The sequence below is a fragment of the Callospermophilus lateralis genome, chromosome 3 (genome assembly GCF_048772815.1).
Source record: "Callospermophilus lateralis isolate mCalLat2 chromosome 3, mCalLat2.hap1, whole genome shotgun sequence".
Classification (NCBI taxonomy): domain Eukaryota; kingdom Metazoa; phylum Chordata; class Mammalia; order Rodentia; family Sciuridae; genus Callospermophilus; species Callospermophilus lateralis.
In genome coordinates, this window is record NC_135307.1 from 120,713,868 (window position 1) to 120,857,194 (window position 143,327).

The window sequence follows — 143,327 nt, forward strand, 5'->3', positions numbered from 1 at the left end:
TTTCAACTGGCATGTTAATGAGGTTTTCTCCAACTTTGTCCTCACATAGAAAGAGGTAACCTAAGCCTGATGTGGCTGGTGGCCCTGGCCTGTAATCCCAGCTACTCTTGAGGTTGAGGCAGGAGCATCGCAAGTTCAAGGCCAACCTGGGCAATGTAGTGAAACCCTATTTCAAAATAAAGAATAAAAACGGGCTGGGGATATCGCAAAAAGGATTGAGGTGTGGCTCAGTGATAAAGCTCTTGCCTGGCATGTGGGAGACCCTGTGTTCAATCCTTGGTATGGACAAAAAATAAAAGATAACCTGATGTTAACCAACCAGCTGTTTTGCTACTGTTCTGTCTTCCTGTCCTCTACCTTACAAGTAAAGAAATTTTGAAAAGACAAATAATTTTGTTCTTTGTTTCTGGTTTTATCAGCCCTTTTCTGTCTATCAAACCAACGTCCTCTAATGATCCCATTGGAACACTCGTTCTGTTTTATGGAATGAAGTGTTATTGGATTCTAGAAAATAAAGTCAATTAAGATCTTTAAACTGGGGCTGGGGTTGTGGCTCAGTGGTAGAGTGCTTGCCTTGCGTGTATGAGGCACTGGGTTTGATCCTCAGCACCACATAAATAAATAAATAAATAAAGATATTGTGTCCATCTACAACTAAAAAAAAAATACTAAAAAAAAAAAAGATTTTTAAACTAAATTTCTGTGATTTCATTCTTTGATAAATCAGATGAAGAAACTTCCTGGTGCCTTCATTGCCCCAGGGTCTGTGCCCAGCATGGGTAAAGGGCACAGAGATCTCCATCCAAAAGGTTTTAAGGCATTAAATTTTGGAGTGGTTGGCTTCTGGCGGAATCGGTAACCAAAACAGTCTTGCTCATCAGACTATTGGACTCCCCCAAAGCAGGGACAGTGTCCTATCACTCTGGATCTCTGGTCCCAGCCCAGAGCAAGGTAAGGAACAAGTGCTCATCAAATATTTCTCGAGTAATTGAATAAAACCCATCAAAACTCATGTTCACCCTGAGATAGAATAGATTTATTAGCAAGAGGTAATCAGGAAACATATATTTTTACAAAAATGGAAATTTCTTTTTCCAAACAAGCTGTAAGTTGAAATATTTTAGGACTTGAAATAGAATTCTCATACCACTAGGTATTGCTTACAGCAAAAGTTGTCTGTCTGTTGTAGTGGAGCATGCCTGCCACTTCTGAGTGAACCTGTGTTCTCTATACTGTACAATGTAAAAAATACATGGTAATATTCACAGAATAAGCACTACGTTACTATATTCCTGCTAGAAGGCATTTAGACAGGACTACAGTATATGCAATAAAAACACTTTGTTATTGATTTCCTAATTCTACAGTGTGGTACTAATTATCACAAGGTATACAGACTTAGAGCATCTCAAGGTAAGCTTGTAGTGACCGTCAAGGCGGCTCAAAGAGGAAAAGTGACATTTTTGTGTTCCTGACTTCCAGTGAGTGCTGGGCAGCCGTCGGCAAAGGTCGCCGCGACCTGGTGTGGTGACTTCCGTTTTCCTTGGGAAGTTCTAGGGCCTTGTCCACTTTGACTGAGACTGCTTTTCATGCTATCTAGTGTTAATCCTAGAGCGAGGAACGATGTGGTGCCTGACGTGGCAGCGTTGGTGCGAGAGGCATGGTTCTCAGCAGAGAGGACTCCCTTCCAGCCAGGTTACTGGGGGGACTTTTGAGACCTGCAATTTGGGCTGAAAAAGCAGCTTTGGAAGTTGGCATCGCCGTCAGCGGGAAGAGTAGTCAATGACTGGACTTGAGGGTATGGCTCCCCCCCTCCTCCCCCCACCCCCCACCCAGTTATAACGACTACATGGAACATGCTGGGAGGGTGCCTGGGGCGCCAAACCCACCCAGGGGCCTGGGCCGGGAAGGACGAAGCAGGATCGGAGTGTAAGACTCGTGTTCCCGGGTTCTGTCTCCCCCTGAGAAGAGAAGAGCGAGGGTCTGGGAGGAGGGACAGCTGTTTGGAGGTAACAGGCACTGCAGAGGGGGGTGGGGGGCGGCCGAGTCTTAAACAGTGCAGAAATTCATATTCCGGTTCTACAGGAATCTAAGAACGAGAACGGATTTGTATTCTTGGAGAAGCACATACGGAAGAGGAAAATCCAGAGAAACCAAACGAATATGTACACTATCATATAGCACGTGTCCAGGGGAGCGGCTAGGTCCCGGTGGGTCAGCTTCAGGTGGGGAGTTTTGGTTCTATTCGGAGAGAAGACTCATAGAGACTTTCTTCGTCCATTACAAACGATTGATCCAGTAAGTATTGGGTTACCTGAGGGCAGAAGAGGGAGGGCAGGATTATAGGCCTCTATGGGAATCTATGGGACTATGACTGGACACCAGGTGTCTCATGGGGCCCAAAGACTCTTGCAGGGGTTAGGCACATATAAGGCAAGAAATGTGTTCGGTAATGTTTGTCTTAATATAATCTGTCTTAGTCTCATGTTTAACATTGTCTTTTTCTGTGATTGAAGCCCTGGGTGCAAGCACCGTGTTCAATTACCCAGTACTATAAACCAAAAAAACCAACAAGAGCCCCAAAAAATCCTTTGGAACATTGTTAGAACTTAAAGAATGCTGGTGAGCTGGAGACAGGAGGATCACAAGTTTGAGGCCAGCCTCAGCAACTAAGAGAGGCTCTAAGCAACTCAGTGAGACTCTGACTCAAAATAAAAAACAAGGGCTGGGGATGTAGCTTGGTGGGAAGTGCCTTTGGGTTCAATCCCCAGTACCAAAAAAAAAAAAAAAAGTCAGTGAGACTCCTATTCCTCAGGTATCAATCAGGTTATTAAAAGTCATTGAAAATACATATTAATGTATTAATGCCTTGATTTTCCTTAGCATCCCCCCCACCCCTTTTGTTGTGGTATAGTATGTATAAGATAAAATGCACTATTTAAACCATTATTAAGTGCACAATTCACCGGCACTAAGTGACAACTCTTTTAAGTTACAAGTGTAAATATATGTGTATATGATGTTTTCTCTTATAAGGATAGTATTAAATTATCAGGACACAATTTTTGAGATGCAATTGTTGAATCTTAGTGGCAGGTGGATGGGCATTCACAATTTTCTTAATGTTTCTGTTGAAAAGTTTCCTAATAAAATGTTTGGATAGAATGTATGCAAACATTAGGATGATGTAGTATTGTGAGACAGTCATCCAAGAGGGGCAAATGGAGACCGAGCTGCCTGAGGAAAGAGCTTCCATTGTTTTGGCCTAAATGTGACTCACTCTGGGGCAAAATGTTGGAGTGTAAAGTCAGGAAGATTCACCCCTGTGAATTAGGTTCTTCTCTTCCTTCTCCCTCCCCACCCCCTCTTCCTCTTGTAAAGTAAGAGAGCAAAACTTAAATCTTGTGGGCAGCTCCCAGCTCCAACAGGGATCTTTCCAAGATTCATCTGTCAGCTGTTTGGAGCAAATGTGCATCCCTCTACCCCCACCCAGAAACCTAGAGCAGAAATGGGGGGGAAAAGTACTTCTTATTACACATTTGAGAATCTTCTGATAGTTGGGAAAGTCGAGCCTTGTGACTTGTCTTGGCTAACTGACTCTGCCACTGTGAGGGCTGGAACCAACCATCTAGGATGCTGATTAATAGTCACAGATGAGATGACTCTAAAGTTTGCTTAGGAGCTTACTCCCACCACCTCTAGGAAGATGACTTAAGATGTCACAGTCTGGTTTAACCCATACCCGTGGATAAAGATATGGTGATTTACCACCATGTGAAAGAGGCTAGTCTTTGAGTCTTAGCTTGTGCTCCATGGGAACATCCCTTTCTTTAATATACAATTCTCTATGTTCCCAAACCCTCTGGGGTTGAGCAGACTGATGAGTTAGTTTCTTTCCATAATGAGCATAGTCAAGATACATTTCCCTCAGATGTTTTTCTTTAGTGGGACACTGGCTGCAGATACCACCGTGGCAAGGCTATTAATGAAAGAAGTTTGAAGAGCCATAATATTTACTTGTATTGTACATTAGAACTTCAGGAAAAGCTTAAAGAAGTGTCTGGAGACAGAAGAAAATGCTGATTTTTTTTTTTTTGTGTGTGTGGGGGGTACCGGGGATTGAACTCAGGGACACTCAACCACTGAGCCACATCCCCAGCCCTATTTTGTATTTTATTTAGAGACAGGGTCTCACTGAGTTGCTCAGTGCCTCACCATTGCTGAGGCTGGCTTTGAACTCTCGATTTTCCTGTCTCAGCCTTCCGAGCCACTGGGATTACAGGTGTGAGCCACCATGCCCAGCCTGAACCCTGAAATTTTGCTGGCAAATTCTGAGACTTTCAGGGTATCATGTGACCACAGTGCTTTCTAGAGGGAGCAGCCCCTGTGTGGTCTACATGGCAACGATGGAGGAACACAAACATAGTCCCCCAAATGCTGCTGAATCACATGGATAGTTTATTTTAGTATTATTTTTTATTACAGAAGAAATGATGTGACAATATATATATATTTGGCGCTGGGGATTGAACCCAGGGGTACTTTACCACCAAGCTACATCCCCAGTCCTTTTTATTTTTATTTTCAAGATAGGGCCTCACTAAGTTGCCCAGGCTGGCCTCAAATTTGTGATCCTGCTGTTTTAGCCTTCTAATTCACTTATCTATAATCTTCCAAGTATAGATGTGGACCATCCTTCCCATTTAGCATTTTTCAAAAAGAGATGTTTATTTCTTGCCCAAGGGAGATCAGACACGTCTGTGAACCATCCTTTGGGAGGTTAGATCAGAAAAGAATCACAAGATAAGACGGGTCTGATTTGAACAAGGGGCAGCTCTGACCAGGGGGACAGGGAGCAGGGACGCCTTCTTTACAGGGATGGCATTTGAGCTGGGCCCATGAGGATTTAGCAAGGGAAAGCCCGCAGGTGCGCAGGGAAAAGGGCAGAAGGCTGTGCCACTGTGAAGGAGCCGGGAGTCGGTAAAGCTGGCTGCTTACCTTTGCTTGGTGCTCTATTTTGTAGGCAGTTTGTTGAAACTGGCGAATCTCTCGGATGATGTGGGATATCTGTGGGAAGGAAGGAGTTTTAGAAGACACTCTGCTTTCTTGTCCTTCTCCCCACCCTTTGCAGGGCTGAAGAGCATCAGTGCTAAGTCTGAAGTCAGACTCCCTTAGCTCCATTCCCGTTGCCTCCAGGAGGGTCCCACTGAGGTACCCTATGGCTTTCCCTCTGTCTCTCCCTCCTTTCCTTCCTTCCCATTTTTCTCTCTTCCTCTCTCCATTTCTCTCTTTTTGGTGGTGCTGTGATGGAACCCAGGGCTTCATACCTGTCAGGCAAGCTCTACCATAGAGCTGCACCTCAGTCCACTTGTAGTTTTCTACTATTTTGTTACCAGGATTTGAACTTAACCACTGAGTCACATCCCCAGCCCTTTTTAAATATTTTGTTTAGAGACAAAGTCATGCTGAGTTGCTCAGGGCCTCGCTAAGTGGCCGATCTCTAAGTGACTGAGATGGGCTTTGGACTCATGATCCTCCTGTCTTAGCCTTCTGAGCCGCTGGGATTATAGGCATGCGCCACTACAACTGGCTTGTAGTTTTTTTTAACCTGTTTCTAAGGGTGATATTTGTCAAGTTTCTAAGCACTGATTATGTTAATGATTGAAAGGAGGGAAAAAAAAAAACCCTCCCTTAATCAGTGGCAAAAACATTCATCATTGCTATACAAAACCTTTCAACAACAGCAAAAAGGATCTAGGTGTCTAACATGCGTAAGACATGATGTGAAAGTGGCCATCACCAGGATGGGGCTTTTAACTTAGGTTTGATAGAGAAACACTTTTGATTAAACTTGGGGTCCTATTTTACAGCAGAGGCCCTCTTTTGAAATGAGGATGGGAAAAGACGGAAGTCCCATTCCAGCTAGGAGAAGTTTTCTTGGACCCCCTCCCACATCCTGGATTTTTTTTTTTTTTTGAGAAAATTTAGGAGGTGCTGCATAAGTGACTTGACTTTAGCCACATAAGGCAAGTGTTTCTATGAAAAATAATGGATGTGATGTGAATGAAGGTGCAGGATTTGGAGTCAGACCGACCTGGGCTGCAGACCTGGCTCTGCCCTTGTGATGCAACCTTGAGCTGATCACCTGACCTCACCAAGCCTTAGTCTGTACAGTGGAGGTAATAAGAGCACCTGCCCCTCAGCTTGTTGCTTAGCACCTACCAAATGCTACCATGCACCAATGACAGTGATGCTTCTTATTGGAGCAGCCCACTCTGGCTTCTGGTGGGGAAGCATGTGGAGCAGGCTGAGCTGGGAGTGCAGACTGGGTGGCCCCAGGTTGAATCTGGGTTTTGGTTCCCCTCCCCCAACCATCCTCCCCCACAGCCACACGGGGAAACACACCATTCTCATCTTGGAGAAGTTGACCAGGCCGTCCTCCGTGTAATTGGGCGTCCCTTCCTCGATGAAGGCCAGGTCAGTGAGGTACATCCCCAGATAAGGGACACAGGGTGGGTCACAACTTGGAAGCAAATGACATTAACAAAAGTTTTTCACTTAAAAAAAGAAAATTCTGCTAAGAACAGAACACTCCCTGCCCCCATGCATGTTTTGCTTGGCTAGAGGCAAAGAATTTCTCTTTAACAATAATAATAGTACATAATAGTACTGTCCAGTGGGCCTGGGGTCCCTCCTCTGGGGAGTGGGTGATGGGGTGCTGCTTGAGCCTCTTGCACAGGCTGATCTGTCCCAACTGTCTCAGTGAGTCAGAAGGCCCCCTCTACCTCTGCCCTACGTCCCAGTCAGAGTCCTTGCCCCAGCTCCCTCCTGGTCCACCTTTGCTGTCTTTTCACTACTCTCCATCCAGATCCTACCCCGAGGGCTCTCCTGCCAGCCTCCCTGTCCTGCCAGCCACCCTGTCCAGCACCCTCTCCCTCTTTGTTCCCTGACATTCATCCTCTGCCTCCACTGGGCTTGGGTTACCATAGCAAGAGACCTTGGCCTTCTGAGTTCACTTTCCTGGAAGTGGCTTCTGGGCAGGGTTTAGGTGATGTTTCCATGACTGGGGATTCTTAGGGATCTGCATTTTCAGGAGATGGGGCCTAGGTGTGATGGGCCGGCCACACCTTGGACTGATGGGGCCTGTGATGGAGTCCAGCAGCCACTATGCTCTGGTAGGACTCCCTTTAGCCCTTCAGGGGACTCCTCACACGGTGCTCTCAGCTCAGCACACAGAGGTCGGTGGAATTGCTGTGAGTGTTGCAGGTGACCTCATTTCCAGCCCAGCTTCCTGGTCTCCTCATGGCCATTTATAATCCTGCCATGCTGGAGGGAATAAGGCAGGTAGGATGGCAGAGCCAGAACAGAAAGAGCCCTGTCCCTCACCTGCATGCTGTGTGACCTGGGCCTGTCCTTCTCCTCTCAGGTCCTCAGGTTCCCCATGTACACTGGCACTGATGCCAGCTAAGACAATTTTAGGTGGCCTGGGAGTCGATTATCATTATTTTTGGCACTAGGGATTAAACCAGGGGTGCTTTACTACTGAATTACATTCCTAGTCTTTTTTTGTAAATTTTAAATTTTGAGCCAGGGTCTTGCTAACTTGCTTAGTGCCTAGCTAAGCTGGGGAGGCTGGCTTGGAGCTTGTGATCTTCCTGCCTCAGCCTCCCAAGTTGCCGGTGTGCACTACTGCACTTGGCTCTGGGAGTTGATTTTAAGTGATATACATATTAAATAACATTGATTCACATGGTAAGAAACTTAAGATTTTCAAATTTTCCCTTGGTGCTCCAAAACAGCCTCATTTGGGTAGCATATCTTTGACACTTTCAACACTCATCATTCTTCTCTCCCTGCGTTTCCTCCTTTTTAAACAAATAGTAACAAGTATCAGTATCAGAGTATTGGCAAGCATCAAAATCCAGACAGAATTTAATTTTTTACCTGGTAACCTTGTGTTCCCAGTAAATATGATGATTTTCCCATTGAGTGTTACTGCATATAATTATCTTAAGTTTATTTTTGGGAATAAGTGAGTTCAAGGAGATTACTAAGTAAATGTGAGGACAGTTGGCACATGGGCATGGCAAAGCCGTGACAGAGGCAGAAACGTGGTATAAGAGAGCAGAGGAGAGAGGGCTTTCTGAGTCTTGGTCCTGTCATGGGAGTCAAAATCAACTTAGGAGGGTGTAGACTGGATTGAAAAAATGTGGAACAGATAATACCTGAGTTGACTGCATGGAATAAAGGTAGATATGTTGTTGAATATTTGTTCTTATATTTGGTACAAATATGCATTTGTACCCAGGATTGTAATTTCAAATTACATACACACACAGGCACACACACACTTTTTTTGGGGTGGGTGGTGCTAGGGCTGGAACACAGGGCCTCATGCTTGCTAGATAAGTGCTTTAACACTGAGCCACAGTCCCAGCTCATAATATATCTATATATCTATATCTATACCATTTATTTCTCTCTATATATTTAACAGTGAGCTATGATAAGATAAATGTAAGGCTCATCCTGGACCCTGGAGGACCTTCCTGGGTTCATCTGGCCTTTCTAGTGGGTGACTATCAGGTGCTTAGTCTTTATTTATCTCTGTCATGCTCAAGTCTGAGGCCTGGGCTCATGGAGCTGGTGGAGAAATAACCCAAAGACCTGGGACATGCCTTGGGGTTGGAAGTCTGAAGCATTCGGCTGTGTGCAGGTTCCACAGGATGCTCTCCCCCTCCACTGGTCACCTCCGCATGGGATGGCAGCCAGGTACCCAGGGGTGCTTGAAGGAAGAAGGGAGAAGGGGGCAGCTAGGGGATTGACAACTGACTGTGAACAATCCAAAGGGTCAGAGGGTTAAAAAAGCCTTTTAGGTTCTCTGAATACTGAGACCAGAGAAAGAGATCAGGGGTAGATTTCCCTGAGGTGTTTACGGGGGTTCACGATCCCATGGTGAGAAGGAAACTTATTTGCAGTTTAATCATTTGCAAGGGTGCCGGCAGCCCTATCAAACTCTGTCCCTATTTACTGTCTCATAGAGAGGGGCCTTGGATGAGGGGGCTAGAAAACAATATCTCCCCACGCCCGGCCCCACACACTCTCCCAGAGCCCTGCAGGTAACTGTCTGGGGTTGGCAGAGTGAGATAGAAGGCTGGCGGAGGGCTCCAAAGGTACCCTGCCTGGGGACTGAACCACTCTGAGCCTCTGAATGACAAGGGAAGCATTTTGGAGGCTCCATAGTGGCAAGATATCCGAAGACTGGCCTGTTCTAAACCTTCATGGGGGCATCTTGGTTATCTCAGGTGGGATCCAGCCTTGCCCCTGGCCAGGGTTTACCCAGCAAAGCTGACTGTGGGGTGCTTCCTCTGTTGGCAGAGCTCTTGTGTGCCTATAGCAAATGTTTTAGGGGGCAGAGCAGGAAGCATCCCACCCCCATCCTAAGAGCTGCAGCTGGCTTCCTGGGCAGTGCCTTATGGTGGCACCCTAATGCCTAATGACACCTGGCATCTGAGCCTTGCCTGTGGTCAGTCTGAGTCCCCAGGCTTGATTGATGTTTCTTTCTATCAAGAAGTTCTTGATGATGTCAGGTGAAATAATATAATAGAGTCAAGCTGTGCCAGGCACCAAAAGTGAGGTGAGTCTGTCCCACCTGCTCAATGCCAAGCCTCAGGAAGTAGGCCCATGATATGGCATCCCTGTCCTTCCCCGACCCCTGCACCTTCTCCCTTCTCTGGGTCGGGTCAGTCTCTGCTGGTGTGGTTGGGCACCTCCTTTCCTTCTCCCATCTCAAGGCCTGGTGAGGGGCATTTAGGGAGGGCTTGAGGGGCACTTGGGGCTGGGCTCTGTGGGCTAAATCCCTAAGGTTCAGGGTCCAAAGGTCTGGCATGAACTATAGGGCAATTAGGACTTTGGACTTTGCAAGAAATATTTCAGTGTGGTGGGGTGGAAGCCCCATCTTGCTTTTTGCCCCCTAGGTATCAAGATAGAAATAGGTACTTGACTTTGCCGAAGCCTCAAAACTCTGGAGCTCTGGAACATCAGCCCCTGGATTCATGGTATTCACAAAGATAAACAGATTGTTACCCCATTTAAAGAGTATAGGGGGATGGCCTGATGGTCAGCTGGCTGTCACGTTCCTCCAGGGTAGTTTCCTTTCTTAATTTAGGGGAAGACCATACAGTAAAAGGCTGTCCTCTGTATTCTTCTAAATCAAGGACTTCCTGTTCTAATTTAAGACAAATGGTACAGATATGCAAATGGAGAAGTCAAAACCAGAAATGACCAAATTTTACTGATAAAATTTAGTGCACGGAGCTGTTCTGATCACTGAGAAATTGACATATGGGGACAGTTTGTGGGCTTTGCAAGGGTGTAGGTTCAAGGAATAAGAAGGGGGTGCTAATGTCATTCTTGGGGTGGCTAGGCAGGAAGCTGAAGGGGTACCCATGGTGAGGGTTGTAGGTGGACCAGGGGATATTTAGGAACTTGGCTGGGAGGCTGGGGTGCAAGATTTGGGAGTAAAGCCTTGGCTGGTAAAGGCAGTAAGTCCATTCTCCAGCCTGGTGCTGGCACAAGAGTGGAGATTTTAATGACAGGACATAGGAATGGGGCTGAGAAGCCACCCAGTGAGACCCATCCCAGGGTCCTGTCTGGGTGGGTCACCGACTATGCCTGCAGACTGCTAACTTGTTTCTTCTGCCCATTGTCCCCAGCCTGCTGAGACAGGGTTCACCCAATGTTGCTCTACATGAAACCTTAGAGCCTTAGAAGAAAAGGAGTAGGGCGGGCTTGGCCCAGGCTCTCTTTGCCTCCTTCCTGTGCACCGCTGGCCCTACAAGGCTAGAACCATGTTTGCATAAAGGTCTTAGCTTCCAGGATGCCCAAAGGCCACCTCTGCCCTGTGCTATAGCCGAGAGGCCTTGGGGAGGCACTTACACAGGCCCACAGGTAACCTGAAAGAGGGAAGACAGTCAGGATGGGGACTCAGACAGAATGGGGGGCCACGGAGGCAGTGGAGGTGGCGGTGGCTGCGGCAGACGAAGAAGCCATGTGAAGGAGGCGGATGGAGCGGCGCCCGGGGGCAGACGGACAAGTTGCCCAATGCACGGTGGGGCTTTTCCCCACAAGCACAGTCCACAGGGGCTCCAGGGAGCCCGGGCGGAGGAGAGATGGCCGGACAGCACAGATGGGTGGAACATCTGTCTGAGGACACAAACAAAGTGGAGATGGTCAAGGCAATGACACACGAAGCTGGCGAAGGACGGATCAAGTAGGCGGGAAGGAAACAAGATCGGGAGGCAGATGAGGTCAGCAGAGTAGGAGTGGGCAGGCATCAAAGCCACTGTCAAGGGCTGGAAGCTTTGGCTGTCCCAGTCCCAGGTGCCAGGGGTGGGGACCTCCAGTGGGACCTCTATCGGCAGGGGTCATGAGATCCCTCACAGAAGGGAGGAGAGGATTCCTGACTCTATAGGGAACCAGCACTCCAGGTCTCCCAGGGCCTCTCAAAGTTCCAGTGAGTAGCCAGCCAGGCAAGGAGGGAAAAGAACAGTCCACAATGAAAAGAGGGCAGAGCCCTGCGGAAGTCTGAAGGAAGCATCCAGTGGCAGCGGCACATGCAAAGCCCACGTTTCATGAGTGTGTGGCCACAGTGCTCAGTGGGCGGAGCCACTGTTTCCCTGGAAGAGGCTGCCCAGACCTCATGGGACACAGTTCAAGGGAAACCTCAGAGCACTGGCCTTGGAGGCCTGCCTGGGCTCTAGTGCTACGGCCATGTGTCCTTGGCATAAGCCACTAGCTCCTCAGCTTTTGTCTGGAAAAACAGGATGGGAGGAGCTGCCTTAGGGTAGTAGTTCTCAGGAGGGGCAATTTCAGCAATGTCTGGAGACATTTCTGGAGGGGGCTCTTAGCATTTCATGGGTAGAAGCCAGGAATGCTGCTAAGGATCCCATAGTGTATAAAACAGCCCCTACAACCGAACCATCCTGGTCAGAGTGACGAGTGTGGGGTGGAGAAACCTGCCTCACAGGCAGTGTTGAGGGGTAGAGAAGGCTCTTTGCAAACAGGTGTGATTTTTGGTAAAAATGTATTTCTTTGATTCTGAGACGCCACTGTCCGTAATCTGCACTCTTGTTTTGATGACTCATTTTCAAGAAAAAAGAAAAGACAACCACATTAAACACACTGACTTGAAGACATACTCTGAGGTCCGAATTCTTAAAAGAAAAAAAAAAGTGCATTGAGAATCAAGGAATCGGGCACCCCTATTGTCATCAGCACCGCCACCGTGCTTCTGGAGATTCCAGTGTCCTTCCTCTGCTTCTCCCAGGAAATGCTACCAAACCCTGGACTTTCTCTGGTAGAGGACAAAGCTGACCCTTCTTTGGGGTCTGGGAATCCTAGGGGTCTTGTGGGAAGACAGAGGGAAAGACAAACAGACCTCCTGCTCTGGCTGGTGTGGCATGTGGATGTCTCTGCAATGCAGTTCTACAACTTTAAACAGAAAAGTGACAAAATGACACATAACTTACTTTTTCAGAGCTTCTCTGAGATTCTTAAATCTGCCCTCTGATGACACAAGCTTTTGGAGCTTATCAATCAAAGCTTTTGTCTAGAAGGAATTAGAAGCATTTACTAACACACAGCATACATCAAGGCCCATGGCTCTGGCCCACACTCTAGCATGCTGTCCTCCAGGGTGCCAGAGCCACATTTGCTTTGGATTTGGGAACTTTCTGTGTCTGGCAATCTTGCCCCCACCTTCTTAGGAGTCAGGCCTGGGCCCTCACTGTGTGTGTTGGTCCTCACATTTCTCAGAGTACAGAAGTGGGTATGGGAGCCTGAATGTGCTATGTCCTCAGAAACACTGCTGGATCCTAAACCAGGTAGTGAGAAGGATTTGGTGGGTGACTCCAAGAAGCCTATGTTCTGAGCAGGAAATGGCTGATTTTCTATTATCATACTTCACATGAACTCTATCCAAAGGATGTGACCAACTTATCACACCTTCACTCTGATGTGCCAGAAACACTTCCAAATTTAAGACTCAAGACAAAAGATGGAAGATGAATTGATCATCAAAGAAGACAAGGCCTGGGTGGAGAAGAGGAAGCCCCAGGTTGAAGGGTTGCCACATGATCATCTCAGGCCCAGCCTACCCATCAGCTGGAGCCGAGTTCCAGTGGCTGGAGTTTGCCTGGAGAGACCAGTGCTGTGTTAGGTCTGGCTTGCATTCCTTTTCAGATGTGGTCTGAGGGAAGTCCCTTCACTTCTGGGGTTCTCAGCTCCATCATTTATGAAAGAGTGAGATGATTTGTGACTTCCTTTCTAGGTTCTCAAAAATCCAGAATGTGGCTGAGAAACTATGCTGGAGAATGGCCATGGGCCACCAGACGCACTCATCAGCCTGGAAGAGGTCACGGCCATAGATGTGCTGGGTAAGATTTAATCTGAGAAAAAAGCCCATGAATGACAAAGTAAGTATCCATGCTGATGGAAGATGGAATCAATGTACACCCTTTGAGGGAAAAAAAAAAGGGCAGAATACCCCTTCTGGTTTAGTGCCTCATCAACAAGGAGAAGAAATATTAGTGCCTGGTGTGGACTGACTCTGATCAGAACACAAATGTATTCTGGATCTGATGACAGAGACATGCACCAGGATGGCACCACCCATACCAAGTCAGGTGATTCTGCATTCCTAGAGAGTCTGCTCTCAGATGCCTGGCAAAGCCTATCTACGCAGGCCAGCCTCTGCCCAGGGCCTCTGCTTCCTTCCTGCCTTGATCCCTTCCCAGAGCTGCACCCTCCTTCCTCTTCTTGTCCACCCACCTTCAGAGGAATGACCTGAGATGACTTGAGGTCAGATGTGGGAACCGAACATCAGAAGACCTGGGGCCTCCCTGGACTCTGTCACCCACCCTTGACATGCCCATGAGTAAATCACCACTCCACGCATCTTGATGGGCCTCAGTTTCTCACCTAGGAAATGAGAGGGGTGATCCAAGTGTTCCCTAAGAGCAGTGCTAGTTCAGATATTGTAGAGTTTTGGGAGACATGGAGAAGCCAGATCAGAAGGTCCTGGTGGCCACATACTTCTGGGTGAAGTGTCACTGAGCTTTGAGGCCATGAAAAGGTACAGTGGCTGTTCTGAGATATGGTTTTTCTGAAAACATCTGGGGCCAACTATGTCTCTGAGCTGAGCACATTTTGATCCCTTTCAAATACCTGTGAACTCTGTTGTGTCTGCTCCTTTTTAAGCTGTCGCCTTCTATCCAGGAAGGAGCCACATGGGCTGGGAGGCCACAGAATTTTCCCAAGTGCTACTCAAAAAGTATGTTTCAGGGCTGGGGTTGTGGCTCCGTAGAGTGTGTGCCTCATATGTGTGAGGCACTGGGTTTGTACCACATATAAATACACGAATAAAATAAAGGTCCATCAACAACTAAAAAAAAGAAAAAAAAAAGTGTGTTTCACTCTCAAGCAGCTCAAGTATCTTCTGGTTGGGCTGAAGGTTGCCATCCTTTGATGTTCCCTGGGGTACCAGGCCCTCAATCCTGGGCATTTCTGCTGGAATATGGATGCCAGTGGGCGGAAATGGGGCAGGGCTTGAATTATGCCAATGAAACCAGGGATCAAGCAAAGATTCTGTCTTGGAGGCAGTGTCAGGAAGAAAGATGGCTATATGGCCTCCAAATTCCCACCCCTTCCTGTTCAACAAATAGAAGACTCTAGAGGCCAAGAATGTTTCCTCCCAAAGAGGCCAAAATGTGTTGTTAGCCAAAAAGAGGCTTTTGTCCCCATGTATACAACCATCCTGGGACAGCAAACGAAACCATGTCACTCATCAGTGCCATCCTCTCCTGCCATCCTATCACTCATCAGATCCTTTCCTGAAGAAGCATAATTGTTGGCAAAGAGGAGGGGAGAGGGGTTGAAAGAAGAGAGGAGAAATAAAAGGTTCCAAAGTACAATTGATTGCTTATTTCTTGTCCAGGACTGCACTGGACTTCACAAAATGCTTTTCTGCTTTGGGCCAGCAGATTTAAGAAACTGATAAAAATGAGCTGCTTAGACTGTTTCAGGCCTCTAAGAAATGTGGCCACTTTGATGGGTTACAAGTGTCCCTCGGATACCTGTAGACATACAATGAATTGCCCCTGGATGGTGCTGATCAGGCCGTGGCCAGGGACTCCCAGAAGCCCTTGTAGCCAGGCATTGTGCAGATACACAACTACCGTGCACAACTGAGGGCTGGGAGAAGCTGTGCAGAGGGTGGAGGCCTGGACATACTGCCAGAGGCATCTTTGGTTTTTGGACCAGTTCCTGAATGACATCCTAGAATGCAGGCCACGCTGCATACACTGATCACACTAACTTCCCCTGATTTTCACTCTTGGGAGTGAATGGTAGATTCAGGATGGCCAAGGTGGATCCCTTCCAACTCCATGAGGAGGGTGATACTGGAGAATGAGAGGCCAAGAGATGTAGAGTATAGGTTCCAGGAAGATCCCCATGGGGAGGGAAAGTGAAGCCTGGTCTGGGGAACCCCTGGAATGATGATGTAATCCTGATAGTACAGGATAGGAAAAGAAAGATATTGATCTGGATGAGACCCCCAGACCCTGCTGTCTGAACCCTGGTAGGCCAAATCAGCCCAGATGACTTGGTGGCTCTGCAGAGCTCAATCCTGACTTCACCAGTTTATGACAGCATGTGCCATGTGTGGCTGGATGTCCCTGCAGCCCTGAGCTCCTGTGTCCCCTGCCTCTGTTCTTTCCTGAGCCCACTAACCACAATGGCACCTTTCATGGTTCTTATCCTGATCTTGGCATCTTTGTGGGCCAAGAGGCGAGCAGTCCAACCTCCACGGAATGCAAGGGCTTGTCCCTGCACACTCTGCAGCCCTGCTGCAATCAGGGCCTACAGTGACTGAAAGGCTGGGTCAGGGCACCAGAGATGTCCCAGGACTTTCCTGATTTAGCAGCTTATCTAAGTAGGAAGGATTTCTGGATCTGCTTCAGGATTGGTAGGTAGGATCATGACCTGCTGTTGGCATGAAGAGGGTAGTGAGGGGCAGGTGATAAAAAGAACAGTGAAGGGGACACAGTATGCAAATTCAGAGTGTGCAGATGAGACAGGCCCCTTGGAGACACTGGGTCCTGCATGCCCACTCATTTGAAGGACCACAGACACTGTTGCCAAGGTATCAGTGCCTTTAGAGGCTTCCCCTATCCATAGTGGTTAGGCTGCTTGTCCAGCCTCCTGTGGACACACAAGCTGGGGTTGGGACATCCACCATGTATACCAGGTAAGTGACCCAAGTGCCTCAGTATGACCTCCTTTAAGGAAAGTTACCCAGTCATGACCCTTTTATTCCTGAGAAGGAATTCACCTTATAGTTTTTCAGAATCATGTTCTGAATGAACAAAGACCAAACTCATATTAAAGATGATGAATTAACCCATGAGTAACAGGGACCAAGTAATTTTGGTGGCCAGAGGGCTGGTAAAATCAGAGTTTCGACACGGGATCATTTATCATCTCAGCTGCACTGAAGATCTGGGCTGAGATATCCATGAAGATACCACTTTTGTTCCAATCTAAGAAAAAGAGTGTTGAGGCTAATAATCACTACTTCCCACTTCCCACTTTGGGGTATTAATTACTCACGTGAGAATTACATCTCACAGGGCCCACTCCCACATTTGTGGGCCTCATATCTGGTCCTGGTTGACATAGGGGATGTGACTGTTTTGCCTGTGAGTAAAACATCCCAGTCCTTCACCCTTTTCTGGATGCCCAATGGCCAGCCCTCTGGTCTTCCTGCCCCAACCCCAGCCCAGCCCCACGTGGCAACAGTGCCAGCCTCTTGCCTGCACCTGCTTAGAGACTTTGAGCCATGTCTTTTTGAGCCGGAAGATTGCACTCCGGTTCATGGAGGAGGTGATTTCCAGCACGGCGTTGTAGTTGTGTAAGCAGCGACATATGTCAGCCACAGCTACCCACTTCTCGATGGCGCTCACCCTTGCATTGATGTCCTCATTTCGGATGATTTCTGAAGCGATCAAGTTACTGATCTTTAAGCCAATGCAATGAGACAGGAAAAAATAAGAGGAATAATTATTATAAAGATGACAAAACATCATTATTTGCAGATACGACTGCCTTTTGAAAATGGCAAAAGAATGAATTGGAAACTTCAAGAACAAGAATAGAGTTCATTGGGATGAGTGGTTAAGAACTCAATATACAAAAATGAGAAGTTTTCTTTAAGTTGGCAATAACTAATTTGAAAATACTATGAAAACAGATTATCTTCAAAATAACAATGGGGATTTGTAGTTACCTAGGAACTTAAATAATTTAGAATCATGTAGGATTTTACATGGGAGGGAAAAGACACACACCAAAGGGTATAAAAGTTTTGAAAAATGGAGAAAGAGATCACATTCCCGTTTGGGAATGTAAACATACAATTTTTCTCAAAATTAATACATGAGTTTTAATGTAATCAATTAAAACCCAGTGGGACTTTCCTCTAGAGCTTGACAAAGTTCTAGATTCTAAAGTTTATCTGTAACTATCAATAGTTACAAAGGGCCAAGCTCTGAGGGAAGCTCCCTCCATATGTCCTGCTTGGTTAGACATACAGTCTGAGGCTTTGCTCACCCCACATACACAGTAGAAGAGACCTCAACCCAGCCAATAATCACATTCCACAAATAATTCAAGTGCGGGTTATATTTTGAGTAGCTAGGAATGTGGGAAACTGGGGCCAGACAGCAGGGAACTAGAATTGCAAGGAGTTGGTGCAGCATGAAGCACCAACCTCTTTGCAATTTCTTTGCAACTTCCTATGAATATAATTATTTTAAAATAAAAGTAAAAAAATACTAATTTTAAAAAAGGCGATAAAAGAATATTTGCAGGTGAATAATAGTTATGGGGTTTTACTACCAAATCTTATCAAAAACAATTTCTTCATCTTTTTTTTTTTTTCTTTTTGACATGCTAGAGAGTAAATGCAGGGCTTTGCACATGCTAGGTAAGCTCTCTAATACTGAGCTACATCCACACACCTAAAACAATTTCTAAAGATTTCTAAAAAAGGTACTGTAGAACTACTTAAGCATGTAAAACTACTTAAGAGAATCAGGAGGGAATGATAACATAAAATAGTGCATGTATTGTATCTCCTAATAAATTGAAGTAGTAGTTAAAATATCTTTCCATCAAGAAAGCACTGAACTTGAAAACAGTTTTACATAAAAGTTATACTAGTTATTTTGTATGTTTTGGTATTGGAGATTGAACACAGGGGCTCTTTACCACTGAGCTTCATCCCCAGACCTTTTTATTTTTTATTTTGAAACAGGGTGTCACTAAGTGGCTGAGGCTGGTCTTGAACTTGAGATCCTCTTGCTTCAGCCTCCTGTTGTTGGGAATTACATGTGTGTGCCACTGGGCTCAGCTATACTAACTTTTTTTTTAAGAAGAAAGAGAAATAGAATACCTGCTAATTTATTTTATGATGCCAGCATTACCGTGATACCGATACCAGAGATGGACAACACAAGAAAGGAAATGACATATCTGTTTATACACCACAATCACATTGGGTTTGTCCCTGGGATGCAAAGATCTTTGATTATTAGAAAAAGAGTGTAACTGTCACTTACCATTTCAGTAGACTAAAGGAGAAAAACCATATGACCATTTCAATAGCAAGAGGGAAAATACTTGATAAAAGTCAATATCCAGCTAGGCATGCTGGTGCATGCCTGCAGTCTCAGCTACTCAGGAGGCTGAGGCAGGAGGATCAAAAGTTCAAGAAGTCCAGCATGGGCAACTTAATGAGACTCTGTCTCAAACTAAATAAAACATGGGGATGTAGCTCAAAGCGTGAGGCCCTGGGTTTAATTGTCAATAACACACACACACATACACAGACACACAGAGTCAATATTCATCATAGGAAAAACCTCTAGCACACAGGAGTAAAAAGGATTTTAAAAAAATCTTGATAGAGGAGCAAACACCATCCTACATGGGGAAATAGTAGAAGCATTCCTTTCAACACTAAGAACAAGATACGCTGTCACTGTTTCCATTCCACATTGTCCTGGAAAGGGTGGGGACGAGGATGAGGCACCTGAGGCCCCAGTGTGCAATTGCCAGGAGGGTGAGTGGCTTCTTAAGTTTTGCACCCTGGCCACCTTGCTTGTCTCCCCCAGGTCTAGCCCTCGTGCTGGAGATCTTAGCTAGTACCAGTCAGAAGGATGAAGACATGGAAGGCAGAAGGGCTGGAAAATAGCAAAGAGAACTGTTCCTGGGGGACATTAAGAAAGCCACCGTCATCGAGACACACATTCTGTGTCTCAGGATACAGAATGATTTAAACACAGATGGCCAAGTGCCAAGGAGTGAAGAGGCAGCCTCTGGAGGCTGTCCCTGGGTTCCGAGGGGACTTTCCTGCTGTGTAATGTGGGTGATGCAATTTAACTTCCTTGAGTCTCAGTTTCTCCCACTAAAAAATGAGAATAGCGAATTAAATGAGATGATGTCTATGAAACCCTTATAGCATAGCACTTGCCACACAGTAAAAAGTGAATGATCAGTTTGTGTTTTTGTCTTGTCCTAAACAGTCCTGGGCACACAGTGGGACAGCACAAAGGAGAGGACAGTGTCGGGCTGCCTGGCACTGTGCATGTGTGTGTAAGGCATGGTCAGACCCAGGTCTCTGGCAGCCTGTTTCCTAAAGCTTTGTCTGGTCTTCATTGCTCTCTGTCCTGGGAGACACAGGGGTAGCCATTCTGCTCTCTGTTCAGGACAGAAAACCACCTGGTGCCCAGGACTGGCAGGCTCCAGATGGCTCCTCCCCTCTGCTGTAATAGTGGGTCTTTTCGGTTCCTCCTGGCTGCCAAGGACCCGCCCAGGATGGGCTGTGTTTGCCTGGAGGCCCATCCCCTGCTGAGGTTAATGCGTGGGGCCCTGGCAGGCGGTCAGGATAAGTGGAATCATGTGCTTCTACCTCCACCCATCAAAGGCTCTTATGTTGATGATTAAACTTAGAGGAATGAAGATGTTGAGTGCGAATTGCTCTCAGAGCTATCACGAGGTTGGGTGTGGATGGGTCCCAAGGATCCAGGGGGCAGACCTTGAGCAAATATGGAGAAGTTGCTGGGAGAGAGATTTTCTCACATGGGCCATCTTCCACAGTGCAGGCACGGGAGGTATGCACGGCCACACACTCTGCTAGAGCCTCAGCTTCTCAGTATCTCAAATGTGAGAACAGCCCCCATCCCTTAGGTTTGGTGTGAGCTTTAAATGAGATTATTATGCATGTAAAGCGCAGTGCTAGGCACCAGGCAGGAACTCAACCAGGGGCAACTACTACAGGGGACTTTGCCAACACTCCATGCAGAAGAGACTCTTGCCTTAGCAGACTGAGACCTGTTAGGTCTCTGATCTCTGCTGCTCTCATGTTTCTCTGAGATGGGCTTCTAGGAGCTGGGTGTACGGGTTGCTCCCGTCTGATCTTAGTGTCCTAATCAGAGTTAGCCCAGGTCCTTTGTGCTATGTACACGGGGCTGCTTTGCTGTTTTGGTATCTCTACAGTTCATCCCCAAGAAAGCATAGGGGGTGGGAATAGGGGATAAAGTAGGAGACAGAGACTGGTGGAGTCAGATACCAGGCCATCCTGATCTTGCCTAGGGACACTCACAAGCCCTTGGCTTCAACCCAGCCTTGCCCCTTAGTGGTTCTGGGTTTCTGATCTCTTTGATATGATCCTGTGGGGTCCAGTTACCCATCATGAAAGTCAAGAGGGTGGTAAGAACATCATTTCGTCACTTCCAGGGTACTTGAAGCTCCTAGCCAACATTTCAGGAAGTTCAGAGGGTGTTGGGTAATATGTGTATGCATTAGAGGGAGGGTGTCTGCCATTCCCCAGCCTAACAGTCCTTGTTTCTGATACTGAGTTGAGGTTAAAAGGTAAGCCGCATAGCAGAAGCACAACCCTTTCCTCCCTTCCTTTCCATCAGGCTCATCACCGCACCTGCTCTCAGGTGATTCCTCTCAGTAATCACAGGTTTGAAGGAGGGCTCCCGGGAACCAAGGCTGGGCTGAGTGTCTTTCTCTGATTGTCCCTGTTATTCGTCATGTGACCTTTCAGTGGTCAGCCCATTTATTAGGTGGAGAAACTGAGACGAATGAAGTCACCAGCCCAAGGTTATATGGCTGGGGGTGGGGACACCAGAGAGGACCCAGGTGGCCTGGCTCCTGCCAGTGTACAGCTTGCCCTCCACTAAGCCCTTTGAGGGTCCTGCTGAAGAAACTCTGGGCAGAGAAAGATGCTGCCGCCCATACGCACATCATTGAAGTGCTTGGTGGTTTTCATGATGTAAGGCGTCCTTTCGTTCTTCTCCAGCTTCATCCAGCCCTGTCCGAAGAACTCCCTGCAGGAAGGAAAGGGAAACCCAGGGCGGTGAGGTGCTGGGGATTGAGTACTAGGCACTCTACCCCTGAGCTCCACCCCCAGCCCTCTTTGCTTTTTGAGGTTGCCATTTATAGGAGATCTACCTTCCTCAGAGCTCTGGGGAGGAAGGAACCCTGGGCTGATCTACCTTCCTCAGAGCTCTGGGGAGGAAGGAACCCTGGGCTGGAGTCTAGCTCTGCCTTGTGTTGGTTGTGTGGCTTCAGGCAAGCCCTTTATGCCTCAGGGTCTAGTTCCCCCAACTGTAAAATGGGAATAACCAGGGCAGTTTCCCCACAGGGTCACTGTGGGGCTGAAACAAGACAAAGCTGTGAGGGGGGCACATTAGATCTTGTCAGGGGTCTTGCTCGCTGTAGGAAGAACTCATATTTTACTGACTCTGCAGGGATTTGTCTGTGGAATAGGGGCAATTGAGGCCACAAAAAAGGACCGGATAGAAGGACAGGGTTGCCTTCAAGCCAACCCAGCAGCACAGAGGACCTCAAGGAAAGCCACAGGCAGCTCAGGCTCCTGATTGGATGGAATGGTGAGGAGATGCACCTGGGCAGAATCAAGGGCAGCAGGGCTGGGAGGAGACAGGCTGGGTGTGAAAACACATCCTGTTTCTCCTCCTGGAAGGAGCACATCAGGAATGATGACTATTTCTACATCCGGGGATGTGGCAAGTTTTCAAAATGCCAGTGTCCTCATTTAGGTGAGGCTGCACTCTGGTGGGTGAGGGCTGTGAGGGTGCCGGGCCCCCTTTCTGGAAAGCAGACACTGAAAGCCCTGCATGATGTGTAGCTTCTGATCTGGAGATTCCAATTTGGGGAAATTATTCTGGAACAACTGTCAGAAGTTCAGAGAAATATTTCGTTACAAGGATGTTTGGTTTTAAGTTCAGTTTTAAATATAAAAGTGAAAAGTGAAAACCACCCTGTGACTTTATAATGCTGCTAGGGAATTCTGTACACTTGTTAAAGAAAGAGGGATGCAAAATTATCTAAGCAGTATGATTACAGTGAACACTGCAGGTGATGAGACAGACCAGAGCTGGGAGGCCTTGGGGTTTAGTCAAAGTTTGGAGCTGTCCCCAAAGTCTGTGCCTGGAGCTTGCAGGTGAACACCTGTGTGCCCACACACATGCCTGTGTGCATATTTTCTCACATGTGTATGTGCACACACACATACATGAACACAGCTTTTTCTAGACCTTTAGAATAGGGGCTCTGAGTGCTGCTTCTGGAAAAGCCTGAGTACGTGTACACATGGGCAGCTGATAAGTAGACAAAGAACTTAGGGGAAGGAAGGGAATCCATGAATCTTTATTATTCTGGGACATGGAGGGTCCGTGCAGCTCTGGGAACCTGCTGCCTGTGTCTCAGGGATGTGCTGAGGAGATGCCTGAGGAGCAAGAGAGGGAGGAACTAATGCCCGTGCCCACTTACTCATAAGGAATCTTCTTGAAGACGAGGTGGTCCAACAGGGTCAGCTGTTCTGCGATCTCCAGGGCCGAGTGATTTTCAAAGGGCTCAGCCTTCACACCTTCTGCCTGAGGGAGCAGGTCTTGAGTTAGGACCAAGAGGGCCACTTCCAGGCTTTCTGGCCAACTCACTGAGGGGCTGTGTTCAGTTCTGGTGGCAGGGGAGGTGGATCAGGTATGACAAGGGGAGAATAGGGAATGGGGAGCAGAGCCCCAGCACTTGATGCACCTTGTGTGTGTGGCCTGTGCTTCAGGTTCATTCTGTGCAGTTGTCACTCTGCCAGGGAACCACCACCATCCCACTGGGACAATGGAGGCTTGCTGAGCTCAGGTCATCTGATTCCAGGATGTGTTGGTGACTCCCTGTTGGTGACTCCCTGCTGTCTGGGCTCCAGACCACCCCAATACAATTTCCTTTTGAAAGTCATTAGCCAGTGTGCATTCCCAGGTATGATTATCACCTGGGACAGTGTTCTTATCCTGTGCCCAGGAGACAGCCATCTGGCCTCGGTCTTGGACTACCATGGCCCTGGCACTTGGGACATCACCTTTAAGGGGGCCCACAATCTGGGCCCATTGACTAGGGCAAGTTCTCAGGGAAACATCAGCCAGGAATAGTGGAGCCCACGGCAGGGATGAGAGAAGGGGGAGACACAGTGGCGGGCAGGGGGCTGCCGACCTCTAGCATGAATGACTCACAAACAGTCTGCTGGATCTGGAGAGGGCTGGAGGGAGGTGGAGGAGGAGAGGGAAGGGACAATGACGTTGGTCTTAGGAGCAGCTTGTGTTCACAGAGGGATGAGTGTGGAACAAGGATCCTCTGCATCCCTACACCCTCGGGGCCAAATGGGCCATATAGACACAGAGAGGTAAGTCCATATGGGCATGTGGGCTCACAGGGGAACCTGCCACATACCACTCATGACTTCTGCTTTCCCTGCCTAGAAGTTCCAGTGGGCTGGGCTGAGCACCCTAGACCATCTGCACTGATTGTAAGGGAAGCGGGGTCCACCCACACCCAGGGAACAAGCCATTCCTCCTGGACTCAGTGTCTTCCTCCCTCCATTCCTCCCATTTCTTCTCCAAACATTGAGGTCTGCATAGCCAGGCCGGGGTTAGACAATGGAGATACACAGACCTGAACACACAGACCCTGACTTCAGGTGCAGGGTGCCCACCATGTGGATGGAGCAGGAAAACAGCCTGTGTGTGCGTGTTGGGCAGGGGGGTGGGACTGGGGGGATGCCATGGATGCTTCCTGCCAGAGTCACCAGGGAATGGAACAGAGCCCAGCTGCAGGAACACAGGTGTGGGGAACCCCATGTCTTCGGGGATGAGAGTTCTCAGGAAGGCTGAGGGGACAAAGGCAGCAGGGACTCTGTGTTGCCCTGTTGCAGGGCAAGGACACTGCATGGGGCCTTTCCCCTGTGTGTTCACAGGGAGGGGACCTTCAGCTTCTGAAGCAGGTGAATGCATGAATACAGGCAGACAGTTCAGCCACATTCACTCCAGAGGGAACAACACTGGTGGCCAGGGGCTGGGCCAAGGATGGTTGTATAGTCAAGTCCAAGGGTGAATCCAGGAGGCCCCACTGGGGTGAGTCCAGGAGGTCAGGCTGGCGTATGCCCAGGTACTGAGGAGCACAGAGGCCTGCACCAGGCTTTGAGTCAGGAGAAAGTGTACTGGTCAAAAGGGGGCAGGTGGCCTTCTGCTTCCTTCAGGTGTGGCCTAAGAAGGAGGGTGGCCCTGGAAGCAGAAGTCAGAGCCAAGGGCCTGGGCCACATTTCATCAGGCTTGTGCGAAACCTCCTGGGGTGAAGCCTCTCTCCTCTCTGGAAGTCTGAATCTGAATCTGTCCCACCCAGCCTCTGGGATGTTTGAAGGCTCAGTTCTGGAAGAGCCTCAGGCTGTTCACGAAGGAACGAGGGCTCTCTGCTCTTGAGGGGCAAAAGTTCCAGCCTGCCTCTCAAGGAGCCATTGCGTCTGCTCCATTGGTAGGCGCTGGGGAGGGTTTACCCAGCATTCTGACCTCAGAGGGTCAGTCTGGAAGAAGTGGGGTCTGGGGGCACCAACTTCCTTGCCTGAAGGGCACATGTGGATGGGTGGGGGGAGTACCAGCCCTGCAGTGCTGCCGTGGGGCAGGGTATGGGCAGGGTGCTGCTGTTCCATGGGTGGCCCCCACATGTACCCCAGGTGGGAACAGCCAGTTCTAGGAATCGGGAGGAGGATTGTGAGACAGGAGAGGATCAGAGGTACAGGAACCAGGGTTCTAAGTCACCCAGTTTGTGGCATGTTGTTACATCAGCCACAGGAAATGGATACATGAGTGGCCATGCCTGGTTGGGTGGTCAGGGGCAGGGAGGACCAAAAGGGGGCTGCCTTGGTGAGTGAGGGGAGGTTGACCCTGCTCACCATCTGTGTGATCTCCTCCAGTGTGATCTGGTTGTCACCTGGGTCCTCCTGGGTCAGAGTCCTGGGGAGGAGAAGGCAGCTGAGCCCCCAGTTCTCCTCCCAGGCAGCCCCACCCCAGCCAGACAGAATGCCCTGCAGCTGCCTCGAGGCTTTCCTCCTGATCATGCCCTTTTCCAGGAGTCCCTTTCCCCCTTCTTCTTCACTGGCCTCTTCCTGATGGTCCTGACCCTCCTGGCTGGGTGAGGTCTCCTCCTGGGGCTCCCTGTGTACTGCTGCATTCTGGCCACTGAGAGACCTGGGCAGGGGGCCCTTGAGGTCAGGCTGTGTCTGATTCATTCCTGTGGCTCTGGCCAGTATACAGCAGGTGTTCCTTCCTGCACATGGAAGGAGATGAGGCACGAGGGAAAGGAGCTCTAGGCCTGAAGGACCAGAGCAGGCAGGAGGAGTACAGGGGGCCTTCCAGATGGGGCGCCCCTCTAGTCTGGTCTTGACCAGAGAGGGGTTCACAGGATGGGAGGTAGCAGCATGGTGGCCCAGGGGCCAGAAGGGGACTGTGCTGGGGGGAAGTGAGGACAGAGGCAGATGACTGAGCTGAGCAGAGTGGGCACCAGGTGGTGGTGGGAAGTGAGAGGGGCCCTCAAATTCAGGCCAAAGTGCCTTGTGACAGGACTCGGAGCAACGAGCAACAGTGGGCCAGAGGGACAGAGGCTGGGGACAGGCTAAGAGCCAGGCTTGGGGTGTATGTGTGTGGGAGCAGCTGGGGGTCTCCAGGGCCAGGCTGGAGGGAGTGGCACTTTGCCTGGGTGTCAGCCCTCACAGCAGGCACCAGCATGTGCTGCTCTGAGAACTGTCTCACCTGAGGACCCACAGTCAGAGGACCCACGGTCAGAGGACCCACAGTCAGAGGACCCACGGTCAGAGCACTGAGGGCTGGCTCTTTACCCGGGGCTGCTCCACCCCAAGCCTGCCACTGCACCCTGAGACGGAAGTGTTCAGAGCCAGTGCCCAGATGGCTTTGGTCAGTGTGATTGGGGGTGCAGCATACTTCCTAGGGAGGACTGTGAGGGAGACTCCCAAGGCCTGGAGCTGACTACGCGCAGGGGTGTGTGTGTGTGAGTGAGTGAGTGCGCATGGGCACGCGCAGGGAGGTAGGTACTGAAGATGAGGGAAGCCTAAGGACATTCAAGGATTGTGCACCTGCAGGAGTGACTGGCCGGAAGCTGGGGCTTCAGGTTAGGCAAGGGGAAGGTTTGGTAATGGTCAGAAGGAGAGGTCTGAGCTGTCACCTGGGCTGGGCTAGGAGAGGACAGCAGAGTCAGTGATGAGAGCAGCAGGTGGGGAGGGAGGGGGGCTGTGCCTGACACCCCCTGAGCAACCTGCGGAACTGCTACTCTCGATCACGCTCCAGCTCCACCCCAGCCCTCCAAGCAGGTATCCTTCACCCACTTAACAGAGGAGAAAAATGAAGTTCAGAGAAGAAACTTGCCCGGTCATTTGCAAGTCACTGGCTCAGCCAGCTCTGATGAGGGGGCTGCCTGGGCCCTGGCTTGCATCAGGGGAGGCTGCCTGAGGAGCAGGAACAAGCACAGGATCGGGGACAATTCCACAGACGTTCCCTGGGTCTTACCAGTACTGTTCAACGGCACTCTCTACAATGAGGGGCATGTGCTATGTCTGCTGGGTCCAGACTGGGGTCACTAGCTGTGTGTGATGCAATACGACTGTGGAAATGAATTTTAATTTTATTCAGCTTTAATTAACTGAGGTTTAAATAGCCACATGTAGCTGGTGCTTACCACACTGGATGGCACAGGCCACACAGGTGTTAGCCATGGACACACTTGGAGAAGTGGGCATGGTTCTTGCCTCAAGGAGATCAAGGTCTGGTGGGGGAGGGGAGAAGGGAGGGACGGACACACGGACCACCCACTCCCAAGTTGGGATACTGAAGGGGGGCTGCATGGCTCTAAGGTGACTTGGGGCTCATTTCTATCCTGACGTACCTTCCTGGGGCCATCCTTTTGCCTGAGAAGGACCCGCCTCACCTCCCTGGCCTCTGGGCAGCCTGTATGAGGGCAGAGGTGAGGCTCCCTGTCCCAGCAGGCGTCCTGAGCTGGTGGTTGTCCTTACCTGATGATGTTGGCTGCAGCCTTCCGCTCCTGAGTCAGGAGCTCTGGGTCATGCATGACCTCCTCCAGGAAGCCGATCACCTTGCATTTGAGCTCGTCGTTGGTCTCAAAGTCCTTCAGGAAGAGGGGACGGGTGGCTTGGCAATAGTTTTCAAGCTGTCCTGCAGGGGGCTGGGCCCAGGCTAGTAGTAGAACCACAGCTTCTGTTCTGCCAGGGGCTGCCTTACATCATTACCTTTCCGTTGACTTCGTGGCAGGGTCAAGTGGGGCTCTGGGACTCTTAGCTATAGGTATAGGGCACTGGAGCAAGGCTATGGACCCCAGCCAGGGATGCAGAAGCCTACTTGTTCCTCTGGGAGGATGGATGTGGACAGACAGAGGCTCCTTGTATTCTTGAAAGTCCCTGATTCCCTCCTAGGGGACTGTGTGGGTCCTTCTGGTAACATTAGCTTGGCACTTGGGCTTCCTCCCTCCCGCTGCCCCGTTGGCCATCAGCTCATTCAGCCAGCTGTCACCCTGGGAGCAGCTGGCTCCTGGAGCCATCCCTGCAGGTCTCCTGCAGCCGCCCAGGAGGACTCCCACTTACCTGAGAGTGCTTGGAGACCCAGTGGCGGAGCACATTCAGGACTCGATTGGTGGCCGCTCTGCGGATCACAAACTCCTTGTCCCCATTCCTCTGGTCAGGGGGAAACCCTGGTAGCATGAGTGGCAGAAAAGAGAGAGGACACAGGAGGATGAGAAACAGAGCTCGCTCTAGTCTGGAGTCAACTCCCAGATCTGGTGAATCTGGGCTGCTGCTCATAGCTGCCAGGTGAGAGGGATAGTAGGGACCATCAAATACTCAACAACTAGGTTCTGACCCTTAAGACAGGTGCCAAGAGTTGTTAGTGGACACTGTCCATGAATCCTCAGCCTCTGCCAGAACTCTTCATCTTTCTGGGGCTGCTGGAAGTTTCTGGTGGCCTCCCCTGACAGGTCCACTCAGACACCAGGGCTCTCTGGGGTCCCTACTCCAGCCGGTGCTATGGGGCCACTGCTGAGGAAGTGGGTGGTAGGAGGGTGGGGGCAGAGGCTCCTGTGGGCTCTGTAAGTGGAAATTTGCCAGTTGCAAAGGGGGCTGGGTGGGGAAGAAGGAGCTCCCCGCTCTGATGGGTGCTGCAGGAAGAAAATCTGGGATGGGTGGCAACAGTCTGCAGTGTGGGAGGGGGTAGTGTCTGGGTGGGTGCTGGGATGCAGGAGATAAGGCCACCCTCCTTGGGGCTTGCCAGGCAGGTGGCTAAATATTATCCCCTTGGACAGGGGCTTGGAGAGAAGAGTGAAGATCAGGCTGTGCCCTGGGCGTGTAGTGGCCATGGCTCCAAGGGTGGGGTGTGCAGAGGCCCAGCTGGTGTGGGGCAGAGTGGGGGGCATGCTCCAGCATCCCATAAGAGGAAGGGGGGCTAAAGTAAAAATTATGATGTGGGAAGCATGGCATCCAGCCAGTGAGAGCCGTGAGTTGAAGCAGGGTTCTTGGAAGGGTGCTGTTAGCAGGACCAACGGCGTCCCCAGCACCACATGGGAAACACTGACTGTGGCCAACATCTGCTTCAGGCTACAGAGGGGCTGACCTGGGCGGGGATGTGTGAGCAGACCACCCCACGAACCTGCGCTGGCTAAGGACATCCTGCGGTACTTCTCCTTGTTTGGGGTGCCCTCGTTGGCTCCTGCGGTTGCTATGGCAAAAGCAGAGGCTGCTGAGAGGGCGCTGCGGTTATTGTCCAGTTCGCGACAGGAGGTCATCACTACTCCGTTGTTGTAGGAAAAGAGCGGGAACTCTGTGGAGAGGAGGGAACCAGTCCTCAGCGTCCCTGGTGGTCAGCCCTTCAGGCGGCTGGAACCCTAGGCATCTGAGGCTGGACTAGCACCACGAGCAGGCAGCTCTGTCTTCATGGACCAGGCTTGGTCAGTTGGTGGGGGGCAGTGTGTGTGGGGGTCTCTTCTCCAGCTAAAGTCTCTGGGAAGGGTCATGCTTTGATCTCCCCAGGGCTGTGCCAGGGTGGGAAGGCCCTGCCACCTTACTGCTTCCACCCACCCCTTCCAACACTCTGTGGCTCCCAAATCCATTGCTTCTCAGGCCCAGCTGTGCCCAGTCCAGCTTGAGGACAACACCATGAGTTTTCTTGCCCTTTCATTGTCCAGGGAAGTGACACAGCTTGTCCAATGTCTGACATCCAACAGTTCATACTGATGGGCTCATGGGCACAGTGCCATGGGGAGAATATTGCAACTGGAGTCCATCCACCTGGGTTGAAATTGTTCCCAACTATTCACTAGCTGTGTGACCTTGGTTAACCTCCCTGAGACTCAGTAATCACCTCTGGGTAATAGGGATAACACCTGCTTCCAAAGTGGACGCTAAGATTAAAGGAGATAACATAGATGAAAGTACTTTGTATAGGTGAAAAGCTATATAAATACCATGGAACATCCTTGATGATGATGATGATGAGAATAATAATAATAATACTTATTATTATTATTCATTTTTATAGTAATTGTAGTAGAAAGTGACTCCAGAAACTTTTAGTTTTATCTTGTAAGTCTATAAAGTAATCCATACTTGGGACAAAGTAGCAGTTCTTAAGCTGTGGGGAGCAAGTGATTTAAAGATTCAGACTTATTTCTGAGAATTGGCCTTGCATGAGATGTGTCTGTGTATGGGAGAAGCTGTACCCAGCTGCAGTGTGCCCAGGGAGTTTTTGGATAGCCATCGAGTTTGGGATCCCTGCTGCCCCTTGCATGTGGGAGTGGGGGCTTGGAGAGGGCAGTGCCAGGCAAGAGCGGCTGTCCTCTCCCCACCTCTGGGTGTCTCAGAGCCCTCTTGGGTGTGGGCAGGTGATTTACGAGAACCAGAGACCAGGATGGCTCCTCAGTGACCCTTCAAGATTGTGAGTCTGAGATGTCGGGTGAGCAACATCACCACTGTTCGGAGATTTTTTTCCTTATTTGAAGAGCAGGAATAACCTGGCCTCTCTACAAGGCTGTAGAGAAGAGGAGAGGGCCTGTCACAAGTCCCGATACCCAGGGCCCTAGGAAGTGCCTCTGATCTCCCCTGAGTGAGCCTGACACGTGGAGCCTTCCTGCCCCCGTGTTGGCTGGTTAAATGCAGTTTCACCTGAATTAGGGGTGACTTCACTGAGTTGAAGAGCAGGATCTACCCAGCCAATGCTCTAGCACCCACAGCCCCCCCCGGGGGTTAAGAAACGTAAGAACAGTCACTGCTCTCAAGAGTTACTCAAAAAACCCAAGGATGACACCCACTTGCTTCAACTTGACCTGCTGCCCTCTTCCCACCTGGGAATCTATTTGTAGTTTTGTGCTGGTCAGCTGTACCTGAAGAATTTTTGCTTTTGACTGATTTTGGTGTTGTTGGAGATTTAGTTGGCGATGTCTCAGTATCACCATCATCACTCTGGTTTTGATCAACATCTGACTCTTCTTTCACAGAGACTTCTGAGCCTGGGAGAAAAGAAAGAAATACTCTCTCAGTTATCTATCAATTTGAAAACTCTATTATCGAAGTAGAGTAAGTGTGGGCTATTCTGGACAAAGAAAGTTTAACAGCTTTATTTGCCAAAGCCTTTGCCAGAACCTTTCATGTGCCAATGGGCATTGTGAATCTCCAGGATGGAGTTTGCTCCGTGGTGCTTCTCTCACTTTAATGGATACACCCAGGAATCTTGGCAGAACACTGGATTCCGATTCAGGTCCCCTGTGAGGCCTGAGAGTCTGTAGTTCTAACAAGCTCCAGGTGATGCCCATGTGGCTGGCCCATGGACCACGATTTGAGTAGCAAGGTTTTTCTCTCTCTGGTTTAGTATCTTAGGGTGAACATTTGCTCTGATTTGCCCAGGATAGTCCTGTTTTATAGGAACTTGTTGTCCTTCTGGTTTGGGCAATCTGGGGAGACTCACTGTCTCTATACTTTGGAAAAGCAGGTGAATTGTATTAAAACTTAACTATGGGGCTGGGGGTGTGGCTCAAGTGGTAGCGCACTCGCCTGGCATGTGTGAGGCACTGGGTTTGATCCTCAGCACCACATGAAAATAAAATAAAAGATATTATGTCCACCTAAAAAACTAAAAAAAAAATATTTAAAAACAACAACAACAAACAAAACAAAACAAAACTTAACTATGGCATGGCGAGCTCTTGGTCAAAAATTCTTAACTACTCTGGGCCTCAGTGTCCCCTCCTAGAAAGTGAGTGCAGTTACACTTGGACTTTTTGAGAACTCAACAAAACACAGAGTTATTCTCTTTAGGAAAGAACACACACACACACACACACACACACACACACACACACACACGTGCCTGGGTGTGCATAGGCACAACGGCACACAATTAGGTTTGAGAGCCCCTGGATCACTAGTTGAGAAGAAGCCTGGTGGGCTTGCCGAGACAGCATGCATGAGACCCTGGGTTTGATCCCTAACACAGAAAGAGGACAGTGCTCCCGCTGCTGTCCCTCTGAGGATCCTGTATGCTGCACCATGAGATGGCATTTGGGGCTCTGTAGTAGGCTCTTACCTTACTTACCAACTTTCAGCTGTGAGAGTCACGCACATCACCCATTTGTAGTATGTGCCACAAGAAATGTATTACCCCTTACCAGTTTTGCCCTCTGCTGGGGGTAACCTCTGCCTTCTTCTCAACTCAAAGGAGAGAGATCGTCCTTCTCAAAGCCTAGTGCTTCTGGCCAGTCCAGGGTTGAGTGCGCATATGCGCGAGTGCATGCGTGCCTGTGTGTGTGTGTGTGTGTGTGTGTGTGTGTGTGTGTGTATATGTGTGTATGTGTGTATGTGTTGCTGGGCGATCACATGTTCATCAAGTCTGTGTTGAATGGTTCCTCAGAATCAAACCTGATCCTTCTAGAATGATCAGGAGAAGCTCTAGAATAGGGAGGCACTGGCCTGCCTTCGCATTCTCTTTGGCTACTGCCCCCACATGCAGTGTTCTGGGTGTGCCAGGTGTGCCAAGCTTCAAGCTGTTCCCTGAACACACAATGCCTTTCCAAGTGCCTCAGTCTTTCATATTCCATCCTCTTCGTCTAGAAGGTTCTGCCTTCCTCCTGGTAAAGATCTAGATCTAGTAGGTCCTCCAGGGAGTCTTCTCTGCTTCCCTGATGCTGTCTCCACCCCATCCCCAGTGCCCCCTGAGCGGCTCTATAACACAACACATGTCATGTGTGTCCACCTTTCAGTATCTGGTCTGGTTCTGCAGCCAGACTGTGAATCCCAGTGGGTAGGAGCTAGTTCTGATGACCTTTTCTCTCCTGGGCCCTGAAGGAGGCCTGGCCCGGACACGTCTACTGCAGACATGGATGAACCTGGGGTGCCGGATGCTGCTGTCAGGCAGGGCGATGGGAGCTGACACCTCAAGTGGGCTGAGGCCCTGTGAACTCTGGCCACTCCCTGGCAGGCTGGGCCCCCACATGTGCTAACTACCTGCACTGCCCACACCCTGCACCACCTTCACCCTGCACTGCCACCCAGCTGGATGGGCCCTTCACGCCGCTCCACTCCTGTGCCCCAAAGCCAACGCTGCTGCACCCACACACCACTCACTCTGCTTGCTGAGAGCTGAGGGGTCTTCAGGCTTCTCAGGGGTTGTATCACCCTCATCTGGAATCTTGTTGGCGAAGCTGCTGGACACATAGAGCTTGTTGGTGTCTAGCGTGGCCTTGCTGAAGGGTGACATGGCCGAGTACATGCTGGTGTAGCCATTGGAGCTGCAGCTGAGTGCAGCCAGGTCCAGGGCCTTGCCGCCCGTGATGATGGGGATGTTCAGGGACAGCTTCCTCCGGCGGCTGGGTGACGAAGTGCTGATGGACAGGGGTGGCGGGGAGGAGAACTTGCGGGTGGCACGTGGGGACTTGGGAGGTTCCCCATACAGGAGCTTGTTGTTCTGGCCGCTGGCAAACAGGAGCTCCAGGGACCTGCAGGAGGACAGGGAAGGACATGGTAGTCAGTGGTCATTTGACCTGGCCATCGGGCTTGCTCCCCATCTCCAGCAGGGCTCAGGAGGTGGCTGACAGCAGGGGCTGTCTTGCTCTCAGGATCTCTGAGACCTGGAGCTGATCCTCTGAGTATGGACTGTGTGATTTAAGGGCTTGGTGCCGAGTGTCAATGGTCGTGATGGTTCCCGTGGTGGATGTGGGGGTTCATGGCCGGGGTGGGTGTACCTGCTGCTCGCTCCTCTGCCTCCCTCGGATCAGCAGCAGTATCTGACCTGAGATGCTCATGGTTCTTGACCTGCTGGTTTCTGTAAAACAACGTCTCTCCATCCCACCCAGGGCCTCACCTGCACACTCCGACCTTATCCTTACAGTGGTCCTGATGGGTGCTTCATGCATGAGAAAGCTGAGGCTCAGAGACAGGAAATGACTCCCTGAGGCCTCCAACTCTAAACCCAGTGTCCCCACCATGGTAAGTAAGGGGTCTCACATGTGAATCTGGGTTGGGGGATGGGTGGGAAGCTGGGGGGCCACCCAGCAATCCTGAGACCAGAGACCTGGATTCAAGTTCCCACTCAGCTACAGACTTCTAGGGGCTCCAGGGAGTGTCCTGGCCTTTCAGGACCCAGCCAACCCAGAGGAAGAGCTGAGCTACAGTGATATAGATAGGAAAGGTGGCCTCTCAGGATAAGGTCTAAGCAGAGCAGCTGTAACCTGTGTTCCATTCTTTTCTTCCTTCCTCCTTCCCTCCTTCCCTTTCTTTCTTCTTTTCCTAGAGGGGTGGGGCCCTAGGTTTCCCAGTAGGGGACTGAAGTGAGAACAGGGAGGAGAGAACAATGCGTATCCCTCAGACTCCCCCACTCAGGGCAGGAGTGGAGGAGGCCAAGACTGAGTGGAGGTGTCCTGCATGCCAGCCTTTCCTGGCCTTGGGAGGGGAGGACACAAAGCTCCCTTGAGAACATACTCTTAACCCTCACAGTGGTTTTGAAATACAAATATGTGCTGGGCACAGTGGCCCACACCTGTACTTCCAGAGACTCGGGAGGCTGAGGCAAGAGTATTGCAAGTTTGAGGTCAGTATCAGCTATTTAGCAAGGCTGTAAGCAACTGAGTGAGACTCTGTCTCAAATAAAATATAAAAAAAAGTGCTGGGGAAGTGGGTCAGTGGTTAAAGCACCTCTGGGTTCAATCCCCAGCATTAAAGAAAAAAAAGAAGAAGAAGAAAAAGGAATATAGATGCATACTGTCCTTGTGGTTCATGAGCTGGGTATGTCCCAGCATCCAGGCTGATGGGATGCCTTCTCCTCCAGGGACCTCCCGGGCACCCCTGGAGCAGAGTTTAGTTTCCCTCCAGGCCTGAGGTTCTGAGGGTCTGGTAGGAGGAGGGAACCTGTGCCCACCTGGCAGGGATGGCGCTGATGGGTTTCTTGTAGATGGTGATGAGCTTGTCCAGGACCACGACGGCCGTGGTGAAGACGCGGTAGGAGTGCAGGAATGTGTTGAGGAAGTCGATGCTCAGGAAGCGCAGGTCCGTCAGGCGCTCCAGCAGCCGCTCCACGCTGGCGTACCGGATCTGCAGCACTTTGCAGGAGTTCATGGTTTTACTGAAGCGAATGTCAACGTCATCACAATATAAGGAGGCGTCGGATCTGAGGAAGAGGTGACATGGGTCTGAGGTTGTCTGGGCCCACCAGCTGGCAAGCCCATCTCTGTCCCCATGGTCCCAGCCAGGGATGGTCTTACTAGGAGAGCAGGGGATGCTTTAGAAGCATGGCACTGAAGGAGGATCCTTTCCCCAGGATCCTAAATACCTTCAGCATAAACCTAGCAGTACTGGAAAAAGTTGACAAACACACGGGAAAAAATGTGCCACCAAATTCTTGAGACACACAGGAAGTCTCCTCACTGAAAAAATGTGTGCATGAATATTCATAGCAGCATTGTCTGTTATAGCTTGGAGATGGAAATATTCCGAGCAACCACCAGCTGAGGAGTGGACCAGTGACCTGTTTCATCCACAGTGGTAGGATAGTACTCAGCCATAAAAGGGAATGAAGCACTGACACGCACGATGAGCCTCAAAAACATCAGGCCAAGCCAAAGAAGCCAGACACAAGATCACGTGTCCTATGAATCCCTTTATAGGCGATGTCCAAAATGGGAAAATGTATAGACACAGAAAGAAGATTGGAAGTTGCCAGGGAACGAGGGAGGGTGGCTTTGGAGATGACTGCTACTGAGATTTTCTACTGGGGTGGTGGAAGTATTCTGTGTTTAGATTGTGGTGATGACTGTAATCCACTAAATTATACACTTTAAAATGGTAAATTTTATGTTATGTGAATTAAATCTCAATTAAAACAATTAGAAGGGAAAAAAAGTATAATAAGAGAAATTCCCAGGAACTCAAAACAAGGAGCAATTTGGAAACTAGCTGCCACTTTTGCTGTCTGGAGGGTGTCTGCAGATCTTGGGAACCAGTGTCTTGGGTTTTCACAGGAACAGGAGACAAGGCCTGGCCTTCGGGAGTGGGAGGGTTGGACGAGACCACCATGTAAAGACGGACCCTTGAAGGGCAGCATCCTCAGAGAAGGGGGTCTAGGAAAAAACCTACCCACCTGCAAATGGAGATAGCAAGTCTTTTTGATTTGGCTGGGCTCTGGGGAACACAGCGCTCCCTTGAGAATGTAATACTTGCCCTCACAGTTATTTTGAAATACAAATATGCACTCCTTTTGTGGTCTAGGAGCCTCAAAGGGCATAAAAATGGGGTCACAGGAAATAATGCTTTTGGTGCACCTGGTAGAGGCAATCACAAAACTTTGTGAAGGGCACTTCTCAACTGGGCTGGTCTAGGGAGCCTTCAATGCAAAATCAGCCATATCCTTACTGACACCTGTAGCCTCTTGGTTCCAAAGGGCCAATAAGGTGAAGCTGGCTTTTCAATGGGGGATCATTATGAACTTCCAGCTCCTGTATCTAAGGGGGTGCATGCTCAGGGGTGGGGAAGATAGGAAGGATAGTAGAATCAAACAGACATTATTATTACTGTGTGTATATATGTGGAAGCATGACCAATGTGATTCTGCAACCTGTACACTCAGAAAAATGAGAAATTATATCCCATCTGATTCCAAATGTATGATATGTCAAGGTCATTGTATTGTCATGTGTAACTAATTAAAACTAAAACAAAACAAAAAAAGTCTTTCATCCTGGACAAAGGGATCACTGCATGAGGTCGGAATCTGACCCAGGCAACACCAATTTGAATCCTTCTCTGGGGCTTTGCAATTGGATCTGTTAACAGCAAATCTCATTCTTCTCAGACTACCAGGACAGGGACAGGTGTTTAGTGCAGTCAACTGCAGCCGGAAAGCGGGGGTGGGGGTGGGGTGGGGGGTGGTGGTGTGCGGATGAGGGCGGAGTAGGTTCTAAACTTCTAAGGTCAGCCACCTCTATTGGGCATGGTAGGAACCAGCAATCCCAAAAGCTGCTGCAATATGCGGCGCCCACTGGTGGCTGAACCCCAGCACACACATTTTAATGGTGGGATCCATCTACCATTCAAGGAATGTTTTGTTGTTTGTTTGTTTGTTTTGGGTACTGGGGATGGGACCTAGGATGCTCTACCACTGAGCCATATCCTCCCCATTTTGAGACACAGTCTCCCTAAGTTGCTGAACATGTGATCCTCCTGCTTCAACCTCTGAGTATGAGTAGCTGTATCTGTAACCATAGGCATGTATCATTGTGCCCAGCAAACAATGACCCTTTTGAGCAATAATATATATATTTTTTAAATTTTCTGGACATTGTGAATCTTTGTAATCATGTTTACCCTTTTTTTTTTGTACCAGGAATTGAAGCCAGGGGTGCTTACCACTAAGCTATATCCCCAGCCCTTTTTAATTTTTAAATTTTTAGACAGGGTCTCACTAAGTTGCGTAGGGCCTCACTAAATTTCTGAGGCTGCCCTTCAATTTGCTTAGGGCCTCTGTTTTTTAACCTGTAAAAGGAAAATAATAAGATCTACCATACAAAATTTCTCAAGAATGTAATAGGTGAACTGACTGAAGGACCTAGAACAGTACCTGGCACACAGATGTCAGCTCTGAGCTCACTGGCCTTTAGAGGGTATTTCCTACTAGGATGTGGTACTGCCTAGGTGGCTGCTGGCTGGCAGTGGGTCAGTCCATCAAGCGCTGGCTTTGTCAGATCTGCCCTTGGGTTGGTGGTGGTGTGCATGAAGGAGGTGTGGCATTTTGGACGCTAAGTACTGTTGTGTACTGTTCCCTGGCACATGCACTTGGAGCAGCATAGAGACTGTGGCTTCAGACACAGGTGGGAGCTGGGACCTGATGTGCATGAGCTGAATGAACATTGGCAGGCTGGGGCTCACAGGCTGGGATGGAGCCAGTGGGCTGCAGGGTGGAAACAGGAAGGAGGGTGGACATTGAGTGTGCAAATCGCTGGAGGAGAATTGTGCCTGGTGCAGATGAGGGAGTCTGCATATGGAGGGCTCAAGGACTGGAGAGCTGTGTCCAGCAGATCCTAGGTCCTTTGTCCTTGAGGTTGTTCAAACAGGGGCAGTGGCCCGGGGCCTTCTGTGTGAAATGGTTTTGAAATGTTCCTTATATTTATTTTGTAATTAGGAGAAGAAAATAGTTATTTATGAGTGTGTAAAATAAACCCAGCATCTTTTGAGCCCCGGGGGCTGGCCCATACCAGGGTCCTGGCTGTCCCCGCATGGTGCACAATCTCTGGGACATAGCCTGGTGACAACAGATTAAGGGCACTTACTTGATCATCTGTGGCACAGTGACCTTGGAGTTTTCTTCAAAGGCGTTCATCATGAGTCCATTGCACCGGATGTTATCCACACACTGGAAACAGAGGGGACCCCAGGTCAGAGCCTTAGTCCCTTCCAGGATCCAGGCCCACCGAGAGCTCTGCCCACTGAGGGGTTCATACACCCCAGCCTGACATGGGGTCCTCAAGCTTCAAGGTTATTGTCCAGGAAAGGACAGGGTGGTCTTGATGAAAAGCCTTCCTTGGATTTAGGTTGGAGGTCAAATCTATCTGAATGACCTTGGGGGATTACCTGACCTTTTTGAGTCTTAGATTCCCTAACTTTAAAATGGGGACAATGACTCCTACTTCACTGGATTGTTTGCAAAATAGAGGCACATGACACTGACCACCCTGTTGCCTACCTCTGAGGTCCAGTGTCAAGGGCAAGATCAGCTTTACCATGATCTGGGCTCTCTCTTCTGGGAGGCCTGTGCAGCTGGGCCTTCACATCCCCTGCAGGAGAGCTCTGTGCTCTGCCCTCTGCCTGCCCACCCAGTGCCAGTGCTCTGATGCTGTGGACGGTTTTCCACATCACACATCCATATGTGGGGGGTGCTTGCAGCAGGGGAACCTGTGATTGCATATTTTACGCAGCCTCCAAAAAAATTCAAAATCTAGGTATTGCTTTGAATAAAAACCACTCACACAAATAAAACTAAGAGACACATTTCCTGAATGTTCCCTGCTCCAGGACTTCACATTTCTGCCATGACAGGGTTTCTCCTTGGCTCAGGCACATCACAGAATCTTCTGGAGTGTATGAGTGGGGGTGGGTGTCAAGGTCACTGGGATTGGCAGTCTGAGAGGCTGGTAGGGTGTCTCCAGATCCAGCCCCCTGGTCAAGGTCAGTTCCCCAAAGGCGGTACCTCACATAGGGAGGTTTCTGACATTTGTATTTCTAGTCCAACACTAGTCCACATGCCACTGAGACTCTCCTTAGTGCAGCAGACTCAGAGGACCTGGAGGGCCTAGGGAAATGGCCAATGCTGTTCCCCAGGGGAAAGGGCTAGGGGACCCATAACCATTGGCATCCGCGACATTGCCAGGAGGGCCGAGGCCCTGTGAGCATCCTCTGGAGAGCAGCCTGAGCCCCTGACAGTTACAGTTCCCTGGAGATGGGAAAGGGCTCAGCTTGGGGTTCCCAGTTTTCTCCAGGGCATGCTGGGACCTTTGAAGACCCACAGGAAAACTAGAAAGAACAGATAGACGATATGCATTATCCCAACATGCCTTGCTCTTCTGAAATTGAGAGAAGGCAGGCTGGGAGTGGGTGGTCAGGGAAGCCTGGAAGTGGGCAGCAAAGAGAAGCTAGAGAGCGAGGGAAGCTCACTTGGTACAGTGAAGATTCTGCCCTCTAGGGTCCCTAAACCCCTGACCTATAGGAGGTCACACTCCTCTAGGTTTGACTCCCTATGGAGGAAACACCAGTCTTGCCTCCTATTCTGCTATCAGCTGCTCTCTTAAAATACCCATCCTGCTCTGCAGAGGGGACAGCCACAGGCAGGTGCACTGGGAGCCGGCTGCAGGGATGGGCTACCCTGGTGTTTCTGGAGGCTGAATCCCAGCGCTGCTGACAGTCTCTTTCCAGACTCAGAATCCCTGCTCCCTGTACTTCCAATGCCCACAGGCCTGTGGGTCTGCTGATTGTACCTGGGGAAGCCTGTGCTTCCTGGTTAATGCTCCAAATAGGGTGAATGACCCTGATACTTGCAGCGGGCAAAGGACAAAGCCAAATCTTTCCTTTGCACAGCTGATGCTGGGTTTGATCTCAGAAGGCTGCCTGCAGGGACCCCAGCTCCTCAGGGCCAAGGCTCTGTCTCTTCAAATCTGTTGCATCTAACATCCTTGGCTGGTGGTGCCCAGACTTTTCTTGGGGTGTATAAAGATGTAGATCCCAGGCCATCCACTAGGTCTTGAGAGGGGTGAAGAAGAGCCCAGGAATTTGAAGTTTCTAAAATCACCTTGCCAGGTGACTCAGATGCAAGGGGTCCTCAGACTACACATGGCTGGTGGCCAGAGGACTATGCAAAAGGATGCACTAGCTGAGCTCAGCCTTGGCTGGGGCTGTGGACCTGGCGGACTTGGGTCTTTTCTAGCAGAACAATGTAGCTATCATCCCTCTTTGTCCCAGGTCCCCAACCAGGTTGGTCATTTAGAGATCACTTGCTCTCAGGATTAGGGGACATGCTTACCTGGCTGATGTCACTGGTCCATGCTGCCTTCTCCTGTCTGGATGAGGCCACGAGGATGACCGTGAACGGTGGGGAATCCTTTGGCTCTACTCCAATCTTAAAATCCAAGTGGTCTACGTCTTGGCCAGATCCTTTGGCTTCCCGTTGCAAAACATGAAATTGGCAGAGTTGGGTATGGGCCCCTTGGGAGTTTTGCTGGTCCCTACCTTACCCATCAGTGGGGGCTCTGGATTAGGGAACCCAGACACTGGCTGCTACTTTCAGATTTTTTGATGACCTGGAGTGCAGAAGTGATTTCCAAGCATTCAGGAATGTTCTGGATTCAGAGCCAGACTTCTGGAGTTTGCCCTCGGCCCTCACTGCACCAACAGGGAGCTGAGATCCTGAGCAAGAGTTTAGCCACGCCCTCAGCAGGGCCTTGAAACTGGGGCTAAAGATGCTCTCACAGCCGGGACCTGCTACCCCAAGGCGTTATTTGGGCCAGCAAGGAACTTGGACGTCTTAAATTTTTATGCACTGGGCTGGTTGTTTCGTTCAGTTTAAAGCTCCCCAGTGCAACAGTAAATCCTAGGTATTTTTATTACTGCTCTTAACCTGAAAATTTCCTTGAACTCTCGAAAGCTGTTTACTGGGAAGACCAAGGCCAGAGTATGGATTTTTTTTCAATGTGGCTACATTAATTGGGTATGTACTGAAGGGGTAGAATGTTGAGGAGTGTCTGCTTCAGTTCTGGGTTGTTCTGCTGCGTACTGCCTTGTGAGCCTGGAGTGACGCCTGCTCCCTCCATCAGGGAGGCTTCAGGAGTCCTCCTGTACAACAGGACTGGGATCCAGGTCTCTGAGGCCCTGTCCCTTCCAGTTCTGACAAGAGTTTTAGAACTTCTTGCTGGGCACAGGGGAGCTTGGGGAGCTTGACCTGTGTGGTGACTTGGGGGTCCATGCTGGCTTCTCTGAGAGGTGGGGTGTTTGTGTGTTGCAGGTGGGAGATGCTCAGGGCCCTATCCAAAGCCCAGGGAGGAAAACAACTTCAGGGCCTCACAGTTCCACTGAGTCGGGGCTTTCCTGTGCACCAGAGGTGGCTGACATCAGAGAAGCTTGTGCTGGTCAGAGTGCTCCAGGTAAGTCACACACATTTTCCTTGGGGAGCCACTGGGTTTGACCCTCAGTGGAGTGAGGAATGATGTGTCCTGCATGAGTGCAAGTCAAGGGGACATGGAGCAACCACCAAGTCCAAGCCCAAGCCCATGCTGTGTGGGACTGGGATGCAGACTCAGGCCCTCCCTGAGGAGCCCAGTATGGGGAAGAGCAAAGATTGCAAGTCCTGTTGGTGTCTTCCCAGGGCAGGGCATCCACTAGTGTCTCTGAGCATTGGCTGGGGTCAGTAAAGAAGGAAAATGAAGACCAACTTTGGGAGTGGGTTCATGAAGACCCAGACCCTGGCCCCTCTGCATCCAGGCAAGGGGCTTTCACACTTGAGCATCTGCTCTTCCTCCCAACCAAAGCCAATGCTGGGCTGTGACCCTCCTGGGTGAGCGTGTGTGTCTGTGTGAGCATGCACAGGCACAAGCAATTTGCACACTCACCTTCCTCCTCTGTGCTTTCTGGGTCCTCCATTAAGGTGCAGTCGATGAGGGATATGACTCCATTCTGAAAAAAAGCAGCAGTTTCCACTTGGACCAAAGGGGCTTTACAGAGTGCGTCCAGGGATATACACATGGGTATGTATTATACGCCAAGAGGAAATTTTGTTCTGGAAATCAAAGGATTTTATTTTTGGTTCTAGAGATTGAACCCAGAGGTTGCTTAACCACTGAGTCACATTCCCAGCTTTTTTTGTTTTGTTTTGTTTTTAGATACAGGGTCTCACTAAGTTGCTGAGGTTGGCTTTGAACTTGAGATCCTCCTGCTTCAGCCTCTGGAGCTGCTGGGATTATAGGTGTTCGCCACCATGCCTGGCCTTGGAAGTCAAAAGACTTTATACATAAAGCCTAATAAAGTGGACGACAGGAGATTGACTCAGAGAGGCCCTCTCCAGATGAAGGCTGAGGTTGGGCTGTGGGCAGAGGGGCCAGCGTCTGTCTTGCTAGGCCTCCTTTTGCCCCTGCAGCATCTCTGAGCATCACCTTAGAGTCCTACATCTAGAGAAATTTAAGACCCCCTGTTCGAAGTCAAACCCTCATGTTACCCAGCGGGGAGAGAGGCCATCATAAGTCTTGTTCTCATTTTCCAGATGAGGAAGTGAATTCAGACTGGTCTTGTGCAAATCACCTGGTCCATTATTGGTGGGGTCCAGAGAGAGCCTTGGGGAATTGATCCCAACCCAACGTCAGTTACTCATTTCTAATTATTAGGAAGACTCCTAAAATGCCTCCCATCTTTGAGTGTGTGAGCACTCCTGGATGTGAGAGCCCTTGATATTGTGGGGAGCATGACAGAGCCTGTGGTGGTCGCAAGCATGTCCACAGATTGACACTCCTGCCTTCTGAAAGCAAAGGCAGATGGCCTTCCTCCTGCGTGTGGGCTGAACTTAGTGATTTGCATCTAATTAAAAAAATAAAGCAGAAGCAATGGGGTGCTACTTGGAGTCTGCAGCCTGCTGCTCGCTGTCACCTGTTCTGCAGGCAACTGTCATGTCATGGGGGGAGGTGCACGAGGTCCCTTGAGCCCCAAGGATGCATCATCATCCTGGAATGATGAGATGGCCTCTGGCCCAGTGAAGCCGTCAGAGTCTGGTGGCCCATCAGATGTCTTGATTGCAAACCCATTAGGACCCTGAGCTGAGACCACCAGGGTAAGTCCCACCTGACTTCCTGACTCACAGACTTTCCTGACCTCCAGCTATTCCACTGGGAATAACTTGTTACATAGCAGCAGATAAATAACACAATAACGGACCATAACAGAGAGTTGGCCATGTGGCTAACTGATATCTCAGATGCTTGTAGGCAGGGAGCCCCCTGGGAGGCAGAGGGGCACTGCAGAGGGGCACTGCAGAGGGTACAGGGGACGTCCAGGCTGTGGGACCTGCTTCTTGTTCAGCTCTTTGGTGGTCTTGGGAGGCTCCCAGACTTGCTGGGCCTTAACCTTGCCAGTGAGGTCATTGAGCTTGGTCATCTTGGAGGCCCCACAAGCTCTAACATTCTACTTGAGGCCCAAACAATTCTTACAGTAGTTTGCAGATTTGTGACCTGCTCCCTTCAGAATGGACTTAAGGTGTCCTGTTTCTACCTGCATGATTTAAAGAGCAGTGATTTCAATTTCAGCTTTTGGCTGTTGGAGGCCATCTAGGATAAGTGACTAAACACATAGAATTTGCCGGCAGACTGCTTGGGTTCAAATCCCAGCTCTGCCACAGGGATTCTGTCCACTTCCTTTATCTACAGATTGGGGAAAGTGACAGTGTCTGCTTCAGCGTCTCTTCTAGGAGTTAAATACACATAAAGAATCTGGGATAGTACCTGGCCTGCAGTAATCATTATGTAGGGCTTGCTATTATTATCATCATTACAAGTTCATTATTATACAATTAAGAGTGACAATGGTGGATACCTATTGAGCACTTATTGTGTACCAGGCATTGGGACTCCTTCACTTAATCCTCAGGGCATTCCTGGAAAGTAGGTATTTTCACACCCATTATGCAGATACGGAAACTGAGGCTCAGTGAAGTCACCTGATTTGTCTGAGGTCCCACTAGGATAGAGCAATGCTGGGACTGGGCAGTGCTTCGATTCTGTGTTCTTACTAGTATGATAACTAACTTTCAAAACTACAAACAAAACAAAAACCCTCAAATAAAACAAAATTAACCAATGTTAAAACATGTGCTTTCAGACTCTCTGAGCAGAAAGCTGCTTCCAGGTCTCCAGGGTAACCTGCCCGTTCGGACTCTGGCTGCTGGGGAGCAGACCCCTGGCCTGGACAGAGAGCTCTGGATTAGAAGCTCCAGAGCTAATACATAATGAATGCTTTCCTTGGTACACAATTTGGTTGGAACTGGAGTATTCAATATTTGTAAATTAATTTCCCCTTGTGCAGCCAACCAACTAATTTGTTGACATGTTAACAGAAGCAGTGTATTCCCTGAAGCCCAGGCCTGATCTAATAGCTCTACAGGAGGTTACGGGCCAGGCATCCAGGGCCCGGAAGAACGGTTTCCCCAATGCTCTGACTTAATTAAAGGCACCTTCTGGCCCTTTCCAGGCTTCAGCATGTTCAGATGCAAAATCCAATCTGCTTCCATGGGGATGGACATGGTGTTGGGAGAGAAGGTAGCTTTCTAGAACTTGTGCTTCATAATCAAGAGGGCAAATTTGTGGACACCATTGGCTTACTGCTAAGTCCTCTGCGCAATGCCTCTGTGAGGACGGTTGTCCCTGTTTGACAGACAAAGTGCAGACTGGGGCAATGACTTTTCTAAGGTTACACCTGTGACAGAGCTGGGAGCCAGGTCCTGAATTTGCATTTGGAACAATAGGACAAGCAATGTGCCACATTGGGGAGCAGTAGATTCTGCTCAAGCCACAGGACTTCCAGCAGAGGTGGTGTTTGAACAGGTCTTGAGTGACATGAGGAGTTCAGCCAGGGAAGAAAGAAGGCCTTGCAGCTGGGTCAACAGCAAAGGCCCTGGGGTCTACGAGGAAGCAGGAGGAGTCTGAGATGCTTCTTTCCCTGCACGTTTAGGGATGGGTCAGGGAGTTGAGCATGTGCTATGAGGTCCTGTGTGTCCTGAGGGCAGGTCCTGTGGGAGCACAGTCAGCAGCCTCCAAGGGCCACCAGGACAGTGTTCCTGTGATGGAGGTGAGGGTGGCTCAGAAGGGCACTTGAAGGGGTCTGTCTGAGCAACTTTTGGTTAGAGATGAGTGAAAGGCCCTGGGTGCTGCTCTGACCCTCAGCCAGGGGTGGTCCTCCACACACACACACACATCACACACACCACACACACACACGTGCGCACACACACACAACTATATACACACACCTGGCTCCTCTGTAGGACAGTCTTTCATACTCGACTTTCTGTTTCCCGTGACTCCTTTGGTGGAAAACCCGCTGTCTGTTCATTCCAACCCTCAGTTGAACCAGGCCCCGTGTGCCTGCTCTTGAACTCACAGGTCCCAGACACCATCTGGGTTCCCATCGGGGTCAGTCCCAACCCTGTGGTCAGGGTGGAGCCTGCATGACCGGTGGACCTCCAGCCCTGGGGGAGGTGGCATCTCCCTTACCTTGGTCAGGTGAAGTTTCCCTCCGGAGCCCCTGGTGCAGATAATGAGATGCTTTGAGAACAGGAAGCACTGTCGCTCGCCCTCTTTCTTTAGGGACAGAGACCCCAGGCGTCCCCTCGTGATCTTGCCCTTTTCTGACATGGGCACCTGGATGAGGGAACCTGCGGATGGAGAGAAAACCTGAACCCACTTCCAGGACAACCGTGAGCCCCTGGCCCTGGTTTGAAGGTTGGGGTGTCAGCGGCAGCAGCAGTGGCACAGGGCCATCCTAGTTCCTGACAGCAAATGCCTGGGGGACTCTCCTTCCAGCCCCTCCTGGGTGTGTGGTGGGGTGGGGGAGCCACCAGAGATACATGCAGGGTCCCTTGAACTTCCAGTCGGGGGGCCAGGGCCTTGGCAGCAAAGGAACCCTGAAGGGCTCAACCCATGAGGCGAGACTCAGGCTGCGTCAGGTCTGAGGGTGGCAGGAGCTGGAAGAGTGGGGAGCTGGCTGCGGCCCCAGGGATGGGCAGGCTCCATCACACTGCTGCTCTCGCTGCCCCACCAGATATCACCCGCCAATCACAGCACTTAGCTGCAGAGCCCAGACTGAGCCAGTCCTCACAAGGTGCACCAGGAAGCCATTACTGGGCAGAGCAGGTGGCTGTGAAGAGACCCATTTGCTGTCCCTCTTCTGGTCCCACCCTGCCACACATGCTCCACGGGCCTCCTTCCCCACTGGTCTTGGAATTCAGGCACACAGGCGCCTGGTGGGATCTGACCAGGGCGTGCCTCCCAGTTTCTCTTGTCATTGTCTCCCACCTCTGTGACAAACTTTATTCTAGGCCACATTGCCCTAAATGCCGCCCTGGGCCTGGAAAGCCTTCACTCCAGTGACACCATGACCTCTGTCTTCTCCTTCAAGCTCCACCTGAGGTGTCACCTGGGGACAGCCCTCGTGGACGTGCTTGGCCACACTCAGCCTCCCGCCTCAGTGTGTCCACCTGGGCTGCTTCCCCGCGTCCGTCTCTTTCTGACTCTGCACAGGAGGCTTCTGGAGGCAGGAACTGGCTCGTTCTCTGAGCAACCCCAGAGCCCCATGGAGGCCTGATCTGGACAGTGCAGGGGTCACTCACTGCTGGCTACATGACTCACGTGGGAAAGGGCTGACTGGACCACCTGTCCTGTCTGCAGTCCTCCCCATTGTGTGTGGGTGGGGAGCTCTGGCGGGGTGATGGAGCAAATTCTCAGAGTGTGAGGGCACTGCCCACTCCAGGAGGGGCCACATTTTGGGTCACTTCTGAGCCAAACCCAGTCTGAGGTTCCTTCAGAGAGGCCTATAGATACCATGTGGGGTGTTTCTTGCATAGAAAGCACCCAGCACAGGACAGGGAGGCCAGGAGACCGGCACGTTTGACTCTAGGCTCAGCATGTTGCAGAGTGAGCCTGGGGAGGGGCACAGAGGCCACAGTGGGTCCTGGGAGCAGAATTCCAAGGACACCAGATCCATCCCAAGGACGGCAGGGCCAGAAGCAGCTGCATGGGGCCACTGGGAGGCTCTGGTAAGTTTTTCACAGTCAGAGTCCCTGGGCTGGGTAGACGGGGCTCTGGAGGCCCATCTGGAGGCAGCAGTCCCCTCTGGGGCATACGAGCTGGAGCCGAGTCTCCCACAGAACATGGAAGTTGAATGAGATGACCTTCAACTGTATTGCAGCTCTGAGGTCCCCAAGCTGGAAGTCAGAACCCTGGGCCAGGGCGAGCTGCACACCTGATCCTGCTGGAAGGTAGGCTGGGGCCACAGGGAGGGAAGCCCTTCTACCAGGAGACCCACTGTGGACACTGCCTTCCCTAGATGCAGAGGATGGTAAGGAGAGGACGGAGACCGACCCAGTACCCACCCCCCCCCCCCCCCCCCCCCGGGTCACCAAGAGTTCTTACGACTCACGGGATGAATTGGTTTCTGTCCTCATCCCCTGTCTCATACTTTCTCCCCCCAAAGGACATATCAGTGTTTACAACAGAAAACCCAAGGCCATCTGGGCAGACTCGTGTTTACCTCGGGAGAGAAGGAAACCGTGAGAATCAACCATACCCGCGCCTGTAGGCAGAGATTCCATCATCTGCAGTCACTGCAGCAGGTTTGGGCACAAGGCAGCCAAACCAAGTGGCGGTGTCCCTGAGTGTCACCTCCCTCCCACTGTGGGGCCAACTGGGGGTGGCGGGGGGAAGGGGAGTGCAGACACCACACCTTGTCTCACGAAGGTCTGGCTGGTGTCCAGGAGGATCTCACAGCCTTCGATGATCATGCGCTCGATGGCCAGGTTTTTCCGGATGTTCTCTGTCTCACTCACTTCGTCATGCATTATTCTGTGGCAACAGGGGTGACAGGGTCAGAGGAAGGCCACCCCACCTCCCAGGGAGGACAGAATGCTGGGTCTATGGCCAGATCTAAGAAGGGCCAGGAGCCGGGACTCTCAGGCGGGCCTCTAGGCATGAGGGGGAAGCGGTGGGCGTCTGTGAGCACCCACTGTGTGCCAGGCACCTCACAGGTGCCACCTCATCCTTCTGACACCCTGAGGAACCAGGGGGCTTTATTTCAGAAAAAAAGTAATAAAAGCAGTTAGGAAGCAGGCCTGCCATACTTCAAAGTCGGAGCCATGTAGATCAGAGACAGCAGGCCCAGCCCCAACCCCAGGAGAGATGTGGGAGAATGGGGGACATCATTTATTCATTACCTTGCCCTTCATCCCCTTCTGTTCTTACTCTTATTCACAGAACAAAGCTCATTCCTATCTCAGGGCCTTTGCATTTACAGTTTTCTCCTTCTGAATACTCTCTGCATATCCTTTTTTTCTTTTTAATATCCCCCTCCCATTAACTCAGGAGTGCTCTACCTCTGAGCTACATCCCCAGCCCTTTTTGAAACAGGGTCTTGCTAAGTTGCTGAGGTTGGCCTTGAACTTGGAATCCTTCTGATTCAGCCTTTGGATTTGCTGGGATTATGCACCACCACACCTGGCTCCTGATTTTTATATGGTTGTCTCTTCAATGTTGCTCAGATCCAGGAATGGTTATCTATCTGTAGTGCCTGGTAACCCAGCTGGCTCAGGGGAAGACCGGTTCCAGCTTGCTTCCCTAGGCTATGGCCCTTCTGGGAAGGAATGTAAACCACTTTCATTTGTCCCTGTTCTGATTTCTTGCAATATCCATAATTTCCAGGAGGTGGCACCATTTAATTGCTTTTTAAACAGCATTGGTGGTAAAAGATGGGTGTTGGAGGCCAATATTGCCTTGCCTTGTTTCTAGGATTCTTAGGAAAGTAGTGAGTAGTGTGTGTGTGTGTGTGTGTGTGTGTGTGTGTGTAGGGTGACTCTGGAAAAGTATTCCACTTACTTACTCTAAGAAGAGCACAAAGTCTTTTGAAATCCTACAATTTTAAGACGACCACCCAGGGGCAGGTTGATAAGTGTGGCTTAGAGTTCTCTTGCAGATGCCATCCAGGTTAGCCCTCACAAGGATGAAAGATGACCGCACTTGAGCGGTCTCTGTGATGCACTGAATCAGCATGACCTTGAGCAAATTACTCAAGCCCTCTGATCCTTACTTAGTGCCCTCATCTGTAGGATGTGGGGATGAAGATGGAAGAGAGAATATTTCAGGGACCAGCCCCAAGCCTGGCATTTGGTAGGTGCTGTACTCAAGGGCAGTGACCATTGTCTCTGCTGTCACTGGTGGAAAATAAATATCAGGTTTTTTTCCCCCTCCTGGATGGGGACTAGCATTTCAGGCGTGAACTCACTCAACAGTCTATCAGTCTGGGGCATCAAATGGAATCTTTTCTTCAGGAGCCTCAGTTCCTTCCTAGAGAGGGGCTCCATTTTGAAAGAGCCAGTGGTAATGAGATCTCTTGGGGAGGGTGGGGGAGGCTGTACTCGGTAAAACATAAAGGGGAGACTGTAAAACAGAAAAACTCATTTTTCCTGTAGGACGTGAACAAACGGTAGCTGGCGAAGGTAAGTGCTGCCCCAGGCTGGGGTTTGTGAGGGGGACCCTGCGTGAACATAGTTTGAAAACTCTGGGGGGCTCCTGGGGGACCTGGAAGTGAAGCCTTGGGTTATTAGTCAGGATATAGGGGTTCAAGATAGAAGGAAAAATGCAGGCCCAGCCCCTAGAGGGGACCAGTGTTTCTGAGCACAGCTGGGGAGGGGCTGGCCATCTTGCTGGCTTCCTGCTGGACAGAGAGCTTTCCTCGGCTGCCCTGTGGGAGGGGGAGAGGAGAATGAAAGGGCTATGCCATTCCTATATGTCACCAAGGCTGGGTTCTGGGTCAGGCATAGGTGGAAGAAAGCAAGCAGGCTGCAAACCCAGGATTGGAGGAAAGGGGATCAGGGTCTTAGGCCTTGTGCGCCTGTACCCATTTGCACCAGGCAGGGCATTCCTCAGCAACGAGAAGCCCCACTGCCTTATGACAGTCCCAAGCCCTCTCCCTCGGACAAGGGTGTGCAGGATTTGGATCCCTGGGCACCGTCCTTTCTTCCTTCCTGCCAATGATTTTGTTCCTCTGCAGGCTCACCCCATGACATCTTGGTCCTGATTCTCCACCCAGAGTCTGTAACTCAGCTGGGTATTGGAAGGATCCGGGGAAGGCTGTGCCCTGGTCTAGCCCGTTCCTTCCTCTGTGCAGCTAGAAGCAGTGGCCTGACTGGTTGTCCCCTGTTGTACTCAGGAAGCTGTCAGGGGACTGAGTGAACCCCACCCCCTGAAGACCTACCTCCTTTGCAGCCTTTGCCAGCCCACTTCTGACCACAAGGCCCATTCTCAGGTCTTGCTTTCTTCTACCTCCACACAGTGGAAGCCCTGGGATCCAGTTTTTGGTTCCTGTGTTTTTATCCTTAAACTCACTCCCTTGGCCATCTTACCAGTGCTGTGACTTTAAATCCCATCTCCAAGCTGATGACTGACAATATCTCTTGCCTTTCAACTCCAGACTCCAATGCCCCTCCCCCTTGCCCCCTGCACTTGGACATCGCATCAGCATCTTAAGTTCAAGGTGCTCCCCAAGCAATCTCCTGAACTCCTCCCCCTCCCCCTACAAGTCTGCCCCTCCCGCAGTTTCCTTCATCTCAATTAAGAGCAATTCTACTCCTGGTCGCTCAGCCCAAAGTTCTGGAATCACCTTGACTCCATTCTTTCTCTCACCTCCCTCCCCCCATCTAACCCATCAAGGAATCCTTGGTTCCTCCTTCAAGCTACATCCTGAATCTGACTCCTCTCAACCTCCACGGCCACCACCTGGTGCAGGTTGTCATCACCTGCTGCCTGAGGTGTTGCAGAGCCTCCCTTGGGATGTCTGCTCCTCCCCTTGCAGAGGGAGGTCCCTTTGGGCGACAGTGAGCCAGGTTGGGGACTCTGAATGGAAGACCAGGAGGACCAGGAATTGGACAGCCATGGGTTTATCCATCACTGTCACCACCTACGGCTGACTGGAGCCTTGGGCACATGAATGCCTGTCACCCAGGACCCACTCTGGGGCTCCTGCCACCCCAGGTTTTGATACACTGACAGTGAAGAACAGAAGAAACGGGCAGGGTCCTGGGCAGCTCCTTTTCCTGGGAGATGGGCCCAAGGGAGTGCCCAGAGCCCTTCCTCAGATCCCACGTGTGCAGGGACAGAGCCCCACCCATGCCATCCCCACTTAGGGACCACCTAAGCTTAAGATGCTAACCCCAGAGGTTACTCCAGGTGACTCAGCTTGGAGGGGGCCCCCCCTCGCATCCTGGAACCCGAGGGTCATCCTCAGCATGCCCCACCGCTGTCTGGTGCCTGCAGGCAGGGGCTCACCTGGACAGCTCCTCCAGTTTGGACTTGGCGTAATCCAGGCTGTTGCGCTCCACGTGCTCATGGGGCGTGTGGGCCAGGAGCTCATGCAGCGTCAGGATGTACCTGGGGATCTGCGGGCATCAGGGGAGAGGCAGGGAGATGGGAGGTAGCGGGGGATGGAGCAGAAGAGGGATGGGGCAGGGAGCAAGAGAGAGACCGAGCAGGTGGACAGGAATGAAAAGCAAGAGAGGCAAACACAGTGCTCTCAGTGCAGATGCCCCCACCACCCGACCACAGATGCGCTCTGACCCTGAGGAGCCTATGCGGCCTGTCTGGGCTCTGCTCTGGCAGAAGGCAGGACCTGGGTGGTGGGCTTGGGAGCCAGGAATGAAGGGTCCCTGTGGCTGTCTCCAAGAGCTGCCCCTCACCTTCCCTCACTGCCTGAGAGGACAGGCCTATCACTGGTCAGCTTGCTCTCACTGTCAGGATTGGGGGCTGAGGGCTGACCCTACTCCATTTTCCAGCCAGGGCTGGGGCGTGTGCCAAGGATTGTGTCCTCTCAGTTACAGCCTTCAAGTGTGGCTCCCGATTCCCCCTGCTTCCCCGCAGCGTGCCCCTCTTGCTGGCAGGCCTGGGCAGCCACCTGGAACATGGGGTAGGTGAGGAAGGTCTCCAGGGTCCTCTCCTCGCAGTCCGGCTTGGCCTCGTAGTGCTTCAGCAGCTTGTCGAAGTCGCGGTTCTGCTTGCAGTGCGCCAGGATCTGCAGGCTGTACTGGTGGTTGCGCACGAACTCTTGGTAGATGTTGAGCATGGGCAGCAGGATGTCGAACAGGTCGGCTGGAAGGAGGGTGGGGCCAGAGGGTGACTGATGGCACCCTGGGAGAACCTATCCTGCAGCCACTCATGTCCCCCAGAGGCCAGGGCCAAGGCCAGGGTTAAATCTGCACTACAGAAAGATCCCTGCCTTTGGGGGTGACCAATACCTCTGCCCTACTCAGAACCAGAGAGATGGGCTCAGCTATTGGACCACATTAGAATCACAGATGTTTGGAGACAAGGCTGTCTATGTGACACCTGTGAGAGGGCAGTATAGGGCACGTTGTCAGGTGTGGCCTGTACCCCTTTCGGAACTTAGGTGCTCATTCCCCAGTGGCCAGGAGTGCTGGTGGCTGGGTTCCCCTCTGGGAATTGCTTTCAACTGAAGGAAGCTGCCTTGCTCAGATCCTACTCCATCCCATATGGTCCACTGCATGGCAGCCTAGTTCTTTGCTCCACCTATCCCATGTCCTCACTTACCCAACACTGTCATTGCTGAGGGTGCTTCCAAGAGCCCCCGTCTGAACCCTGCAGTCTTTGTCAGAGTGAACCATCTGAAGTCACAGGGTCAATCAGAACTGGCCTGGAGCTGGGTCTCCTGACTTCCCCATTCCAAAGCCTTCCCACCCCATCCTCCCTTGGCTCCTTTGTCTGTCAGTCCTTGTCCTAGGACCTCCTAGGTTCACCGAGTGGTTCCCTTCTGGCCCATTCTATCTTGGGTATAGACCTTGTCCTCCCAGACCCCCAAATTCCAACGAGTCTCCTTAAACCTGCCCTCCAACATTTGATAGGATGGGCTGGAGCCCTGTGGAATTTTCCCTTATGGACTGGGTTTCCTGCCGTAGGCTCTATGTGACAGCTCCTAGAGCAGGCGTCCCACTGCCTGGTAGAGTGTCTGCTGCAATGTGACTGCAGGAGAGGCAGACCCTGTCTTTCTGGAGACACTTCTTATTTGGAACCCAGAGAAAAGCAGGGCTGTTTGCTTTTGAGAAACATAAAAAGAGTGCCCATCCCAGAGGCCTCCTAGCGGAGGCTTGGAGAGCTGTGTCTGATCCGTGTCAGTGGCCTGCACAACCTCAGATGAACGTCCCCTCCCGGAACCGGTTTCTTGTCTCCAGAGTGGAGATGCCTCCAACACTCATCTTTACCTACCCAACTGGGAAAATGCCAAAAGAAAAAAAAAAGATCATGCCTGGTGGGTCACGGGAGCAGGACGAGGTCCTGCCATCCCTCACTCTGGGTACCTGGGCAGTGCAGTCCTTCTTGGACAAACGTAGACAACAGGGTTGAACCCAGAAACTTTAACACATTTACACCTTTTCATTTCAGTGATTCTACTTTTGGAAACCTATCCCAAGGAAATGGCCTCTAACATGGAGAAAACTTCACAGGCAGAGACAATTATGTCTGAAGATAACAATTTGGAACAACTCTAAAAGCCAACAATGAGAGCCAGTTGCACGGGATGATGGTCACATGCAGGGAATACTGAGAATACTGTCAGTCCTTGTCCAGCGACACTTTCTGAAGCATTAATATGGTCAATAAAAATCTTTCAGCATGAGAAAGCACTTCTGTTATAATGTTGAGCAAAAAAAAAAAAAAAAAATCAACTCTGCAAGAATCACACTCTATAATTCAGCATGTTTGCAATTATGTAAAATGGGGGAAAAAAAACCCCTTAGGATCTATGTACAGAAGAAAAACACCGGAGTGTTTATAGTGGTTATCTTTGGGAAGCAGAATTATGGGTGATATTTTTAAGCTTTTTCTACTTTTCTGGATTTTCAAATGTCCTCAAATGGGCATGTGCACATTCTTTTTAAAAAGGGAAAAGTGGATAAAAAAACTAAAAATATATTATTTCCGCTTAGAACTATGACTTGTGTCAACTTGTCTGTCTTTTTCCACCACCATTCAGGGTGTCTGGGTTTGTAGGGTGACACTCTGATGCTCTGGAAGGACAGAGCTGCCCCCATCTCAGGGGGTGGCCTCAGGAGGGGGATGGGCTGGGGCACCTTCGAGGGCTGGCTACTCACCCAGGACCAGCGTGGGCCAGCTGGAGATGCGGGCCTTCAGGCCTTGGTAGAAGATCTGATGCAGAAACATGATGGTTTCACTGAAAGAGAAAGCACAGCGTGAGCTCCGGCCAGGGACTTCCTGCTGCTCCCAGCCACGTGGCACTCTGCAGGGACACTTTCCTCAGGGCAGACTTTCTGTGAGAACTCCATCAGCTGGATGGACCAGACAGAACGTGAGGCCCAGCGCCAAATGAATACGGGGGCCCTTGTGAAAAAATGACTAAGCACCTCAAGATGGGGACTGCAGAGTGTTCAGCCAAGCAGAGGGTCACCTGCCTGTGAAGAGGGTGGAGGTGGGGGCTGTTCTGGCCCATGGCCTCTGAGTCTCCTCGGGTCCCACTTGTGGGGGTGCCCCCTGAGATACATGGAGGGAGCCAGGGCTCTGGAGAGCACAGGGTAGTGGCCCTGATGATGTGAAGATTCAGGGCGTGGGACCCACTCAGATCTGTCAGCCACATGACCCCAGTGAGGGGCTTCCTGCCTCTGAAGTCCAGTCCTTCTGTGTAAAACAGGAAGGTGAAATGAAGAAGCTCCTGTAAACAATGGGTGACGTGAGTACTAGGGGTATCACAGGTGCCCAGCAAATGCTGCCCCCTTTTTGGCATTGAAGTCTGAAAAGCCAAAATACCCTGCTTGGGCACTCCACATGTGCCCTGGGAACGTGGTGTTCTTATTGGCAGCTAAGCCCTGGTGGGGAAGGGCCCCTGAGCACTCCGTGGGCATCAAGCTGGCTTTGGCCCCTCCCTGCCTCTTTCCATGCCCACTTCTCCCCAAGAAGCTGGTCCCAGAGAACAGCCTGAGCCCTCTTCTGCCCAGACAAGCTGTGAGCACACAGAGAGCACCAGAAAGAAGCTACCTTGCGGGGCAGGCCCCCTCCTCCCTTCCCAGTGGCCTTGCCATCTCACCTCCCTCACTGCTGCCAGCTCTAGCTCCCAACACCTGGGGACCTGGGGGTTCCCCCAACGTGTCTGGGAACTTCACAGTGTACCCCATTTACGGATAGAAAAACTGAGGCTCAGAGAGGAAGAAGGAAAGCCCCTGAGAGTCACAGGCGGTCCTGTCCCTGCCGGCCTGTCTCCCTACCCCGGGAACATTCTCATCTTTCTCTGCCACATTCTCCACGGCTGTGCTCTCTGTTCCCTCCCTCCTCTGTGCTTCCCCAGTGCTGGTGTTTTCCACTCTGGGAGGCAGTCCTTGGATGCTGTCCCCTCTCCCAGCAGTCTGTGCTCTGACAGCCACTGGAATCCCCAGGTCTCCCTGCCTCCGCACAAGAGCTGGCAGGGAGGGGCTGAGAGAGCAGAGAGGCCCTGAGCTGCAGCGGAGGTGGAGGAGGCTGTGCCCAGAGGGGCCTCTAAACGTCAGAGGCTCATGACCCCGGTGGGCTTGCAATGTCCTGTGCATCCCGCTATGTAGGGAGACAGGTGGGGAGAGGCAAGAAGGAGGCAGGGAGGCTAGGGATAGAAGGAGCAAGAACACGCACCTCCAGGCTGAAGGGCAAAGCTAGGAACTCCCTTGTGTTCCACAGAATGTACAGAAGGAAAGGAAAACTTAAAGACTGAAACAAGACCTTTTTTTTTTTTTCCCTAAGTAGAGAATACTTTTCCAGTTCTTATTTTCAAGTGTGGATCTTATCTGTTGTCTGTCTGTCAACTCCCTAAAGCTCCAAGTAAAAAGGGTCCCTCCAGGGATAGCAACACTTAGCAAGGCCAGTTTCTCTCTGGGGTGGGCCTCAAACTAGACTATGGAATGAATAAACTTGTACCAATTTTAAGAAAAAAATTTTGACCACCTGTGAAGACCCTTTAAGACCAAGACACTCAGCCAGGGGTTCAGGAGAGTGTAGAGGGGACAGAACCAAGAGCATCTAGGCTGAGTGGGTGGCACGGCAGTCACGGGACTTTCAGGAGTTCCTGATGGAGCCATACGTAAGATCTTGACATGTATCTAGATCTTTCTAGATAACCCTGAACACTGCTACAACAAGATTCAGGGAAGCCACTCCCAGGCAGCTGTGGCAAATAACTGTGGAGGACTCATCAGGGAGGAAATGAACTTCCTTCAATTCCAACCCTGCTCAGGCTTGCACAGAGCAAATCAGGATCATCATGAGCTAGAACCACAAAAATACACAAGCATGCCCTGGAGATATGGCAAGTTGGGCTCCAGATGACTATAATAAAACAAACAGGTCAATAAGGCGAGTCACATGATCTTCTGTTTTCCCCAGAACAATATTGTTCTGTTGACACTATACTGCCATCTATCAAGGGTGCAAAAATATTGTCTTAAAAGTGCACATACTCTAATTAAGTCCTTCATTGCTAACAGATGCTCATGATGATCTCAGCCTTCCGTGAGGGATATTCTCTCTGCTGCTGTAGGGTCTTGCCTGGCTGTGGATGGCTGCTGACCTATCCAGGTGGTGGCTGCTGAAGGTAGGGGTGGCTGAGGCAATTTCTTAAAACCAGACAATGATGGAGTTTGCAGCATGGATAAACTCCTTTTTTCACGAAAGATTTCTTTGTAGCATGCAATGCTATTTGATGGCATTTTACCCAAAGAACTTCTTTGGAGATTAGAGTCAGTCTTCCCAAACCCTGCTGGTTGCTTTATCAACTAACTTTATGTTAAACATTCTAAATCCTTTGTCATTTCAACAATGTCCTCGGCATCTTCTCCAGGAGCAGAGTCTATCTCAAGGAACCACTTTCTTTGCTCATCCACAAGCAGTAAACCCCTGTCCTATCACCAGATCACAGCAACCCAGTCCCATCTTCAGGGTCCACTCCAGGTCCAGTGCTCTTGCTATTTCCACCACATCTGCAGTTTCTTCCTCCACCAAAGTCTTGAACCCCTTGAAATCTTCTGCAGGGGTAGGAGTCAACTTCCTCTGAATCACTGATGTTGATACTTGGATCTCTTCTCATGAATCATGAGTGTTCCTCCTGGTGTCTAGAATGGTGAATGCTTTCCTGAAGTTTTTCCATTTACTTTGTGTTTCCATCAGTTTTTGTGTCATTGTGATCAAAATTCCTGACAAGAACAACTTGGAGGAGGAAGTTTATTTGGAGCTCATGGTTTCAGAGGTCTTAGTCCCGAGATGGCTGACTCCATTGCTCTGGGCTCAAGGTGAGGTAACACATCATGGGGGAAGGGCCCAGAGAAGGGGAGCTGCTCAGCTCATGGCAGGGTCAGGAAGCAGAGATGGAAAAGGGGCACAGGAAGAATGATCCTTCCAGGGCCCACCCCCAGTGACCCAACTCCTCCAGCCATGCCCCACCTGCCTACTCTACCACCCAGTCCATTCAGACTAGGATGGACTGATGAGGTCTCAGCTTTCACAAGCTAATCATCTCACCTCTGAATATTCTTGCATTAACAGGAGCCTTTAGTGGACACCTCATACCCAAACCATAACACTTTTCCCAGAGGAATCATTACTAATGTCAGTATGCATTTCTTAAATAAAACAATTTGAAAGTCAAAAGAACTCCATGATCCATGGGCTGCAGACTGGATATTGGGTTTGCAGGCATAAAAACAACATTGATCACATTGTACATGTCCATCAATGCTCTCAGGTGACAGGGTGCATCGTCAATTGTGTAATATATTTAAAAAATAATTTTATTTATTTATTTATTAATTTTATGTGGTGCTGCAGAATGAACTCAGGGCCTCACATGTGTGAGGCAAGCACTCTACACTGAGCCACAACCCCAGCCCAATGGCATAATATTTTGAAAGGAATTTTTTTTTTTTTTCCTTCAGAGCAGTAGGTATCGACAGTAGACTTGAAATACTCTGTAAATCATGTTGTAAGCAGATGGGCTGTCACCCAGACTTCGTGGCTCCATTTATTGACAACAGATAGAATAGATTTAGTATAATTTTCAAAGCATGAAATGAGCATTGGATTCAACTTGAAGTCGCCAGTGGCATTAGCTCCTACCAAGTCAGCCTTGTCCTTTGAAGCTCTGAAATCAGGCAGTGACTGCTCCTCTCTAGCTAAGAAAGTCCTAGATGGCATTTTTTTCAGTAGAAAGCTGTTTCATCTGCATTGAAACCTATTGTTTTGCGTAGCCACTTTCACAGCTATCTCAAGTCAGCTGGATAACTTGCTCCCACATCAGCACTTAGCTTCACCTTATAATGGGGGAGGGCTTCTTTCCTTAAACCTCACGGACCAATCTGTCCCAGCTCTAAACATTCCTTCTGCAGCTTCCTCACCTCTACTCATCTTCATAGAATTAATGGCAGTAATTGGGGTCTTGCTCTGGATTAGCTGCTGGCTGGTTTGGTCTTCTATCGAGAATGCTCAAACTCTCTCCGTATCAGCAATAGGGCTGTTTGCCATCACGTGTTCACTGGAGTAGCACTTTCAATTTCCTTCAAGAACTCTCCCCTTGCTTTCACAACTTAGCTCACTGCTGGGTGCAAGAGGCTTGGCTTTCAGACTACGTCAGCTTTCAACAGGCCTTCCTCACAGAGCTTAAGCATATCTAGTTTTTGATTGAAAACTGTGACACCTGTGTCTCTTCCTTTTACTTGAACACTAGCGGCCACTGTAGGGTATTGTTGTATCTCAAGGATTAGGGAGGCCTGGGGAGAGGGAGAGGGGCAAGGCAAGAGCCTTTGATGGAGCAGTCAACACACTCAACATTTATCAATTAAGTCCACAAACTACCAAAACAGTAATATCCATGATCGCTGATCACAGCTCAACATAATAGACAAAATAATAATAAAGCCTGAAATATTGCAAGAGTTACCAAACATGACACAGAGACACAAAGTGAGCATATGCTGTTGGAACAATGGCTCCCACAGTCTTGCTCAACACGAGGTTGCTACAAACTTTCCATTTGTGAAAAATACAACATCTAGAAAGTGCACCAAAGCACAGGGAAATGAGGTGTGCCTGTACAGATGAGGGCTCCATCTTCAAAGTGCAAATATGGTCCATCATATTTGATAACAGGGAGAGAATGTCACCTGCAATCATTTAAAAAAAAATTTTATACTGTTTTAATTGTAGATGGACATAATATCTTTGTTTTATGTTTTTACTTTTATCTGAGGATCAATCCCAGGGCCTCATGCATGAGGGGCAACTGGTCTACCACTGAGCCACGACCCCAGCCCCCATCTGTAATCTTACTTTCAGAGATTACCATGGTTACAATCATCTTGACTAGACTTGCTTTTAAATAATTATTGTTAGTGGGTTGCTTGAACATTTTTCTTATGTATTGACAATGTGTATTTCTTCTTTTGGGAATTGCCTGGTTAAACTCATTTCAATTTTCTCTTTATTAATTTTAAGTAACTTTCCCTGTTAAGCATCTAGTTGACATACATGTTGGAGACATTTGTGCTGGGCCATTTGCCTGTTGGTTTTGTTTGGTGGTGATGTGCCGGGTTTTCAACTTGCTTGTGGAGTGTGCTGTTTTCTTTCTGTCTCTGCTTCAGGCATTGGCACACACATCTATCCCTGTCTTATTTTATTGTTTCTTTTTTTTGAATTTTATTTTGTGGTTCTGGGGATTGAGCCCAGGGCCTCATGCATACTAGGCGAGAGCTCTACCACTGAGCCATACCCAGATCTTATCTAAATTTTATATGTAACTAGCCAACTAGCACTTTGGTGTGTGATGAAAATAAGGGATCTAAGTACAATCTTCTCCTTAGTTTGGTGAGCCAATGGCCCAATTTGAATCACCTGTTTCCTAAATTCTAATCCACTCTGGAATCTGTACTTTTGTTTTACTTTAATGATCTACTGTCTACTCTGGTATTAGTCTCAGGCTGTTTCCATCACTTTATATTGTAAATCTTAATATCTTTTAATCACAGGTAGGAAACATTATTATTATTATTTCCTTGTGTGCATTATTCCTTCGAATTAACTTTGAAAACCTGTTGCCAGCCTGTGTTTTCATTGGAATGATATTAAATTTGCAAAAGATTTTGGGTGAAAATGGCATCTTTGGTCATGGATATACTAGGGTGCAGGTACATTTCTGTACTTTCTGATGTCTTGGTTCATGCCCTCATTGCTCGGATCCTGGGTTTATTCTTGGATAGTTTCTGTTCTTGTTTCAGAATTGAATGCAATCCTTTTCTCATATTATATTTTCTAAGTATTCCTTGTAGGTGAAGGGAAAAGCTATTTTGATTTTTTTTTCTTTTAACAATCTGGACTCATTGCAATTTTCTTGTTGATTCTGACCTCTGATCTACCCCATAGATCTGCTCCTCCTTCATGGGCTTCTCATTTCACTGAACGGCAGCCCCATTCCACCTGCCTCTCAGGCAGAGGCCCTCCTCCTCCTTCACCCCTACATGTAGGCCATCAAACTGCTGATGCTGTTCTCTGCTCTCGATTACCCCCGCCTCCCCTTCATCTCTACCTGGACTGTTGTTGGTGGACCCCTAACTGCTGTGCTTCCAGTCTTGCCCTGGTCCACCACATTTGATTCTCCACACAAGCAGATTCATCTCTTAAAAATCTAAATTGATCATGTGGAGTGGCCTTTAGTTGGTCTTCAAAGCCCTGCAGGAACAGCCTCAGTGGGTCTATGGGCTGCTCTCTCTTTCCCCTCCCTCCTACGACTCTGCCCTTATTTCTGGTCCTGGAATTTGTCAAGTATTTTTCTGCCTGAGGCTACTCCCTTCGCTTGTTTCCCCAACTCTTTGTTGGCATAGCTCCTTTATATTGGGGGTGGGGGGCAGAGCAAAGAGGGTAAGGGGAGAGATTGTGCATATGCAAATGTGCTTTTTTTAAAAAATCAAATTTTGGTAAGAAGATTTTTTTCATGTTCCTTCTCAGTTTAAGTAGAAATGACTGATTCTTTTAAAATGCTAAGCAAGTGTATTGGGACCCTAAGGGGAACACAGCATGCAGTTTCCCACTTTCCCACATGTATACAACCCTCTGAAGGTGGAACACCTCCTACATCTTGCAGAACCAGTGTTTCATTCACTCACTTAACACATAGTTGTCAAGATCTCCTACTGGCAGACCTTTGGTGGGACACTGTTCTCCCTGCATTTGAACCCCAGTAACTGTCCCCACCAAGGCTGCTGGGTACACATTCTAGAGGCCCTTGTCTGTGTCATGTGGGCCAAATATGGCACACATCTGTTTTGGTATGACCTGAGAACTTAGAATAATTTTTACACTTTATATGGTTGAATAAAGTCAAAACAATATTTGGCAATATGAGAAAATGACATGAAATTCACATATTAGTGTGCATAAATTTTTTTGTTTATGCCAGAGCCATTTGTTTATGGATTATCTATGACTTCTTAGTTACTCTAGGGGCGCTATGGCCCCCAAAGTTTACAATATTTGTCACCTGGCCCTTTGCTGACCCCTGGTGTATGCGAATGATGCCCCCTGAATTGTGTAGTTGGTGTAGCTGTATTCTAGGACCCTGTCCCCACCCAGTGAGTTCATCGTCTAGTGGACAATCCAAACACACACACAAAAATCATTCTTTAGGTGTGACATAGGCTACAAAAGGGACTGCAGAGGGACTCTTGGAAGTGTGCAATCAGGGGACCAGTTGATAGGAAGGGGTGTCAGGGGTGTCAGGGACATGACATCCAAGGAAACAAAGAGATGAGAAGGAGATTGCCCTGGGAAGGACGGTAGGGTGGAAAGAGTATCCTGGGGTGCGGGGGGGGGGGTGGCCTGCCTAATGACACAGTTGGGACCCTCTCACCTCCTTCCTTCCCTGAGGGAATGGAAGGAAGCCTGACTACTCAAGGCCCGTCCAAGGTGGGGCAGTGACTGAGCAGGACAGGAGTAGGTCTCTTACCCTGCCCCTCCTCTGCCTGTTGCATTCTGCCATTTACTCATGGTGGCTTTAAGTGCCTTCCCCTCTCCACTCCCCAGTCCATGCAGACAGGAGGAATTGACTGGGGCATGGTCCTCCCAGGAGCTTCATCCTCTTCCCAATCCAGGGCTCCAGGTAGCCCCTGTCAATCCATCACAGCGGCATCAAGACACAGACCCCATCCCCAGTAACTGGTGTCTCTCATTCCAGGGCATTGCCTGTGGTTCCCAGCACTGGATACCAGGCCTGGCTTCTATGACAGTGAAATAGCCCAAGTCTATGAATAAACTCCTTGTCTTAGCTATACAAAGCCCACTGCAGGTGTGGCTTTCCAAGGTCTCTCCCTTTTAGGAGAAAAACACAATTGACCCCTTTCCCCATTCTACAAATCTAGAGAGAGGCCTCTGTTGTCCTCAGGACCACTGTTAATGAGCTCCAATAAATTAAACCACCAAATTGTCATCAGGTTTCTAATGCGGCTGTCCATTTCCACCTGGAAGCAAGCCTAGGGGAGAGGTATGTGCAGAAATACTTTCCATTAAGTGGGCTGGTGGCCTGTGCTCCTGGCATGGGGTACCCAGATACCTGTGCTATGACCTGAGGCAGGGAGGCCAGGGTGGTTCCTGCCCTGGATCCTGCCCCCATAGCATTTACAGTAGGAGGGAATGCTGGGCTTACATATGGGGAAAAATCTAGAATAGAGAGAACATGCAGAGTCCTGCCCCGTGATGATCACACTCCTTAGAAGAATGGAGATCATGGAGAGGATTCTGGCCCATGATTTAACAAGGCACATGGTGCAACATGGTCCTTTACACAAAACAATTCAAGCTTAAAAATCTCAGCTTCCCCGTTCCCTGCCTACTGCACTATGTGCCCTTGAGCACCTCCCTTTACCTCTCTGAGCCCTGGTTCCAGCTTTCTGGGGAGTCTCTGAGGATTGAAGGCACACAGGCAGGCTGAATGTGGACAAGGAGCATGGCATGAAGTGGGTCTCACAGAGCACCACCCGAGGGTGGAAAGTACCCCCACAACACTCAGGCCTGCACCATGCTGGTGGGCTGTGCTAAGGGAACAAAGAAAATTCCAGCTGTTCTTTATGCTCATGAGACACATGGAGATTAAGACAGGGAGGACTGTGCTGTCCCTGACTGGCCTATACACTGAGGGGATCATGTGGCAAGCACCTTCTAGCTCTTTCACCCCGTCCCTGGTCCCTAGGGAAGGAAAGTTCTCCGGCTCATTCCTGTTTGAGAATAAGTTGGGGGCGCATTTGGAAGGAAGAAGCCACTTGTATCAGACTTGAACGCATTGAGAGGACCATTGACTCTTTCTGCCTAACACATAGTAGGCCCTTCATGTCCCAGAGTTCCACATCCGTAGACTCAACCACATGTGGATTGAAAATCCTGGAAAAAACCCTGCAGCTATATAGAGATGTTTTTCTTATCAATATTCCCTAAACAATATAGTATAACAATTATTTATACAGAATTTATGGGTATCATACCATGTGGAGATGATTTAAAGTATACAGTGGGATGTGTATAGGTAGTATTCAAATACTGTGCCTCTCTCTATAAGGGGATTGAGAGTCTTCAGGTCTTCATACTGTGGGGATCCTGGAGCTGTGGTAGACAGAATGGGAACTTCAGCAGTTTAAGAGCTGACAGGCTGTGGTTTTGCACATTGACACACAGCAGCTCTGCTTACTGACATTTAACCATAGAGACTTGCAGTGGCTAACAGGTACCTCTAACAGACAACCACAGTAGCAGAAGGAGGAAACAAAGCAACAGGGACAGAACAATCCCCCTTTAGGCTTGGTGTGTGAGCTGAGTCCCTAGATCATTGACAAGCTTGTACCCTCCAATAGAATTGTACCAATTCCCATGCCTTGATAGATCCCAAACTTGCTTATGTGAAAAAGTAAAAGCCCAGCTGTGCTTGGGACTTAGACTTTGGGAATTATCCCTCTGGGCTGTGGCACCATTAATAAAGTATTGCTTCTAGAGCTCAGTGTCCTGACCCTCATTTCCCACTACAGAACCACGACCCTCCAAATGGTGAGAGAGGACTGTAGAAAGACAATAAATAAATGACCTTGGCTAATTTTCAGTGTTGAATCAGGTTTGCATTCCTGAGATGAATCCATTTGGTCAGGTTTTTATTTCCCTTTTTATACACTGCTGGATTCACGTTGATAAGATTTTGCTTCTACACTCATGAGAGAGGTTGGGCTGCAGTTTTTCTTTTCTCATCATGCCTTTGTCTGGTTTTCATGTGAGGGTAATGCTGGCTTTATACAATGAACTGGGAATTCTCTTTCCACATTAGCTTTGAATTTGATTTCTTGCAGGTGTGTTATTATGAGAACTTGGGATATGCTGAATTTGATGCTAAATGTTTTACAACAACTCTCTCATTCGTCTTTCTGATACCTGTAAGAGGCAGATAGTGGTCCTGGCCCAGTCATTTCTGATGACCTCTGGGGTTCATATTTTGGAGGTTGTGTGAACTGATCTGACTGTTGCTACTGTGACTGGAGTCGATGAGATTACAAGGTGGACAACAGCAGACCTAGGATGCCTCTCAGAAAAGGTTAAAACAGACCTGGAAGAATATCAGCAGAGGAGGGGGTGTTGCCTCTCTGTGCAGAGATTCTCCTCAGACAAGAACCCTGTTCTTTTTGCCCCTAAAATCCAAGCCAGGCCTGGGGGTGTTGCTGTCAGAGAAGAGCTCAGAATGCTGAGCAGGAGACCAGCACCCCGGTTGAACAGAGGGGCTCTCTGGAAGACGAAGTTTTGTAAGGAGCTTCTCAGTTGTGGAAGACAAAACTGATCCCTGTTCTAGGTGGCATGGGCACTGCCCCAGAGGCCTTGAGGAGGGTCACATCCATAGTGTCACTGTTTCAGAGCTGGAGATCTTAGAGGGCATCACATCAAATAACCTCTTTACTGCTTCTGGAAAAGGGCTGCCTTTCTAGATTCTGCCTGTGATGGAGCTCGCTTCTGTGTAGTACTTTTTCCTGCAGTGCACTCAGTGCCTCTGGCTGGCAGGACAGGAGGGGGGCCTGGAACTCCCTCCATGGCCACTAACCTCCTCATCAGCCTCTCAGCCTCCACTCTTCCCCTACAATTGCCTTCCACAAGGCGGAGAGGCTGAACACCCTGCCACAGACACGACCATGACATTTTCTGTCTGAAACATCTGATGGCTCCTTCCTGCCTCCAGGATCAAGTCCCATTCCTGCCCCTGGTCCTCTGAATGTGCTGTTTCTCTCCACTTGTGAAGTTCTTCCCTTTTCCATGTCCTTCACGATCAAGCTCAGACACCATTTTCCTTAGGCAGCCTCCTTTGGGGTTCTTATTCCATTTCATAAAAAAACATCTGTTCAGCTGTCCGTCCCTAATGGTAGGGTCCATGGGGATCATCTCATCTCCACATCTATGGGCCAGCACACAGCCAGGTGCTGTGGGTCACTTGCCTTGTTAGGTGAAAGGATTGAGTGTCCCTGCCCTTGGTGGGACCACTGGTCATCAGCCCTTTCCTTCCATCCTGAATCACTGTTGGACCTCTATCCTGTGGACCAGTTTATAATGACCACAGCAGAGGGGACAATAGGTCCTGGTAAGTCCCACTGCTCTGCTAAAGGATTAGTGAGTTCTATCTAGTTTTGTTTCTTTTTGAGGTCACTGTTGAAAATACCAGCTTCTTGAGAAAGCAAACACCCCCTGTCTCCTCACATTCATTCTCAAAGGCATCCAAGCAGATTCTTTCAGTTCTTCATGATAAAGATGCAAAATCCTGTTGTGATTTTTTTTCAAACAATTTTTGAACAAGTTCTTTGAACTGGCATGAACACTCTTAACTCAAAATTTCAGGTTAAAAGGATTCTATTAAAGATCAAGGTAATGCGATAAAACAATTGTGGAAAGATAAAGAGAAGCAAAAGGATACTCTGAGCTCTTAGTGATGATGATGATCGACAGTTGTCAAGTTTGCAGACATGGCTCAATGTGCCAGAGAGGTACAGACTGTGTGGAGCTCCACCAGTGCTTCCTGAGGTGTTCTCCACCGCAGGTCCTGGCTGGCCCTTGGACACCTTGTGCTTACCTCAAGCCTGGGTTTCAGTGTGGTCTGGGCCTAGCAGCATCAGCTGTACCTGCAAACTTGTTGGGAATGTACTCTCCTGGGCTCCACCCAGATGTAGAGAAGGGCTCACGTTTGAGAACCTGGGAACCCAGCTGAGCTGTCCAGAATTTATCAGCCAAATTCAGGTCAGAGACTCAATGTCTGGGCATGGTGGCACACATCTATAATCTAGTGGCTCTGAGGCAGTAGGATCATAAGTTTGAGGTCAGGCAACTTTGTGAGATCCTGTCTCAAGTTAAAGATAAAATAAGGACTGGGGATATAGCTCAGAGGTAAAGCACCCCCAGGTCCCATCCCCAGTACCAAAATCAAAACAAAACAAAATAAACAGAAAAAAAAGAGAAAAACAAAAACAAAAACACAATGGGATTTTCTTGAGGTAGTATGTTACCTGATTTCAGTATAATATAATATTCATTTTCTTTAGTAAATGCACAAAAGCATTTATTTCATGTTTAAAAACTGTCAACATGTACATTAAAAAGCAACCTCATGAGGCCCCTCATGACTCAGTTTCTAGACGGTCTCATGAGGCCAAAAGCTGTTCCCCCTCCTGCCTGTTTCTCTCTCTCTCTTTCTGTACCCTATTCTGATACCTCATTCATGTCCCTGCTCCACCTCAATGACTGGGTGGTGAAGGGATTAATGCCCGTTTCATAGAGTGGGGTGGCCTCCCAGGAGTTGATCAGCTACCACTGTGGGTTGTCATAAGAGAGTGAGCCTGGCCTCTCCCTGTCTCTTGCTTCCTGTCACCATGTGACACCACTCTTTTACACATGCACTTTCTAGGTGGGATCATCACCACGAAGTCCTCACCAGAAACCAGTGTTGTTGCTGAGCTGTTAGTCTTCCAAAACCGTGAGTGAAACCAAACTTTTTTTTTTTTAAAATAAGTATTCTGCCTCAGGTATTTTTTTATAGCAACACAAACTCGAGTAAGCCAATAATTCTTGAACATTGAATCCAAGGCTTCTTAACTATGGCACAATTTTGGGTAGAGTGATTCTTAGTTGTGGGGTTCCATCTTGTGCATTAATAGGATGTTTAGGAGCACTCTTTGGCCATTACTCATTAGATGCCAGTAGAAAACTTCCCCAATTTGTGACAATTAAAAATACCTCTCCTGGGCTGGGGTTGTGGCTTATCGGCAGAGCACTTGCCTAGCACGTGCAAGATGCTGGGTTTGATCCTCAGCACCACATAAAATGTGTTAAAACAACTCTCCTGAGTGTCTCCTGGGGAGCAAACTGCCCCAGTTGATAGCCACTAGTTTAGACATATACTATACAAGGTCCTTCTGCATTTGAACTCCTGTCCCAGGCCCCCAAATTGTTGGGGCTATTGTCTTCCAGCCACAAGACTTTGGGCCACTTCCTTCCTCTCTGGGCCTCAGTTTCCTCATCTGCCTTTGCTGGGAACTGGAGGGCTTTTGGTGAGGGCTTGGTCAAGTTTGGCTTAGCATCTAGGACTAATGCTTGTTGGTCTCCTTTTTCTCTTTTTGGCCCATCCTGGGGGTGCTCACCTGTTCAGGAAGATGCTGCTGACGTCGTCATGGGTGATGGGGGGCTTCTTGGAGCTCGCGGCCATGCGCAGAGGACGCAGGAAGTTGTTCACGAGGATGTGCAGCTGCTGCACGTACTCAGCCTCGGCCTCCAGCATGCTGAACACCACCTGGTTCCTCTTGCGCATGCTGTCAGCATGGGGCGACCGGATGTAGTCCTGGATGATGGTCTTCCACTTCCGCCGGCACAGCCAGCCCCGCAGGAAGCTCTGCACCTGGGTGTGGAGACCAGTGGGGAGGGGCTCCTGTTAGACAATCTTGATCATTCTTGTCCTTCCAGGTCCTGAGCACTTCAAGGGCAATGACCAAGGTCATTGTCATCCCCTTTGCTGGGGGTATGGGGACAAGGGCTCAGACATGGGCCAGGCCTGCCTTTGCTTCCTGCATGTCGCTGAGCATGGTGAACAGTCCCCAGGAGCCAATTTTCTTATCTGTAAAGTGGAGTTGAAGAGATGATGGCTGGACTAATGTGGACCATAGACTGGGCCAGCATCTCTGGAGATTTGGTTAAAGGCAGATTCTTGGGTCCTGCCTCAAACCTTTGCATTTTAACAAGATTCTTGGGTTGCTTTAGAGAAACTTGATGAAGGAGGAAAAATGTAGCCCCAAGTCTCCATATAGGAGGTGGCTTGAGGATAGAAGGTTGCCAGGCTGTGCCTGGACCTTATCTTGTATAATGACTCACCCGAAAGCCTGGAGGTTTCAACTGGAGCATGTCTGGAGACAAGGTGATTATCAATGGAACACAACATGGCAAATTAGCTAATCTCGTGCTTGGGCCTCAGCAGTGGCTTTTAAGCCCTGGCGCCTGCCTGGAGGTTCTTTTAACTCAGGAGGGAGATGAGCACAGACACTGGACTCAGTGGCTTTGAAGTCAAGCTGTGTGGAGTGGCCTCGTGTTGGCAGGAGCTTAAAACACTTGACTCATTTTCACACACATACCCACTCCCACGCAAACAGTTGTTTAAGGTGCACAGGCTTCCAACCCAGGGGGCACCTAGCTCCCTGCCATTTCCGTGGCTGTGCTATATGGGAAGTTTATGATCCACAGAGAGAGGGACACAGGTCAGCTGGAGCAAGGGCACTAGGCATTTTTTTTTCTTTTTTTTCTTTTTCTGAAAGGACACTGGCCATGAATTACAGGCCCAGTTGGGCGGGTGCAGAACTGCCGACTAGGGCTGTGTGCTGTGGAGACCAGCCTGACTCAGCCCAGCAGCTACCTCTGAAGATGGGAAGGACTGAGGGGCAGAGGGAGGGGCCAGGGGGGGAGGTGGGTCTCAGCTGGTGCTTAACAAATGCCCCGATCAGAAAGGCTGCTCAAAGGGAAGGAGGGGCTGAGACATTGCAGGGGCCACAGCAGAGAAGGCCAGTCAGCTGTCTCTGCCTGGAGGGGATGTTCCCAGACCTGGGCAGCAAGTCCCAGTGCCTACAAACCTGGCAGGTCCTGCAGATAGATGCATGTTCCCAGCTGGGCAGGGATGTGATGGGGCAGCTCTTCCTGACTATCGCCATGTATGAGAGGCAGTCTGGGACTGCTAGACCTCCTGTATTTTCAGGAGGCAGTATATCCTAGTCCTGGTGACTGAGGGTGTGGGCTCTGGAGCTGGTGGCCAGGATTTGAACCTTTGTTCTGGAAAGACTTTGCTGTGTCAAGTTGAGCAAGTTACTTTGCCTCTCTGTGTCTCAGACGTTCCAAGAATGAAATGGAGATAATAATAAAATCTAGGAGGCTTTTAATGAGCATCCACTTAATCTGCACCAAGCTCCTAAAGTAGTATATAGCACATAGAAAGTGGCTAATGAACATTGGCTATTTTTATTTCTTTATTTTTTTGGTACCGGGGATTGAACTCAGGGGCACTCGACCACTGAGCCACATCCCAGTGTATTTTCTTTAGAGACAGGGTCTCACTGAGTTGCTTAGAGCCTTGCTGTTGCTGAGGATGGCTTTGAACTCGTGATCCTTCTGCCTCAGCCTCCCAAGCTGCTGGATTACAGGCGTGTGCCATTGCACTTGGACTGCTATTTTTGAGAAAACAGAAATTCAGATTTTTGTGTGAGGTATTTAGCTTTTAAAGCACTAGCTGAACTTGGCTTGTGGGACGTCTATTGCAATTTCTGGTCTAGGTGGCATTGGGTCCTTTTGCACTCTCAAAAACAGACATCTCTGGTTTCATTTGTTCTCCTAGGGTGAGTCAGGCTCCCCTACCCTGAGTCTGTAGAGCTCAAACACAAGCCATGCTGCTTTCCTGTGCCAGTCTGTCACCACCCTGGCCACTGGTCAATCCCTGGTATCTCCCAATTTGTCTACCTCTGTGAGCACTAACAGAGTCAAAGCAGTGGGGCTCACTGTGGGTCCTATAAAAGCCAGGCTCCCTGCTGAGTCTGTAGGGCAGTTGAGAGAGGTGGTGCATGGGTGATAGTAGGGAACATGCAAGAGAATGATGATGGAGAGGTGGCCTGGGGGGACTCAGCAAGGCTGCCTTGCAGTTGGAGGAAAGCTCTTAGTTGGGACTCTCAAGGCCTTGGTTCTGGTCCTGGCTCCACCTACTCCTTCCTCTAGTGGAAACTCAGTTTTCTTATCTGTAAAATGGAGCTGAACTACCCTACCTCCCAGGGATAACTGGAAGAAATGGCTTGACAAGCTGTCATTTGTGGGTCAGGAGCTGTTGGTTCTGTCTTTGGAGCTGAGGTGAGAAGGTGTGTGGTGTGCCCTGGGGACATGTAGGACATGGCCAACTCCAGGCTGGCTCTCTACAGACCTTCTTGATTTTCTTGATGTCACTGTCTTCATCGTTGGGGGTGACAGTCTGGGTGGACTGGATGCGTTCATTGTCCTTGAGCAGGGATGCGATCTGCAACAGAAACACAGGTCAGCTAGTAGCGGAGAAGGGCACTGACAGGTGGGCAGTGGGCACATGGTGGCAACTGAGCACCTGCCTCTTCTTTTCCAAGAGCCAGTGATACGGTGGCTTGGGTCCTCTGCCCTGTGCATCTGGGTCATGGAACCTGACATGTCCCAAGCATCTGGAAGACAGTGAGTGCTGTCCACCATGGTTTGCGGTCATCCGAGTGACCTTGGGCAAGGCCCTTCTGTGCCCAGGGCTGCAGACTTCCGCCTAAATCCGTTGATTCTCCTCTCGACTTCCCAAGCCATCAGTTCATTTATTGCTAAATTTTTTATTGTGGCAAAGAACGTGCAACACAAAATTGATCATTTTAATGAAGTGTACAATTTAGTGGCACTCAGTACGTTCGTAATGTGTGACCATCGCCACCATCCATCTCCACAACTCTTTTGTCTTTCCAGACAGAAATTCTGTACCATTTACAAAGCAGCTTCTTATTCTCCTCTCACCTAGACCCTGGCAACTACCGTCCCCCTTTCTCTGTGTGGTTCCTAGCAGGGACCTCATATATATGGAATCATGTAGTATTTGTCCTTTTTGTGTGGCATATTTCACTTAGGTTAATGACCTCAAGCTTCATTGGCCTGTAGCCTGTGTGAGAATTTCTTCTTTTTTGAGGTTAAATAATAAATAAATACAGTACAGATGGTATTTTATTTCTCTCTCATCTGTCCATGGACATTTGAACAGTTCCTTTATTTTTCCAAGCAAAAACCACACCTGGGTATAAATCAGATCATAGCAGGTGGCTTTGGGGATGGCCTGGCTGGCTCAGCTTTCCCCTCCCTGGGCAGCTCTGAAGCACTTCTCAGAGCTAAAGTTCTCTTTGGTGCCCAATCTGTACTCAGCTGGGCACCTTGAGCTGCACTGTGGCCAGGGGCTGCTGGGACTACCCCTTAGGATAACTAAGGTGGGATAACAGGTGGGGCTCATTCCAGCCACCTCAGTTCTGCAGGTCCTGTGTCAGGTGCTCCCACAGCACATTGGCCCTTCCTATCAGGATGCTGAAATTGCCTAGGTCCTCTTCCACCTCAGCTGTGAGCTCTGTGGGGAGGGGGCTGGATCTGCTTCATTCATTAATGCACTCTGGGTGCCTAGGCACTCATCATGTAGTCACTGGCTACATAACAACACGAATTTAGAAAAAAATCTGAGCAACAGCAGCCACCAAACCCCAGACCAAGGGAAAACCCGGCAGGAACTGAGCCCCACGTGTCTAAAGATAGCAGCTCGGGGGATTCTACAAACAACCATCGCCAAGCTGGCAGCGCTGCTCCCTCTTCAGAACACGTGGCTGTGTCCCCTCAAGGCCACTCGCTGAACCACAGAATGAATGGGCTCTCACAATCCAGTGAATGCCACACTTTGAAAGCAAAATGGAACAGTTGCCCGCTCTCCACTCCTTGGTTGCTAAAATTACCCCAGCCCAGGCTTGGAGAGTGGCTGAAAATATCTGACTGAGAAATGTGGAGCGTGGAGGTGGGCTTTCTGTTCTTTCTCTCCTCGCCTGCTCTCCCCCACCTCGCCCTTTTTCTGATCCTTTGAGAACATTTGTACGTTGGAATAAAAACTGATTCTGATCTGTCTTCTAAAGGGCTGAGGAACACACACACACACACACAGGAGCTCTGGGAGAGCTCAGAGAGGCGGCACACCTGGTCAACACCTTCACCTGGGCCTGAGGTTCTCACCTCCAGGCTGGTCTGCTTTCTTTGCAGTTTTGGGATTTGCACATAGCACCTGTTTTCTCTTTAGGGTGCCACACACTCTAGGTGTGTGCGTGCGTGGTGGGGGATGGGCGGGTAGTCTGTATTTAAAACGGATGCTGCTTTTCTTGCAGAGAGACAATTCCTGAGATCTACTCAGTGGGGACCAGGGCAAAAAAAATAGATGCAATCAGGTCGAACACTATGTTACCTGCTCCAGTGACACTGGCAGCTTTCGGGTCTTTATTTAAGGATCAGGCTGGAAGGGTGAAGCTCCAGAAGGTGAGAAGCCGGGGGACCCTGCAAAAGTCTTGGGCTATCACCCACCCCTGCCAGGAGCCAGTTTGGGGATGGCAGTGGCAGCCGCAGGCCACTCCCGGAGGCAGCCTTTCTCTAACCCTGGGAGGCCCTTCTGGAAATAGATTTGCTCTGGACCCTCCCATGGTTTGTTGGGTTGACCTCCAAGCCCTCGATGATGTTTGTCAATGATGGTCATGGGGGACTGGACCTTTGGCTCTCTGCCGGTCTCTGGCTGCCTGGCTTCTCACTTAGCTCAGTGCCTGGTGTCTCCGCCAGCCCCTGCCCACCCACCAGCTGGCCCCTGCAGACTGTCTTTCTTTGCCCATCAGGCAAAACCTGGCTTGTCACCCACCCTTACGCACTGTGCATTGGTCCGTGCCCCACCCTGTCCCCCTCCCTGGAGGTGCATTCTTTAAACCACAATGAGTTCAGTCAGCGTGTACTTGATGGTGGAACGACCAGATTTGTTTCTTTTTGTTAGTGACCCAGGTTTTACTAAAGACTGATGCATTTCCTGCTTTTCAAACAGCTGCCACACAACTCAGCTCTCCCTCCTTCCTTCTTGCTGGTCCCTGGTCCCTTCCAAGCCCAAGAGGATCCCATCTCTACTCTGTGCCAACCTCATCAGCACACCCTGATGCTCTCTGTGTTGGGCGCTGTTGCTGCGCCCTGGGGTGACAAGGAGCTGGATGTGGATAAGTCAGATCCCTTCCCTGGAAGTGTTCCCAGCTCTAAGAAGGGGGTCAGACATCCACAGAGGTAAACTTCTTCTCTGTTTCTGGGGAGTCCTGGGGATTTAACCCAGTGGTGCTTTGCCATTAAGCTATATCCCCAGTCCTTTTATTTTTTATTTTGAGATAGGGTCTCTCTAAGTTGCTCAGAGCCTTGCTAAGTTGCTGGCTTTGAACCTGAGATCCTCCTGCCTCAGCCTCCTGAGTCACTGGGATTACAGGTGTACAGCACTACACCCAGCCACAGGGGTAATTTATAACCCAACAAGGTAGGGCCAGAACTGCTGTGAGAGGGTCTCACCCTGGAAGTGGCCAGGACTTTCCAGAAGAGCTTTTGAAGGACAGTTAATTCCAAAAGGTAGTCTATGGGAGGGAGGGAATTTGGAGAGAGGAAATGCTGTATCCAGGGGCACAGGGTGTGATAGGGTGTCGTGTGCCAGGATAGCAGATGAGAATGCAGGGTGGGCTGGACAGGAGACGAGAAGCAGGACCCACACTCTGGAGGGCTGGCATTGCTGAGGAAGGTGCTGGCTGGGGAGGGGTCATGGCCCCTCTCCCCTATTTCCCCACAGTGGTTTTCTCTTTCACCTATTATACATATTGATGTTCCATGTTAAATTTTGTTTGATTCCGAGGTTGTTTTTATTTCCAACCTTAAAGATAAGATCTCTGTAGTTCCTTCCAGAATCGACCTTCTAGGAGTCTGAGTACTTACATGACGATAAAATATTATGACTATCTGTAAACTTCTATCCTGTCTTTAGGGCCTGTCTTAGCGCTCCAAATTTACTTCAATCATAAATAGGAGAAAACAGCTATTCAAAACGAAACAGTGCCAAACTGGGCATTCCAGGGGAGGAGGGATTCTCAGAGGTACCTGTCTCCTTGGTTTTAGATGATTTCTTTCTGGGCTTGGTGGACAAAGTGAAGGTTTATAAGGATCGTTCATATGGAAGAGGAGAGTCTGAGACAAAGCTGGATTATTTTACTTGATTAAGTGACAGGTGTGTGGGCACCATCTCCTGTTACCTACAGAGGGAGTGGCTGGGAAGGCACCACAGGATTGGAGTGAGAATAGACAGGCTGGTTTCATGAATGAGTGACCTGTGCATTTGCCCCATGTTTAGTTTATACTTTTGCTATTATTGTCTTGAGATTCACCAGCGCCTCACATTTTCATTTTGTTCTGGGTCCTGCATTTATATATCTGATCATGAAAAAAGAGGCAGACAAATGTTTGTCCTTGGATGAAAAACTCTGATGGGCAGCATTTGCCAATTCCCATGGTGAAAATGCTCTTACCTTGCCCACTGCAAGCTATCAAAGCTCGGATAACCAGCTAGCAAAATTCTTGAAGATTTACCAATTGGCTCTTGCAAGCTGGTCTGAACTGGCTGAAGCATGTCTCTGGATATAGATGAAGGTCTCAGTAGAGAAAGAGAATATGAACAATGTCGACAAAATGGCATGTGCGAGTATGGAGACCAAGGTCAGTGGGAAATTTTCTTAGCAGAAAAGACTGGGTGGCATGAGGGCAGGGATGTCTTCCACTCATTTTAAAGTTGCTTTCTGTTTTAGCAGAGGAATGCCATTGTATCTAAAGATTTCACCGTCTGTGCCATACAGCAGCCTGTGTCACAGGGCTGGGGACGGAAGGAGGAGCCACCATTGAGTAGCCCCTAGGTCTTTGGTGGATACTCCAGTTTGCTTCATGCACTTGGCAGGATTGTTTCTCTGAGATCTCTTGAAATTGGGTCTAGTCATGTGACTTGCTTTGTCCAGTGAAATGCAAGACTTGTCACGTGCCATTTGCCATGATCTTTTCCCCCACTGAGTGGCCAATGAATTTCTTTCTTGTTTTGCTTTTCTTTTATTTTATTTTTTTAAAGATTGGTGCATTATAATTATACCTCATATTGAAATTTGTTGTTACAAATTTGTACTTGCTCTGGGGCGGCGGGTACTGGGGATTGAACTCAGGGGCACTCTACCACTGAGCCACATCCTCAGCCTTATTTTGTATTTTATTAGAGGCAGGGTCTCACTGAGTTTCTTAGCGCCTTGCTAAACTGCCTTTGAACTCGTGATCCTCCTGCCTCTGCCTCCTGAGCTGCTGGGATAACAGGCAGGCACCACCACGCCTGGCTTGAACAGTGAATTTCTTGATGACTGAAGCTCCTTTGGTCTGTGTCCTGGTCTCTGAGGGGAGGAAGGAGATAGAGAAGTACAAAAAGAGAGAGGTGGGGGGAGAGGGAGACTACAGCTGGATAGCTTTACCAGTATGGGCTTTCTTTCAAAGCCATCTTTTAAAACCTCTTTTGCCTGGCAGGGTAGTGCAGTGTACTCAGTTGGAAGTATTGCTCCAAATTCCCAGCAAATGGGCCTCTGCTGCCACTTTGAGGCAAGATACACACACACACACACACACTCTCTCTCTCTCTCTCTCTCTCTCTCTCTCTCTCTCTCTCACTCTCCTGATTGACCTATTTTCTGTTCCCTAGCACCAGATAGGCCCTTTACACCTATAGCTCCTCTCTGGCCTACAACCCCCTGAAACCTTTCCAGGACCTGCATGGCATGACCCACACCCTCCCAGGCTCCAAAACGACACAGATCCTGAGTCCAAACTGACTCCCGTAAGGAATCAGGGAAGGAGTGAGGCCCCAGCACCAATTACTAGCTTTGTGACCGAGGGAGTCCAGTATCATTTTCGTTCCCTCTCTCACTGGAGAGATCACCTACCCACGAGTCTCACCCTCTTCCACCATGGCTGTTATGGCACTGGTCACGCCCTACCACAACAGACCTGAGAGGCTGAAACTTCCATATCCTCGGTGCCTACCACAGGGTAGGTACCCACTTACTCATCAAGCCCTTACCTACTATGTGCCAGGCAAAACAGAAGTGTTAAAGGACACTGCCCGGCCCTCAACGAGTTCCTCCCAGTGGGTGGAGTGACAGATACACATGGGGCCAGTTCTAGTGTTTTGTGCAGAGTTTGGGAAAGCCCAGGGAGCAGATGGCAGAGAGCATGGTCTGGGTCTGGAGTCCCCAAGGAGGAGTGCTTGAACTTAGGATTTCACCAGGTGGGAACTGTGGGGATGAGAAGGGCATTCCAAACAGAAGCACTGGCATGTGCAAAGGCCAGGAGGCAAGGAGACAGCTTGGAGTGCTGGCTACTGCCTGAGTGGCTATAGAGGAGGGGCTTGGGGAAGAGGGTGAGATTCATGGGTAGGTGATCTCTCCAGTGAGAGAGGGAATGAAAAATGATACTGGACTCCCTCAGTCACAAAGCTAGTAATTGGGTGCTGGGGCCACACTCCTTCCCTGATCCCTTACGGGAGTCAGTTTGGGTTCAGGATCTGTGTGGGGCTAGGATAGACTCCAAAGATTCTCTACAGAGGGGAACTGATTCCAGAATGAACCAGGTGGGTTGAGAGGGGCTGTTGCTGAGCTAGGTTCTGAGAGTACGAGGGGGTGGGTTGGGTGGTGGTGGTGGCAGTGGGGGGGCCAGAGGTTCTGGGTAGAGTGGGGAAACAGGCAGGCAGGAGACCTGGGTCCTGGGTCTGTTGCTTCCTAGCTGAGTGAGATTGGACAGGTGAGTCATGCTGCCTGAGCCTGGTTCCCCCTGTGAAACCTGGGTGACTGACTGGTCCTATCAGGATGGCTGTGGGACAGATGAAGGAGGTCTGACAGTATCTGCTGCCAGGCCAGAGAAGGTGTGTTGAACCTGAAATTTTTTTTGAACATGAAATTCCAAGTTGATGTTATTACTAGTTCAGAGCTTTGTTCCTGAGGGGCAAGGAAGAATTGGTGGCTTTAGGTCTTTGAGCATTTAAGAACTGGTTCCACTGGCATGTGATGGGGTCTCATGCACAGAAAGCTCTGTACTTGGTAGGTCTGCTTGGAGCTTCAAGCTCTGCTTTTGACATTTTGGAATTCTTGTTAATTTCCTCTTTGAACCATGTCTTGTAAGAGGAGCCTGTTGGGACTATGGAACACCCTGGAGGCTCAGAGCCTCGGCTCAGGTTCCTGACTCTTACTGCCTTCTTGCCTCCCTGGATGGGTTCTTGGTTGCCAGGCCCCACACCCTGTCATCCTGGGTCCCGGGACCTCTGCTACTCTCAGCCCAGGGAAGCAGATAATGAAGCCAGCAGGGGGAGGCTCGTGTCTCATCCTCTGAGGGGGCCTGGGTATAGGTGAGGGTGGGATGGAGTGGACACCCTGCCTTAGGTGGATAACTCAGAGGACCGAGGAGGTGGGTCCTTGTGTGATGTGTCCAGATGGTTCTAAGCATGCTGGGAAGGTGAGGGGGTAAGAGGGCAATAGATTATTCAGTGATGGAGGGACCATTAGAGAGGTCACTGAGGGACCAAGAGCCAGTGCGTCCCAAAAATTAATGTAAAAAGGATCCCCCGGGATGTTGGTTAAATACAGGAGGCCTGCGGTGGTGAGATTCTGCGTTTGCAGCTGGCTCCAGATGAGAGGCAAGCTGCCTCCTCGCTGACCACACAGCCAGTAGCTGGACTCCAGGGGTGCATCTGCCACAGCAGGGCCACTGCTGCCTGGTGCGTCTCATGGCAGGCATGAGAAGGGGCCACCTTGGGGCTGAGCTCCTAGTGCATACTAATGACCTACTAAGGACCCTGTGTTCTCCATAGTCCTGGGCTGATGGTTCAGAATGCTTAGCCACTATGGTCCCAGCACAGTCTAGGAACTTGCCCATACCTGAGCTCACTCAGTCCTCATCCCCTTGTCAGGTAAATATGAAAGGCCCTGTTTCACAGACGAGGAAACTGAGAAGTAGGAGGACTTGCTCCAGATGGCACTTGGTAAGTGGCGGGGGGTGGAACGCGAACCCAGGTTGACCGCAGGACCTTCCCACTGGGCAGCATGGCCATCTTTCACGTTCAGTGGCTGCAGCCAGTCCTGCTCCCATCATTCGCCCCCTTCCTGCAGGAGCCTGGGCCCCCGCCAGCCCCCTCAGATCCCCAAGCCTGCAGTCACCTCTGCTTTCAGCCGCTCTATCTCGATCTCGCCGTCCTCGATCTGCTGGCGAAGCTGCTTGGCCACCGTCTTTTCTGTCTCTACGATCTGCAGCAGGTGCAGGTACTTCTGCATCAGTGCCTCGTGCTCGGTGGCCAGAGTCCTGTAGCTGTGGACGGAGGGACACAGAAGGTAAGATGCTGCCTCCCTGTGCCCTGGTGATTGCTCCAGCCCCTTGCAAACCCCAGTCACTCCAGGTGTCTGGAGAAGGAGCACACACACAGCCTCCACTTCGGGAGCTTTGCACTGGGAGGCCTGTCTTAACCTGTCTCTCCCTCCTTCCTCAATGGGTTAGCTCCATCCTCTTCCATAGGCTGGTTCTGGTCCCAGGTGAAATGCTATCCCCAGGAAGCCTTCCCTGGTGGCCACCAGGCAATGCAGGGTGTTTCTTCAGCACCTGGGCTCCTGGCCACATGATGGGTGGCAGGGGCCATATCTGTGTTGCTTGCTCCTATACCCCTGGGGTACAGTGTCTTTTCCTTAAAGTCTCTCAGTGGAAGAAATGCTTGGGGGATGGATATTAGGCTTTGCAGGAGAGTCAGGCACATACTTTTCACTGTTTGGGGACATCTGAACAACCTACACAGTGCACATGACTGCCAAATTTTGAGTCACAGGCTGCTAGTGCTGTTGGATCGATGAGGGGGGCAGCAATGAGGACTTGCAATCAGGTAAGACCTCATTGGAGGAAGAGGTCACCCCAGGGAGGAGAAACCCAGGCTTTGACTCCAAGCCCAGTGCACTGGACACACACACTTCAGAGGGCAACTCTGGTGAAAGACTTGTGTTAGGGGTAACTTGTAACAGGGCTGGGTAGTTAGGTGTTGCCAGATCAGAGGACTCCCCAAAGAATAAGCAGAGGGTGGAAGAAATGTCTCATAATTTGTATAAATAGCAGACTTTAGATGTGTAGAGCATCAGAACAAAGGTGGAGGTGGGGGACTTGGAAGGCCAGAGGTGTCATGGCTTGTGTAAGGTCACCAGGCCCCTAAGGAGAGAGCCTAGTCCACTGTGTTCTAGCCCTGGCCCTCTCTCTGATGCCCACAGCATCAGTGGGGCCATTTGAGGGTGTCAGAGCTGGGGAGGACTCTGATTCCAGTAAAGAAGGTGAGAGAAGACTCTGAGAAGGGGACCTCAGTATCCTGGGGGAGGTGTCTGTCCACAGGACCAAAGCCAGGGGCCTTGAAAGGCAGGTGTGTTTTTTTTAAAAAAATTTTTTAACATACAACACAATAGAGGAGTGCATTACATTCATATTTTTTTTTTGCATTACAATTCTTAATATACCTTTATACCACAATCATCAAATCTCTGTTTGTATATAAGGTATGTTGACACCAATTCACATCTTCATACATGAATTTTGTATAATGATGGCAAGTGTGTTTTCTGATTGGAAAGGAAGGTTTTGAGCTCTTGTGGCCTAACAGGTCTGGGGCTGAGGCTCTCTGACTTCCTCTTTCTATCCAGGAGGCCTGGGGTGGTGAGATTCTGCATTTGCAGCTCCCCACACTCCTACTCCCTGTGTGCTCCAGCCCACCCCTACCTCAGAGCCACCCCTTCCCACCTTCTCTCCCCTGCCCCAGCACAGCCCCGTATCTCCCTTCTCAACAGCGAGGAGCTCCCCTCTTCCCTGAGCATGCCCGTCAGGGCCCCTCAAGCCCCTCTGTCAGTCTTTGCCTTCCCATGCTTCCTGCCCCCCTGTGTTAGCAACCGTTCTGCTCCATGTGTCTCCCCTCAGCACACAAAAAAGGTTCAGGTAGCTCCCCTCTTAGGACACCAGCAAGCTGTCCGGGGCCTCCCTGACTCCTGCTTTGTTGAAAGAGGGCCTCCGTGTCCCCACTTTCTTTTCCCCTCCCTGTCTGGCATTTTCCCCAGCACTTGCAGGAACTGGGCCCCTCTGTCTCCTATCTGCCAATTGAGGGCACTTTCCCACACTACTGTCCAGCTACCCTGGACAGGGCTAGTGAGTGGGGGCCAGGGGAGGGAGGCTGGTCTTTGCTGCACACGGGGAGCCTGTCACATAAGCTCACTAAGCCTCTGTGACTCTTGAGGTAAAACAGGACAATGATAGCTTCCCTACAAACCCCAGGTTTGAGGTGAAGACCTGGAGGGTCTTGGCGGGAAGTAATTTTACAATAAAAGTGCTGCACCAAGGTGGTGACGGGGCCAGGGCAACTGCAGAGTCCTGTCCCCTGGTGGTGTCAGCAGATGCTTTCTGTGGGAGAGGGGAGGGGTGGGGGAGAGCTGCAGCTGCACCCTGGAGAGGAGGAAGATGTGGACCCTTAGGCCAAGGGCACCTGGTGCAAAGACCTAGAAGTGGGCCTGGGCAGGAACCTGAGGGAGAAACCTGATCTGAAAGGCAAACCCCTATTCTTGTCACACCAACCCCTACAGATAAGTAACAGCTGTGAGAGACAATTCTTTGGATTACAGTACTATCTGGTTAATATGGGGAGTTTTGTGCTCTTAGGAAAATGAAGACCAGCTTTTAAAATTTTTTTCCAGCTGCCCAAGAGACTTAATTGTCTCTACTTGCAAATGAAATTCAGCAGAGAACAAGGAGTCTGTTTCCATGCTGCCAGCCTCCCTGACCTGAGCAGGAAAACCTGCTTCATTAGCCTAGTCCTACTAATGACACTTGCTGTGCTTCAGTAGGAGAAGCCTCCTCTGCAGCGTGGTTCTCTTGCCCCACCCCGCCCCCATCCTTCCCTCCCTCTCTCATCCTCCCTCCCAACATCCATGAGGAGCCACTGGATGCCTCCCTCTGCAAGCACTGTCCTTACGGACTCACGGACTCTCAGAGCTAGACAGGAACTCAGGGATCATGAAGGGCCGTTGGAATGGCCTCATTTGATAAATGAGGAAACTGAGGCCCAGAGAAGGGAAGCAACCTGCCCCAAACGACAGTGGGTGGGCGTCAAAGCTGGCACTGGCTCTGTGCCCTCTGCTACCAGGTGGTCTGGTTCGGGATCTAGTTCCTTGCTGTAAATGCAGAGTATGAAACGCATTCCATTTTATAAATCCACACACACATACACACACACACACACACACACACACACACACATGCCACAGAGGCATCCCATAATACTAGAATGATATACATGCAGTGTGAGAGAACATTGTGTCTCTACATAATATTAATACCCTACCGTGCTTATTTTTGTGCATAGAATGTGTCTATTAAGTCTATGTAAATAAAAACTAAATTGGGAGTATGTAAAAATACTGTGGAAGAGAGCCAGCACCTCCTCTCTCTCTCTCTCTCTCTCTCACACACACACACACACACACACACACACACAGGATACAGCAGGAAGGCTTATGTTGCCCCAGGTGCTGCCCAAGAGGCCTCAGCCCGGCCAGACTGGCCGACAAGTAGTCCAGGGAGGTGACTCAGTTTCTCTTTTCAGTGACCATCATCATGCCTTCCCCAGTCTCAGTGGGAGATTCTCCTCTGAGGCCAGTGTGCTGGCCCAGGCTCTAGGACTTGGCAAGCAAAGACCAACAATCTGCCCAGCCACTGGCATCTCCCCCTGCAGCTTCCAAAAGATGCAGAGTACAGAGAGGTTTCTGTTCAGAGATAGGTGTGTCCCTTTGCCCAGCTGCTCCTTTTCAGGGAGGAGAGGCTTCTGGTTTGGGTGGAATCTGCCTTACCTGGGAGTCACAGAGCCCTCAGCTATGAGTCAGGATCCGGGGTACCGCATCCCCCACTCAAGCAAATCCCCAGGCCCATGCGACACTGTGTCTCAACTGTCTGTGGACCGACAGACCTTCCCTCTGGGTTGTTGTAAGGAACATATGACACTCTTTGTGTAGCATTTTGCAGATTCTCGAGGACTGTGCTGGGGACACACTGTACAGATGGGCTGCTGGAGGCCCAGACTGGCCTTGCACAGGTCAGGTGGTTTGTTATTATTCCATTGGCTGCTTGGAGCCAGTTTTCAATTTAGTGACTTGCTTTAAAAATGACTGTCCTCTATCAGTGGCAGGCAGGATCCTAAGACTTCTGGCCCTGCCCAGTACACCTGTCCTACATGAGTAAAATGGCTTTTACTAGAGCCTACTTTGACATGAGCCTACTGTCACTAGGTCGTGTTGATATGGCACAGGTGACTTAAGATAGGGAGATTATCCAGGTGGCACACCTAATTACACAAGTCCTTGAAAATGGGGAGCTTTGTCTGACTAGGGGGAGAAATCAGGCTGAAGAATCTTTGGCTTGAGGGTGGAGGGGACCATGTGGTGAGGAATGTGGGTGGCCTCTATTTGCTGAAATCCACCTTGGCTTACAGCCAGCAAGGAAACAGGCACTTCAGTCCTACGACCACGAGGGACCAAATCCTGCCAACAGCAAGGAGGAGGCTGGGAGTGGATTCTTCTCTGAGCCTCCAAACAGGAGCTCAGCCAGCAACTCCGTGATTTCAGTCTCTCAAGGTCCAAGGCAGAGACCTTGGCCAAGTCCTGACCTCTGATCCAAAGAACTGTGACATAATGAAAGGACACTGTTTGAAGTTGCTAAGCTCGTGGTGACTTGTTATGCAGCAATAGAAAATAGAAATATTCTCTTCTAAATAAATTATATCGTATCACATATCATTATTTAAATATTTGTAGTTTAATATGCATGTTGTGAAAAGCATAGTTTTGTTTTGGTACTGGGGATTGAACCCATGGGTGCTTAACTACTAAGCCACATCCCCACCCCTTTTTTATTTTTTATAAATTTTGAGACAGGGTCTTTCTAGATTGCTTAGGATGTGGCTAAGCTGCCTTAGCCTCCTGAGCTGTTGGGATTACAGGCATGTGCCACAGTGCCAGGTGAAAAGCATAGATCTTAACTACACAATTTGATTAATTTTGATGAATTTATAGACCCTCATCAAGATAACAAAAATTTCCACCACCCCAGAAAGTCCTCTTAAACCCCTCCCTAGTGAGTCCCTATCCCTGAAGAAACTACTGTTCTGATTTCCATTATCCATGGATAGTTTTGCCTCATACAGAATTTTATACAACTGGAATCATATTGTACTATTATAGCTGTACTATTACGCTATACTCATTCAGCATATTGACTTTTAAATTCACCTGTTTCACTGTACTTAACTTTATTTGACTCCTTTTTATTGCTTAGCAATATTCCATTGCATGGATGTACCAATGTTTGCTTGCACATTTGCTTGTTGATAGACACTGTGGCTATTTCTAGTTTTTGGACTACTGTGCATAAAGCTGTTAAGGACATTTGCATATGAGACTTTTTGTGGACATTTTTCATTTCTCTTGGATAAATACCAAGAAGTAGAATTGCTGGGTAATAGCGTAGATGTATATTTAGCTTTTTAAGTGACTGCTTAACAATGTTCCAAATTGGCTGTGCCGTTTTACACCCTCTTCAGCACTGTGGAAAGTTATCACAGTTCCATCCCCTCTCCAGCAACTGGTATTGCCATTCTTTATCGTTTTAGCCTTTTATCATATGGGTATTGATATTGCCTTTAGAAAATTTTTGCATTAATGGATATTCTTTGTCAACGTAGTCCTGGTTATCAGATTGCACAACAAATTAGAATGCTATAATGCTTCAGTACTTATAAAGTCCCTTGATGTAAATGATCCCATTTGAGTTAAATGAAATGTTTGACCTTCAAAACAACCCTATTATTGGTTCTACATTAATGTTGGGGAGACTGATGTCCAATTGTTCTCCCTGAATCTGGGTTCTTCTTCACTTAGTTCTGTCCTTGACAACACAAGCAATTTCTATTTCAAATCATAGCTTTGGTCATGTTACTCCCCCGACATAAAACCCTCAGTGGCTCCTATTGATCACAGAGGAAAGGTCAAACAACTCAGCAAGATATTAGAGATCAATTATGGTCTGATGTCAGCTGATTGTCCAACCTCACCTACTTTCTAACACCTAAACTTTGTCTCTACATTATCCTTGTAGTTATCTTTCCTGTATTACTGCCTTAAGTAAAAGGCATTTTACTTAAAGGTTTAAATGCTTATATTTAAACTCCTCAAATCCACTCTCCAGTCTTCCACTCAGGTCAGATTTATTCTATCTGCCTTCCCCAGATTCTTTCATTTCCCTGCAGATGGAGTTCATGTGTCTCTCTTGTAATGTGTTGTACTTGACACAGCTTGATACCTCAGACTTTTTGTGCATAGGACTAACGTCTCCCCGACTAGACTGTGGTACCCCAGAGTTGCATCCATCTCTGGTCTACCCAGAATCATGCACAGGGCCTGCCTTTATTGGTTCATGTGTTAGTTCCTGGTCTCCATATCAAAGGACTCTCCTGGAGGACAGAAATAGAGATGGCCTAATTCCAGGGCTGAGGTCATTGCTATGGTCATAATAAGTGTTTCTGTCATAATAATTTTTGGTTCTGGGGCTAACTAGTCTGATTCAAGACTCAAAGAGGGGTCCTGGGATCCATCCATCCATCCATCCATCCATCCATCCATCCATCCTTCTGTCCATCAATCCATCACCACATATACTTTCAACACTCCTCCACTGTTCCATCCATCCATCCTCCATTCATGCATCATCATCTTCCACATATAAACTCAACATCTAGCCTTGCATCCACCTCCATTCATCCATGCATCTTTGGGTTCTTCCAACCCATGTTTGCTGAGTACCATTTCTATGCTTTTATCAGTCCCTGAAAATGTGAAGAATTATACCTGGTCCTTGTCTTCAGGAACTTAGTTTTGTAGGAAGGCATCCATATCTAAACTGAGCCAGAAGCATCTATTGCCTGGAGGGTGAACCTGGGTTCTCCACACTCAGCTCTGGCAGGGGATTGTTGGTTCCGGGGCCACACCTCCACCCACAAATCCATCAATTCCCTAGGACCCAAAAAGGACTCATCCAGCTTGGAGGCCCACATTCACTGTAGCAGATATTGTCATTTGCCTGTTCTTCCTCCAACCCCTGGGCCCAGTGAGTCTCCCTCCAGAAAGGGAAAGGATACTGCTGAGAATGTGGGGAGGAGTAGGTCTAGGAATCCTGAATATCAAAGTTCAGAAAGGTGTAGAAAATTTCAGTACCTAGATGAGGAAACCAAGGTCCAGGGGGAAAGTAGGACCAGTCCATGGTCACACAGCAAATTAGTGGCTGAATCTGGGTTAGAACCTCCACACCTGAGACTTTGGTAGTCAGAAAACCCTTCTACCAAACTAAATCACACTTGGTTTCCCTAACATTTAAATAGGAATTAGTCTGGTGGAGCAGGGTGAGAAGCTGCAGTGCCATTCCTGATGGCCTCTCATTTCCTGTGGTCCAGAGGTTCAGCCCCTGAGGGTGGCCCTTGCCAAGAAATGCAGTCATTCTCCCCTTCTCTCCTCCTTTTCCGCAGCCTCTTCTGTCCGGGGCATAGGTTTGCAGAAGAACAGGGTGCTTGGTTTGGACTGTTGGGTGGGGGGCTTCCTGCCCTGGGAGTGGGGTGAGACATACCTGGCATGAGCGATGGCTGCCACCCATTCGTCGCAATCCTTTGCATCCTCTGTCCTCAGCTCCAAAGCTTTCTGATTCTCATGGGTGAAGTTCACTGTGAAGTAATGCTGTGCCAAGAAAAAGAGAGCCCAGTCACCAGGGTGTCCACGAACCAGCGACTTCTCCTGCTGTCAAGCTAGTTGTTTTGCCAAGTGCTCTCTGCGATATCAGCCAGGCATAGATCCATTATTGTGGCTATTGGAATGCTGTTCTATTTAGTGGTTTCATACTCTTGATTAAAAAGCCTTTTGTACAATGTAACAAAACCTATGCTTAGGATGTAACAAGGAAGCAAAACCCACAAAACCCTATATGCCAACAAATTACAAAAAAAAAGCGTTTTAAACCATCAGGCATGCTGGAGGGAAGGCAGGGAAAACACCAAGGGAACATCCCCTTTGGGAATTGGGTACCAATTCAATGCAGTTGCATTTAATTCACTCCATGAAACCTGACTAAGCGCTTCTCTGAATCCTGGGGTTAGAGTGGTGAATCAACAGACACGGTCCCTATGAAAATCCACGGAAAGCCACCTCGGTTGGGTGCAAATGACTGACTTAGAGCTGAGTCAAACATGGGGCCTGCCTACCCGCCCCCTAAGGTCGCAGGGAAGTGGAGGAGCCAGACAATAGATATGCATCTGCAATATTATTATGTGAGTGAAACACCCATAAAGCTCTTTGAACAATGCCTGGCACTTAGTAAGCACTATCTCCGTGTTTGCTATAATTAATTCAGTGTGATCACTACTGTACTGGAGGTAAGAAAAAGAGCCATGGGGTGCAGAGAAAGCCACCCACTGATTTAGCCCGGAGAAATCAGAGAGGGCTTCCCAGAGGATGGGACATTGGTCCTGGTTCTGTTTCAGTTGGCTGGAGGACTGAGGGTTCCAGTTATAGCCCTTGGGATGTTGGGGACTAGGGGAGCAGGAGGGGTACAGTATGCATCCAGTTCAGATGGCTGAGGGCGGGCCCCCAGGTGCTGAGCACTGGAGTGCATGTGGGAAGAGAGAACTTGCAGCTTCTCCCAAGTCTCTGCTCTGGGCACCTGGAGAGTGGGGTGCCATAAACTGGGGTCCACTAGCAGGATGACAACTGGTTTCAGGGGGCAGGGATGGGGAAGAGGGACAGACATGCAGATTGTGTGGGTCATGCCCTGAGAGGCAGCCTCAGGGTGGAGATGTGGCTGGGAGAGGGCTCAGTCAGACAGAGGGCAGATGAGCACCCTGCGGCTGCCTCCTGGGTGCCGCAGGCCATGGTGATGTTGGAAGGAAAGAGAAGGGGAGGGTGTCAAGAGGGGTCCTTGGCCCTGCCACTTGGAGGGTGCACCAAGGGCCAGGCACAGTGTGGCACTGTGCCAGAGATGGTGTCTCTCCCTCAGTGTCCAGGTGGCAGGCAGCAGCAGCTCAAGGGGTGGTGTGCCAACTAATTTTAGCTTCTGCTGACATTTATTGTCTTTCTGCTAATTGTCGTCCTAGGTGGCAGCCAGCATGTGAGTGTGTGTGTGAGAGAGTATGTGTGTGGGGGGAGCAGGAGAGAGACTTGTTGCAGAGTCAGTGTCTCTCCTTGTTTCCTAGGAAACAGATAACTGGGGCTATAGAATGAAATGTCAGCTACAGCCTCAAATAACTGAATTTGAAGGCTCTAGTGGGCACCTCACCCCCCGTGAGAAGGAAGCAGGTTAAAAACAGAGCTGCAGGTGGCTTCCCCCATCTCTGGAGGGATGACGAACACCCCAACGCTCATCTTTAATGATCTTACTCTTTTCCCCATATCCACTATCTGTCTGATAGTGATGAATCTGAAACTCGGAGAAGTCGACTACCTGTTGAAGGCCACACAGCTGGAATGGAACACAAAGGATGACAAGCCTTCCTGGACGTTGACTCGTGCCCTGGGCTTGGCTCCAGGGTGCACAGATGAAGAAAGCAGGGTCCCTACCTCAGAGGAGCCTGGAGGAGGTGAGGCTCAGGGTTCTACCTCAGACCTCATGGGTGTGTTCAGGGTGGTGTGGCCTTAGATGGGGTCCTAACTCGGAGGCAGGCCTGCTCAGCTCCACACGGGCACAGCAGGGTGGCTAGGCCCCTTTAGAGCCTCAGGGGACATCCCCGGGCTAGATGGTCCCATTGCGGCTCCTTCCCCAGTGAATTACCCTGGGTGTGGCTGAGGCCCCCACCTCCGAGAAGCTTCTTCCCATCTAGTTCTGCTTCAAGGAGAAGCAAATGGCTCCCCACCACCCTGAGGAACCCTCCCCCTGAAATATGGACCCTTGGAAATCTAACCATGGAGAACCAAGCCAAGGAGACCCCTAGGCCTGAACCCACCACCAGGGACCTCTGGTTTCTGACAGGGGATGGCACTTGCCTCTGGCCCTCACACTAGCACCAGGGCTCCTGGAGGCTGCAGAAGGCTGTTGCAGGACCCCACAGACATCTTCCTCTTTGCTTCCCCCAATGTCCCCACAGGTAGTTGCTTGTCCATCCATCTGTCTGTCTGACTTCTGTGTGGCCTTGCTCTATCTGGGTAACCACTGCTCTAGGTAGGCCACAGTCTCCTAGCCAGTGTCCTGCAGATGTTGTCCTCCTTGGAGACAGTATCTAGGCCCAAAGTGACTGACAGGCTGGAAGTTCTGAGCCCCACTGAACACACAGGCCAGAGATTCAGATAGTGGGGGAAGGTTTTTTCTGGACCTGAGGTTTGGCCTGGTTCTGTCTGGTGAGGGCTGTACCTCACTCACAGGACTGACTTCTCCCTGCTGCCTTGGAGCCTCGCTCTCAACTGAGCATGGACTTCTCAAGGCCAGGACCTGGGTCGGCTTCATCCAGGGTCTCCAGAGCACCACGTTGTGCTTGGTCCCCAGCGAATGCTAAGAAATGGCCGAAGAAAGAGGGAATGAACAACAGATCCTGAAAACTTCACCCTACTCTAAGGTTCTGACATCTCACTCAGGTGCCCAGGACACTGTGGTCCTTCTGCTGTCACCCTCACTAAGATTAAGAATGATACCAGGGCTGGGGATGTGGCTCAAGCGGTAGCGCGCTCGCCTGGCATGCGTGCGGCCCGGGTTCGATCCTCAGCACCACATACAGACAAAAATGTTGTGTCCGCCAAATACTGAAAAAATAAAATATTAAAATTCGCTCTCTCTCACTCTTTAAAAAAAAAAAAAAAAAAACTTGTAAAAAAAAAAAAGAATGATACCCAAAATAAGCTTCCTGAGCATGGGCCATGTGCCCACCATGCTGCCAGGTGTGGCTGCTTCTCTCAGGGACACAGGGCCCTCCCTACAGGAGGGCAGGACCTTGAATTGATTGCCTTTAATTAGTGGGGGTCTGAGGTCATTTTTTTTTTTTTTTTTTTAGTACCAATGTAGAATCACTCCAAGTAACCCAGAGCCCAGGGGGTGGGCACTGTGGGTGACAGAATTTTCTCTGTGCCAATCTATTTCCTTCACAGAGTGGAGAGGTTGGGCAAACTTCTCCAGGGGAAGCAAATTCTGTTACAGTGAGAGAAAAGGGACATTTTTGTGATGGTGTGAGAACAGCAAAGGTTATGGATGTCCTGGAGTTTTAAAAGTAAGGGAATGCTAGAATTGGGGGGAAATGGGAAAGAGGAGGGACCTTCTATTGACTTTTTTTTTTTTTTTTTTTTTTGAGAGAGAGAGAGAGAGGAGAGAGAGAAATTTTAATTTTTTTTTTAGTTTTCGGCAGACACAACATCTTTGTTTGTACGTGGTGTTGAGGATTGAACCCGGGCTACACGCATGCCAGGCGAGCGCGCTACCGCTTGAGCCACCTCCCCAGCCCCCTTCTATTGACTCTTGTCGGGCCCTCGAGTTCCCTGGTCCTCACTCCCTCCCCTCCTCCTGCCAATATTTATGGTGAAGATCTTGAGCTTTCACCAATGTTACAAGAATTTTTTTTTAATATTTATATTTTAGTTGTAGTTGGACACAATATCTTTATTGTATTTATTTATTTTTATGTGGTGCTGAGGATCGATCCCAGGGCCTCACACATGCTAGGCGAGTGCTCTACCACTGAGCCACAATCTCAGCCCGTTACAAGAATTTTACAGTAAAAACCCACATGTATGACCGCCTAGATTCCTGCACTATACTCTGGCACTCTCAGGTAACCTCCACGACATGCTCTTGGAGCATAATCACTCAGGCGGAAGACTCCCCTGCAGGGGTTGGCACAGACACCCCGAAGGCCATGGAAGTCACCTCCCCACAGGAAGCTCTGTGTGGTCCCTGGCTGGAGCAATGCCCCAGCCCCCAGTGTCTGCTACTTCTGAGCTCCCGTTTGGCTCTGTTCAACTATTTCTGACCTTCCACAGGCGTGAGGCTGGGTTGGTGACAGCTTAGGTAGCCTGGGGGACTTTGGAATGGAGAATTCCCAGAAGGCTCAGAGTTCGAACAATCCAGTTTTGTGACCCAGTGTGGGCCAAGGATACCAACATCCCACCTAGCCTCCACCCTGGGAGCTGCCCTGGCTGCTTTACTTCAGTCTCAATTTCTGCGTGGGGCTGGAAAAAGGGAGGATGTCTCCATTTGGAGGAACTTTATTTCCTATTGAAATAAAGAGGTAGCCTTAATCACTGGGGGAGGGGGGTAGGTTCATCTTTCTGTTTTAGATGACAACAAATGAAAGGCGTTGGGCACAGTGTTACTTTGAGAACTGCTATTGTTGGTGCCACTTGCTAGCTGGGTGACGGTGGGCACATAGCTTGGTGGCTTTCAGTTTCTTCATCTAAAATGGGCATTAGAAGGGCTCCTTCCTTTCATGACTGCTGTGAGGCTGACTAAGAGAACGCTAGTGCCTAACAACTAGCAAGCACCCTGCATGTTCACTATAGTCCTATTTTATTAATATCTTTATAATATTCTCCTTGGCAACCTTGGTTGGACAGGAGAGCTGAGCCTAATTCAAAACACAGGTGACTTCTCAGTTGGTATATTCTGTCGTGGGCTTAGGTTAACAATACGATGCTCTGCCAGGCCTTAATTCATTCTAGACATTTTTGGCAAAGCTTGGTACAACATCAAAAAACCAGTTGCAAAGTTGTGGAGGGTCTGAAGTGCCCATTTCATGGGTGCCTGATGGCTGCCCAGGAGCATGTGGAGGTTAGGGTGTGCCCTCCCCAGGGGTGTGCAGACCCTTCTCCTCCTCTGCTGGTACCCACCCAGGAGGGCAGCTGCACCCTCCAGTGGGGCTTGGATTGGGTCCCGCCCTGGGAGAAAGATGGAAGGCAGAGGGATATTGGTGCTTGAGATGGCGTCATTGCCTTCGTGGTGACTCTGGGGTCCCAGGGAAAGTCTGTCTCCCCTCTAAGGGAGCAAGGATGCCTCTGGCTTGGATGAGCCAACATTCTAGATGGAACCTGCCTCGTGATTCTTTGAACCTGGAGAGGTATCATGTCCACCCCTCTGCTCTTTCCCCGGTCCTCTATCTTCTTTCTCTTTTTGTGTCTTGGTTCCTGACCATTTCCTTTCCACCTGCACCTCAGGTGTCTCCCCCTGCCGCAGTCTGGCTGGGCACAAAATCACGAGCCACTCACAGCCTTGTAGATTCAAACAGCAATTCTTTATTCCCAAACTCACACCGGCATTCTACAAGCACGTTCTGGGGAAATCCACACTCTCCACCGGGCTCTGAATCCCAAATACTCTCTGAATCCCGGGAGAACTCAACGGGAACTCAAGGCGCCTGAGGCAGCAGGATACGCCCTATTCCCAGCAGGAATAACCTTAAACCTGGAACCGCCCTAAACCCGGATCCGCCCTGGTCCTAGAGCAAGGTCACCTTTCATGCAAAGTCACTGCAAATGACCTGGGTCCACCATGGAGAGTCCTTCCTCTAAGCAACATGGGGTAGGCTGACAAAGAAATTGTGATGCGTCGTTCCTACTTGGCAATGACTCTCAGCATCCCCCCATCCCAGTGTCAGTCTGGGCTGGGTCTACTTCCCCTCTTGTCTCAGGATAAGCCTGGGTTTCTGCAATCCTTGATGCCAATATCCAAGAAACTTCCACCTCCCAGAGCTCTGGCTTCCTCACTGCCCAATACGCAGGACTGTAACACTTGCCTCGATCAACTGTACACAAGTGGTATTAGTCGTGAAAAGTAAACTTTTTCACACCTTTTACTCTCTGAGTGATTGATCATTCACTAAGCTGACCAAGATGTATTATTCAGTCTCCCGGAAGAAGCCAGTTCACCTTCTGGCTTGATTGACAACATATACACCACAGGGCAAGTGCTTCTAGAAGGACACAGGTGCTCCTCCTAATCAGCTCTTAGCCCTTGTCCCTCACCATGGCTTGGGCAGGCTTCCGTGGGCTCCGGCAGCCCCGCCCATTCCCACCCAGGCCATATTTGTCCCTGCAGTGGAGAGTCTGCATAGTCTGCTTATCAGCGATAACTGGGAACTTAAAGAAATACTGACGCTTGAGCCCCTCCTCAGACCCAGGAAAGCAGAGTGTGGAAGTGGGGCACTGGTGTTACTCACCACCCCCAAACTGGTTCTGTTGTCACCTGGTGCCCAAAGCCCCTGAGGGAGGAGCGTTGTTTGGCACCAGATCAGGCACGTTTCCTCCTGCCCCCTCACCCTCTCAGAGACCCACAGACGGGGATACAGCCACCAGGAGCAGCTGTGGAAACCTGCCCCAGAGTCACCCAGCCGGGGCTCCTGGATTCTGCAGCAGACAGGGAGAGATCAGACTAGGCAGCTGTGTCTGCTGAGCTCCAAGTGTGAGGCAGAGACAAGAAGGAAGCAGAGCGTCTCAGAGAAGGAGCAGACAGGAGGCAGTGTCGCCAGAGTGATGGGGACAAGGGCAGGGCAGGAGGGTTCCTTCTCTGTTTGGGTTCCCGTAATTTCTGCGGTAAGCATTTTGCTTAGGCTGCTTTGAATGGGCTCATGTTCCTCTCAAAGAAATGATTTCTGACTAAGAATACCTCTGAAGCCTGGCACCAGGCCTTGGCCTGGACACAGAGCAGCCCCTGTTTGATGAATGGGTTACCAAAGGCATGAGCCCAGCTTATTAATTAATTAATCAGCTAATTAAGAGCTAATTCCATAACCACAAAGTAGGTGGCATGAATTTGCTCCTCAGGCATGGGCAGTGGAATGAGTTGGAACAGGGTGGTGATGGTCTTTTCTTCCTTTCTTTATATTTAAAAAATTTACTTTTTTTTTTTTTTTTTTTGCAGTACTGAGGATTGCACCCAGGGGTGCTCTACCACTGAGCTTTTAATTTTTTATTTTGAGACAGGGTCTCACTGAGTTGCGTAGGGCCCCCCCAGCAGAATGGGCTTTTCATGAAAGACATCTTGATTCTTCAGAGAGAGCTGGAAGGCACTGAGCAGTCCTGCAGTCAAAGACCTTCTTCTGCAATTTATTCCTCCATGGAACCTTTTTGTTTTCGATTTTGGAGAAAAATCTATCCACAGTCTGGTTGTTGGTGTGAGGGTGTTAGGAGTTCACTTTGGAGCCCTGGATTGTGGCCTATGCCAGGGTTTTCAGTCATCAGACCTGGGTTCAAATTTATTATTTAGCCTTGGTTTTCAAAACTGTGTTTACTTCCATGAAAGTTCCCTTTTACAAAACCTATCTCACAGGATTCTTTAAAATAAATACTTTTGTGAGGCCTGGTTCAAAGGGCTCACATTCATACGTGTGTACACACACACACACACACACACACACACACAGCATGAAATTCAGTCCTGTCCTGAGGGTGAGTGGAGGGCTTGTAGGCAGAATGGGGTCACAATTGTGCCAAGGTCTGGGGTTATTATGAGTCAGCACTTTTTGGCCTCCTCTTCCTCCTCCTCTTCACTTCCTATTTCTTTATCATTCCCTCATTCACTGGCCACTGAGTGCCTGCTCTCTCTTTCTTTTCTTTTCTTTTTTTGGTTTTGGCATCCTAGATTGAACCCAGAGGTGCTTACCCACTGAGCTGCATCCCCAGACCTTTTTCTTCTTTCTTTCTTTCTTATTTATTTATTTGTTTGTTTGTTTATTTTTCTATTTATTTTTGAGACAAGGTTTTGTTGAGTTGCTGAGGCTGGCCTCCAACTTGTGATCCTCCTGTCTAGCCTCCCAAGTCACTGGGGTTACAGGTGTGTGCCACCACTCCTGGCTCCATCTGTTCTATAAAATCTCTTCACCCTGGGCCTTTCCCCTGTCCTCACTGACACACATCATCTTCTGTCTGGACGAGCACGCAGCCCCTCCAGCTCCCCTGCCCCTTCTGTTGCCCTCTCCTATTCATCCTGCCTTTGGGAATTCAGACCCAGAGCCTGGGGCTCTGCTTGTTGTGTTACCCAGGAGGAGGGGGTGGGCTGAGTCTGGGTGAGGATGGGCGTTATGGATCTTGGGCAACCCCATCCCTTACTGTTCCCACCCTGTTGCCCTGGTTAGGTGGGGCTGGCCTCTCCCCCACCAGGTCCTGGTTCTTTCCTTCCTGGTTGAGTTTTGGGCTGAGGCCCCAGCTGGCCCTGGCCTCAGCCAGCCCGCTCAGCCAGATGCTGCTTGATGTCCCAGTGCAGAGGGCAGCTGTGCTACAGGGAACCGCGTGTGTGTGTGTGTGTGTGTGTGTGTGTGTGTGTGTGTGTCCCATGGTCTGGAGTCCACCCTCACCTTCCTTCCTTCAGTAAGGGGACACCCATCCAGGATCCCCGTCATGTACTCCAGCTCCCAGGGACAGCCACCTGTCCTCTGGCTCTTGCAGGCTGTCCTGGGAGCATCTTCTGTCCACTCTCACAGCTTCTGCAACGCAGTGCAGGCTCATCAGTGCTGGCCTTCCCTGTCTGGCTGCGCCCCCCTGCGCTTGGAACCCAGCGGGGATTTCACTGGGGGTAGGATTTCCTGCAGGGCCTACTTGATGGCAATATGGTTCTCCAGGTTGCTGGAGCCCCCACACAATCCAGGAAGGACCCGCCTGCCCTGCCACTCCCCCGCTGTCTCATCTGATGTGCCTGACATGGGGTCAGGAGCCCACCTCAGGACCTCCTTCTGCCTAACCTCCGCCCCTAAGTTCTCAAGTCCCAGTCTCCCAGGGCCTTGCTTGCTGCACCAAGACCCCTGCTTTGTTCCTGAGCTGAGTGCCTGCCCCGGGACCTTCCAGATCCTGGTCTCTTGTGAGCTCCAAGCCATGAGTCCCTTCAGCCTGCAACCCGGCCCAGGATAAGGCCTGCTGCTAGGGAGCAGCCCCCTGTATGCCATCCTGTGCTCCACGGTGCTCCCTGCCTAGGCCACCAGGAGAAGAGAGGACCTGGGAAATAACTGCAGGGCTAGAGCTTAAAAAGCCCTGTGACGGTCTCTCCCTCAGAGTCAGCCTCAAAGCAGGTCTGCCCGCCGAATGGTCTGTTTTAATGTGCAGTATATGACTTGATGCCCTGGGAGCCATGGCCACAGATGAGGCAGGTCCTGGTGACCATCACACTTGGCTGGTCCTGCACAGACATCTTCCAATCTATCATTGTACCCCAGGCAGCCTGCCCTTCATCTTCCCACCCCCCCACCTCTCCAGATGTTTGCTAAATGAAGGTCTAAACTCCAGTCTGAACGTTCCCTTCAGCTTCTGCCCAAAACCTGGTTAGAAATGATCTATGCAACATATGATTACATGACCTGTGTAACATCATGTACGACCAGACAAATGAGAAGTTATACTCCATTTATGTATGCTGTGTCAAAATGCATTCTGACATGTACAACTAATTAGAAAAAAATATAAAAGAAATGACCTATTCAAAGAAGTATTTATTAGTTGCAGCTTTGTTTGCAACAGCAAAAGACTTTAAATATCCAAATATCCTTCAAGAGGAGACTTTCTGAAAACACTATAGTACAGCCACATAATGGAATACCATGTAACTGCAAAAAAGAATGAGGACAATCTCATTATACTCACAGAGAATCTTCCCACTAAACAGTAAGAAAAACAAGGTGTAGAACAGAGATTATACTATATCACAATTTATATAACAATTATGTACACGTGCATATATCTGGGCATATATTTGCATACATATGCTCTCTGGGAGAAAATGGTAATGATGACTGCCTAATGAAGCAAGAGAGGAAAGCGCACTGTCACTGTATACTTTCTTGTATCTGAATACTGAGGCGTGGGAATGTGCTACCAATTCTAAAATTTAAAATAAATGAAGGAACTGCAGTTTGAGTGTGTGATGGATGTGGAGCATCTTCTGACCACTCTCACAGCTTCCATTCGCCAGGCTTCAAGCTGTGCCGTGCACTGTCTGGTCACCAGGACCCTCCTCACTCGACCCCATCAGTCTAGCCTCCTGAGTTTTACTAGTCTCCACTGAGTATGCTCAGCAAGCTCTGAGATCCAGCAGGAACAGCTGACAGGGGCAGGCCCCTGCATTTGCAGGGTTCCGCCCTCAAGGTCAGCATCATTTCCCTGTGGGTCCTTCTCATCCAAACCCCTAGAACATAAGACTCTTGCTCATTTCATCCATGAGGCAGTGAGAGTCTAACTAGCCTGTTTCCCTCTTTGCCCTGGCCACCAGGAAGCTCTCAGATGTAATAACTCACCTGTCCTCACCTATGTCCTCACAGTACTTGCTCTCCTCCTGAAACTCTACCCAGCCTCCCTCTGCCAATCCCCACTTCCCGCAGCTCTGACTACAGATAAAGGGATCCCAGGAGGCAACTAGTGTAACTGAGGGCAGGGAAGGCCCCTAAAGGGAGGAATGAGGATAGAAGGGCAGTAGTGGGTTCACGGAGAGGGGGCCCTGGGCAGGCTGAGCAACTAAGTCTGCGTAAGAGCCCAGGAGGCATTTAAACAAAGTTGGTGATATTTCACTATGAAGTCCGACAGAGGAAAAGTCAGGCCAGGCCAGGCCTCTCTCTGCATTTATAGATGGATTTTTGGAATACCAGCTAAGCTTGCTAAAAATTCACCCCTTCAGTCTTCTAAAACCAGTTTTGAAAGGCTTTGATTTTAAGATCTGAATTGGGTTTTCTAATTTGAAGAAAATCAAAGTTCAACCAGGAGGTATCTTTTGGAAAATAATTATCTCATTTTCCAAAGGAAAGAAACTGCATTAGCCCTGCAGGATTAAAAAGATCTCATCTTTAAAATAAAAGTTGCTTAATTTAACAATCAGCCTGAAAGTCTACTGACCAACCAACCCAGAGCAGGGAGGTCTGGTTCTAGTTCTGACTCTGACATTTAGCAGCAAGAACCCCAAACAGACCCCCGACAGCTACCTGTGTGGAGAGGGAACTCCACTCATCTGAGCGTCCTCTGCCCAGTGAGGATCATGTCTTTCTTGAGTAAAACTGCAGTGACCGCAGGGTTACTCTGCTGGCTGACCGGACGGCCAGCCCCGGTGGACTCTGCAAGCTGAAACCGTGCTTTGTCCAAGTGCATGGCCAGCTAGGAAGCTGTGGTGGCAACATCTTCCCACAGGATGAGGCCTTGACACTCCCCATCTTTGCCCCAACCCAGACTGGGGCATAGTTTTAATGCCTCTGGGGTTCTAGATGGTTTTAGTGGCACAGCAATGTGCCAAAGCAGCGGATTCCATGGTGCATTCAAAAGACTTGGGATGAGAGCCAAGGGGGCCCTTTAGTGCTCCCCAGATTCAGGCCCCTGTCACTGCTCGGTTCTGTAGCCTTTGCTTGACTGGTCTCCTGCCTCCCGATGGGTTTTTCTCCCATTCCTTCCCACCCTTCAGAGATGGGAAAGGCCCCTCCTGCTCAAAGTCCTGGCGCCTCCCCACTATGCCTGGGCAGGGCCCAGGCTCTGCAGCACCACACACAGGTTTTGGGGGTGGTTTGGCCTCCGTCCTCTCTGACACGTCCTGTCTGAGGAGTCCGTCCCTTTCTTTGTGGAGCCTTCCTGGTCTCTCCAGCCTGGGGAAGTGCCCTTATTAGACTCCCCTAAACTCCCCTGCCTACACCGCCTGGTCCTTATCTGTTTCCCACCTGCCCATCACTGGACGGTGAGCTCCTCCAGGGCAGGTCCTTTGCCCCCATCCTCCCAGTGCCAGGCAGCCACAGGCAGGGCACCTAGGAGGTACTGGTCAATCCCTGTTGAGCGAACACTACCAATGGAGCGTTAACAATCTCACAATGACACCTCAGCCTTTAAAACCCCCTTCCTTGTTAATTCTGGCCAGCCCAGTGGCCAAAATGCTTCCGTGGCCACTGGTCAAGGATGACAGAGTCCCTGAGCTTAATGAAAGGAAGGCAGGTCTGGCAATGGTCCTGCCCCTTGAAGCATGAGCAGAGTTAACTCCGCACACTCTCTGCCTCCTCATTAGCCATCACGAGGGCTCTTTGCCTTTGTCTCCAGCTGCTGTGTGTGTGTGTGTGTGTGTGTGTGTGTGTGATGATCAGATTTGCGCTTTAGGAAGATTGTTCTGATTGCAGAGAGGACAGTGGGTTGGGAAGACAATGCATAGGGGGAGATGGCTAAATGTGCTCTTGGGAACCCTGGTACTCTGGTCTTCAGGTACATGGTAAGTCTGCTCTTCCCCTTCTCCTCGATATAAGCCTGTCCAGTGAACTGTGCTTACAGTAAATCCCTCCTAGTTGAAGCTTAAAAGCTAAAGAGAGATCTGCCACATTCCTTCCCTGTAGCTGAGGTGATCATGAGGGCTGGTGTCAGGATGAAGCCTCCATGAGCCTGGGCCCCTGAGCAGTCACCATGAGCATCCTCCTCCTGCCAACCTACATGGGACATAAAACACGAGTAGGAAACATTTCTTAGTCGTGTTCATGAGATCTGGGGCTGGTTGTTACTGCAGCATAACTCAGCTTGCCCTGACCAGTCCACCACAGAGGAGGCTACTGTGTAAGTGCAGATGTGAGATGATAGCATCGAGGGTGCAGGAAGGGAGGGACAGGAGTGGATGGAACAGAGTGCTATTTTGGAGGTCAAATGGCAGAGTGGGTGATGGTGTGTGGCTGCAAGGGAAAAAGGAGTCCCCTGCAGCAATCTTCTTTCCTGGCTTTAGGGGCATGGCTGACTCTGACTTTCTCAGGAACTCACAGGTTTCTGAGCTAAGATTTGCATCCTCTCTTTATATTCAGGGTCAGGTCTTGGTGTGACTTGCTTCAAACCTGCCAGAGACCTGGGCAACCTGTGCCATTGCTTCTTTGAGGAAAAGCCTTGCTATCATAAAAGCAAAAGCTGAAGCTGTAACTGCCACAGTGTGCTGCTCCTCACACGGAACCCAGTTTAACATAGAGATGGAGAAACTGAGGCTCAGTGAAAACCTTCCTAAGACAGGAGGTGGCAGAGCCAGGATCCACAGCCGGGGCTGGAAACCCACAGCTGGAAATCCCTTATGCTGCTTCATCGTCAGAGGCAGAGGAACTCCTCAGTGAAGGGGCTGGAGTTGGAAATGGAGGCTGCGCACTCCTCTCTGAGTGGGGGACGGGGCGTGGGGGTGTCCGAGCCTCCCAGCTGCTCCCTGCACGACAGTCGCCCTCACGGAAGCGTTTGGGCGTTGGCAGTGTTCTGGGCCCCTGTCAAGTCCACGCGTCACCAGTGCTCCTGCATAAACATCAGGGGGCTGAGTTCTGTTCTTGGCTGCGTGTACGCGGGCACCAGCTCCAGGCTCCCACGGATTCCAGGGAAACCGGACTGTGGGGTGTGGATGGCTGCCTTGGAGTGTTTCCCCTTGATCATGGGATTCAGAGTTGCAAGATTTCCACCCAAGCAGAAACAAAAGCCGCCTTCACAAGTCCCAGGAGTGGCTCTGACATATTTTCACTTGCTGTTAATTCTTTTTTCCTCCATCTATCCTGGCAGAGGATGGGAAGAGCTAGTCCCCCAGCAGTCTTTGTGTGTGTTTTTTTTTTTTTTTTTAGCAGTGCTGGGGATGGTACCCAGGCCCCACACATGCTAGGCAAGAACTCTGCCACTGAGCCACATCCCCAGCCCCCAGCAGTATTTGTGTTTGAAGAGCACAGGCTCAAGAGTCGGGCCGGGTGCCAGCTTCTCCACGTATTTGCTCTACAACTTTGAACAAATTACCTAACATCAGTGAGCCTCAGTTTTGTCATTTTGAAAATGGGGCCACAGTGTTGACCTGATAGGGCTGTTGGGATAATTAAGGGAGATACTGTATGTAAATCATGCACTCTGGTGCCTGGCACCTGAGAAAGGCTTAATAAGTTGCACTTATTGTTATTATTCAGTATTTTTGGCCTTGTGTTTGAAGCATCCTACCATAAAATTATACACATTTAAACCTGGCACGGGTCCTGCCAATTCTCCATGTGAGCCCCCAAAATGGGGCTGCTTTGATGGTGTGGGGGTGTGGCCCCCAGGGCTCCTCTGATGGAGGCAGGAAACCACAGGTGTGGGGGGGGCTGGACAACCTGTCCACAGCCACGGTGGGGGAGGGAATTTCAAACCCTACTCTTGATGCTGCTTTGGCAAAGCCTCTGTGCTTTCTGTCCTCCCCTGTGAATTGGGAGCCATAGGACCTGCCTGCCAGGGTTGAGACGCTAAAATCGAGTGTGGATGAGCCAAGGAGGGGCTGATAGCCAAGAATGAAGGCAGACCCCCAGGGACCAGGTGAACCTCTCTGCCCAGCTGGCTCTGCCCTGGGCCAGCCCACGTGTCCCCTGCTGGGCACCTGGCAGCCACGTGGCCTCGTTCCCTGGGCTCTGGGCAGCAGGGCAGCCACCTGCCAAGCCTCTGAACATGCCCTTTCATTTGGTCCATCCCCCGCAACACAAACGCCACTTTCCTCCTGTGGCTTCATCTGCCTCTGTAAACATCCTCATCACGTCTGCCCTCAGGCTTCTCAAAATTGACCTTCTATGATGGGACTCATCATCTACCACTGCCCCAAGCCAGCTCCTCCTCTGTCTGACCTTTCCCTCTCTGCTGGCGGTGTGCCTCTGTCTGGTGGCCTAATGCAAAATGTGGACATCTGCCCTACACCATCCAGTGGGAGCACGGGTCCTGCTAATTCTCCATGTGAGCATCTCTTGATGCAATCTTTATCCTAGACCTCCGTTCCTTCTTCCTTTCAGGGTTTCTACACCTGTCACCTGGACTCAGTTACATTAATCCCTGATGTGCTTCCTGTCCCTGCTGTCTCATGCTCTCCTGATGCACGGTCTAGTTCTAGTGGGGAAATGGCCATTCCCAAATGGCCAGCCGAGTGCATGACATCATCATGGACTGTAATGACATCATCGTCACTGCTGTGAATGAAGACAAGAGGGCTATCTATGAATTCAACGAGGGAAGCCGGGAGCTGTGCTGGCTTCCGTGGGAGGAGAGGAGACCTGCAGAAGAGGCAGGAGGAGAAGGGGCTGTCCATCCAAAGGACATGGGGGCAGAGTGAAGATCACTCCAGGCAGAGAGAAGAGCTTCTTCCAGAGCTGCTAGGGAGGGTAGGGGAGGCCTCCTTGGGGAGTTGTGGACAGAGGAGAGAGGGGAAGAAGCAGAGGGTGAGTGGGCCGGACTAGAGGGGTCAGCAGGCTGGATCTCAAGGGGTCCTCCAGCTTGTGGCTGGCAGAAGAGAGGAATCTGAATGTACTCACCATAAAGAAATGATGAAAGTTTAAGGTGATGGATATGCTGATTACCCTGAGTTGATCGCCACCCAATGTATATATGAATCAAAACATCACATTGTACCTCACAAATATGTACAAATATTATGTGTTATTATGTGTCAATCAAAAAAATTTTAAAGGATACGATGATAATAATAACAAAAGCACACTCTGGCTGCTTGCTGCCTGGAGCTGAACTGGGCAAGGTGGGATAAGGATGAAGTTCTTCAATGAGTGAAGCAGGACAGCAGGTGGCCCTGAAATCCTAACCAAGGAGGGCTGGGACAGTGTCGGGCTCTTTGGGAGGGAGTGTTCCATGCACTTGGAGGTTACTGTGGGGTGAGCCTAGACGGAGAGCACCCCACTCAACCATGGGCACTTGGAGGACGAGGATGAAGTTTTCTTCTCTGTGCCTGGGGGACCGAGCCCAGGCCTGGCACAGAGAGCAACGCTGTGCACTGCACAAATCAATGACTGTGAGAATTTAGCTTAGGCTGATTTCCTGACCTCCACCCCACTGTCACCAAGAAGGAGGTGGGGAGCAGATTTTTTCTTGTCCCATTTAAGGCACAACTCCATTTCTGCTGGGGGGCGGTGTAGGGAGATGTGTACCCCATACAGTTAAACCTAGACCCCACAGTCTTTCTGGCTTCCTATGGGTACAAGTCCTCTAGTTTGAGCTATTGGCATCACCAGTGTGCCAGTGTCCCCGTCTCCCAGGTCTAGAGGGATGCTGCTTTTAGAGCAACTTACTCTCCTGCATTCGGGTTTGCATGTTGCTGATTGGCACAGGGCTTGAGTGTGTGCTCCAGCTCTGGGAGGGTCTGCTCTGTGCTGACACCAGCACAACTGCCGAGAGAGAAAGCCAGAAAATGAATCTCTGCCACTGCTGTGCTGGGTAGCCACTGAGGAGATGGTTTCCTCATCTGTAAAATGGGCACAGTCAAACCCTCCAAGCTGTTGTGGATCTGATCCTCCAGGCCAAGAGGACAGTGTCTTAAAATGATGAGGACAGCAAGTACAGGGCTTCATCTCTTCTCCAGGAAAGGTGGACGAGAAGTACTAGGAGGTCCCCAGTTTCCAGAGCCTCTGTTCACATTGGGTTCTAGGCTGCTGTGTTTCCTCTGTCCCAGGTGAGTCAGGAAGAGCCTGACCCCTACATTTTGATCTCCATCTGGGTGGGGAAGTGAGGGGAGTGCTGGGGTTGGTTTGGTGGGGTTTTGCTACAAAGCAATTGGAGCTAGAAACATTATTTCAAGGAGCTTGGAAAAGCAAGTGTGGCATGACTCTACTCTGTAGCAGAGTATGGAACACCAAGGGCCAATCTCTACCAAAAATGAACTCAAACTCTAAATCCATACCACCTAGGCCTTTGGTGTGTGGGCTGCAGGGCTGCAAAGGAAAGGAGGTCGCCACTGAGCAAGCTGGGCCCAGGCCAGGGAAGTGCTTGTAGCTGTCATGGGAAATGGCTGTGCCAATCTGACTTCATGAGACCCTCAGATCCCAGGAAGACGCAGTCAGACCAAGCTGGGTGCAGCCAGGTGGGACTGCATTAGGTTAGGATGGAGCAGGTACTCAGCACTTAGTTCCCAAGGCAGCCTGTGTATTCCAGAATTAGAGTATCTTCCTAAATTGAGGGGCCCACTCTTATCTTCCCCAGGGACCCAGGGCTTATGACAATCAGCTTCTTAGGCCTAGGTTCCAGCACAGGGCCCAGCACCCAGTCAGCCCTCAGGATATGAAATATAGAATTAATAAAGGATACACCAACAAGTCCTGTTTAATCAACATTTTCTGTGCATCTACTATGTGCTTCATCCCTGACTCTGTCATTGCCATTTGGGGGTTCCCAGCTAAGACTTGTTCTGTCACGGAAACTATTCTTGGTCCTTCAAGAAAGGAGCTGTCTGTTTGGACTTGGGTAGTAATGATGCCCTACTAAAAGCAAGTCTTACCAGATACTAGCTAAGTCAGTCTAACTAATGGCTTCTTTGAGGCCTATTAGCCGCAGGCACTCCACCACAACCCCAGTGGGTTTTAACTCAAGGATAGGATTCTTGTGAGCTCAAACCTGTCACAGGGTAGCCTGGAGTCTCTCACACTGGCTCTGTAGCTTGTGCCATGGGACACCCAAGTCACAGAGAAACATGGAGCTGATGCAGGAGCCATCAATTTTACTCAAAGATTTTTTGGGAAAAGTTGTGAACTTTTGTACACAGGTATGGGCCAAAGGAGCAGGATCTACTTTCCCACATGTATCAAACTTTCTCTAGAGTTAAATGAAACATCGTTATAATCATATGAGATGAAGCATTAGTCTTTAACAAAACTCTGTGCCCCAGCTTGTTGGCACTAGATTATCACCTGCTACTCCCAACCCTACTCTCTTCACTGGTGCTGGGAGGGCTCCTCTAGAGAACCCACCTGAGGCTCTCTGGGGAGATGGCTCCGAACACACGTGCATATCATCCATCTGTTTTGCACTCCATTCCCTACATGATCCACTGCTAGCATGATTCAGTACCCAAACCAAGAAAGAGTTGGGTGATCTGGAATCAATGTAGTGTTTCATTTTCAGGAATTCTTAGACAGTGGGTGAATTCTAGGTCTGATCCTGCTAGATTTGATCTTTTTGGTCCTCATTTTCCTAGTCTGTAAAATGGGAAGGGTAGGTGGTGCAATCTCTGAGTTCCTTTCAGCTTTAACATCTAATGACTTCAATAACCCTGCCTGCATGGATATAATTCAGATTGAAGTGAAATTTATTTAGATCCCACTAAAATGTACTGTGAGCATATTTTCATATACATTATTTAATTTAGTATTCTCAAAAACCTCAGAAAAGTCTGTGTTATCTCCATTGTACAGATTACAAAACAAAGAAATTTAGTTTGTTAACTGAAGTCACACAGTCAGGAGGTCATAAAGCTGAGATTCAGTCTCAGGTCAGGCTGTGTTCATGTCCAGGGGCATTCAGAACAGATACTGTGAGCCCACACAAACTCAGCTACCCTGCCTCTCCCTCCCTGCCAGCCCAGGAGTTCAGCCATGGAGGGAGGCCTTGGTTGGGGCTGGGGCTGCAGGTCACTGGTAGATGCAGGTGTACTTTGGCTGGAGAAGGGTAAGTTAAGAAGGGTTGAGAGCCAAGTCTCTGGCCCAGCCTGGGTCTCTTTCCCAGCGACTCCTTTCTTAGGCTCTGTTTGAAACTGGCTGTTCTTTCCATCTTTGCCATCTGGCTTGACTCCCCAGAGACCCATCCTCAAAAATTCCTGTCCACACTGCGGAGTCCCCAGAAACCATCTTCTAACACCCATGCTCTGAAGGCAAAGAAGGGAGATGTGCCAGAGAAATAGAGCTCAGATCCCTGTCCTGACAATTAGGTAGGAGACTTCAAACAAGGCTTCTATTTCAGCCAGTTCAATTTCCACCAGTCTGCATGCAGCAATGGCTTTTGCGATCTGATTTCTCAAAATCTTAGTGTGGCCTCAACTCCTGCTATGCCACTGCATAAGTGAATCTCTCCCTTTGGACTTCAGTGTCCCCCAATAACTTGCTGGTTGGGCTCCATAGATGTCAGGTCCCTCCCAGTGGTGACATTTTAGGACCCACTATCATTTACTTTATCTTCCCAGAGTCAGGGGGGACAGACGCATTTGAGAGCACATCAAGCTTAAAGATACCTCTCTCTCAGGGAGTGTTCATACTAGGCGGCTGCAGGTGCCCCTCCTCCCTCCCTGCCAAAGATGCACCCCTCCCGGCCCAGACACAGTAGATCCAGGCCTGGCCCTTTAGCCTTGCAGCTCAGGAAACGCGAGCGCAGCGCTATAGCCGCGACTGCGGCGGCGGCGCAGGGGGCGGGGGAGGAGAGAAGCGCCCACTTGTCCAGCTGCCTCCGCAGCCCTGGCTCTAGCCCCGGCGCATTAGCGCGTCTTTGGAACCCCCAGGTTTATTGCTCTGGCCAGGGGCAGAGTGGGAGTCCATAGCCGCTCGATCGCACGAACATACCCCTGTGGCCCCGCAACCCCCAACTCAGCGGAGCTAGCGCAGGTTGCTCTTGGCCCTCAGCTGCAGTGAGACAGGGGCCCGTGGCACTTGGATGCCTCTGTCTCGCCCTCCCAATGCCCAAGCACAGGGAATTACACCTCCTCGGGTCTAGGGCCGACAATTTGGTCTATCACAGCTGGGGGAATGGGGGCGGGGGCATCATTTTTGGCAGAACCTGGGTCCAGATTTAATGTTTCAGTCTGTTCCTTCGTACCCCGGTTCCCTCTGCATCTCCAAGTCTCGGTCCCTTTGACCCCGTCTCCCACAGCGCTCATCCGGCGAAGGGCAGCCGCAGCCCTCACCTACTCCCTGCCCGCAGTCCCTGCCCGCTCTGCCCGCCGCAGGGTCAGCCTCTCCTCCCACTGAGACGCCCAGAGCGGCCAGGGTGCGGAAAGTAGAGGGGCCAAAGTTCAATCATAAAGGCTGGTCAAAGGCCCTGAACCCAGAGGGCCGCGGTCAGGGGGTCTGGGAGGTCAGGACGGCGCGCTCGCCTCACCTGTTTCTCCAGCGGCTCCTTGGCGGAGAGCGCCGGCTTGGGGGAGGGCGCGCGGTCGCAGACGCAGCCCTCCAGCAGGTACAGCCCTGAGGGCCGAGAGCTGGAGTCGCTCTCGAAGTAGAAGAGCAGGTTCTGCAGCAGAGCAAACCACTTGGTTTGCCATTTTGTGTTGTCCGAACTCCGCTTGCTCAGGTAGCCTTTGCGCGTGCCGTCCTTGCGCGCCAGCAGTCCCAGGGACGCGACGTGGCCATCGTTCAGCCGGATCCCCTTCTGCATGGTGCTCGGAGGCCAGCGAGACCCCACGCGCTTACATCTTCTCCGCGCGGCACTCTGCAACCCCCAGTCTGTGCGCGCCGCGCTGCTTCTCTCAGGCGCTCGCTCGTTCCCTCTCGCTCTCCCCTCCCCCCAAATGTCTACACTCTGGGATCTAGAGCTGAGCGGAGGCTTCTTCAATCTAGATGTATCATTCTCCGCGTAACCTCTTCGCTTCGCAGAGCGCTGAGGCGCGGGAGATGCCGCCCGACCCTCCCCCGGTTCCGGGCAAACTGAGCGACTGGCGATCTGCGCGCTGGTGAGGGGCAGGCGGAGTCATGTGACGCCGATCCCTCGAAGAGCCCGTTTCAGCAGCGCGGACAGGGACACACGCACGCAGCCCCGCCGAGGCGCAGAGCGACGCGCAGGCTGCACCTTGGAGCCTCCTCCCCCTCCACGGACACACACACGCACACGCACTCACACAAACATTGCTTTCCCTCTCCTGGTTTCCCCTTCTCCCCTTTGGGTGTTAAAAAGAAAATCAGATCAATTTTTGTTTAACCCAGTGGAACCCCGGAGGCTCGCCATCCCGGGAGTTTGCGTCTTTGCACCTCGCCGCGGCGCACTGTAGACCTAGGGTTAAGTCTCAGTTGTCATTTTGTCCTCCATAGGGTCCCCGCCCCCCCCGCCCCCGGTACTTATTTTTCTAATCCAAGGTGGATGGAGGAAGGTGGTGGCGAAATAGATCTGATAGAGCCTTCGGTCCTGGTCTTTGCATAATCAGCGGGGTCACATAAATTTCAGCATCCAGCCCCATTCCGGGAGGCTTCTCCAGCGACCTGAGGACAACACAGGGGGTGAGATGAGGAGGGGGAAGGTGAGCATATATTTTATTTGAGCGTTGCCATAATTACCGGCGCCACCCCCTGCGCCCTGAGATCTGGCTGGCGAGTAGCTGCTGGGAGTTTTCTGCAAATACCCCCCAAAGCCTGAAGGCGGGCTTCAAACGCAGGCGCCGGGGACCATGGGAGCCTTCAAATAGCTGCGCTGGCGCAATGATACCTTAATGATAGATTTTCCGTTCTTATTTTTAGCTCCCATTCGCCTACACAGTTACACGGCATTTATCCGAGAACGTCACCGCGCCCGCATGCTGCACCGGGAGAGCGCGCGGGCTGCCGGGCAAGCGGGGTGCTAGATCAGGGAGCGCGCATCACAGTCTGCCGCAGAGGGCATCGGCCTCGCTTGGACAGTGGTGCCAGGCCGGGCCAGTTTGCAGTTAGGTTGGGCTCCCGCGCAACTCTTGGAAGGAAGGAAGGAGGAAGGAAGGAAGGGAGGGAGGGAGGGAGGGAGGACTCCATTTTCCGCACGGAACCTGCGACCGCCTTTCCCATGAGACAGACACACACACACACACACACACGCACACGCACACGCACACGCAAACTCACATCTTGCTCTGGAGAGCTAGAGAAGCGGCTAGTCAATCAGGTAGTCCTGGGTAGTTCAAAGAGAGTCCACGGAGATGTTTGGCTGTGAAGGAATGGAGTTGTCCCTGTTCTGGGCACAATGGCCCAGGCCTGTGTTCCTGGGTGATGCTGATTTTTCTTCACAAGTAATGAAAAGAAAAAAGGCAGAAGACTAAACCTCTTCAAACAGTTTTAATTTTCCCAAGAGGGATTCTACACCGTGATCACCTTTACTTCCTTTTTTTTTTTTTTTTTTTTTTTTGCCCTTGGTGGAAGCAGAATTTCCAGGATTGAAGGTTTTAATCCAGGCCACTTTCATCTAAACTGTTATTAGAAAGTCTGTTAAAGGCCAAAAAAAAAAAAACAAAACAAAAAAAATCCCAAACAAACAAACAAAAAAAAACTTCTGGGAAGGGACACCAATCTAAGTGCTTTAGATGGTCTTTCCCTAATCAGCCCCTTTATTAAGATGGAGAAATTACAACATGGAGGGGTCCAGTGACCTGTTCAGGGTCACTGAGTTAAGAAGCTGCAGAGGTGGGAATTGAACCAGGCTGTTCTATGTAAGGCTGAGTAAGTGACCCATAGGTGGCAGGGAGGTAAGTTTTTATCTTAAGAAGGGGCAGGATAGTCAGGGAAAAGGTCTCCCAGGGAAACCAGATCCAAAATTGGGCCTGCACAGAGGCAGGTGTATTAGACAGACTTACAGTACATGGATCTGAATCTGGACTGCAGGTTCATGGGTGGGTAATACACTCCCATGAGCAATCTGAATGTGCAGTGAAGTTGGAGAAGCACTGGTGTATGGCAGAACCAATGATGCCTGGGGATATAAAAATGCAGATTCCCATTCAGTGGATTAGGGGCAGGATCTGAAAATCTGCATTTTTAACAAGCCCACTGGTGATGCAAACCTGCGGGTCTGCAGATCACACTTGGGAAGATTTCAGGCACTCAGGAGGTGGGAGAGGATGGGATTCACTCACTCATTCATTTATTCACACACATCTTATTTTACTAGTTGGGCCACTGGGTTCATAATGATAAACAAAGCACAGTCAGTGCCTTGTGGAACTTAGGTCAGCCCAAGAGTTTTTTCTCTGTCTGACCTTTAGTGTGGCTGAAGGAAAACCACTGTATCTGGGAAAGAGATTCTGATCAGAGGTGTAAATCAGGAGAAGGATAGAGCCCACTCCAGAGGGTCTCAACCCTTGTACACTTTAGAATTACTTGTAGAGATTTTAAAAATCTCTGTATTCAGGCTCTACCCAGGTTAATGAAACCAGAACAGGGACCTGGCATCCTATTTTTAAAAGCTATCCAAGGGATTCCAACATGCAACCAGTGCTGAGAACCATTAAAACTTTTGAGCCAAGAAATCCCCCACCCTCTACAGTATCTTCCCTCCCTAACAAGCATTGAGGAGGCTGAAGGACCCACTTTTGCTAGTCTTGGAGTTGCGGGAATTCCTTGTGGGCCAGGCCATGTTGGAAGGCTGAGCTTGGCTCAAAGTCTGTGTGCTAGAGAGAGAAGGGTGGCAGTGGCCTGGCACTTTAATTACTTCAGTCTGGGCTGAGTACATATTGACTTCTCTCCAGTATCCACAAGCAGAAACCTGAGTGTAGTTTGTGGTTGGACTCTCTGCAGTCATTTGCCTCAATTCTACTCAAAGCTCAGGGCCCTTGGAAGGCCCTTATGGGAGCTGGCCAAGAAGATAATGGTTGGCACACAACTGTCATCCTAGGAACTCAAGAGGCTGAGGCAGGGGGATTTTGAGATCAAAGTCAGTCTTAGCAACTTGGAGAGGCCCTAAGTGACTTGGTGAGATCCTGTCTCTAAACATAAAAAGGGCTGGGGATGTGGTTTAGTGGTTAAGTGGCTGGGTTCAATCCCTGGTATTTAAAAAGAAAGAGAGAGAAGGAGAGAGAGAGAGAGAGAGAGAGAGAGAGAGAGAGAGAGAGAGAGAGAGAGAGAGAGAGAGAGAAAGAGAGAAAGAAGTAGAAAATGGTTTCCAGACTGGCCGTGCTTGGGCTGGGCAGGGTGCAATGAGGGGGTAAGCAGGCATACCTTGCCCTAGCTGGCTGAAGTGGGCAGAGCAGAAGTGGGCAGGATATATCTAGCTAAAGCATGCACTGTCCAGAAGACCTGAGACCCACTCTTCCTTTTGGGGAAGGATGGAGAGGATGTTCACAGAAGTAATATAAGTGAATATGGGTTTTACCTTGTTTTGTTTAATCCTTTCAATGAGGGATTTGAACAAGGGTTTATAACCCCATTTCACAGATGGAAAAGGTGAGACCCACATAGTGGTCAGAGTCTTAGAGAGAGAAACTGAAATGAGAGGAGGGTTCTGATTGCTTATCTTGAGTTCATTCTAGAGGAACTGGCTCATTGGTTTTCAATCTTCTGGGCTGAAGTCTCTGCAGATAAAAAAAAAAAAAAACAAGAAAGAGAATTAAGGAATATTTTGGTGAGTTTGATCTCTGCATTTAGAAATGGCTAGCTAATGACAAGGATGCTGCCTATTCAGAATCTTGCCAAGTCTTCATGGGGGATTTCTATTAGGCTTTGGATTGGAACTCATTAAGCATTTATTAAGATGGGTGTTCTGTGAGTATGTGATGTGTATGGTGTGTGTGTGTATGTGTGTGTGTGTGGGTACGTGTAACACTTAGAGAAACTTTGCTTTTATTGTAATATATTTCAAAAGAGAAATGTAGTTTCTACATAACTTAAAAAATGAAGTCTTGAGTATATGGAGACAGAAACATTTTTGGAAATGGAAGCCTTGCCCATGGGGGTTTCTTACTCTAACTTTGGGCTCAACTGATCTGCTTTGCCCTGGCATCCAAATGTGGACAGTAGGGGTTTACACCTTTGCTTTCTAGGCAAAGAGAATAGTCATATTATTCCAATTGATTATAAATGTAGATGCAGGTTCTTTGTAAACAATTAAGAGAATGTAGAAAATCCAGAAATAATGGCTCCAATTTCTTTTTGTTTTGTTTCTCTATGTGATCTATTTAGCTTTTTTCGATGTAAACATATTTACCAAAATGGATTTCTATAATACATGCTATTTTATAATCTCATCCTCTTTGCTTAATAATATGTGAGGATATTTTTTCATATTACTACAATTTAATTAACTGGTTAGTTAATTGATGTTGGGCACTTAAGTTGTTTTCAATTCCTTTTAAAAAAAATAATGCTGCAGTTAATATCTTTTATATACATGTCCCCACAGGCTGAATTTTAGTTTTCAGCGGACACAACATCTTTACTTATATGTGGTGCTGAGAATCGAACCCGGGCCGCACGCATGCCAGGCGAGCGCGCTACCGCTTGAACCACATCTCCAGCCCGCTTTTCTTTTTTTTTTTTCTTTCTTTCTTTCTTTCTTTCTTTTTTTTTTAAATAGTTTCACTTTTCCATTCTCCATCTTAAAAATTGTTTAGAATTTATTTTTGAGAAAGAAGTGAGGTTAGAGTTTCGCTTTATTATTAATTGTTCTGAAATGACTAGCAAGTTGTCCTAAAGCCACTTGTGCCTGAATAATTCAAACTCTACCACTGATATGAAGTAGCATCTTTATCAGATTCAAACTTTTGTCTCTGCTTGGGACTACCCTCAGATTCTACTTTTTGTTCCATTGTCCTGTCCATCTGTTCTTATACCAGTAAAATGTGATTTTGTTTCTATGGCTTTATCACGCATTTGAAATCTGCAGATTCAATGGATTGCAGAAATGCCTCCATTTCTTTTATTTTTTTACAGTGTTCCTAAATATACTCATTTCGTCAAGTTCCAAAAAAGTCTCATTGAGATTTTGAGTGAAATTAAATTGAACATATTTACTGGAAGAGTTAATACTATTTTGGTAGGGTTAATAATGTTTTGTCTTCTTATTCAAGATAAAAGTTCTTTCTCTCTCTCTCTCTCTCTCTCTCTCTCTCTCTCTCTTTGGTGTGGTGCTGAGGATTGAACTCAAGATCTTTTGCACAAGAGGTAAGTTCTGGGGTAAGAGGTAAGAGCTGGGGATGTGGCTCAAGCGGTAGCGCGCCATGCCTGGCATGCGTACGGCCCGGGTTCGAGCCTCAGGCCCGGGTTCAATTGAGGTTCTATCTGGTGGCTCGTACAAGGAACGCCTGAAACTTGGAGGTAAGTGAAATTGCTCGCCCCTGAGGGAAGGCGAGAGAATGGGTGACCATTTCAAAAAACAACGTGTTCTTGTTCTAATTTATTTTGTTTTTATTTCAAGTTGCCTGTTCCTAGAACTTTCTCAGGCAAACTGGGGAAAATGGTTGACTCAAGGTTTTAAGTTGTTCGCCTCCGAGGAAGAGAAATTGTTAGAGAAAAAAGGCACCCCAGTAAGACCAAGAACAATTAGGGCATATGTTGATACAATACAAAAATGTAGCCCATGGCTTTTTAAAGACGAGTTATTAAATATATCAATGGGACCATCATGGTATCCTGTAGAAGGATTTTTCTTCAACAAGAAAGAGATGGCTAGTTCTGTTTACTACATTTGTCTAAGATCTTGGTTTCTACAAAGTTCTAATTAATTTACAAAACTAAAGTGTTAAAATATCAACCACTAAATATGAAATCAAGTACTCTTTACTTATTAAGTTCCATAAGGTTATATATTTAATCATTATGTGTGTTTTCATAAATTGGTGAATGGAAAAATGTTTAATATTGCTTTGGTCTATGTCTTTGCTGAAACAAGGTTACTAAGTGTTAAGATTCTATCAGGTGTAATTTACATACAAAGAGTATAAGAAGTTTCAATTACAGTATTATAGTACCATAAAAAAAATGAAAGTATTTCATCTTATTTAAGTGGAGTAATTTGTCTAGATCAGAAATTTTATAAGGGTTATTTCAGAATGTAAATTTATAAAAAGGGTTAACGGCTTAAAAAGAGATATAAAAAGATTCAAGATGTGAAAATATATTTTAATATGGAAGGTTAAAAGAAAAAAAATTTTTCTAGATGAGATAATCTCTGTGGTAAAGTAAAAAGTTGTAAAATGCCATTTAAAAAAATTTTGAGAAAACTAGACTTACTTTAAAAGCTTGAGAAAGGAAGAAAGAAAAAAAAAGGTATTTGTACATGACAGATTGAGACAAAGCTTCTTAATGGAGTAAAAAAGGCCTTTGGTTGAAGGACAGCCATGTAAACTAACATTAAGCGATTTAAACAGAATCTAAGCCTCATTTAAAAGAGTGAAGCTATAGGTGGTGAAAAAGTACATTTAAAAGTACAGTATAGATGATAATTAAAAGTCTTTAAAAGGTTAATTTGAAGGTGGTTAAGATGCCTTCATGACGGAGAAAAGATTGCGTCATTCAAAGCCTAGTTAATCTTAAAAGCATTACTTAAAAAAAAAAACCATGAAAATGGGAAGATAATAAGATAAAAGATATTTAGATAAAGAAGATTAAAAATTTGAAGTGAAAAATTTTAAAGACAGAAGTATAGAAAGTTAAAAAGAAAAAAAGATAAAGAAGATATAAAAAGAAAAGATGTAGGAAGATAGAGAAGATGTAGAAAGACAAAAATTTTAAACCCACAAAGTAGGAAACAAAAGAAAACTAGGAGGAAAAAAAGCAACTAAGGGTGAATGTACAAACCTTAGAAAACTAGAGGATAGAAACAAGATAAAGAAAATGGTTGAATATGTCAAGTAAGGTATTTCAGATAGAAAATACAAAAAGCTAAGACAACTATTAGATACAGACATGTACTTATTAAAGCAAAAAGAGGAATTGGAAAGGGGTATATATCCCCCAAAGATAAACTTAAAATAACCCTTTTTACTCTAAACTTTTTAAATTTGGATTCATCAGGACTTAGTGCTGAGGAAAGGCATATGTATCCAAAAAATGTACATAAGCCTAAAGTTCTTTGGAAAGATATTCTAACAGGACAATGGAAAGGTCCAGACCCAGTGATTGTCTGGAGTCGGGGCTCTGTTTGCGTGTTTCCACAGGGAGAACAGCAGCCGATTTGGATTCCAGAAAGACTAACTAAAACGATTTCTACAGATCAAAAAGAAGATGATTTGACTCAAATCCATAGCAGCTGATATCCAGAACTCCAGCTTGGCCATTCTTACATCTGCGACTGTGATTAACCAGGATGTTTTTTTCAACATCTATTTTATTATTGCATTTTTCCACATCATAAGGTTCTATTTTTATTTTTTGAGCTCATACAAACCTAGGTTAATGTTTTTCTGATCAGTTTTATTTTTTTTTTTTGACTATAGAGTTTTTAAACATTGCAATGGAGATTTCACCTAGGTAAAGCTACAAGGCCTTTATTATTATCTTATGTGTTGTACGTTTGTTTGCACATTTGTGTTTTGTGTTACATGTCTGTGTGTGCGTATGTTCATATTTCATATATGAGGAGCGCTCATGAGAAAATGGATCCAAATTATTATTTTTTTTATTCTCGTGATTTAAATAGCTTAATTTAAATTAAGTAAACAGCTGTTAAGGATTGTTTTTAAAGGTGGTTAACAGATCTGCTTGTTTACTAATTTAAATCAGGTAAACAGCTGTTAAGGATTGTTTTTTAAGGAGGTTAACAGATCTGTTTGTTTACTTTCACCTTTCCTTTTCATTATATTTAATAATTCTTTTCAGGTTAATGTCTTTTTAGCATCATTGCCAGAATTCCTATCTTCATCCCAATGAATATAACTCAACAAGTATGCTCAATCAAGGAGTCAACTTACTTTGGGAGGAAACGGACAGATTGATAGATTCCTCCCCTTTGAACTGCTTACAGAACTTGCCTGGACTATGTAACTACGTTTAGTGCAGCAAATTGTGGTAATGCTGGCATATCTTTGCTGATGGTGTCACCAGTGATCTTTGCTGATGGTGTCACCAATGATGCAATTTTTCCAAAGGAACTGTCAATTGGCTTGGTGTCGTGGCATTTCTGTATCCTCCTCCCTTCTGCTAGTGATGGTCTAAATTTGGGGGCCAATGGCTATATGCTGTACCGGCAGTCAGTGACGGGTATGATCCAATTGCAGTGGTATCAACCTAAGACAGGAGGCTGACGCCTAAAGGTCAGTTGCCTAAAGGTCAGTTTTCCGATGACGAGTAAGAACCATATGTTGAATTGGACAACCTACCAGGCGTGGTCCTTAAGCCACATTAACCTCACTCCCCCACTGGCACCAAGGCCAAATTTGGGGGCCAACAGAGGTGAGGCAAAGAACCTCACCCCCCCACTGGTGCATAGACCTATCCACAAGTATGGCTGTATGCTGGACCGGTAGTCAGTGACGGGTATGATCCAGTTGCAGTGGTATCAACCTAAGACAGGAGGCTGACGCCTAAAGGTCAGTTTTCCAATGACGGGTAAGAGCCATATGTTGAACTGGACAACCTACCAGGCACGGTCCTTAAGCCACATTACTTGTTGTTTAATTAATCAGAAGGGGGGAGATGCTGGGAGCCATCAGCCAAGTAGGTATGACAAATTCCTTGCCAGCTTACTCCCATGCTGTCTAGTGGAAGGACTTCTGAAAGGTGACCTTGCTCAAGGACCAGGGCAGGATCCGTGTTTAGGGTGTTCCCCCTTTAGAATAGGGCGGTTTAGCATAATAGGAGATTAGGGTGTTCCCCCTTTAGAATAGGGCAGTTTAGCATAATAGGAGATTAGAGTGTTCCCCTTTAGAATAGGGCGTATCCTGCTGCTGAGTTCCTCTTGAGTTCTTAGGGTCAGACAGTATATTTTGGGAGACAGAAGCCCATGCGGTGTGGATTTGGGCAGAGAACGTGGATTTCCCCAGAACGTGTTTGTAGAAGGCTGGTGTGAGATCGGGAATAAAGAATTGCTGATTATAAATATAAATAAAGAATTAATTTAATATAAATTAAATATAATATAATTAATTTAATATAAATTAATTAATTTAATATAAATAAAGAATTACTGATCCTCAGTACCACATACAAACAAAGATGTTGTGTCTGCCGAAAAACTAAAAAATAGTTATTAAAAAAAAATTCTCTCTCTTTAAAAAAAAAAAAAGGCAACACTCTACTGATCTAGCTACTGATCTAGATCTAGCTGATCTAGCTATAGCTGCTGCATCTAGCTATAGCTGCTGCCATTGAGCTATATCCCTAGCTCTAAGCTATATTTACCCCAACCCCAATTCTTTATCCTTAATCTCTTGGTTATACTTTCCTTTATACATGTCTTGTACATTTCTTATCTATTTTTTTCTGATTATTTTATTTAATGATTACAACTAGAAATATGATCTTTTCCCTTATATTTTAAAATATGGACACTGTTGACTTAAAAGAAAACTACTGCTATTTATATATTTATTTTAAGCTACTATAGTTTTGAATTCTTCTCATTCCTAAAGTTTTAATTCATACAGGTTTGCTAGTTAGACAAATGGAATACATTAATACATTTTCCAATATTTAGGCATTCCTATATTTCTCAGACAAACTCCTCCTAGCCATGGAGGAATTTAAAATTATTATTGATTTATTTAGTTTGTGTCTTTTCTAAAGTGAATTTTTCATGTTTCCCAATTTATCACATAGACTATCAAATATTCTTTCACAGTTTTTTCAATTTATCTCTGTTACTTCCCTTATTTATTTTAACTTCCCCTTTTTAAAAGGTACTGATTTTGTATGTCTTATGTGTATCTTAATTATATTATTGTTACTAAGACTCTCAATTTATCAATTCTAACCTTTCTTTAGAGCAGTAATACATACCTGTATCTTTAGTAAATTTTTTATCTTGCTTTCTTTAGTTTTATTGTGTTGTTTTCCCCAACACAATAAAATGGATGCATAATTAATTCATTTCCATTATTTCTTCTTTAAGTAATGAGAGTCTTTCACACTATGACTTTTAAGTACAGATTTTTTTTCTAGCTCCAATAGGATTGCTGTATAAATTTCTGATGATCATTATGGGAAAATGTGTGAAATTACCTTATTTTTAGGTGGGTAATTATCAAAGCTTAATTGAATGCTTCTTGGAGTTCTAAGTAGATCTTTTGCTTGTTTTTCTCATTTCTAGTTACATCTCATCGTGCTCAGAGAATGGGATCTGTATTGTTTCCTACATTTTTAAATGTATTGCTGTTTTTGTTGTATTCTATATCTGGTTAATTTTGTGAATGATCCAGGCCCACCTAAAAAGAAGACACCTGCTCTGTTCAAAGAGTATAGAGTTTGACACATATCAAGTAGCTCAGTTCAATAAATTTTGAATAATATTAATAATATTATAATATTGTAATAATATTCAGGAGCAAATCTCTGATAATGACCCCTGCTCAGGGTAGCTGGCAGCTGTGTGCAGAAGTTGCAGATATTTGGTGTGAGTGCCAGGGTTGGGGGACGCTCATTACTCTTCTTTTTTTTTTTTTAAATTCTATTATGGTTTATTCTTTTTTTTTTAAATTAATTTTTATTGTAGGTTGTTCAAAACATTACATAGTTCTTGATATATCATATTTCACACTTTGATTCAAGTGGGATATGAGCTCCCATTTTTACCCCATATACAGATTACAGAATCACATCGGTTGCAGAACCATTGATTTACATATTGCCATTCTGGTGTCTGTTGTATTCTGCTGCCTTTCCTATCCTCTACTATCCCCCCTCCCCCCTCCCCTCCCCTCTTCTGTCTCTACCCCCTCTACTGTAATTCATTTCTCCCCCTTATATTTTTCCTCCTTTCCCCTCACTTCCTCTTGTCATTACTCTTCTAATATAGTCCAGTGTTCTGTGGCTCAGGGACTTGCTCAGATTTGGAGCTCATAGGTAGATCAAGAAGCCAATATAAAGGGCCTCCAAGTAGCCAAAAGGAAATCAGAATGCCCATAGGCTCCCAGGCTCTAATGTCACTAAACTCAACCCCCCCCCCCGCCCCCTGCCCTGGGGCTCTAGTTCAACATGGTCTGAATGTTTGTTCATTGCAAAATTCACATCAAAATTTAATTGCCTTCAGAACGGTATTAAGAGGTGATGGGTGGTGAGGGCCCTGTCCTCATGAAGGGACTTATGTAGTTATCATGGGTTAGTGGGTTAGTTATCCACTGGTAAAAGGATGAATTGGACACACTCTTTTGCCTGTCTCTTGCATGCTTACTTGTCCTCCTGCCATTATTATGACCAGCATGAAGGCCCCATCCGATGCTGGCCTCATGATGCTGGACTTCCAGTCTCCAGAACCATGAGTCAAACAAACTTCTGTTGTTTCTAAATTACCCAGTGTGTGGTATTGTGTCATAGCATCAGAAAGCAGATAAGGACATCCCTACATTGTCACATCTACATTTACAGACTATAGTGACTCTGGTGAACTTGGTGATTAGGTTTTCTAGCCTATCAAGGGTTGGGAACAAAAAATTCACAGATGAGTGAACCAAGCATATGGCTGATGACAAGTGAAGAAAAACAAATGTTCACCCTCTGTGGGCATGGCTGAGGAGTGTTGGGCAGCAGTACATCACCAGTGGCAGTGTGTGTGTTGGGCAGCTCCCATTGGCTCCTCCAGGCAGAGGTTCTGCCCTCTGTCCACCCTGAACTGGGCCTGGGAAGATGGTATCAGACCCTTGTCTTAAAAGAATTAAGGGTTTCTGGTTGGGGTTGGTCCAAGAGCAGCATTTTTCCTGGAGGGAGAGAGGAGTGAGGTTGGTGTCATATCCCTCCTTCCAGGGCCCCTCTCCCTAAGTAACAGTCACTGCCTTGCTGCTCAATAGCAAGTAGGGTGGTATATACTCCATGGAAGTGGGTGGCTCCTGTATCTTCTCCTCTGCCAGTCCAAAACTCTGTAAATAGTTCCTTTATTATATTCTCCTCCCAAATTACCCAACTTGAGTGTCCCAACTGTTTCCTGTTGAACCCTAACCCATGTAGAGCTGGTAGAAAATTCAGGAATAATTCAGCCCAACTTTCTCATCTTTTGATTTTGAAAATGATACTCAAGGTCGTAGGGAATTCATGGCTGGCTAGGACTAGAATCCAGGATCTTGGGGTCTTAGTCTGCCCTTCTTTCTTCTCCAGTAGTCTCATTTTGGATCACATTTTGTTACATATAGAGGACTAAGGTTGACTTATAGGATAATATGAGAAAGAAGTCAAAGAGTTACCACCTTGTTCATTGGGATCAGGCCCAGGAAATCTGATCTTTCGTATCACTTTAGGGGAGTCGGAGGAGGGTAGGCATCATATGCACGCTGCTTCTCTTTTAGTTTCAATATTTTTCACTTTTTTCCTTTTCTGTGGTTTCCACTTTTTGTAATAAAAAGTTTCTTTAGAAAGGAAACAAGACAAGGACATGCAAAGACATTTGAGAAATGCTTTCTGCGAAAAACTTCTAGTGTTTAAAAGAGTGGACAGATCTTTCTTTGAGTGTTCCTCTATCCATAATGGTCCAGTTCTAGAGAGTTCTAAAGTGTCCTAGAGAAGAAATTTTGCTTTTTAACCAGATAACTGGTTCCAGGTCCTGTGTGGATTCTTTTAGGGAGTTTTGTTGCAGAATCCAAAATAAAAGAAACTTCTAGGAAATGGAATTCAGGGAGTTTTAAAAACCCATCTATTATTGTTAGATTGATTTCAGTATTTTAAGCAAAAAAAGGAAAATCAATTTCTTACTGGAATTGGGTGGCCCAATGTGGACAGTCAACTAATAAATAACTTTTGAGGATGTCCCACCCTTTGACCTTACACTTGACAACTCCTTGAGCACAGGGGAAGGAAGAGAGCCCTTTCCCATAGGCAAGATGCGCAGGAAGCAAGGCCCCAAGTCAGTTCCAGTGTCTCAGCTGGCATAGACTGAACTCTGGCACAAGTAAACACAAACTTTTATGACTTAAGTTTGGTGGAAGTTTATTTCTCTTAAGTCCAAAAGAATTTTGTTTATTAACAGTTCAGGATAATTGGGTGGTGTCTTTCCACACAATGACTCAGGGATCCAGGATTCATCCTGTGATTCTGCTGGTCTCTAAGTTTGCACATTATACAGGTAGATTCTAATTTTGGCAAAAGAAAAGAGGAAAAGCACACCTTTTTTTTTTTTCTCAAATCTCCCATTTCAGAAGTGGTAGAGTCCTTTCTGCTCGTATTCCATGGGCGAGAATTGGGCATTTGGTCATTCATAACTATAAGGGACGATGGGAAATATAGACCAGTCAAGTTCCTGGGAAGAAAGAGATAACAAGTTTGAATGGAAAACTGAATCTCAGAGAGATGAAAGAAACTGCCAGGCTCAAATCACTTATGTGTGGTAGGGTCGAATTGATGTGATTCTATATTCATGTGGTTTTCACTGTATCACTCTGCTTCTTGAGTACCCTGATAACTAAGAGTTACTCTTAGAATAAAATTTAAACTCACCAGCATGATGCTGAAGGCACATCCCTTTCATACTCTGCACCCTCTGCTATGTTCTTGCTGAGTCCCATGAGATTCCCTGTCTCTCCTGGGCTGTTCATGCCTCTCATGTTTGCACATGCTGTTCCCTCTGCCTGCAACACCCTCCTCTCTTTCACAGAGATTTGCTTTATTTCTCTTTGACTCAATTTCCTCACCTGTATAATTACAACCTTTGCATTCTGATAACAAATTCTCATTGTAAGAGCCTACATCTAAGCTGGATGCTCCTCTGCTGCATCAAGTTTTAAAGACAAAAGAGTGGGTTCCTTTCAGTTCTGGAGTTCAGAAACAGTGCTGGGTTCTGCCTTGAGGAGCCAAGGGGTCACCTGAATGGGCCATGTATTAGGTGGGAATCAGCACACTCTGAGTAATAGGAAAAAGTTTAATAAAAGGACTATTTTAAAGGGCGTGTCAGGGCCAGGGAAACCATGAAGAATAATGTAGCACCCTAGGGCTGGCAACAGTGGGAGCTCTCACCACACAGGCTTGAAAGGGCAGTTACTTATCCCAGTGACAGAGCATGTGGAGAGGGTCATCTGATAGGAGCTATGACCTTCACTACAAGGACACAAAAATCCCATTGTCCTGGCAGGTGAAAACAGAAGGATTCAATATCCCGAATTCTCCTCTCAGAATCTCTCTCAGGACAAGCCTAACCAGAAGGCAGAGGGTCATAAAGATCCACCTCTTGGGACATGGAGCAGGACGGAGAGTGGATCTGGTGGAATCTGGCATCATTCGTAAGCCAGACCCATAGGACGCAGGTCCTGCTGGGGGAGAACTCCACTGCACAGGGAGCTCAGGCGGTGAGTGGTTTAGTTTGGGGGTGTGGGGGAGGGCAAATGCACAGTGGAAAGCATTTAGAGGTGCACAGGCTGAAGGCGCCAGGCCTTGGGGGGTAAAGTTGCCAGGCATAGACATTTGATTTGCAGAGGGGATCAAAATGATGGTGAGGATTCTATTCCTTTTGATGCCGCTTTGTGCCTGCTGTCATCGCTTTTTCTGGCCTTGCTCTTGGGCTGATGCGAGGGGCAGGGAGACAGCTGGGGGTCCGCTCTCAATTCCCATCACGGGCGCTTTCACCCGCTGGGCGCAGGTAAGGACAGCAGGGCTCACCTCTCAGCTATTCGGACGGGAACCTCACACCAGGTGAATGCGCTAGGAGGCTAGAATTCTAAGTAGGTGGCAACATCATCCGGAAAAGTAAGGGCCACCCAGAATTCACTCCCTGTTCCAGTGAGAACACTCCTGCTTGCTCTGGGGCTCTTCTTTTCAACTTGGCCAAAGGGCTCAGACGCAAAGTGACTCCACCCCGAGCTCCAGGCCTGACCAATCAGAGCACTACATCTCCGCTTACTCGGAGAGAGTGGGTTAGAGCTGATCACGTGACCCGAGTGAGGGCAATCAGAATGTCCCAAACTCAATTTTAGGGGCATTCTGAAGCAATCAGGGAGTTTGCGTTGTTTTCTGTTGGCGATGCTGAAACTGGTGTAATCCTAGAGATGCTACTAACCCAGCCCAGTGTTGGCAAGGCTGAAACCAACATGAGAAAAGCAGAGACAGTGCATGAAAGGAGAGAGGCTAGGTTTTGATGGTGTTGTTCAACTACCTGTGCCTAAGTCCACTTTTCAATTAAATTAACCAGTAAATCCCCCTTTCTGCCCAAGTCACTTGGAGTTTCTAGTACCTGAAAGAACCCTGGTTACTACAGCTGGAGGGGAAGTGAACTGAGTGGCTTTGCCTTTTGGGGTTGCTGTGTTTTTGTCAATCGGGGGCTGCCAAGCATCAGAGTTACAGGCTCCTTTGGAGGTTCCTCTCACTGCCAACCCCACTTGACAAATAAAGAAAACAATGCTCAGGAAGAGGAAGTGACTCATGGGTGCAGCCACATGTCATTCTGCAGCAGGTCTGGTACAGACATAGCAACTTGAGAGTGTCCAAAGCGTCTATGGCAGGTGCTCATGGCTGCCCAGCTAATTCCTTTCTCCACGTCTGCTGGATGAGGCATCTTTGGGGATGGCCCCTGGGGAGGGACTTTCAGAGTCTTGCAGTGGGATGCTTTGTCCTGCCCTTTGATGACAGATATGAAAGAGGCATTTGAAGGGCCACAGTGTTTAGGAATCTGAGTGCAGAACTCAGAGTTGGGTCCAAGTCTGAGCTCTGGGTACATCCTTATTTTTTTCTAGGCCACTTGTTGTCATCTGCTGTCTGCCAGCGAAGGGTGAATGTACCAGGGAACTTTTGTAAGTTGGGAGAGCTTTTTGTAAGTTCCTAAGCTTCAGGAACTTCTGATCTGTAATCAGTTTCTTCATCAGACACAGGTCTGTGTGGCAGATGAGAAGGCTTTTGCTTCAAAGCCTTTAAACTTTTTTGAGGTTTCCTGGAAAGAATTCTGGCACATGCCCTCTTAAGAAAAGCTTATCTTTTCTCTTTTAGGGGTCTGAATCTGGGCGTTTCTGAGTGTGGGTAAGGGAAAGGTGGGCAGATGGGAGCCTTGTGTTCCCTCCAGGGATCAACACTTTCCCCCAAGGTTTATCAACTTCTGGAACTCGATTCCTAAATGCCTTGATACATCAGGAATGTGAGGGTCTTCCCACCATTGTGATATATATATATATATATATTTTTTTTTTTTCCAGCTTGGGTCTGCTCTTCCCTCCTCCTTCCACTCACCCCAGGGTCATCTAAGTGGGTGTGAGGACTCTGATGTTTCACAATTGAGCTGTCTAGAATTCTTTATTGGTCATTCTGTCTCAGGTTGCCAAGTGACAATGGCAAATTTACATTCAAATGAGCACAGCAGTCCAACACTCAGGCCATAAGCTTATATATGAAAGCAATGTATTTTCCTATAATTGAGCTTCATTTCTATTTTGAGCCCAATTCTGACAGGAGGCAGTTGGTAAATCCAATTGGTTCAGGTTTTCAATTTATTCAAGGTGTCATTTCCCTTTTCTTTTTTGTTGTGGTGGTAAACTGTGGAAGACCAAGCACCCAAGAGTGAGTGCTTTTATTGTGTAGTCATTGACATTGGCGCCTTGAGCCTCTTCTGAGATGATCTTGGCTTGGTTGGACCTGGATCACCATTGCTTTGCCCCTCTCATCCTTGACTTGGCTTTTCAGGTCCTGACTTTCTTTCATCTGCTTCAGTACCACATTGGCATAAGGAACTTTCAGCTCCTTTTCTGCTATACCGTCCCACTTATTGGGGAATGTAGAATTCTGAAGCTTCCTTAGACCATTGGCTAGACATCCTAAGAAGTCAGCTCTACTCTACTGCCCTAGCACCAGGCTGGGTGGTGTCCATCTTCCTGAGATGTCCATCTTCCTGAGATCCACATATGAAATGAGTACTTGGCTTCTTCTGCTATAGGATCCCCTAACAGCTAGGAAGTTCCTGCCATTTCCATTTCCATAGGGATAAACTTCTAAGGGACCTACTCTACCTTCTAACTCTTTTGATTGACATCTGACTTTCCCCCATCTGCCAGTGCAGGAATTGTATAATAGAAAAAAGATGCAAGAAATATATAGTATCTTGGATGATGATGGTAAGAGTACTTGTTCTTGCCCTATTTTCAGTCCCAAGGGGGAAAATTTTCAGGCTTCACCTTAAAGGATGAAGTTAACTATAGGACTTAAAAATAGATGTTCTTTATCAGCTCAAAGAAGTTCCTCTGAATTCTTAGTTTTCTGAGAGATTTTGTAATGAAATAATAGAATGTTGAATTTTGTCAGATGCTTTTTCTGTATAAATTTATATGAAAAGTTATTCTTCTTAGCCTGTTAATATGGTGGATTATTAATCTGTGGCATTGTTGTATGACTGCTTAACATTTAAATATTGAATGGATTTTGCATTATTAGAAGAAACCCATTGGGTCTCAGTGTACAAAAAAGTTCTAGTTCTTTTTATTTATTGCTGAATTTGATTTGTTAATATTTGATTTAGAATTTTTTGGCTTCTATTCATGAATGATATGGTGGTCTGTAGGGTTTTATTTTTGAACTGTTTGTCTGATTTGGCTATCAGGGCAATACTGATCCCATAAAATGAGGAAAAAAGTGTTTTTTAAAATCTATTTTCTGAGTGAGATGTGTAAAACTAGTGCTAATTTTTCTTTAAAATTGCAACCTAGTACTGGAAGTCCTAATAGCTCATGAGGCATGAAAAGGAACAAAATGGCTTACAGATCAGAAAGGAAGAATTAAAATGGTACTTATTTTTCTGTGGCATGATAGTCTATTGTAGAAAAATCTCCAGGAATCCAGAAATGACAGAAAGCATCCTAAAACTGAGTTCAGCAAGGTTGTAGGACACAAAATCAACACATAAAAACCAATTGTATTTCTACATAATCACAACAAAACCCAAATTAAAAACAATATACCATTTATAAATGCTCAAAAATGAAATTCTTAGGTACAAGTCTAACAAAATATATACAACATTTTACGCCTAAAACTTACAGAAGCTGATGAAAGCAATAAAAAATAAAGAAGTGTAGACACAATTGTGTTCATGAGTTGGAAATTTCAACATGGTTAAGATATTAATTCTTCCCAAGTTGATATGCAGTTTTAATGCAATTCATGTCTAATTTCCAGCAATATTTTTTGTAATGTAGACATAATATTTCCAAAATTTACATAGAAAGACAAAGGACTGTATAGCTAAAACAACTTTAAAAAAAGAAAAAAAAAAGAGAAGAAAGTGGGAGGAATCAGTCTACCTGATTTTATGACATTATGTACTTGCATGGTATTGACAGAAGAGGGGCTGTTACATAGACCAGTGGAACAGGAGATAGATGCAAGAAATTTATCTAAACAACTACAACCCACTAATTTTTGACAAAGGTGCAGAAGCAATTCCATGGAATGGTAGACTTTTCAAAAAATGTGCTGGAACAAAGAGATATCCATAGGCAAATATGTCAACTTTGATTTAAACCTCACACTGTATGCAAGAATCAACTCACTATGGATCACAGATATAAATGTGACATATAAACTATAAAGCTTTTAGCAGAAAGTTCTGGGCATGGTGGTGCATTTGTAATCTCAGGGACTCAGAAGGCTGAGGTGGAAGAATTGCAGGTTTGATGCCAACCTGGGCAACTTAGTGAGACCATGCCTGGGTTCAATCCCCAGAACCACTTTAAACACAACACACACACACACACACACACACACACACTAAAAAAAAACTTTAAGAAGAAAGCATAGAGATATAATAACAAAAGAATAATGTATTAAGGAAAAAAATCAATAAATCGAATTTAAGATTAAAAATAACCTTGTTAAGAGGATAAAAAGGCAAGCTCTAGACGAGGAAAAAAAATATTTGCAAACCACATATTTGACAAAGGAGATCATATCTTCATATCTTACTCAAAACTGAACAATAAAACAACAAACAATTCAATTAGAAAATGGGCAAAACCCGGGAAGGGACAGTTTACTGAAAGGGCCATGGATGGCAAATGTGTTCAGAGCTACTAGCTGTTAGGGAAATGCAAATAAAGACCATGATGACTGTCGCTTTACACCTAATAGGGGAGCTTAGAAAAAAAAAGGAGGGCTGGGGTTGTGGCTTAGCGGTAGAGCACTTGCCTAGCATGTGTGAGACCCTGGGTTTGATCCTCAGCACCATATAAAAATAAATAAAATAAAGGTATTGTGTTCAACTACAACTAAAAAATAAATATTAAAAAAAGAAAAAATGACAATGCTAAAGTCTGGCTAGAATATAAAGAAACTGGGGTGGGGAATAGAAGTTTACTGGATTAGACAAATGGGAATGAAGGGAAGGGTGAACGATGGGAATGGGAAAGACAGTAGAATGAACCAGACATAACTCTCTAATGTTCAGATATGAATGCAGGGCCAACGAAACTCCACATCATGTAAAACCACAAGAATGGGGAGTTATATTACATGTATGCATAATATGTCAAAATACATTCTACTGTCATGTATAATTATAAAGAACAAATTTTTAAAAAAAGGATGTAAAGAAGCTGGATCTCTCATACATGGCTGGTGAGAATGTAAAAGGGTAAACCCCTGTGGGAACCAGAGTTTGTCAGTTTCTTGCAAAACTAAACTGTGCTTACTATAATACCCAGGAATTATACTCCCAAGGGAAATGAAAACTTATGTCCCCATAAAAACTTGTACAGAAATAACAATAGCAACTTGATTTCAATTGCCACAAACTGGAAACAACCAGAATGTTCTTCAGTAGGTGAATGGCCAAACCAACTGTGATACATCCACACCATGGAATGGTGCTAAGCAATAAAAAGGCATCAACTATGAACAAGGGAGAGCTTGAAGAAACTCCCAGGGTGTAATGCTGTGTGAAAACTGCCAGTCTCAAAAGGCCAGGTACTTTATAATTCCATTTATACATCTAGAAATGTCAAAATAATCGAGAGGAGAACAGATGAATGGTTTAGGAACTGCATGGTAGCAGAAGAGAGAGGCCTTTGTAGTATGGAATAGTTCAGTATCTTCCTGACTCTGGGGATGACATGAATCTACATGCTTGATAAAACGACACAGAACCAAACACAGGCTGCACCCGTATCAGTCTCCTATTTTGATATCCTGCTACGTTACACAAGATGTAACACTGGGGCAAGCGGGTAAAGGATGTTTGGACCTCTCCATACTCTTTTTGAAACTCCTTGTGCATCTATAATTGTTTCAAAATAAAAAGGTAAAAATATATGTGTTAGAAAAAATCAACTCTGATCTATCATAAATGTTTATTAAGTCTATTGTTTGTGCTTTCAGGGACTTGGCTTTTAACAATTAAGATTTTATTTTATAAATTTAAGTATAACTTTTTATTATCAATAACAAATACAGAGCTGGGTGCCTGTAATCCCAGCGGCTAGGGAGGCTGAGGCCTGAGGATCACAAGTTCAAAGCCAGCCTCGGCAGGGATTACAGGTGTGTGCCACCTCACCTGGTGCCTGTTGTGCTTTTGTCCTGGAGTTGATAGTGGCCCTGCTTGTCACTTGCCTAACCCATGGTTACAGATTTTCTTATATGCACCATCTCCTGATTATTCTCTGTGGCTCTCCAGTATTGGAGCTCCTGTTTTCTGGATCCTGTGTTTTTCTCCTTTTTGTTTTACACTGTGACCTGAGCAAAGGTGTGTGGGAGTTGGAACATTTGAGTCTTTGGAAGTCTGATGGCGTCTTTAATCTGAAATACAACCCCCCCATTTAAAAAAATATTTTGTTAGTTTTTGTTGGACCTTTATTTATTTTATGTGGTGCTGAGGGTTGAACCCAGTGCCTTATACATGCTAGGCAAGTGCTTTACCACTGAGCCACAACCCCATCCCGCTGCTATACCTCTTGACTAGTAATTTGACCAGGAATAGGCATTTAGGTTGTAGTTGATTTTATCACTAAATTCTGGAGGCTTTGTTTGCATTGTTTTCTAGCAATTTGCTGTTGAGTACCAAGAAATCATTTGGATTTTTCCTCCCTCTTTTGCTGGTTATCTGTTTTTGCTCTTTGGAAACTTGTAGGGTCTTTTTATTTATTTATTTATTTTGTGTGTGGCTAATTTAGAATTCATGGTGATATACAGTACTCAGCCTTGTGAAATAAAAAAAAATTACTTTTCTTAAAGTTATGTCTTTGCCCTGAGTTCCAAAAGTCTATTTTGTAACACAAAAGCCAAGATTTGGCTCTTCCCCTGTTTTCTGCACACTCATTTCTGGAGTCATTAATGCCATTGACTGGGTGACAGGCTGAGAGACAGAAGTACTCGGGGGAGAAAGAAGGATCTCTGGTCTCAGGATTCCATCTCCCAGCACTGTGTAACCAGGAAGAGGCTCATGAGTGACAGCAGGGGAATGGAGCTTGAAGAAAACTAAAATCCCAAGGAACCTGGCTAAGCCCTGGAGGAATGACCAAGCAATCCTGGAGCTGTGTGCTTTCTACCTCAGTGCCTTTGCTGAAGCTGTTCCTTGGTTGGGCTTATATTTGGCTGCCAGCTCTGGTGATCTAAATACATAGGGAAAGAGGGTTATTTATTTATTTATTTTCATAAAAGAAAATCTAGAAGTGGGTGGTCCAGGGTGGTTATGGGAGTCCTGAGGGACCCAGCCTCTCTTCACCTTTGTGCTCCAACTTTATTATCATATTGCTCTCCTCTTCAAGGTCACAAGAGTCACAAGATAGCTATTAGCACATTCAAGTTCCAGGCAAGAAGAAAAGCAGAAAGAAGCAAAGAGACATTCCCTGCCTGTCTGATTTTTTTTTTTTTTTTTTTTTAGGAGCCTTCCTGGACGTCTACCCAGGAATCCCGCTTAATTTCTACTGACCGTCAGGAAAGGGATGCTGGAGCTAATCCCTCAGCTGGAGATACAGCTGTCCAAAGTGGGCTTCCATGGCAGAGGAGGTGCGGAGAATGGATACTATGAGGGACGCTCTGCCTCTGACCATGTCCCTGCCTCTTACCGACGATCTGGTACTGAGCCCTGTTGCTCTCTAGAAGCCCAGGTGAGTGCACCTCCATTTCCCTGGTGACCCAGGCAGAGCCACAGCTGACCCCATGATGCCTCAAGGCCCCACTCTCTGCTTATATTGTTTTCACTTTTGTCCAAAAAGTCCCTCTCCCTGCCCTGGGTCCTCCAGATGTCCTTCCTTGACTTTCCCTGCCCTGGCCCAAGTGCCTCCTCTGCTTTCCCTGAGCTCCACAACACTCTGTGCAGCTGCAGTGAACAGGGGTTAGGACAAACAGCTGTCCTGTCTGTCCAAGACCGAGGGGCTTACGGGACACAGACATTCTGTGTTAAACCCAGTCCTGGTTTGCCCAGAATTGAGGGATTTCCCAGGACACAGGACTTTCAGTTCTAAAACTGGTTGTGTTGGTCACCTTTTAGGGGATGGGACACCGAGCATGGCAGACAGAGGACAGACAGGAGGGTGCTGATTCTTGCCCTGAGGGACCATATGGTCTTCTTTTGAGCCTCTCTGACCCTCAGTATCTGGATCTGTGAAATGGGACCATATCAGCTTGGCAGGGTCTCGAGGAGGATGACCAGGGGTGTCCATGAAAGCTTTCTGTGAATGTGATTCTATACAAATGCATGGCAGTCTTTTCTGCACTAGTATTCCTTCTTTTGGTTTATGCCACAAGCTACTGGAATGCCTGTTTCCTTTTCCCTCCTAGAGAGAGAAACCTGAAGGCAGATGCCCGGGGGTTCTGAAGAACCCAGCCATTTCTTCATAGCAGGTATGAATCTGCATCCTAACAGTAATGTGCAAGAACCATGCCAGTATTTTATTTTTGTAAATCAAATTGAATCTGGCTGTGAGCTTCCAGTCTCCATGGCTGAGTCACTGCCTGGAGCACCCCCTCCTTAGGGTGGGCATGGGTGGCTTGCATAGTCTAGAAACTTCAGCAAAGCCTGTGTTCTTCAATCCCATATGGTCGCTGCTGGAATCTCCTGTTTAATTCCAAATGGTTCACTCCAAGGAAGCCTCGCTCTTCTCTCTCCATGCCAAGCCAGCCTCCGAGATCTTTTGCAACAGCTCGCAGGGCAGGCATTAGAGCTGGGAGTTCAGTCCCTGGCATCGGAGGGCTTCCCTATCTGAGGTCCTGCGCCTCCTGAGCTGCTGCACGGAGGTGGGTGCCCGTTTCCATGGAGGCGTTTGGGAGCTGACTTGTGCTGGCTTGTGAGGGCCCGTTGTGTGCCCCTCTTCTTGCCCAGGGACATGCAGTTGGTACTTTGAAACTGGCCATGGTGGAAATACTCACACCACAGAAATCAGTAAACACATAGTCGGGGCCCTGCCTCCACCACCCTGAGAACAGGTTATTAAGTTTTGCCAGCCCACGGCCACATCTCTCTGTCTCTGGGAGGTCAGTGTCTCCTAATGGGACGAGCCTCCTCCTGCCCCTGACAGAGCCCCTGCACATCCAAGGCCAGGCAGGATGTATTCATGCCCAGAGCCTTGATTTTAGCAAGTACAAGCCTGTCCTCTCTCCTCTGGGACAGACTTTGGGATGGAGAGTCCTTCTAGTTCTCTTCAGTGGAGAAAGGCAAGGTTCTTCTCATTTTGCCTTCCTGCAACTTTCTCTTTCAGATGAGCCTGTGGGGCCCGAGGCTGCAGATTCACATCGGTGCCTGCAGCTGGGCACTGTGCTCTTACTCAGGAGAGTGAGGGTCGATGGGTGGAGGGACGCGTGGCATTCATGGAGAACTGGGGTGGTACTGTCAGCATCCCCTTGGGGGTGCCCCTTTTGGGAGCTACCCCCAAGTCTGGGGCCCTTGGCCCCACTGCAGGGCCTCACTGTAATTCTGCCCTGACCTCTTAGCTTCTGTAGCTCTTTATGTAACCAAGCGGTAAATGTTCCATCAGGGAGGCTGGCTCCAAGGAATTTCTCATTTTCAGATATTTATGCTTTAAACTGAAGACCAAATACTGCTGGTTCTTGTCTCCTGTCTCCTCATGGCATCATTAGTAGTTTTCAGGAGCCGCATTCTGTAAGTGAATCTGCCAGCTTGTCACTGGTGAGTTCTATGTTACCAATGACACTTGAAGAAATGCCCAGAATAACTCCAGCCAGCCAGCAATGCAGAACCAGGGAGACAGAAGCTCAGATGCATGACTACGGAGAGCAGTGGGGAATCTCATCTACAAACCCCCAGTGAGAGCTTGTGTCTTCTTCCAAGGAGAAAAAGATCACCACTGTTGCTTCCCACCCCCTTCCAGCACCCCTGGGAGGAGGATGAGATGCGGGCTAGTGTTCTCATGTTGCAGATGGTCCATCCAGGGCAAGCAAATATGAAAACCTAAAGAAAATGAAAGACTGTGTCGGTGAGAGTTCCTTAAGTGAATATGCAAAAGGGAAGAAGTCAAATTGCAGGGAGATGCTCATTTGTGCATTTATTTGACAAGTTCCCGTGGGCCCTTATTTGCCAGGCTCTTTGCTGGGAGGGGGACAGATGTCAAGAATAATGACTCAGGAGCCACAAGTCTCCTGGAAGAAGCAGGCCCTTCAGCACATAATTTCAGTGTTGTACATGTAAGGCCATCATTTACAGCTGTTCAGGAGCTTTACTGCACCCGGGGCTAGACGGAAGGGCATGCGGGGTCTCAACTCTATTCTTCCTTCAGCTTCCCGAGTCTTTGCCCTGCTGGGTATTTATGAGGAAGGGGCAGGTTTTTGTGGTTGGAAAAACCTGTAGAGATGATTGGACTGGCCACAGGACCTCAGCCCAACATTTTTATAGCATCGTCTTTTGTAAACCCTTTCAGATACTAATCACAAAGGGGTATCCTGTTGTCATCAGCAGACACCGATGTGGGCTCCAGACCTGGCTCTGTCAGAGGGAACCCAAGCGTCTTTCCTTCCCTGGGCTGCAGTCTCTTGGTGTAATGGGGCGGGCAAGGTGGGTAGAAATGCCCTTTGTGCGCCAACAGCCGAGATGCCTTTTCTTCTTCAGAGCGCTTGAGAGGTGAAGAGTCCTGCTTTACACCTGGGAGCCAGGTATGGGCAGAGAGAAGTCTGGGATTTTAGTCAGGACAGGCTGGTGGCCTGCACCCCAAGGTCCAAAGGGTAGAATAGGTCAATTTGGAGACCATTCTGTGTGGGAGGCAATTGAAAGTGTAGAGGAACTGGAAGGCCCAGGGACGGCAATAGGTGTGCAGAGATCAGCAGGGGGCCTGGGGGCACTCCAGCTTGTGGATTTCAGGTTCTTCAGTATTACTCAGCAGGGCCAAGGTCAGACTGAGACGTGGGCATCAAGCATAGTCATGGGGTGGGACATGTGCTGGGGGACATTGGTTTGTTGAACAACAATGGGTAAAGAGGTTGGGGCCTGTTGTGTCTATGAGGACCCCGTTCCAGACTCAGGAGTCCCCAGGTGGCAACTGCACAGAGAGCCCAAGAATGGCAAAGAGCAACAGGAGGCAGGGATGGAAAATGTCTCTGAGCAAGGCCCAGCCGGGTTGGTGCAGTGGGCGGAGCTTGGAGTGAGCAGCAGGACCCCTGAGCTCCATCCTGCCCCAGTGCTGCTCTGTAGCTGGGAGACTTGGGATAAATGACTAATCCTCTCTAAAGTATCAGTTTTCCCATATCTAAATTGGGCACAAAAGTCTCTGCTTTGTAGAGTGGCAGCAGCGTAAAGGTGTTGAATGTGGAGCCTCAGGTTGGGCCCGGCTCTGTGGACTTCCCAGCAGTGGTTTCTAGGACTCTGAGCAAAGTAAGCCAGAGCCTGATACTGGCTTGCAGAGGGGATGGCTCTCCAGACACGTGCCACCTGTCCCTTGGCTGATTAAAATGCCACCTTCTGCCACACATCTGGAAGAAGGGACGTGCTTCTAGCCTAGGCATGCCTTCCTTTACTAGAAAGAATTCAAAGTGAGCCCGTCACCAAGTTCCTCTGGTAAAGACAGTGACAAGCCGTATCCAGGGTAGCTGGAGACGGGATTTCTATTTTGGTTGTCGCCAGTGTCAAACAGATTCTTGCAACACACTGTCAGATAATTGGACGAAAGGACAGGAGAGCCGAGCCCAGGCAGGAATCTCATACCTTTGTGAGGGGGCGCATAAAATAAAACCAAGGCCTAGGAGCCTGTCCGTGGGATAATCGGGCTACAAGCTCCCGGGGTTTCAGGAAGAGAGTGCTGATGATGACAAGAGAGGAACATGTGGCTGTCACAGCCGCGAGGAGCTGGTGGGAGCAACTAACCACAGTCCCGCACACCGCCCTGTGGAACAGGCATCTCTCACTCAATTCCTTAACAGCCCCCAGGGAGGGAGAAGCCGCCCCCATTCCACAGACAGAGAAACCGAGGCTCAGAGAGGCTCAACGATAAGGCTGGGTGGGGAGGGGAATGAGGGGCGGTGCCAGGACGGGAGCCAGGGACCTGGTCCCAGTGATGAGCTCTGGCCTTGCTGAGCATCAGCGGGGGAGCCAAGCTAACCATGCAGCTCGGGGTCCCCTTCCTTCCTTCGTTTCTCTTTGATATATTTTCCACTTATTGATTCCATATGGGATGTTAGAGCGAGTGCGAACCGCACAGCTTCCTGCTCCACCCAGAAGGGTCGCAGCTCCTCCTGGATTTCTCCCCTTCTCCGGGGAGTCTGCGGCTCGGGTGGAATCACCAGTGTCTTTATTTAGCACTGCCCTCGCCAGACTGGAAGCACCCTGAAGACCACTTCCTTCTGATTGACCCCATGGCTTAGAGCAGTGCTGGCCCCCAGTGGGAGGAAGAGTGGAATTTGGCCCAGAGGAGGTGGGCGGTGGCCACTCCTGAAGGAGGGGCTGGTCCGGGTGGAAGAAAGGCCCAGATGAGCTTCCACTCTGCACTACTCTCAGCATGGAAAGCCCAGGGCCTGACACAGAAGAGGTGCCAAGAAGAACCGACTGAGTGATGGAGTCAAGCATATGCTCCCAGAGCTCTCTGGTCCGGCTCTTTCTGTGCAAGGTTGATTGGGGTATTATTGGCTCAGTCACTCAGGGATTGAGGGTAAGAGTGCAGGAAAGCTACAGAGCTCCCACAGGCACCACACGCCATTTACAAGTGTTTCACTGTCCTAGGAGAGCCCAGGGCTCTGACCCTGTGACAATGAGATCCCAGGGACCAAGGATTGGGCACTGGCTTAGATGGATGTGAATGATGACTAGGTGTCTAACCTCACCTTCTAGGGATCTGGGCAGATTGAAACTCTTCTGTTTCAAACCTGGATTGGTCCAGCCATTGAGCCATGTATGACTTGGCTGAACCTGCAGTAGGGTATTAGGTGAAGAGATTGACAGCAGACTTCTTGTACACATCTTATGGAGGCAGGCTGCCTTAAGGTATAGGGGAAACAGACTGTACCAACAGTGAGAACATCCAAGTGGAGGCATATTATGAAATATGTAGCCTTACAGCAAAGGGCATGCTTTACCCTATTCCTTGCCTGCCACAGGATCTTTGCACAAGACCACTGCTATTCCCACCCCTGGCCTTCTTGCCCCTCCTGTTCATGACTAGCTCCTCCTTATCCTGTGGATCTAAGCCTGTTGTCTGTTTCTTAGAGGGGCTTTCTCTGGCCACTCTATTATTAACAGATCTCCCTGACTCTCTTTCTCAGTCCCTTGCTTGTGGCTTTCATTACACTTATTAGAAGTTGTTTTATTTTTTGAGTGTTTGCTTATATTTTCAAATTTTTACTCTACAATGTAGTATAGTAAACTCCATGAAGATTGATTATGCCTGTCTTGTCACCATCAGCAGACAAAACAATCGGTAGGATATTTGATTGAATGAAGAACTGTGCAATGAATCAAGACTCACTTTGAACTTGGGCTGCCTGGAAGTTCACTGTGGAACTTGGAAGGCAGCTTTAATAACTGTCCGTAAGTTGGGTGTTTTGTGTGCTGACTTTATCTGACTTCATCTTTCTCAGTGGGTCCTTTTGTTTTTTTCTGTATTGGCCCATGTCACTGGTACTTACAATTTATGGTAAGAATCACACTTTCCCTGTGACTTAACACAAATATGATCACAGTGCAGGCTGGACACATTATCTTTGCGTACTTTGCAGGAGACAGAACAATGTATACAAGTGCAACGTTTTCTCTGCATCAGGACGGTGCCTTTGTCAAGAACTCTTTGGTTTGGCCCTGGTACCCCTGGCTTGGACTTGCTGGGTGAGTTCTGTGATAGGTGAGCATTCTGTCACAAGTGGACAGGGGCTATGGCTAGCCTGCATGGGACTTTTGTGTGAATTAGAAAAAGAGGCCCTATGAATAGATATAGCACTGTGCAAAGGGAAAAGATTTGGCCAATGGAGAGTTGAATGAATTCCCGTCTACTCTTTCCCTCTTGGCAGGAGGGCTCTTTTTTTTTTCTAAAAGAGAGAGTGAGAGAGAATTTTAATATTCAGTTTTCGGCAGACACAACATTTTTGTTTGTACGTGGTACTGAGGATCGAACCCGGGCCGCATGCATGCCAGGCGAGCGCGCTACCGCTTGAGCCACATCCCCAGCCCCTACAGGAGGGCTTTGTGCAGTAAATAACCTGAAAGGCTGTACTTGTTGGTCCTGAATGGAAAGGTCTCTGAGACTGAACCATCCCACTTTCTTGGAGATTGGATTCCTCTCAGGGCCTGGCTACCAGAAGTCCATCATTGCTTTCCTCAACCATGTCAGAGTCTGCCCAACTCTTTGAAAATCCTGGCTGGGAAGAAATGAGGTATTTGGTGGGGAGAACCACATTTATCAGATATCTAGTGTGCACCAGTCATTAGGACAAATGTCGGGCCTATAATTGTATCACCTGGTCCTTTTTGGTCCAGGCTGGGTCCTATGGCAGAGGGGAGGATACTGAGTTACAGCAGATCATGACCCCACTTCATGGGGTGTGGGTGAGGCGGAGCAGCGACCCCCTCAGGTTGTGCAAGAGCAGAGCATCCTCAGGAGAGCCAGGACTCAGAAGTTTGGGCTTCAAGGGCACTGATGGCGGCAAGGCTGGGGAGGGAGCCGCAGAGGGTGAATGGGGAGGTGGTGGCGGGGAGTCCAGCGCTAGCAGACAGGCTGCCCACTGGGAAGGCCCACTAGAGACTGGCCACAGGCTCTGCTTCTCTGTAGCTTGGTGACTTAGCAGACGGGGCTGGACTGGAGGGGCGGGTGTGGCTGAGGTCTGGTGTGTGGGAGCGAGGCTGCAAGGGTGCGGGAGACTGCACAGCCTGTTTCAAACACTCAGCCCACACGCTGCCACTCACCCTCGTACACACGCAGCCTTGCCATTTACAAGGTACTCCTCAGATGGTACAGCGAAGCTCTGCACCCGAGCAGCAGAGGAAAGCCCCTGCTCTTATTCCGAGAAATACGGGGAGTTGTCTGTAACTCACTACCCTCTTGACATCTCAACCTGGAGCTCTCTGATGGCCAGGGTGGCTGGGACAGCCAGGGACCCACCAGCTGGGCCTCCCTCTCTTTTTGTACATGGTCTCTCCAGCAGGGGGCAGGCTTCTGACATGGTGCTCTGCTTCCAAGAGTGGAAGCTCTGAGCTTCTTAATGTCCAGGCTCAGAAATTCTAGAGTGGTACTTATATTCTGCAGGTCAGTGCCAGACATCTGGCTAGGAAGTCCAAGGCCAGTCAGGAAAAAGGAGAGGGGAATAGATTCCCTCACTTGAAGAGAGGGTGACACATACACATAGGGTTGGGCAGAGTGTGAGTGACCCCCTCTGGAAACACAAGCTCCGCAGAGTTGGTGAGCTGCAGAGCTGGGGATCAAAGCCATGCCTGTCCAATGCCAAGTTCAATCCCTACATTCCCAATCAGATTACGGACTTTCAAAGCTGGGACACAAGCTTGAGATGATGGGTGTCCCAAACCCTTCCATATTTTACTCTGGTTCTGCTCTGAAGCAGGTGTGAGACCCAGTTTGAGTAAAAGTGGCTTGCTTGGGAGGTGATCCCTGGAAGCAGCAACAGGGGAGTGAGGTATGAAGGGAAGGGATGCAAAAAGAAAGGTGATGTGCAGGCCGTCTTGCTGGCACAATGGTATGGACACACCTGAGGGTCTAGGAGGCTTGGTGTACTTCCCCCACTTCTGACTCTGGGCTATCCCAGACTCCTGGAACTCCTGCCAGAGCCAACGTCCCTGTTCAGACTTGCCTAGGACACCTTCACTCACTGGCTCCCAGGGCTGGAGTCTTCCTACTGCCATGGTTCTGGGCTGGAAAGGTCCTCCTGCTTACCATGAAATTGCTAGCCTAGTTAGGCTCCTCAGCAGTGTTCAGTCTCTCCCAGAGCAAACCCTTGGGCCCTCCTTCTCCCAACCCTGCAGTATTTCTGGCTGTAAAAGCTGTAATTAAAACTGTGGTAGAAAGTTCCTCTGGTGTTGCCAGAGAACCGTGCATTCTGGTTTCCACCCTCTGGTGTGGCCTTCTCCCACTCTGAATAGAGCTTGGCCATGGGAATTGTTTTAGTCCCAGGGACAGGAACCTGCAGGATCCAGGCAGAGGCTTGAGCAGTGCTCACACCCGGGCCTTTTCCTCTTGCACTCCAGCTGTCATGTTTCAAGGAAGCCCAGGCCATCCAGCTAACGGGGGAGAACATGTGAGGAAAATGTGTGTGATCAGAGCTGCATGGAGAGCACTGATCATCAGCCTCACGGATGAATGAAGACTTCTTTGGCCCAGTCCTCAGCTGGGGTGCAGTGGAGGGATACTAGTGAACAGAAGAACCGCCCAGCTGGGCCCCACCTTCATTCCCAACCCTCAGAATCTCCAGCAAACCAAAAGGTTCTTATTTAAGCCACTAAGTTTTATAGCTCTAGATACCTGAAATGGCACATGCCACAAGCATCTTGCTGCTACTGTCCTCTAAGTTTGCTGACACCACCCCTCTTTCGAATGGAGGAGTGCTTACTCAGAATGTCCATCAGCCAGTGTGAGGAAGCGACGAGTGGGGTGAGGAGTCTGCTTCTCTGGTACTGGGTGGGGGTATACACCCTTTTGGAAGGTCATCTCACTGTTGCAAGGCCCCACAGGTTGGTGGTGCTGCCTAGCAGAGCTGCTACCAAGGCCTCTGAGTCTCAGGGAGGAATGTGGAGAGCTTCCTGCTGTGGAACTTCTGATTTCTCACTTGAAAGCAAGAATGGACGCTCAACTCTGTAACCCAGGAAGGCCACAAGGAGCCCTGAGTAACAATAGATTCCCTCCTCCAACTTTCTGAGCTGAAGAAGACCTGCCCTGTCAGGGGACTCAGCTGGACTCGGAAGCTGCCAACGATCTTGTCGAAGATCAGCTCAGAAAGACCTGGATGCAATCCAGCTGAAATCCAGCGTCACATAACAACAGAAGCAGAGAATGATATTAGAAACTAATCGTCCTGCAGGATTTCTCAGTGAGCTTCATTGCTCCCTGTGCAAAAATCATTACCAAATGAAAATGTCATGTCTGAGAGACAGGTTTGCATCCAGTGGTGCAGGCATGCCCAAACTGCAGAGAACAAGAATTTAATTCCCATTAAAATAAGCAAAGTCACTAATTGAAATTTCTCCCCATTCAAATGAAGATCACCAAGTAAATTCCCCCAAGCTGGTGAACGTACCCAGTTCAGATTTTGTTAATAAAACCTAATTTGTTTTCCCAATTTTATGGATTAAATTCCCCAGTTATGTTATTTATTGCCACCACCTTTTCTCCTTGAATCACAAAATAAATGTCAATTTCAAAAGTTAGATGGTGAATATTCATCTCTCTCCCTAGAATATTGTGGGTGGCAGGCTTTCTTCCTGATTTAGAAGGGGAAAGAAATTACAATTTAAATACGAAGTACACATAACAGAGAAAGAAATTGAAAAAGTATTTTAAAACAGTCTTATAAAATTTCCTTTTCAATCCCCACACTCTCTTCTCTTTACTCTCTCCCACCTGCCAGGAGACCATTCCAATATAGCTAATGTGTATTGTTTTGTTTGTATGTCTTCTTGCGAGTGTGCCCTGATGTTCTTTGGGGCACGTGATTTGAATTGTCATTATTAGTATCCTGTAGAAGCCCATTGTTTCTTACCTTTCTTTGCTTGGCAGGGTGTTTCTGAGATCTTTCTACGTTGCCAAATGAACACGTAGACTCTTGGTCTAACTACTGCAGAGCATCGATTCTTCAGGGACAACAGATGGCCTCTGACCCTGGCTACATCAAACAACTCTGCACTGGACCAGCTGCTCCTGTTCCCTTCCAGACCCAGTAAAACAAAGCTCCATGTGTTTTATTCACAGATCAAGTGCATGTTCACATGCCTTTGTGGGGTGGAAAAAAATTGGGAATGCAAACCGATTTATGAAACTGAATTTAGATTTCTTACATTTTCTCATTTTCACAATGAAAATGTCCAAAATGTTCAAACTGTTAATTTTGTGACTTTGAAAATACAGAGAATCATTTTAGAAACAGGTTGTTGTTTAATTAATCAGTACATACTCTGGGAGGGGGGGAAAACATGCTAAAAAAAATCAACTCTGTTGAACTCATTCAAAACAAACACATACAGTGAAATTTCCCAAGGTTTGTGCACTTTCAACATTGAAGAGACCATCCAGACAGAAGATTAATAAAGAGACGGTGGACTAGAATGACACTTGAAATGGACCTAACAGCTATTTATAGATCATTCTATCCAACAGCAACAGACCACACATCCATCTCAAGTGCACACAGAACACCATCCTGAATAGATGGTATGTTAGGCCACAAAATGAGTTTTAACAAATTTAAGAAGATTAAAAATTATATTGAGCATCCTTTCTGATCACATGGCATGAAAGTAGAAATTGGCAACAGGAGGAATCTTGGAAAAAATAACAAATATGTGGAAGTTAAACAGCATGCTCCTGAACAACTGGGGGGTCAAAGGAGAGATGGAAAGTGAAATTAAAAAATATTTTGAGACAGACAAAAATAGAAATTAAAAACAAAACAAAACCTTAGGGGCTGCAGTGAAAACAGTCTTGACAAGGAGGTTTATAGCAATAAACAACTCCATCGAAAAAGAAGAAAGCTCTCAAACACACACACACACATACACCTCCAGGAACTAGGAAAAGAACAAAATAAGCTCAAATTCAGCAGAAGGAAGGAACTAACAGAATCAAGCAGAAATAAACCAAATAGAGACTAGAAAGACAATAGAAAAGATCAACAAAACTAAAGATGACTTTTTTGAAAGATAATCAAAATGGATAAATCTTTAGCTTGAGGAGAGAAAGAGAAGACTCAAACAAACTCAGAAAGAGCAGGCATTACAACTGATACCTCAGAGATACAAATGGCCACGAGACTACTATCAATACACCCAGATTGGATAATCTAGAAGAAATAGATGAATTCCTAGAAGCACGTGACCTACCAAGACTGAGGAGAAATAGAAAATCTGAACAAACCAATAACAGGCAAGGAGGTTGAATCTGTAATAAAAAGTCTTCCATCAAAAACAAAGCTCAGGATCTGATGGCTTCATTGCTGATTTGTATCAAACATTTAAAGAACTAGCAGTGATCCCTCTCAAACTCTTTCAAGAACCATCCACCCCCCAAAACAAACAAACAAACAAAAGGAGCCAGGCTCAGTGGCATTCACCTGTAATCCCAGCGGCTTGGGAGGCTGAATCAGGAGGATTGAGAGTTCAAAGCCAGCCTCAGCAAAAGTGAGGTGCTTAGCAACTCAGTGAGACCCTGTCTCTAAATAAAATACAAAATAGGGCTGGGGATGTGTTGAGTGCTCCTGAGTTCAATGCCTGGTACCAAACCCCCACCCCCAAACCCCCACCCACCCACCCACCCAAACAAACAACAAAGGAAGAGGAGGGCATCCTTCCAAACTCATTTTTTGAGGCCAGCATTACCTTAACATCAAAGCCAGACAAGGATACCACCAGAAGAGAAAATTATCGTTCAGTATTGCTGGTGAGCATAGGTGCAAAAATCCACATCAAAACTAGCAAACCAAATTTGACAGCATTTAAAAAATATCTTTTATCATGATCAAATAAGATTTATCCCAGGGTTGTGAGGATATACATAAATTAATCACTGTAATACACCATGTCAACAAAATGAAGGATAAAATTATTTGGTCATCTCAATAGATTAAAAAAAGAGCTTTGGCAAAATTCAACATCTGTTCACAAACTCTGAACAAGATAGATAGAGAAGGGAACAAAGGGCAAATTCTAACCCACATCATATTAAGATGGACCTCGACAAGGTCGCCCAGTCTCACAACTTGTGTCAACATGGTACTAGAAGTCCTAGCCAGATCAGTTAGGGAAGAAAAAGGACATAAAAGCTATCCATGTTGGAAAGGAAGAGGACCATTGTCTCTCTTTGCTGATGACCTGATTTTACACATGGAAAACTTTAAACAGACTCCACCCAAAAATGTTATAACAAATAGATAAGCTCAGTAAAATTGCAGGTTACAAAACCACCACCACCACCACCACCACCACCACCAACAACAACAACAACAACAACAACAAAAGTAGCATTTTTAAACATAAACAATGAACTATTTGAAAAAGAAATTGAGGAAACCAATCCCATTTATAGTATCATCCAATAGAATGCTGAGGAGTAAATTTAATGACAGGTGAAAGACTTGTACCCTGAAATCTATAAAATACTGATGAAAGACATTGAAGAAGATGGGAAAAATGCAAAGACGACCAGTATTCATGGATTAGAAGAATTAATGTTGTTGATGTTATCCACACTATCCAAAGCCATCTACTGTGTCCATGAATTTCCTCTCAAAATTTCAATGTCTTTTTTTCATAGAAATAGAAAAACCATAAAAAATGTCACCAGGAACCATCAAAGGCCCTGAATAGTCAAAGCAATTCTGAGCAAAAAGAACACAACTGGAGGCATCTCACTTCCAGCAAAGGAAATGACAGAGTGAGGAGACAGTCTACAGATTGGGAGAAAGTAATAAGGGGCAAGTATTCAAAATATTTAAGGAACTGAAACAACTCAATAGTAACAAAACTAATAGCTGAAGTAAAAAATGAGCAGAAGATCTGAATTTCTCAGAGAGAAGATATACAAATGACGAGCAGGTGTATGAAAATGTATTCAACAGCTCCAATCATCAGGGAAGGCAAATTAAAACCAGAATGAGATAATGTGTCCCACCAGTTAGAATAGCCATTACCAAAAAGACAGATGGTACCAAGTGTTGTCAAGGATGTCGAGAAAGAAGAACCTTTGCATAATGTTGGTGGGAAAGTAAATTAGAATAGCCCTTTTGTAAACTAGTATGGGTTTTCCTAATAAAATAAAATAAAATAAAGACAGAATTGCCATGGGATCCAGCAATCCTACTTCTGTGGCTTCTCTAAAGGAATTGAAGTTAGCATGTTGAAGAGAGATATCTGCACTCTTGTGTTCCTCTCAGCATTATCCACAATAGTCAAGAAAAGCAATTAACTCAGACATCCAACAGTGGATGAATGGATAAAGAAAATGTGGTGTATACACACCATGGAGGATTACACCGTCTTGTACAGAGGGAAATTCTGTCATTCGTGACAACATGGGTGAAACTGGAGGACTTATACTAAGTGACATAGCCAGGCACAGAAAGACAAATATTGTATGGTCTTGCTTACATATGGAATCTAAAAATGTTGATCTCATGGAAAGAGAAAGCAGAAAGTTGCAGAAACTGTGGGGGAGAAGGGATGGGAAAAGGAGGGTTAGTGATCAAAGGGTTCAAAATTTCAGTTAGACTAGAGGAATCAGTTCAAGGAAACTTATTCCTCCACAGTGAGCAATATAAAAACAATTTTTTTTATATTGAGGACTTTTCATGTCCCAGCTCTATTCTTGTGTCAAGGAAACAATTAGCAATTTTAGGAAAAATTAGCAATTTCAAAATTGCTAAAAGAATGTATTTCTTAACATCTTCACCACAAAAAATGATAAGTTGTGAGGTGATGGATATGTTAATTGAGTTGTTGGATCTTTCTGTAGTATATTGATAAAACATTATATGGTATTCCACAAATATACAAAATTACTGTTAAAATTAAAAATAAATGAATGTAGGGGCTGGGGTTGTGGCTCAGTGGTAGAGCACTTTCCCAGCATATGTGAGGCACTGGGTTCAATTCTCATCACCACATATAAATAAACAAAATAAAGTCCATTGACAACTAAAAAAAAAAATTAAAAAAAATAAATGAATGTAAAAATCAGACTTTTCTGTGTCTATAAACCCATCATAAAATAACTTAGAGGCAAAATAGAACTGG

The 143,327-nt window shown here is 48.2% G+C and overlaps 1 protein-coding gene across 4 annotated transcripts; it reads right to left on the minus strand.

The window, feature by feature from the left end:
- Positions 1-2,221: 2,221 nt before the first annotated feature.
- Rasgrf1 (Ras protein specific guanine nucleotide releasing factor 1) lies at positions 2,222-106,619 on the minus strand. Of its 4 annotated transcripts, none has more exons than XM_076848722.2 (28): positions 106,344-106,619; positions 105,354-105,356; positions 86,197-86,303; positions 78,678-78,825; positions 70,787-70,879; positions 67,986-68,239; positions 54,420-54,499; positions 52,208-52,401; positions 51,586-51,695; positions 47,993-48,111; positions 45,766-45,926; positions 42,124-42,187; positions 40,542-40,678; positions 38,299-38,381; positions 34,896-35,144; positions 33,107-33,477; positions 30,871-30,996; positions 29,142-29,312; positions 28,085-28,191; positions 27,500-27,612; positions 25,370-25,430; positions 22,924-23,027; positions 21,374-21,458; positions 16,881-17,078; positions 12,531-12,610; positions 6,406-6,523; positions 4,999-5,067; positions 2,222-2,314 (listed from the first exon to the last, which is right to left on the minus strand). In XM_076848722.2, the coding sequence occupies exons 1-28, from the start codon at positions 106,617-106,619 to the stop codon at positions 2,222-2,224; spliced, it is 3,774 nt and encodes a 1,257-aa protein (XP_076704837.1). The 4 variants fall into 4 exon arrangements, with proteins under 4 accessions (XP_076704837.1, XP_076704835.1, XP_076704839.1 ...); XM_076848720.2 differs by having other exon boundaries at positions 78,672-78,825; XM_076848724.2 differs by lacking the exon at positions 105,354-105,356 and having other exon boundaries at positions 40,542-40,672.
- Positions 106,620-143,327: the final 36,708 nt, after the last annotated feature.

Excerpts from the sequence above, each read along its gene's own strand:
- Rasgrf1 (XM_076848720.2), bottom strand. The coding sequence starts at position 106,619 with ATGCAGAAGGGGATCCGGCTGAACGATGGCCACGTCGCGTCCCTGGGA. Across the intron at positions 25,431-27,499 it reads GCTGCAGCCAACATCATCAG|GACTCTGACCCAGGAGGACC; the intron begins GTAAGGACAACC and ends TCTCCTCCCCAG. Across the intron at positions 21,459-22,923 it reads TTCAAGAAGATTCCTTATGA|GGAGTTCTTCGGACAGGGCT; the intron begins GTAAGTGGGCAC and ends TCCTTCCTGCAG.